This window comes from Pagrus major, chromosome 5 (genome assembly GCF_040436345.1).
Source record: "Pagrus major chromosome 5, Pma_NU_1.0".
Classification (NCBI taxonomy): domain Eukaryota; kingdom Metazoa; phylum Chordata; class Actinopteri; order Spariformes; family Sparidae; genus Pagrus; species Pagrus major.
The window spans coordinates 20,994,260-21,107,802 of record NC_133219.1 but is presented as its reverse complement, the minus strand read 5'-3'; the positions used below and the strand labels follow the sequence as shown (position 1 = coordinate 21,107,802).

General features: G+C 40.6%; 2 protein-coding genes across 6 annotated transcripts; one reads left to right on the top strand and one right to left on the bottom strand.

Annotated features, from left to right (window-relative positions):
- The first annotated feature begins 1,129 nt into the window (after positions 1–1,129).
- On the top strand, positions 1,130–28,143 carry camsap1b (calmodulin regulated spectrin-associated protein 1b). 4 transcript variants are annotated; one of them, XM_073466540.1, is made up of 18 exons: positions 1,130–1,512; positions 3,012–3,178; positions 8,918–9,180; positions 13,580–13,741; positions 14,789–14,869; positions 18,221–18,362; positions 18,615–18,754; positions 18,850–18,946; positions 19,368–19,491; positions 19,976–20,061; positions 20,150–20,234; positions 21,017–23,318; positions 23,555–23,691; positions 23,769–23,983; positions 24,554–24,656; positions 24,762–24,874; positions 25,110–25,228; positions 25,819–28,143. In XM_073466540.1, exons 2-18 carry the CDS (start codon positions 3,013–3,015, stop codon positions 26,113–26,115), a joined length of 4,632 nt encoding a protein of 1,543 aa, XP_073322641.1. In that variant the 5' UTR covers positions 1,130–1,512; position 3,012; the 3' UTR covers positions 26,116–28,143. The 4 variants fall into 4 exon arrangements, with proteins under 4 accessions (XP_073322641.1, XP_073322640.1, XP_073322639.1 ...); XM_073466539.1 differs by having other exon boundaries at positions 24,533–24,656; XM_073466538.1 differs by having other exon boundaries at positions 19,368–19,524.
- A 7,967-nt stretch (positions 28,144–36,110) lies between these two features.
- On the bottom strand, positions 36,111–110,661 carry kcnt1b (potassium sodium-activated channel subfamily T member 1b). 2 transcript variants are annotated; one of them, XM_073465413.1, is made up of 34 exons: positions 110,602–110,661; positions 107,267–107,342; positions 104,466–104,633; positions 78,675–78,713; positions 68,006–68,085; positions 66,633–66,738; positions 65,664–65,726; positions 65,507–65,555; positions 65,231–65,290; positions 63,291–63,365; positions 62,879–62,962; positions 60,783–60,877; positions 59,560–59,740; positions 58,885–59,049; positions 58,435–58,571; positions 56,610–56,673; positions 56,259–56,367; positions 56,057–56,165; positions 53,143–53,292; positions 52,785–53,020; positions 51,355–51,568; positions 49,937–50,042; positions 49,642–49,814; positions 48,730–48,801; positions 48,073–48,207; positions 47,652–47,763; positions 46,900–47,001; positions 46,500–46,583; positions 46,281–46,409; positions 45,485–45,505; positions 44,923–45,220; positions 43,058–43,120; positions 38,588–38,672; positions 36,111–38,262 (listed from the first exon to the last, which is right to left on the bottom strand). In XM_073465413.1, the coding sequence occupies exons 2-34, from the start codon at positions 107,305–107,307 to the stop codon at positions 38,139–38,141; spliced, it is 3,729 nt and encodes a 1,242-aa protein (XP_073321514.1). In that variant the 5' UTR covers positions 107,308–107,342; positions 110,602–110,661; the 3' UTR covers positions 36,111–38,138. The 2 variants fall into 2 exon arrangements, with proteins under 2 accessions (XP_073321514.1, XP_073321515.1); XM_073465414.1 differs by lacking the exon at positions 110,602–110,661 and adding an exon at positions 109,162–109,429.
- Between the last annotated feature and the right edge of the window lie 2,882 nt (positions 110,662–113,543).

The window sequence follows — 113,543 nt, the reverse complement described above, 5'->3', positions numbered from 1 at the left end:
TTGTCTTCCCAGCTTCTCCTGGAAGCTCCTTATTATATTGGACAATTAAAAAAAAATGAACAAAAGACTATACAAATGAATAAGTAAAAGCACCAAAATGTAGACAATGTTTTGAAGTATAAATAAATAGCCGAATTCACACATTAAAGGTGCACTATGTAGTTTTGGAGACGAAATTTTAATCAAAAGAGAAAAGCTTCATTGACTGATTTTTTTATGCCTAAACAAACTCTTCATTTTCATGACTGAATAAACTGAATGAACAAACTGACCTTAAAGGACAACACAATTTCATACTATTTTGCTTTGTTTTTATTTGGCGGACCCTGCCACCTTTCTAGCTTTAAACAGTGTTCTGGGGACCTTATTTTCCTCTGAGAACAGCTTATTTATTCAGTTATGGAAAGAATAAATATTTTTGATTTTGTATTTATATTGTCAATATTGAAATTCTGAGTTTGAATTTCTTCTCCAAAACTACATAGTGCCCCTTTAAATCACAAGACAGATTATAACTCATAATAAGGGCATTAAAAGGGCTATCGCTATTTCAATTTGCATTTTTATTTACCTTAAAGGACAACACAATTTCATACTGTTCTGCTTTGTTTTTATTTGGCGGACCCTGCCACCTTCCTTCTCCAAAAACTACATAGTGCCCCTTTAAAAAAACACAAAAATGCATCAAATTTTGATACCACATTACAACACTAGATGGCACCATTGGTCAGTGTCACAAGGACAAAACGGGAGTAGAATAATTAAAAAGTGTACACATATAATGAACTAAAGAAATAATTGAGTGAGGAACAACTGGCATGGTCTTGGTTTCAGTCAACTTGTCAAACAAATGTTTTAGCCAGAGGTTCCAGTGGTTACAACAAGTGGAGGTAAATCAAAACTAAGCAAGATTCTTAAGATAACAAAAACTTGAGACAACACATGTTTGTGTTTCAGCTGAAACAATGAATGAAATGTAAGAGGGTGAATGATTTACTGGGGTGTTATCATTGACAGTTATTACCAGTATTACTTGTAATAGTTTGGAAGCTAATCACGCATGCGCAGTCGTTGCTTTGACGAAGACCCGAGATGATAATTACATTTCTATGGGCAGGCAGAGCGCGAACACACGCTGCACAGCCCCAGCTATATGTGTGTGCCTGTTAACTAACATGAGGCGTCCAGTACAGAGATAGATTAACAATCGGAAGCTCTCCTCTGTACGTCGTGTCTCTTTACTGGAGAGCCCTCCCTTTTCCGCCTGGCGTTTGCTCCAGCTCAAAGCCTGCCGTGGGGCTGTTGTCACACAGGCCGCGAATCGGGTCTTGTTGCTGGGAGGAGACCATTCAGACTCGCCTCCCTGCTAGCATTATTAGCTGGCTATGATGCGTCGCTGCTGCTGGTGTATTTTCCACACAGCAGGCCACTGTAAAGTGAGGCAGGTCCTTGGTTAATTCTTTACCCCGACGGAACTGACGGGTGACTTGGAAATACACCATACCTTTGAAGGTAATGTGTTGCTACTTAGCTAACGTCATTCATGGGGCCGTTGAATGCAGCGCTGCTGCTGTAGCGTTACACACTAGCAAGCTAACAGTTAGCCGGGGCTGCTTTGCATTTGCATGAATGGCCGCTTAGCTAACCTAATGTTAGGCAAAAGAGTGGCTTGTAACCTCAGGCTTGTTTCCCCGTCAACAAGGTTATGATAATACCAGCATACTGACGTTATAATGATAGCTAATCAAGTTAATTAGCAATTACCTAGCTTGTTCAACAAGCCAGCATTGGGCCGTTAACGGTGAGATGATGTTAAGGTGGGAAGGTAATGTAGAGTTAATGCTACAGGTAATATATCACAGTAACTTTTATGTTAATGTTAGGTTTAAGGTTAAGCTTCTGACAAAGTAAAAGTATCATTCCTTTTGATCTTAGTGTGTGTAAGCAGGTGTTTGCACTTGTTTTCCTCAAAATTGCCGTCCTGACAATTAATTTAAGATGTACTGTTTTGGTAATTATACATTTAAATAAGAAATTCTGTCCAAAAGTTGCCAAAAATAATGTGAATGTCTAAGCAGGACATCAGCCAGAAAGAGCATCTCCACCCAGTTGAAAGTGAAAGTAGGCAGAGATTGGAAACATTAGTCTGCTTGACTTGGTGAAAGTGGTTTCTGATAGCAGTAATCATCTTTAATTGCCCAGCACTTTTTCATAACAAAGTAACAACACCTAGCTAAATGAATCAAAGTGTTAGAAAGAGATGTGGCACACAAAGATTTAAAGGAAGTCACTGAGACAGAAAACTTCTTTAGCTGTGAGTTTAGACTAAGAAACTGCTACCAGTTTTGAGATTGTTTGTCAGTGAGATTGTGAGTAGTAAGCTTCAGCAACTATCAATACAATTTATCTGTTTTTTTATGGTCAAGATGTACTCTCTGCAAGCAATGTTGGCCCAAGCATGTAATATGATAATATCTTCGGAGTAGGGATGACATCAGATATCTTTTTGTTTCTGAAGTCCTAATCTAGTACAGTACCCAAAGTGCTACAATGTCCATGATGACCAGTAAGTTTCATTCTTGTATTCAGTCACTATGGCCTTATGGTGGTAGTTTCATTTAAGTACCAGATACTGCAAAACACTGTCTCCACTCTGTCATCAAGCTTTTGACATAATGAATGTGATCATGCCTGTGAGGATGCTACTTTGGTACTTGTGTTTCACCCACCAGATGTAAGCCTAATCGACCACTTAAGGGAGGATTAACAGCTGCACGCAAAGTAGCATTTTCCTTAATAATCAACAAACACCAAATGAGGGTTTTATTTAATTATTTATTTATTGAAGAATCACTCTGATGGAGCACCCAGCCACTCACACAAGCCATGCCAATGAGAATTGCAACTTGGCAGATTGTGGGCGACAGATATCCTGTTATTTGGCTGTGTACCTTACTCAGCAGAATGTTCAGTATAATTGTAACTGTAACATCATGTTTATTTTTTTTAAGGATGGACGTTGATTTGTGTGCTGGCGGGGACAGTACCAGGAGAAAAGTGGACTTGACTGGGGCTGCAGAAGGCACTATGGAAGTCGTACCATTGGAGATGTATGACTCCGCCAGAGCGAAAATAGCTGCCAACTTGCGGTGGCTGTTTGCCAAAGCCTATGGCATTGGTGAGTATTTACATCCATGCTACGCAAATGTTAAGTACGTATATCTAGATTTACAGTTAGCTGTATGACTTACTAGATAAAATCTATCTATCTATGATTTTGGACTTAACAGTTTGCACATTTGAGAGCAAAGAGAGTTAAGTAGAGCCTGGGGTAGTGCTATCTGCAGCATATTTTCCTCATAGTTATTTCAGATGTTATTGTTGCAACAATGGTTTACTCTTGTCCACACACTGACAGTCAGCAGATTGTGTAGAGCTTCAGCGGTGAAACACTGACAGAAAAGGGAAAGAGAAGGAAATATTTGTGGATGTGTGCACTCGAGCCAACACTAATTCCCCCATGACACTTTTCTACTGAATCCTCCCTCACTGACTCACCACATCCATCCATTCTTGTAAGGTGGCCAGTGAGATTGAACCCAAATCAGACTGAGTGACAGGCACGGAGGATTAGGCTATGTTTGTTAGTCTGTACTCAGAGCATGGAAAATACTGATCTGCACTGCCAGTTACTCACTCCCTTTTCAGATAATATCAGCATTACTAACTAGGCCTTTAGCCCAGATTTTGCAGTCAACAGTCAAGATTTTAAATGCATTTCAGGCCTGAGATGAGTTGTATGAATAATGGGACAGTCGTTCACTGCTTATCTTGTGTTGTGTGGTTGATTTGAGCCCATCGTCTTTGACTGGGCACATCTGGTGCATGATGGAAAAAGCTATTTACCAGATTCTTGGATTAATTAGCTGTAGATGTGAAGTTTGGGGATAATTGATGGCATGTCCCTGTCAGTTGGAAGTTAATTAGGTACATGTAGCTAAAACTAATTAAAGAATAGGTTCGCATTTCTTCATGTCTGTTGTTAAACTAAAGTCAGGTGCTCATATGAAAACAGGTTTTGCTTGCTCATTCTTCCTGTTCATAATGGGCATTAAAAGATCTCTTCCCATTGTGTTTTAGATGAAAGTGATGGGGGACAAATACCACAGTTCTCACTCTGTGCAAAAATGTATTAAGAAGTTTATTAGGAAGGTTGTATTAGGATTCATTAGTGTGACAGCTTGATTTCACTGGGCACTGTCTGTGTCTCATTGTAGTGGCAAATGGTTCTGTGCTGTCCTCTGCACAGCTTCATACCCAACTGGGAGTTTGTCAGATGCAGAGTGTTTTACCTGTTTGATGTTGTTGACTTTCAGAGATTTTGTTGATTCTTGGTCATTTTTCCTTGAGGCTTCTGAAAGGTGCTGCGTGTTTTGTGGAGTTGCAGAATTGCGGCTTCAGGTCAGAACAGCTCCGGTGGTCGTGTCGCAGTCGCAAATCTATGTATGCAAATGTATTGATTAAACTTAATGTTCATTTTGGTGGTTGTAGTTGGTGTTGCACCACCCCAATTGATATAAATGAGCTGGACAAAATATTAGAATCACCTCTCGGTTTAACATCCAGTGGCCTAATACTGCCAGTTGAGTGTATGTAGTAGTCCTAAGGAGGATACAAAACATGGATTGATAGGTGCTGGATCTTGTGGTGGCTGTCTGTTTTGTTGTCCAAGCCACTGAGTGTGATGAAAACTAGCGTCATTAGGAGCTCCAGTTGGGGAAAAAAACAAAACAAATACCTTGGTGAAATAGTGAGTGTAGTTGTTAAAACTCTAGCTTATAGACTCTCACCCTTCATATCTCTAGGCAGTAAAGTCTTCTTGGCATGTTTTCAGATTTGATACACTATGAATTTTTATAGGCCCTGTCCAGTATTTCTTCGTACGTACCTATATGTTAACCATAAGAAAATAACCTTGACCTATGTTCAGCATACCTTAACCATGTGAGAGAATGTTGACCTATTTTTTCTCTGACAGCCTTCATTCACATAATACATTTTTAACCTCTAAACCCAGACATGCCAACAGAGAATATCCAGACTGTTTGACATATATTTAATCATTAGGGTCAGAGAATGTTACTGTCAATAGTAACATCACTGTATACCGCCATTGTTTTACTGCATGGCTGCTATTTACCTTATGTCTCCTTATCGTAGCAGTTACTATAAACCTCAGCTATCTGATGCACAAGTCTCCTCATTTTCTGCTTTGCATGTCTGTTGCATCAGTGTAGTCTCTGGTCAGATCAGGCATCATTATTTCTGAGGTTTGTACAGGCTTTCTTTTGTATTCTGCGGTCATTACAAAGATTTCCTAATGCCACTGAAGCATTCATTCTAACCAAACGACAGTAAACTGGGAGTAGCAATGGTACTGTAATCCAGTTTGTGAATAGAAAGCTTTTGACTTTTTTGTCATTTTTCTTTTTTCATCCCATTGGTTCATTACTCAAGCTCAAATTTCCTCAGAGTTCATGTCAAGGCTTGTAGGCATTTGCTTGCTCAGTTCAGTTAGTCATCATAAGCTTTGGGTAATGATGGAGGATAACATCTCTGTACTAACAAAAATGATGCACTACAAATGAACTTGGGTGGAGATGCTGTTCAGTTACAATAGAAGGAATACTTTAGCCCCGAAGCATTGGTTGCTCAGAGGGAGGCAACTCTCAGGTGCATCTACAGTCATCTTGCTCCCAGGGGAACTGAATATACAAGGCCCTTTTAATTTTTGCCCTGTGGCTCATACGATGTCTCCTGCATTGCGAATGCTGCACAGTTGTTTGCTTGGCTCATGCAATGATGGACAGACACGAACAGTGGCGTGTAAACAGTCAAGGTTGACATTGCTGCGTTTTAAAAATGGGGCAGCCATGCCATGATCTTATAGCTTGTCAGGGATTCAGGTGCATCTGGTGTGTATTCATCAGGGTGGGTTCCCTATTAAGTATTTGATCGTGCGTGTCTATGTTTGTGTACATGCTCCCTTGTCCCTATGCCCTCTGCATGGGCCACAGCTGCTCCCAGCCTGAGCGACAACCAGCCAGACACAACACCGGCGAGAGCGAGCACCTGTTATGGTTGCAGGCCTATTGCTTGTCCTTACCCGGCTCTCCCCTGCTTGTGTTGATCGTGGCGTGCTGCTGATCATGGCTGGCTGACTCTGCTGTGGCACATCCTGGGTCTATCCCAGTGCTCCACCCCATCCCAGTTAGTAAATCTTTCAGTCTGGTTTCTGGTGGCAGGAGGGTGGGGGGCAGCTGCCACACGACATCAGTGTCTGTGGAATGAAGTCAAACGTGAAGTCTCGCCTCAGCCAGACCCCTTTGTTTTCATACACAAACGTTCTATTGCCTCTATATACTGAGACGCATCTCTACAGGAATGACCCACGCTGCTGGGTGTTGTGCATATTAGATTAATTCTGTTGTACAATGACATCCTTATTTGCACCATGCGTACGGTGGCAGACAGCATATCGGTGAGGCCTGTGTCGTCGTAATGCATGTGGAATGCAGTAAACAGGATCAGTGTGATCTGAGCATCAGCAGCTACTGACCTAAGGGCTGCATGTTTTGTCACTTGACAATCACCATTTAAGTTTTATGCAGTCTGATACATTTATCACAAATCCTAATGGTTGCACTAACAGGGAGATTTGATGCATCTAAGCAAAAGCTCCTAATCACTTCTTAATTACCTCATACTTTTAATGGATTGTAATTGGCTGAATTAAAGCTGATCAAAATCCAATCTGTTCATTTCTGAACTTAACTGCGTGTTGTCCACCTTAGCCAACAAGTGTTGCAGCGCTGGTCTCTTTTACCACAACTGGGCTCTGCAATGCACCATTTCAATACAATTGAAAATTGTTGTGTGTGAATGTGAAAAACTTATTTGGGTGCGCCAGTGAGATATTCTGAGAGTTTAATAATTCGCTGAGTTTGGCAGAATGTATGGATTCCCTAAGCTCCACCTGTACCTGTACTACCAAACAACATTGTACATAACATTCAGCTATCAGCTTCTCTTTTTTAGCCAGGACTCAGAGTTGCTATCACCGACTAAAATGACAAACACTGCCAGTGGTAGATCATATCAGCAATATCTAATTCATTTTAATTCTATGAGTAATTAGCAGTTGATCACGGATCAAAATTTAAGCTGATCAGCTTAGTTTTGAATCTTTATCTCCAGTATTTGAATCCAGCAGCATATGAAAATAAGATGCATCAGCTATCGGAGTCTAGCTGTTCAGTATCCAATTGGGCTCAGTATCGGCAGACACCCAATATTAAAGAAGTCTGATTAGGATTGGGCTCAAAAAACTTGATCGGGACATCCCTACCTACTATCTGCATCAGCAAATGACAAGACTGTGATACACCCTGTGACGAACTGTGCAAAGGGAGAGACAAAAACACATCTACTCTTGGATGAGAGAAGGGCAACACTTTTCTCAGGAGTAAGAACTAAATGTGTAAGACACCAGGAAAACTCCCCCTTGATGTTTAATTTGTGATCTTATCCATCCAAAGTTTTCATTTACTGAAAAAAATTCTGTATTCTTCTATTCAGTAAAAGCTACAAGCTTATAAGTGACAGTTACTGCACCACAGGTTAACAACACATATTTTTCAACTAACTGAAACATAACCACAAAATATGATGTGATGAAGGCCACACAAAAACCACTGGGAAATCCCTTACACCTGACCACACTTGCATCTACAATGTGAGACTACTGTAGCTCTCTACCCAAAAAGCTATTATAGGCACCTTTGAACTGCAGATACAAGATTTTTTTTTTCCAGGAATTGTGATTAGACAGTCAATCAATCGTCCAGAGTTGGCAAGCCAAAGCTGACTATCCATGTTCTTTCTTTGCTAGCATTTTTTAGGTATTTCTCAAAGCCTAGTCTGTTGGCTCCTAACTGCAGCGCAACATTTGTGCTGAATGTATTATCATCCACAAAAGCAGCTGCTGGAAGAAGCTGCCTGCTTGCCTTCCTGTTTTTGTGAGCAGGAGATTGTCGATGAGTGGCTCCCTTTATCCCGTCAGTCAGAGCAGACACTAAGAACTCATCACATACACACATATGGCTTAGGCTGTGTTACTGGAGCTCAGGCAGAGTTCAGAACAGATTTAACAGAACAGCGTTATTTTCATCATCGCGCTGTTTTGTGCAGTGCAGTATTTTGGACAGGTTTTGTGCATCATTTTAGACCTATTTTAAGCCTCAATGTGTGGTTAAACTTGCAGTATGTATTTGGTTTGTGCATGCCTGGAGTCAAGTGCTTCAACCCATGCCCTTATATGGCTGTGAATTCTGGTTTTGAGTGTGACTTCACATCCAAAGCAACAGAATCTCTGTGTAGGTCACTGTTTTGTTTTCGTTTTTTGTGGCTCCAGTATTGTTAAATTAATGCTGGCAAAGGATATCGTGTCACCTGAGATGGCTGCTTTCACTGATGATTCAGCTTAGCAAGGATCTCTTTCTCAGTGTTACTCCTGAGGCAATAAGCTACGACTTACAAATGGCAATGTTTGCTCCATGTAAACTAAAGGCGGCATAGAACAAATATCACACAGAAAGCGTTGTGCTTTGTCACATTCCTCTAGCCTGTTGACACTGTAGAAGTTTGGTGGGGGGAAGCTGACACCGATGAAGATGTTGACATCAAAGGTGTTTACCAGACACCATAATTTTACTATGTCATAATACAATACCTTACTATGTAGTTATCATACCAGCTTACCCATATGTTTTCAATCAGGTCACAATTTGAAAGCTAAACCACACATACTTTATATAGCTGTGCCACATGTTTCACCTGACCTCTTTCTCTATTGCAGACCATATTCCAGAGGACTTAAGGGACCCGTTCTACACAGACCAGTATGACCAGGAGCACATCAAACCGCCTGTCATCCGCCTGCTGCTGTCCTGCGAGCTCTACTGCCGCGTCTGCGCCCTCATCCTCAAGACTGAGCAGGCAGCATCCCTTCAGTCCCACCTGTCCGTCATCCAGGCTCTGTCCAGGAAGGGCATATACGTTGTGGAAAGTGACGATACGCCCGTCACAGATGGGGACCTGGCCAGTATGCCCATCAAAATGGTGAGTGGATTGAGTGGAGGTTGGTTGTTGCCCAAAAAAAGGGCGGCTAATTGTTATCCTGTGTAGTAAATTTTCCATCTCAGTGTACACTAATTGACCATTTTCAAATTTAGCTGCTACTCTTGGTGAAATTAAAAGTTGATAATTATTGTTTAGGAATATATTCAGCACCAGGCAAGTCTTGGTGTTGCACTAGCTTTTACAAAATGAAGCACAGAATGCCTGTCAGAGAAGAAGAAAACAAGGCCAGAGGCAACAACTTTGCACATTACCTGTGACAGCAGCAGCTCTTCCTGTTTCTGATGTACTATCTTGCAACAGTGAAATCAGTGGAAGAGGCTATTGCTTTTGTCCTTATCTAGCAGTTTAATCAATCTGAGCCACATGCATTTGAGACACGGTGAAGCTTCTATCTACTGTGAAGAGTAACTTTAAAACATTGCGAATAGGCATAAAAGTTATTTGCAATTGTTTCACATCATACACTGTGTGCGGTTCATTTTGAGAAAGGATTTGCTTCTTGACCTAGTGGATGACTCACCAGAGGATATGGCTGAACTGTTATCATTTTTTCATTCAAATTGAGAGGTAGAATTTGACTGTTACTCAAGCACGCCAATGAGAACTTTCATGTACGATAAGGCTGTGATTAGAGTTTGTGTTTGTTATTGTGCCATGGCAATGGTGTGTCCAGTCTGTCCTGGGAGGTTTTTGGCCAGATTTGTTTTCGCTCTTAAAACACTTCTACATATTTTTCCACATCTGTTCTTTCTCTAGTCATTAGCCAAATATTTCAAGCCATTCTCAATTTTGGCCATTTTTATAGTAAATCTGTTTTTTTGAAGTGAATAATTCTAAACTATGCTAAGTGTCTCATTAGTGCTTTTATATTGCAAACATGAGCAGGAAGTTGAAGAGGACCACACTAATTAAATAACATTAATTGTTACTGATTATAACTTTTCATTTATGCAACTAACAATTGTTTTCCTTATTGATTTATCTGACATTATTTTAATTATGGATTATTTTGTCTGTAAAATGTCAGAAAATCGTGAAAATGTCCTCCAAATTTATCCAAAGCCAAGTTGGCATATTTAGAATGATTGATTTGTCAGATCAACTAACCAACATATTTGTGGCATTTATGCTTAACCTACAAACTATGAATGAGAAAAATCAAACACTTAAGTCTCACAAAATATGTACCTTACGTATATTATCATAGAATGTAAAGAGCATCAAAATAAAATGTGTTGTTTTGATATAGGATTTTGCAAGTAAAATAAATGTTATGTTAAGTATTTATGACTTATGGTATGAATTTGGCTGTATTGGTACCATTACCTTGTGTTTAAAATGACCACCTTTTAATCAGAGGACATTGCTTTAACTGCTGTGCCTGCAAACATCCTCTCTGCTCTAGTTCACCTGTGGAACTAACTGATACTTTATTACTGTGCCAGAGATATCACCCTATTATCTCGTTCATGAAACAAATATGTGCAAATCCTAATAAAAAGCTGCAGGCCAGCCTTCTCAGAACAGTTTAATCGGTTACATCAGTGTTAAGAGGGTTACTCTAGCACTAATACTTTATAGAATGGATTTTATTGTCTGATAGTTTTCTCACCTACATTTTTGCAAATCTGTTAAGAGCATTTACTGAATGCTGGCACTTTAAATTCTTCCTGCTTTGTCCTTGAACGCCCAGCTTAAATGCCTTTAATCAAGCCAGCTTCCCTGCCGTTCATTGTTAGTCTGTTTCTGTAGAAAATGAAAATATTTTGACAGAGCAGTTCTGTCGGCTTATGCAGGAAACTGGATGCTTGGTTCTACTGACCCTTTGTGAAGTCATCATACGAGTGTAATATAATATTTGAAGAGATCAGCTCTTAAACAGGTTAAATGTCCCCTGTGTGTAACCCACATCCTCTTGGTCACCACCTGAATCAACAGTTCCACGTCACAGCGCAGTGAATGAAGTGCAGCGCAGCCCTTGAGAGGGTTGCAATGAGATCTTATGTCTCACGACTTCACCAACAGCACTTCACACAGGATAGAGTGAAATACCAGCCAGTTCGCTTGCTCTCAGCCATCTTCCTACCCTTTCGTTGCCATGGAAACCAGCAATGGTGTTGAGCCTCTTCTCTGCAGGCCGGCGATTCAGGGATGTGCGTCTGCTTTTACTGTTAACAGCCTGACAGAGAATGTAAGCAGCAGCCAGACACAAAGCCCTGGTGAGGAGAAGGAAAATCCTGAGCAGGACAGTGCTTATCTCTGATAGACTGTTGGAAACCCCCTCCCAGTTTGCTGACTTGACAAGGCGTTTCCATAGCAACTAACATTTTTCTGTGTGTGAGCGTTTGTGTGAATGATCCTGTAGCTGCAGACAGTTCCTATGCACCCTGTCTGATTCTTGTTGGGGCAACACCTGGGGCTTGTAAGAAGCGAGCCATCCTCTTGAGTCCACTTAAACTTTTGTATGTGTGTGCACATGCACGCTGTCTATCTGTGAGGAGCACACACACATACACACACCTAAGGGCAACAGCAGACTCTGCTTCCCGTGGGGCTCCATGCTGAGCTGATGAAGAGCATAGTGAGTGTTTGAGGAGAACAAAAGATTGAAGAGCATGTCGTGCTGTGATATTTGCCCCTTTTGTTTATTTCTTTAACACTATTCATTGACACTTAAATGGTCAATGCAGTGCACCTTTTGTTGAGTCATTCAGTATGTTTGATCACTGCATTATCATGTTGCACATATACATTAAGACTTCTCTAGACATATTATACTGCATATTTAAATTAAAATTGTACCTATTTTATACATTTGTGCATGAAAACTAGAACCTGACACATTCTAGTGGATTTTGTCATCTGATCAATATTTCTGAGCAGGATGTTTTATAGTTAATAAACTTATCATTGCTCAATTTCCTCAAATATATCCCTGGCATATCTATACTGCAGTTTCTTGTTATTACATGTGATGTAGCAATAATGGTGCAACTGTGGTAAACCAGTGCTACCCACATTTGTTTTTGTTTTACATAAATCACTGTACCGCTGCATTCATGTTTGAGCAGTCGGGTTTGGAGTATAATTTTGGTTTCAGAAGTCTTGGATCTTTCCTGCTTCTTTTGGTTATGACAGCATTGTACTCACCAGAGTCATTGCTTAGATCTGGGAGCATGCTGGCATGACACAAAAAGAAGTCTAACAGGATAATTAGTCTTTGGGCTTGCTACGACTGCTTTGATTGTCCGAATGATAGTTTCTTACTCTTCTTCACAAGCAATGTCACCATGTTCCCAGATCACAGAAGTTAATTTTATGAGTACGGTGTATCATAGCTGATAGAAAGAGGCTTAGTCTTAGAAATACGATCAGAGCTTAAAAGGAGCAAGTGTTTATCTGAAGTAGCTGTAGTACTTAAATTGCCTTTGAAACCACGAAACAGCAGCTACAGTGAGTGAATCCAATGAGCAGGCAGAGCTTAAGCAGCCTTTAGCTTCCTTTTTGCAGTCCTCATCCTTTCTTCATATTCTGTTAAGGTCTGTGTCCATGTGGTGAAAGCTCTGAATAGCTCTCCTTCATTATGTTAACGAGCCTAATCTCTGTGCACTTCCATCACCAATTGGATTAGGCTGGTAGCACGTTACAGGAAGCACTGACTGACACAATCACATGTCCATATTTGTTCTGTGATGGATTCAGGTGCAACCCAAAAACCCAAATTTGGGTTTTGCCAGCTGTGGTTTTGCTACCAGATTTATTAGTGTTTGGCTGCTGTTAATTTTCATCCTGGCTATCAAGAAAACATATTTTAACTGGTAGGCATCAGGTGTTGGGGATACCCCTGCTGGGCCTCTTGATTGCCTTAGGATATAGAGAGTGGGTTTAAGGATGGACACCCATTGTGCTAAAAGAGAGGTTTCACCTTTTGATTAAACTGTGGTAGGTTATTTAAAATAAAATTTTAAAAAAAGCATTCATCACACTCATTTACCAACACCCAATATTAGCTGTTATGTCCCAGAATCCACTGGTCACCAACTGGTTTCAAATGATGGTTCATTACTTGTAAAAGTAATGACTGTGATGTGCTCTTAACAACCTTGTTCTTACGAATTCTCGCTAAAACTTGAAGGATGTTCATAAAAAAACACTTAAATGGGAACCAAAACTACCAGGAATTTCAGGGTAGATGCATACGTTAGATATATGCCACAATAATAAGCGCTACAACTTTTTTAATGTTGTTTGGTAAATCTGCATTAGATTGCAGTCTCATCTTATTTGCCTCCAGCTTTGATCTTAATTGCATTGGAAACTGGGGAAAAAAATCCAATGAAATTGAATTGTCCTCTGTTTCTCTTTCTCACTCACCCAGAGTGCTCACATGCCCATGATCGATGCCCTCATGATGGCCTACACAGTGGAGATGATCAGCATTGAGAAAGTGGTGGCTTCTGTCAAGCGCTTCTCCACCTTCAGTGCCTCCAAGGAGCTGCCCTTTGACCTGGAGGATGCAATGGTCTTCTGGATCAACAAGGTTTGAACACGCAGACATAAGCAGTGAATGAAGATACAATAAATGAACGCAGCAGCACATATTTAAAAACTTTGGACAAACAACAGTTATGGTTCCATTAATCAAGAGTCCAGCTGATCTTGATGATCCTAGGCTGTTGCATGTTGACTTCATGCGTGACTTTTTTAAACCTGTATGCTGCTCACAGACGGGAAAACAGATAAGGTTTGTGGATCTGGTGCGTACACAAGAGGCTTGGGTTCAGGTTGCACTTATCTTTCGATGGGTTGAAGGCCTGAAGCGGCAAGAGCTATGACTCAGTGTGTCCATTAATCACATTGATGTGCCACACCATCACTATCTGGGAAAGGAAAGTGTCTGTTTAAAATGGATTATACTAACTCCCCAAGCTGAGAAATTTTTCCTTGTTAATCTATTAATACATTTTATATAATATATATATTTTTAAATCATTTTGATTAAAACATTTATTGTCTAGCCTCTAAAATGTCAAAACAATGGTAAACATCAATCACAAAGAAAAAATCTGGTTACTGTAATCAGGGTAGGAGATTAAAGAAACATGATTTCCCCTGGTAGATTTCTCCTGGAGAACCCTGAGTCTTCTGTAATGTATGCAGGTAACTGGGTTATTAATCAGCATGTATGCATGTGCAAAACAAAAGACTGCAGAGAAAGTAACAGTAGAGTGGGTACATGAAAGGAGAGGTCATTACACTTAGCAATCTGCCTGTATATTTAAAATGATTCCATGTAAAGTCAGGCTAAAATAATACTAATATAAACTAGCCTCCAGAACTCCAATAAGTCTGATTCCACTGCTAAAGAGTTGACTATTCGTAAAATTTAGACACATATAAGTAAGAGCTGTGTTCTGTCTGTCTGTCTGTCTCTCTGTCTGTCTTGTCACCGATCCATCAAAAGTGAGCCATTCTTCCAAAATAAGGTCGCGCCATGCTTTAATTATCTGCATAACGTGGCTTCTCAGCATAACCTGGTTTCTCGAGTGCATCTAAACGTCTTGAATATGTCAAATTTCTTCTGCAGGTGAACATGAAGATGAGGGAGATCACAGAAAGAGAGCACAAAGTCAAGCACCACCCCCTGGAGTCTCCCAGCCACCAAAAGGTAAAGCCACACGCAATGTCTTCCATTTGCTTCTTTTTCAGGAGAAAAATCCAAAAACCTAAGATACCAGAGTCTCAATATTTCTTGCTTTTGGAGACTTTTAGTACCTGCTTTCATTAAAAACATTTGTTCTCATTAAGTTTTTATCCAGGTTGGGTGTTCAACAATCAAAATCTTTTAATAAGCAAAACTTGGTTCAGGCAGGACCCTTAGTTTTAATAAGGAATGTTTCCCCTAATGGCATTTTGGAGTTGTTCTGACCCTGCTCTCTTTTTCTCTGTTTAAACCGGAAGATCCGATCCTTTGTCTGTGACCTCTGACCTGTTGATCTTTCTGCTCCTGTTCCTCATCTGTCCCTCCTCCCTTCCCTCTTTTATCCCTGCAAACTGGATAGTCTCCCTCCAAATGGTATTGGAAGCTAGTCCCTGTAAGTTGGATGCCAGCCCCCCCCCTCCCCATAACCCCATTTTCTTCGCCCTCTCCCCCTTGCACGCATAGTTCTGTGTTGATGTGCGCGCACACTCCACCATGGCTCATTCAAGCTCATTCTGTGCTGCTTGTAGCCAGTGTGTCAGCAAGGGGGAGAAAGCTGGAAGTTATTTTTTAGTTTTATTTTTTTCCCCTCATGGCAAATATGTCACACAGGTGTAAGGTTATTCTGACCTTTGCGAAGTGTTCAAAAGATTTTTGTTTAGCTATGCAATGTGTGCTATCTCATTTCAAGCTCAACTAGGCCATGTGGGTTTGCGGTGGCTGTATGTGTGTGTGTGAGCTATTTGCTTGCCCAGTGAGAATTAAGAGCAATCCATGCCTACACCCCTCCTTTGCTTTGCTGTCCCATCCCTTGCCACCTCCTCTCACTGATCTGCTTTGTCATTCTCCCTCCGGTCTCTCTCTTCTGCTCTCACACACTGTTTCCTCTGTGCCCATGGTCTCCTCTGACAGTATCTCTTGCTCTGTGTGTGTGTGTCAGCCTGATGTCATGCACCAGCTGGTCCACTGCATGCTGGAGCCAGAGGAGCTCTCCGAAGCGGTACAGTGTTCCCTAGTAGTCAAGAGACGACTCCCTCATGTAGAGCTTATTTTGTAGTAGTAGTAGTTGTAGTTTGACCTGTGACTTTTGACTGAAGCTGCTTCAGTACAATTGGTATAATTTTGTCAAATGTCCTCCCAACACACTGCATTGTAGTAAATGTTAAGAAAATGTTTTTTGTATCATTTTGTTATTTAGATACATTTTTAGCTGGTCGGTTGTGTTATGCTTGTTATGTTTTTAAATCGTGCATGGTGGCTTATAGTTTCACCAGACCTGTGTCAGGGTTTGGTGTCTTTAAACGGTTTGTATTTAAGATTCTGCCAGGCATGTCTGCGTCGTGTTACGGCCATGACACGGCCACCGGAGCTGATCATGGCTCTCTTCTAGGCGATGCTTGCATCCGGTTCTCCGGTCAGTTTACAAAATTGAAAAAACTCTGTACAGACTTGGGATTTACAACACAACAAAGTCAGAAATATTAACAATTAACACACATAAAACAGACAACAATTAAATCTTTTAACGACGTAGCCTACTCACCCATGGTAGAAGTGCATAAATGACGAAATAAATACAATCTGTCAACAACATCAGGTAGGCATGACACTCTTCTTCTGCATGGAGGATGGCACAAAACAGAGCTGCACATGTGAGGTTACAGAGATTTGCCCAGTTGAATCAAGGTGTAACGATGTATTTGTTACTGAAAAATATCTCAAAAATCTGTCTTCTTGAACTAAAGTTCAACCAACATTGGATATTAGAGGCAGATACTGATAATAATATTTGAGTTTTACATATATCAATGAATAGACCTGCCATGATATTAATCTATCATACATACTCTATCTTTATAGATATATGTACAAGACCTAAATAACTTCTGCTGGCCTCAATGTTGTTGTCCCTGATTTTTGAGCTCATATTTATTGTTTTGGTTGTGCGATTTTTGTTTTATTTATTCAGGATATTTTAATATTTGTTTGACAGTCAAATTCCAATATTTGAATATTCTTAACAGACGATGTACTTGCCTGATTGTGCTACGATAGTAACTTTTTTTATGTACACTCATAAGGAGCGAAGGAGTGATCAAGATGCTTCCAGAGTTTGACAATTTACAGTTCATTTCTGTCTGGTGGACAAACTGAGTTTATAGTGATCTGAAACCTAGTTATGTCTGTACTGCAGCTTTTTTTTTTTACTTAGCAATATGCATTGATACCAACATATCAGCAGAAACATATTATCGGTTCCGGTGGAGTCTTTCTTACTGCATCCTATAATGCAAATATTTTGCACAACTCTCTGTACTGGAAAGACTGCAACTCGATCTGCATTTCTTCTTCTACAAGTGCCACAGAGACTGTCAGATTGATTTGTCATTACAAAGGGAGCGGTGTTCCCAGTGTAAGGTGAAATATTTGTAAGTCGTGCAGAAGCGTTTAAAGTTAGAAGCAGCAGTACTTGTCAGTACAGTCTGCTTTGGCATCCTGTGAGGTCTATATTTATGTTGCTCCAAATCATATGTAGGTCTGTAATCTCCACAGCACATCCCTATGTAACACTGTAAATTATTTGTTTTGTATTCTGTTGTATTTAGTTACTTTGTGCTTGCTCAATTTGATCAATGAATTCCTCACCAGAGTATGTATCCAAAACTAACTCATCTGGGGTGAGTGAGTTTCTGCACTAACCTCAAAATCATTTCCCATAAGTGGGCCAGTGATTACCCCAGTTTCCCTCCCAGTCAGCTGGCTCACGTTGCCTAGTTTGACTGGACTCCACTGCTAGCTGCCTTACCACCGAGGCCTGAGGAAGGCTGTCCATCCACTCTGTGTTGTTCATATCACTGCTCTAACACCTCCACCTCCATCTCCTCATAGTAAACTGGGTCTTCAGGGTTCTCCCTAAACTGTGCGATCATAGTGGCACAAGATTTTATCATTCAGCATAATTTTATTTTTTGGGCAATTACACTAAACCTGTTGTTGATCAGTTGAAGAGGAGTTTCAGCTTGCCTATAAAAAACAAATAACTTTTTCTTTGAACCTCCTGGGGAGAACCTTGATTGGATGCTTAGATTAATATCCTACCTAGATTATAACTGGCGCCAAAAACATCCAAGATCTATATGCCTTGACTAGTTCAGACGTGAATCTCACAAGAAAAGAGATTTGTACTTGTTTGAAATTAGTCATCGCATTTAGGATGTTTTATAACGTGTCATTGGTTGGTAGTACCATGGTGTTGGGTGTTGTTGTGGCCCTGGCATTTCTTCTTATGCAACCTCATCCTCTCCCCCTGGTGTTTAGGTACGGTATCGTCGGGAGCATGCTTCAGGCCGACAACTGCCCTTCTTCCCACTTCTGGAAGACCTGATGAGGGATGTCTGTGATGGAGCTGCACTGCTCACCGTGGTCCACTGCTACTGCCCAGACCTCATGAAGCTGGAGGGTATGAAGTGCACACTTGCTCACACCCACATTCAGTAGCAACATCTTCCTAATTATGAGTTGCCCTTAAATAATTTTTTCATAAAGAGCATCAAGCTTTCTTTGCCAACACATTGAATTTGATATCCATGTGTGATACTATTTTTGGCACTTGCTCATGGCTTACTGTCCCAGTCCAGTCAGTGTGACATTTATAGCCATCAGGTCATTGAGTTGTGTCCTGATCTGACTGGCTCTCTGCCTGTCTGATCAGATATTTGCCTGAAGGAAGTACCCTCCATTGCTGATAGCCTGTACAACATCCAGTTACTCAGAGAGTTTGCCAGCGAGTATCTGAATAAAAGCTTCTATCTGACAACGGAGGACATGCTCTACTCGCCGCTTGTGCTCAAGGTACAAACATAGACACACATTTGGAATAAAATGTACATTTAACCTTCAAAAAGAAGCCAGATTCAGTCTTTTTAACATGATTTCTCTCTACGTAGCACAATGTGATGGTGTTCATTGCTGAACTCTTCTGGTGGTTCGAGACTGTCAAGCCAGAGTTTGTCCAGCCAAGAGATCTCCAAGAGTTCAAAGATGGTGAGCATTGATTACTACATGCTCTGGAAATAAAATGAAGATAACATATTGGTGAAAGACTGACGACTGAGCATCTTTTAATGTCACACAATACGTTAAATAATTAAACCACATTGGTTAGCATTCAGAACATTAATCAAAACAGAAACTCACCATTTAATTTAAGCAATACACATGGTAGCAAACAATAATGTATTTCATTCAGTAGGAATCTGATGTATTGCCTTATTTTTTGTCAACATGTTATGTTCACGTCATTGGAAGTTGAGTTCAAAATGTCAGATTTTAAAGGCTTTAAAGACTGTTAGTTTGCTCACAACTGCAACTAAATCCTGGTCAATTTCCCAGGTTGAGCTTTTCTAATGACAGTCAGCAGTAGTCACTATGTGCATTAACATGACCTTCTTCCTCCTCTCCACAGCTCGAGCCATAGCTCAGCCCAAGAGTGCCCGCCCATCAGTGCCTATCTCCAACGCCACCAAGCGCAGCTTCCTGGTCAGCCCTGGTGTGGCCGATAATCAGAGCAGCCCAGAAGTCTGTAACAGGTACTTCCTGCACCCCGAAGAGTCTGACCCCCTGTAAGTCTTCTCTCACTTTCCTTCACATTCCACCTCATCATGATCCTGTCTCCTAACCAGTTACAGTAGCCCTGCAAGGACCGGTAGATATTCTGCAGTGTCTCATGTGCCCTCCACCTCTAGCCCTTTGTCTTGTCCCTCACCAGATTTAATGATGATTTGCACAAAGTCTCTTTGTCTGTGTGCGTTGGTAGCGATTGTGTGGGGGACTGAACGTTAAGATTAGCTATCTTTAAGGATGTAGAACTGTCAGTTGGGATTTTTTCCATGCCACTTGCTTGTCTGTTGAAATATTAGGCTGTTACTGTGTCTGTGGTGAAAGCTTACTGAATGCATTTGTCTCGGGCCTAATCTATGCACTTGTTCTTGATTTGCTCCATTATTAGCGTTTGAATTGCAGTTTTGATTTTGCTAACATTCTAGCTAACCAAATTGATTTCTTGGCTTTTAGTAAAGGGGGTCCAACTTTCAGTCCTTCCCACCCACTCCTGCCCCTCCGACAGAGGCAACAAAAGCAGCAAGGAGAAGATGGTGCAGGTGAGGAAGATGTTCAACTTGTCATTATATGATGTTGACCATCAGTTGTTATTATACTTATTCATTGTATGTGTGTGTTTCCGGTTAGGTCTCAGAAACCGCTCCAACTCTCTGACTCAGATGGACGGACAACCCCGAGGCTCTGTTGTTGCATGGCCGGACAAGAGGCAGAGGTACCTAATGTAGTTAAAAACCAGACATTTAATGACCGCCCGTAGAAGATTAGAATATTGTAATGGTCTTATCTTCACAATTTTTTTTTCTGCTTTATGATGTTGTACAGACCAAACAATTCGTTGAGAACAAAAAGGTAGATTAATCAAAAATGAAAAATAATAATTATTTGCAGCTCTGTGTATTTATAGCCAAGGAAACATCAGTTTTTACCGAAAAATTATATTTCATTTTGAAGGAAGAAGAGTATTACTAGTCTGCACATTAAATATTGTAAAAAATTTTTGAGGCGACATTTCAAGCATCAATGTGTACAAATATAAGCTCGCCTCTTCATCAGTGGAGCTGTAGTATTTTTGTATGTATATGTAACCAAACTGTAGCGCTTTTTCACATTTTACACAGACCTTAATGATAAAAATAAAGCTATCACTCTTATTATTTTATGTAAAAGGTGAAACTTCATATTTATATTTATACAATCCAGAAATGTGTGACCAGACTGCCTTTCTTTTCCTTTGTGTGCTGGGTTTGTCCTTGAACCGCAGCCAACTGGGTTTCGATGTGCATTCTATCTACCTTCTCTGTTTATGTTTTGATCTTATGAGGTCAATTCTGCCCAAATATGATGCAGAGATGTTTTTATTACTTTTGCCAAGAACTACAGACCCTGTCATAGTGGTAAAAATCTGGCTTAGGAGTAATATTAGATGTTAAATCAAAATATGTTGGTGGAAGTATACAAAATCCATATTAATTTTCCCATTCTCTCCCTCTGCAGACCTATGTCCACACTGAGCCCCTATATGTTTCATTCAGCCACAGACAGCGATGCAGACATAGCTTCTGGTGACAGTGTGAGTCTGGCCCGCTCCATAAGTAAGGACAGCCTGGCGTCCAACGTCATCAATGTCACACCCAAACACCAGACTTCTGTCCTACAGCCGTCACAGGCTGCGATACGGAGAGTCAACGGCCACGGCCTCCTGGGTAATGTTAACATTGAGAACGAGGAAGAGACTCTGGTGGCAGTTTCAAGGACTGATGGTTCTGTCATCCCTAAGCGGGTTGACGGGATGCAAGCAACTGCCACAGTGGGACCCAAAACTTCCGCTGAGGCCAACCCTGCACCGGATAGCTTTTACCTAGAACCACTGATGCCTGCCGTGCTCAAAACGGCTAAAGAGAAGTCTGTATGCCTAAACAAAGAGGAGGAGAGTGGCGAGGGGCCTCGCTCTTCAGGAAGGGGCTCTCTACGCCGAGGAGATGGATCTACATCGGCCGTTCGTAGGAAAGCTCCCTGCGGCCTGAACCAAACCTTTACCCCCCCGGGTGAGGAGGTGGACTTGTCAGAGGAGCCTCCACAGAGTCAAGCAAGCTTCATCCCCATTGTTACCAGCAGTATGGACCCCTCGTCCAGAGAGCCAGCCGGGGGTTTCTACCTGCATTCAGATTCTGAAGAACCAAAGTCTGGCCAGGGCCTGGACGATGAGCTGGAGGACCTGGATGAAGAGGAAGAGGATCTGGATGAAGCTGTTACCACTAAGGACCCCAACTGGGATAGGAAAACCTTTATAGAGGAAGATGAAGAAGAAGAATCAGCCAAACTCCAAGAGGACATGAATGTGAAAGAGCACGAGGACAAAGACATGAACGGTGGCAGCGGTCGCTCCAGCCCCTGTCTCAGCGCTAACTCCCAGGCCAGCAGCATGGCCAGTAGCAGTGTGCGCATGACCTCCTTCGCTGAGCGCAAAGCCCAGCAGCAGCGCTTCGGCAGCAACCACGACCTACGCTCCAGTGCCTCCAGCTCCCAAAGGACCACTCCAGATGGATCAGAGAGCAGCGGGCCTCTGACTTCCTCCTGGAGGCTTAAAAGAGACCAGAGCCCCTCCTCACCACTGGGAGGATGCTCGCGTACAGGCGATGGTGCTACTGTACTGGCTTCTGAAATTGTACAGCTCCGAATGCAGCTGGAGGAGAAGCGACGTGCCATCGAGCACCAGAAGAAAAAGATGGAGGTGCTGTCGGCGAGGCAGAGGCAGAAGCTGGGAAAGGCGGCCTTCCTGCACATTGTAAAGAAAGGTGGAGGCAAGAGTGACACATTACCCAATCCCATTAAAGCTGACATCTCTAAAGATGAGCTTGGTGGGGAGAAAGGACCATCAAGTAAAGATGATATGTGTGTGGATGCCCTGAGGGGGGACAAAGAGGTGGAGGGAACCACCCCAACAGGTGCCTTAGAAGCAGACAAGAAAGGAAACGGTGGAAGCTTTTACCTAGAGGAAGAGTTGGACCTGAACGAGTGCAGCCGCTCCATCGAGCTGCTGAATGATGCCATCGGCAGCATCCAGCAGCAGATGATGCAACTTTCACTGCAGCAGGAGATGTTGATGAAACAGAATGTACAGTCCCCCCCTGCGCCAACTCCAGCTCCAGCTCCTCTCCCCAGTGACAAAAACGGTGACTCCAAGGCAAGCTCAAGCTTTCACTTTGTGGATCACCTTTCCGGCTCCAACACCGCCCCCACCAGGAAGCCCCCCAAGCTGAGCTCAGGCCGGAGCTCCAGATCCAAGCCATCAGAGCTAAAGATAGCCAAGGAGCAGAGCCGGCAGGCCTCCAGGACCCTTACCCCCACCCAGAGTGGCTCAGAGACATTACCACACCCAAGGCAGTTAGCTGGGGGCAGGTCCCCCAGGACCGAGCAGCCCGACAGTCCCAGAAACCCCATAGCAGGAGAGACAATCGACAGGCCGGGTGCTGGTCACATTCGGAGCGCCACCTACCGGCTTCACGACGAGGCAAACGTGCGCCTCCCGACCCGAGTGGACCTGACAACGTTGGTTGCCCCAGAAGTGTCCTTTGACGAGTGCCTGTCCAGCACCATGAGAGAGTCTGAGCTCAATTCTTCAGACGGTTCAGGAAAAGAGAACATCCCATCAGAGGAGGGACAACGCAGCAAAGCCAACCTGATTGAGGTCGATCTGTCTGACCTGAAAGCTCTTGAGGTAGAGGAGGCTGCTGAGGACACGACAACAGAAGGAGGTGATGGAGAGCAGAAGTCAGGCATGGGCTTCTTCTTCAAGGTAATGCCTTTGCATGAAAGTAGAAACATTTACTGTATGTATTTGTTTTTTTATTGCAGTGATGACAATTTTATAACTTGCAGTGGCGAACACATGATCTAATCCACATTTGAAACATTGTAATTTATCATGTTTTCACATGGTCGATCTATTTATAAATAACTTCAGCAAAAAGATTAAAGATTGATTTAATTCATATTCAGATGATGTTCCAATATCTTTCTTTCTGGTTCTAGGATGAGCAGAAGGCTGAGGATGAGCTTGCTAAGAAGAGAGCAGCGTTCTTGCTGAAGCAGCAGAAGAAAGCTGAGGAGGCTCGTCTGCGTAAACAACAGCTAGAAGCAGAATCTGAACTCAAACGAGATGAAGCCAGGTAACTTATCTTACCAATGCCAGTACTTGAAATGTTAATCTTCCAAAAACTTTTCTAAAGTCTAAATCTTCTTTTAGACGGAAGGCTGAGGAGGATCGCCTGCGCAAAGAAGAGGAGAAGACGCGGCGGGAGCTGATAAAGCAGGAGTATCTGCGGAGGAAGCAGCAGGAGATGTTCGAGGAACAAGGCCTCGTCAAACCCAAAACGCCCAAACCGAAGCAGAAACACAGACCCAAGTCTGTCTTTAGAGAGGAATCATCCAGTGATAATTTCTCCAAGGGCTCCTCTACACGTAAGACGGTTACATCACTAGTTTGACATTTAGCTTTTTCTTGGCATGTCTCAGCTTGGTGCGCCTCATTTGCTTTTTCCATCTGAGCTGTGGGGCACATTGACATACTGCCAGTTATTTTTTTATTTTACTACTATGATTACATGCCCCACAGTTATGAGTACTGCATTAATACTGACATGACTGGGATTAATTTCTGAAGATGTCTTTGGTGCTTCTTTGGATTAAATAATGAGTTATAGATCAGATAATGAGCAAGTGATTTATGCTGAAAGTGGGCCACCCTGCCTGAGACAGACTACCACTGCCAACGTGATATAAATTATTAGAAAAACAAAATAAAAAACAATAATTATTTAATCTGTCCTTAACTTAAAGACACATTACAAAAACTACTGTTTGACATGCAAGATTTTGGATTAATTTAGTTTCATGCTATGACTGCTTAAATTGCATTTATGATCTCTTTTTATGTTTATGTCATGTGGATAAAGTCTTAACTATGCATTTGTCATGTGTTTCTTGTCATTTTTACAAAATAATTGAAAGGGTCCCCTCTGTTTCACATAGCTGACAACCTAAGCAATGCCCAATCAGGCTCCAATCTGTCCCTGGCCTCCGCTGCGACCAACGAGGCCGACAGCGTCAACTCTGGAGGGGCTGGCTCCCAGCGGTAAATTACTTACGAATAGTTTGAGGTTTTTTTTAAATGTTCAGTATTTGTGTTAATTTCTGTTTACAAAAACATGTCATCCTCATTGTTCATTATGTCTTCCAGCTGTGACTCTGTGGAGTCGTTCCCTGGCAGTCGTAACAACAGTCGGACTGCAGAGAGAGACTGGGACAACGGCTCCACTGCATCTTCCATCACCTCCATGGCTGAATATACTGGTGCGTGCACAAATGTCATTATGATGTCTCCGCTTGTATCAGATATATTGCTATGATAGCAGACCTGTGGTTGTGATCAATATGTCACAATAAACATCAATGTCACTGTTTTGCTCATCATCACTTTCAGTTTTAAGACGTAGACTTTGTAGCCACAGCTAATTTATCGTCCTCTCTTGTTATTTGTTCCATTATTCTTGTGGTCTCACAGTCTAACTGGCTTTTCTCCTTTTAGGTCCCAAACTGTTCAAGGAGCCCAGCGCCAAGTCCAATAAGCCAATCATCCACAATGCAATCTCCCACTGCTGCCTGGCTGGCAAAGTCAACGAGCCGCAAAAGAATCAGATCCTAGAGGTCAGTTTGTTACCATACATGCACCAACTTTATATCTGCTTTATGGAATTCACACAGTAGTTTGATTTACCTGTTTACATAAAGTCACTGTTGTCCAAAATCTGTGTAAATGAACCCTGTAAGAAATAATATGTTTGGCTTTTTTTCAAATTAGCCCCTGCTAGTATTGTTTGACATCATACTCATTAAACTAATTAGTATGTTTGACTGAGCTCACCATTTTTAACACGGAATTGTCATGAAATTCGTCACTGCTTACTTGGCATCATGGCAGATGACTTTCTCTGGTTCATTTTTGTTGACATGGGAAACATCTTTATTTTCTCTGCAACAGAAAACATGTAACAAACAGTGTGAAAGCCTGTAGTCGACAACATCAAGACCTTAAACAAATCAGGATTTTTCAAATGTAATTTTATTGAAAAAAAGTCTGTTTTTCAATGCCAAAAACTGTAATCCTTCTCATGTTGCACACTTAGTTTTGAACCAGCAACCTGAGACTGACAACCCTACTACTGTAATATATCTCAATATTATATCAACGCCATTTTAATATCATCTGTCTTCTGTTTAACGTCCTATTCCACTAGGAGTTGGAGAAGTGCGAGTCCAACCACCTGATGATCCTGTTTCGCGACGGTGGCTGCCAGTTCCGGGCGCTCTACTCGTACTTCCCAGACACCGAAGAGATCCAAAAGCTGACGGGCACGGGACCCAAGAGCATCAGCAAGAAGATGATCGACAAGCTGTACAAGTACAGCTCGGACCGGAAGCAGTTCACCGTCATCCCTGCCAAGACTGTGTCGGTCAGCGTGGACGCCCTGACCATCCACAACCACCTGTGGCAGGCCAAGAGAGGTACTGTGCCAAAGAAAAGTGGAAAATAGCAGGCCGGATTTTAAAAACCCCCTCTGTCATCCAAACCATCTTATCCCCATCTTGCTTGTTTCCTGAATAGACTGCATTGAAGCCCACAGCCAAGCTCGCCTCCATGCTCGGTCTGGAAACCTGCTAGGGAGAGGCCCTAATTATGGACATGTGGTCACCTGAAGGCAGAGACAAGGGAAAAGTTATGTGTGCGTGCGTGCGTGTATGTGTGTGCGTGTGTCACAGATGGTCAGAGGGACTGGTGCTTGCAACAAAAAGATGAATGCCGGCTGAATTAGCTTCTCCTTCCTGTGATCTCAGTGCGATCTGTTCAGGTTTCTTTTGGTCCGGCTCCGTTTTTCTACGACGACCACGACTCAAGCATGTGGCTCTCTTTTTGTGTTTTCTCCGTCTCTCTCATACGTGGTGGATGTATTTATTTATTAGTTCAGCACTGTCATGGTCGAGAGCTCAGCTGCAGCACTAAAGTCCTTCCTTCTCTCCGTAAAACGCCTCTCCTTTGGACGTATTTCGGACAAATGGAGGGGGGACATTGGGAGTTTTCTGTCCCTCTTTTCAGAAACTCCGAAGCACGGGACCTTTGTCCAACCCTTTAGGACTATTGGACTGCTCTGCTGTCCCAACGAAAACAATCTTCTTCCTGCGTGGACTGTCGAATCTGTCGAATCAGGCTGGCATTGCCGATTTTGCCTCACCAGGGATCTCCAAAAACCTGCTGCTCTGAACTGTCTTCTTCTTTTTGTCACAGGGGAGCTCCTCAGGTCTCCCCTCAGACATCCGTTGGCCTTTCACGCATTGTGGTACTATCGTCTATTTATTCAACTGCTTTTTAAACTAGACGCTGATCGTGTAGCACTGGATATGTGTATAGCAAAAAAAAAAAAAAAAAAAAAAGGAAAGTTAATGATGGTAATTTTAAATACTTTTATTTGTCCAAACATCCTCTTTCTTGAGGGTGTCAAAAGAGGGTGAATGATAGGTTTTGGTACACAAATTATGCTTTTTTTTTTTTTTTTTTTTTTTTTTTAGCTTTATTTTTAATTATTATTATTAAAGCAATGTGGTATAGCGTTTGAGCTGATGTTATGTGTTTTCATCATAACGAGAATTCTCTGATGTTTAGAGCTTAGTTGTGTTTTCTCCACTGGGCACTCTTGAATTGTCCTGTATAAAGGTGCACTCATGAACACTTGTCGACGGCTTCTTTCATGCAATGTAACTCCCCCTCCTCCCCCCTCTTCTCCTCCCCTCCCTGAGTGTGTTTGTTGGCCTGTCCCATCTTTAACCACGAGAGCAGCACACACACTCTTGTTGTGAAGGGTGTCTCGGTGCTGTTCTGTAACCGGTTCGAATGACAGTATTTGATATATTCACAAAGGGGTTTCTGTGTGCGGGCGGGCGGGCGGGCGGGGGACTGTGGTTCAGTTATGTACCAACATTAAAGAACATTCCTCCAAGGTGTTGACAAACACTGCCACATCGTCTCTCTCTTTCTCTCTTTTTTCAAAAATCATCAAAAGTGCTTTTTTAGAAACCGTTTGTTGGCCTCGAGAACAACCAGAAGTGTTGCACGAGCACTTTATTCTCTGTTTGTTGGGGAATTTTACCTTTTTTAAATGGGCATAAAAACTAAAAGAAACAGTAACACTGCTGTTGTGTTCTCCGTAAATTGTGGAAACTAAACCAAACACTAAGAGTTAGTACTGACCTGTAAAGCTGAAGGGCCTCCGCTGATGTGATACTACTGCTGTCTCCAAAAACAACAGAATACTTGATTTCTCATGTGCTGCATTTTGATTTGTTTTTGGGGCGTTTTGAGGCGGGGGGAGGTGGCAGATTTTTATTTGTATGTGAGTGTATTTTTATGTTCACTAAAAGATTGTACTGGCATTTGGTCACCATTTTTGTTACACTAAGTCATCCTTGTTGATTTTATCTTTGATCCCATGCCATCTATTTATTTTAAAAATGGAAGCACTGAAACGGAATAAATTTTCAAGTGAATAAAAGTCACATTTTTCATTTTATTCTTTTCTCATGGCTTGATTTGTCCATTTGTGAGACTCACTGTTTATTTTCTGTTGTTAGTTCGAGACACCACACTGATTTTAATCTCTACACAGCAGCTCACCAACGTCACATATGTAGTTTGTTTTTCACGTTTTGTTTTATTTTTTCCAAGAGGCAATGCTGCATCTTTTCACTGGACTCACTATTTTTCTTCCCACTAGTGAGCTTAAACTAATAGGGCTGCATGTAATGATTATTTTCATTCACGATGAATCAAAAAAATGCTCCTCACTTTTTTCCAGAGCCCTAAGTCACATCTTTGAATTGATTTTGGTCCAACCAACAGAAAAACAGCAAATCCTGACATTAAAAAAGTTGGAAAAGGATCAAAAGTAATTTCCTTCTGATCGGCTAATCGTTGCAGCTCTAATATCACAGGATTGTGTGAATCCCCTCAAAGCAAAGAATTAAAAATGTGTCATCCAACATGACAGTGGCGTTTCTAATTTAAGCAGTCAAAACATCTCCTGGCCTCCCCTGGTGCTAACTGTCTCACACTCCACCACCCAACTGGAACAGTGGCTTCGGCGCCTCACTGCCAGCGCTCATAACCATGGAGAACGCTCATCTGCCATGGCAACAGTGTTTCTAATTCACACCTGCTAGTTGAGGTCATCGCCTTCAAACTTGGTAAACTGTCGCTCCAGGTAGAGTCCAGGCTGTAGACCTGCGTCCTGCGTGGATCAGATCGGTCACCATGAAGGGTAGGTGCGCTAATTTCATGCTCAGACACTGAATGTAGGAAACAATGAAACACAGATAATCTGATTCATCTTTTATTTCCACAGTTATTGCCAGTGTCGTTTTGCTGCTGGTAAATGTGCGTTTGAGCCGTTCTTGTTACGGAGAAGGACAGATTTTATTCTGCCTGAACATACCATCAGGTGAGGAAGTTTGAGTGAAAATGTAGTGCCCAAAAGTCATACTTGAGGAAAAGTAAAGACATCGTGCTCAAGTGTTACTTTGGTAAAAGTCAAACTTGCCAGAACAAATGGTGCTTGAGCAAAAGTCTTCAAAGTATCAGATATTTAATGTACTAAAGTATCAAAAGTAATTTTCTGCCAACAAATGTACTCAAGTATCAAAAATACAAGTGAAGTCAGTCATGTAAGTGTATATATTCACATGTATTATGTATGATTATCAGATCCATTTGTGTTGTTATCAGAATCGGTGTTCTTTTTATCCGATTGCTGATCAAATGAATTAATAAAACTAAAATAACTAAAATTATCAAACAAATGTAGTGAGTAAAAAGTACAATATTTTCCTCCAATAGTGGAGTGGAAGTATTAAGTCACAGAAAATAGAAATACTCAATTAAAGTAAAAGTACTTCAAAATTGTACTTATGTGCTGTACTAGTAGAATTTCAAAGACAAACATGTAGCCTTTAATTAAAATGTCTTCGTGACTGCAACTTTATAAAAATGTAAATGAACTTTTTCATCTTTGGATTAATTCTCCATTTTTGTACCAGAATTTACTCTCACAACCCTTTTATGGCAAACAAGCTTTATTGTACTCAACCTATGAGTGCTGTTAATCTTAACTTTTAATTTAAATGGCAGAAAAGCTTTGTCATGTTGACTTCAATGCATTGAAAGTTATAAATGAACAAATTCATCACTCACTCCTTCAGTATGGTGATGCTTCATTGGACAACACGACCACTAGATGGCAGCAGAAACAGGAATTTGGAAAGCCAAAAAAAAAAAAAAGGAATCAACACAAAACACAGGTTTAACATAGATACTTCCACAAGTACTGGCTTTAAAAAAACAACCTCTTCATATAAGACACTCAAATTACAGTGAAAATAATAATAAATTACATCTACATTATTACTGCAGGCATTAAGTGTAATTAAAAAAAAAAAAAAAAAGGGTCTAAACACCAGAACAGTCAACATCATCTGGTCAGTGCAGTGAATTCTGCTGTTTTCATGTAAAAACACCTCTTGTGTTGCTGTTAATGTCCTCCTCCTCAGGCTCCATATCCGGTAACACCTAAATGTAATTATAATACTTTGCTCTTAGTTTTCCCGCCTGGTTTTTCCTCTTTGATCCTCATCCTGAAGGACGTCGGGGAGATGAACTCCACTGTGTTACGCAGCGACGACCTCTCCTCCGTAACCAGGCTCAGGATCGAGAACGCTGGGGTCACAGTGGTCGCAGACGGGGCCTTCAGTTCTCTCCAGAACCTCACAAATCTCAATTTAAACCAGAACCTGCTGACAGAGATGAACCCGAACTGGTTTGGACGACCTGATATCCTGAGTGAGCTCATCCTCACAGAAAACCAGATTGAAGTTCTGAGCGAGTTCACGCTCAGCGGGCTCACCGGCCTCACGAGCCTCAGCCTGAATAAGAACAGGATCACAACTATTGATCCGAATAGTTTTAGCTCCCAGACCAACTTGGCTGAGTTGGACTTGTCTGAGAACAGGATGACTCAGGTGTCACCTCAGGTCTTTAGGTCTCTGAGGTCCACCAGGATCAGACTAGATGGGAACCCCTGGGACTGTTCCTGCGGAGCTGAAGAGTTTGTCGACTTCCTAAAAGGTTTGAAACGTGAGACAAATAATTAATCGTGTGTTTAAGGACTTTAAGAAACCATGAAGCTGCTTCTCTTCAGATCTACAGAGCAGATCTCTGCTGGACAGACCGTTGGACGTGACCTGTGAGAGTCCTCCATCGCTGATGGGTCAACCTGTGTGGAACGTGTCGGTGTGTGTGACGACGCCTCCACCAGGACCATCGTCAGTGACACAACCCATCCAACCAAAACCCACTGACATCCGCCCACCATCCTCTGGTACATGTAGTTCTTCTTTTCTTGGGTTTCTGCTTTAATATTTGGAATTCTTCACCATTACATTAAGGATAATTTCAGCTCATTGCATATTTAATCTGTGCTTAATATCTATGTTTTTCTCTCTAACAAAAGTTATAACAACACCTTCAGCTCAGCCAACACCAGTCCAACCCAAACCCTCTGATATCCTCACCACAGTCCCACCATCCACTGGTACATGTAGATGCTCTTTTCTTGGTTTCTGTTGTGATATTTGAAATTAAAGTCAGGATATTTTAAACACCTTACATACATAATTTGTGCTATATATCTCCACTGTCCCCCAAAAGTCGTGGCAACACCAAAGAAAGAAACCTCAGTCTGGCCTAAACCCACTGATGTAACTTTAACTCTCACTGGTACACGTGGTTCTTCTTGACGTTAAAAATGATTTACCGTCAGTTACATTAAATTTGTGCTCAGTTTCTCTGTTGTTCTCTCTAGCGACGCCTCCAGCTTGGCCAGCATCAGAGACAAAAACCTCTGTCCAACCCAAACCCTCTGACATCCTCACAACGACCACTACACCTTCTTTAAAGACCGGTACATTTGGTTCTTCTTCCTTCAGTTTTGTTCATATTTAGTTTTTTTTACCAATAGAGTCAGACTATTACGAGACACCTCTCATGCTTACCTTAATTTCTGAACTGTAAGGCCCTAAATTATTTTATAATGATTCCTTTATTCAAGTCACATCTGTTAGTACAGCCACTGCCCATTTCTGCCTGAACACGTTCTCCACTGTTGTCCACCACCTTGAATTTTTTTGTTTTTTGTTAAACATCTCCCATAAATTTCATCCAGTCGTCAACAAATGTGGTACGACGCATGAACTGATAGAAAGACTATAAGAAAAACTGATGATATAGTGGTAATATTTTCTTTTCACAATATTAATCATAGTTTATTTTCTTCTCATAAACTTTCCCTGTAAAATAATGACTTTAATCTCTTAGTACAACATTATTCTTATAAAGCTTTACATTGGCAAAAATAGTTTGACAAAAAAAAGAGTTATAGACAAAAATCTACTTACTGGGGCTTCCAGCTTTCTCTCATGGCTTTCATCCAGAAATGACACCTTTATTCTTACTCCAGGCTCTCTTCCTCTGATTGGTTGCAGTGTTCTTGCAGGCCTGTCATGTTTTTCCTGAACTACCTTAACTCCTAAACGCATTAAAAAATCATAACCGTACACACCCACTGTGAGTCATCCTGAAATGTTCATATTTCACCTGCAGATGGCGCCACAGCAACGTACTATAACTATATGTTGCAGAATTCATCCCTCTACAAAGCTGTCATTTTCACAGACACCATCTAGGTGGCCGATTAGCACGATTGTCTTTCTGATGCTGATCAGTATCCATGTCCAGGTGCAGGCTGAAAATGATTAAAACAAGACATTCAGAGGACTGTGCGGCTCGAGCTTGAGCAGCTTTCCATTTCTTTGGTTTGTTGTTTCCTTCAGAGACTCATGTGACACCCCCTCCATCAGTGACGGAGATCTCTGTCCATCCTAAACCCTCTGACCTGCCTACATATACTTTATCTGCACCCGTTGGAGTGACTGGTATGCCTGGTTTCTCACATCTTTTGATATTTGAACCTCATATAATTTGTGCTTCATCTTTCTGTTTTTTCCTTCTAGAAACCACATCAAGACCATTGTCAGACACAAATATCTACACGCTCGTTGTTGTGATCGGTATGCTTAGTTGTACTTTTGCAGGTTTATGTTTGATTGTACTGAAAATATCATCAGTTTTAAAAATTATTTTTCTCTATCAACTCTCTCCTCTGCAGTGCTTTTGTCTTTGCTCCTGATCGTCGTGTGCTTCCTGGCAGTGCTACATGGGAGGAAACGCCACAACAAAGCTGTGACGCCTGGGTGTCCAAAAGAACACAGAAATGAGTCCGAAGAAGAAGACGGCAGCAGCAGATCGAGTCGTGCTCGGCCTCCAGAGGACTCTGGGGAAAGAGGGAACAGTCAGTGGGAATCAGAGATGGGATGGAAAAGATCCTTTACTGGGGTCAGAGCGAAGTCAGCTAACGCTATTCTCTTTATGTCTCCTTTTTGTGCCCCTGTGAAAGATCAAGTTAGTTTACAAACTGAGACAGAGGCTCAATCGAGAGATGCAGAAAATGGAGCTGAAGGAAAGCAGAAACTAGGCAGTGAAACTGATGTAGACAGAGGATTAGAGATGGAAAATGTGACAAAAAATCTAGATAAAGACCTCCACTGTGTTTCTGTCAACACTGACACTGTGCCTTATCTGAGCATCGGTACAAACCAGAATCATCCTGATGATTTGAACAAGCAGTCCACTGACGATCCAGGTCAAAGGTTACGGACGAGCAAAGTTTTGGGAAGGATCTCCACCTGGCCTCCGACTGCAGTTCAGTGGCAGGCCAGATGCAAAATCACGGAGAAAGAGGAGATCGAGGTGTCTGATGTCCTCACTGTATGGACATCAAAGTTTCCAGGCGAGGTGAAGAAAGAATTAAACAAAGTGGAGATTCCCTTTGGTGAGGATGAAATTGAGAAACATCAAATAGAGGATTCCCTAAAAATAGATGTAGCTCAGATGAAAGTGGGACTCTCTCAGTCTCCAGAACCAAATGACAAGACCACTTCTGTCAGTGAGGCTCATTCCCAGACTGACATGAAGCAGCTGAAGGGGGAAGAGATGGACCCTGCAACTGTGACACACACAATCAGTGAAACCCAAAATCAAATCCTGACACCTGCAGAGACGAGCATCAACAAGCTAGATCCAAAGCGAGCTGTGACGAGCAGACAGAAGGCAGAAAGCAGAAACACTGGCTCAAAGGCTCCATCTGGTGGAGCCTCTCCAGATGATGAAACACTGCTGTCCGGCAACGAGTACGCCTTCATGGACCTGCTGCACGAAGTGGTGCAGAACAACGGCCGCTGGACCAGAGAGAGGTGGAGGCAGACGCATGCCAACAAGCAGCGGCGTAAGGACGGCGAAGGAGCTTAGAGAGGGTGCTCGCTATGAGTTTAAAGTTATGTACACAAAAAATGAGATTGCAGTTAAAACTATCAACATAAAGTCTTAAAGAAACGGTGTGATGATTTGGGAAATACACTTATGAGAGTTGTATTGATCTAACTGTAGCCAGGAAAGTCAATGTCTGTCAATTAAAGGGATTTTGTAGCAAATTTTGGGGATATCCTGAATTTAGTCTGTAGTTTTGTTCAAGATCCAAAACCACTGGATTTTTAGGGCTGTCTGGTGTTTTCTGAGCCAGTTCCATTGTTAAATTGTTAAGTTTCAACCTTTTATTGGACTGTAAAGATAGAAGGTAATGTAAAATAATTAAACCACATGTAATTTAAATGTATAAGAAAGCTTTAGAGTTGCTCAAAGGTGGAATTTGGCACTATCAGGCTAGCTGTTTCCTCCAACTGGATGCCCCTCATCTCACCCGCCTCAACTATGGTCACAAAAAATGCCTCTCTAGAAGGTAATTACACACTAATAAAAACACAATTATATTATATATTATATTCAATTTCTGCCCCAAAATCCCCCTGAATCCTACACACTTTACCTTTAGAAAACACGTATTTTACCTGCTGTTGCTGTTTAAATGTAAACTTGATGACACCGTTATTGTGAGAGAAAGTTAATAATGCATAATTATATGAAAACCGTAATGAGATTAAATTACACATGTATGTACTTGTGATTTGTCAAAGCCTTGAGATGAAATAAAAGTCTTCTCGCTGGTTTTCTCTGGCTGCATGCAGCATTTATTTGTTCATATTTTATATATCGAGAAGTACACCTCGCTTCTCATAAGAAATAGTACAAAATGGATCAACCCCTTTTTGACAATGACTTAGAAACATAAAGTGGAGGTAAACATAATACGTAGGCTTTTGATAACACCTAGACAACATGCATGTTCCATTCATATAAATACACAGTATCAAATAATGGCTCCAACTTGCAAGCAGTTGACTTAATTATGTGTTTCTCTAGCCACGGGACATCAAACTAAATGTCCTGCTAAATGTACAAAATTATCGTTTCTTGGCAAGCTTGTATATCAAAACATGCTTTGTAAGTGTTTACATGCCCCTTGTGGTACTGTAAGTATGGACAGTAGGAGATCTGAAGTGAACACGAGGTGGAGCGTGATTTTTCAGACGTGAGGACCAAAGACGATGTTACATGAAAGGATCTCAACACCAATCGAATTCTCCATCGTCGTCGCCGCTCACGCTTTCACTCCTCAGCTCTCCTGCCCTGTAAACTTCTGAGGGACCACTGAGCAAAAAACAACAGTACTTCTCAACGCGACTCTTTGCAAAATACACACGGTTTCCTCCCAAAAACAGTCAAAAGATCTCAGACGGACAAAACTCCATCTGAGATCATACTTCATCATTGCTAATCACTTCATATTTTTTTTGACAGATAATAAGAATGGCACCCATCATTTAAGCTTCCCAGACATCTGCAAGGTAAATAAAAAAAATTCACGACATGTTACTGCACATTGTTGCTTCACACGAATGATTGAATACTGCCCGCCGTGTTGTACAGATTCAGATTAAAGGGTCATGCTATTATGCTCTCGACATCCCGCAGAGCTTAGTGCAAAAATAGTTCAAGTCCTCTTTCACTTTCATCACACAGAAGAAACGAAAAACAAAAGCCGCGTTTCCACTAAAATCACCTGAAACTTTTTACTCCCAGGATGTAAAAGGTTCCTTCAGCCTGTTTTCAGTGTTTCCACCACAGTAAAGACCTGGTAGATTACAGAAATTTGCCCGCTGATGTTTTTTTAATCTGTTGTATGCTTTCCTCTTTGACTCTATGTTGATGTGGTGAAGCACAATCAACAAGAAACAAACTATTTTTTGGCTGCAGTTTGAAAAAATAAATAAATAAATAAAATCGTGGCTGAAAATAGAAACGCTGCAAGTACTCGACTAATCAGAAACGTTGAGTGCTGCAAGCCCCACCCCCAAAGTTCCTGTACTATTGGAAAGTACTACTCCCCCCCCCCCTCCAACTCTCTGGGTAAAATAATGTCCCCGGGACCTAATCAGACCCTGATCCCTGTCATGTAAACGCACCGACTTCCTCCACAAAGTCCCTTGTTCCTGGGGAAAGTTCTGTAGTGGAAACGCTGCTAATGAATATATAAAGTTCCTATTTACAGTGATTGAACAAAACATACAGAGGAATGATAAACCAGGAGTAAATACTGCACACTGACACTGCCTTATACACAAGGTGTGGCCTGTACAATTTGGAGAGGAGAGCACCTCATTTTCAGGTCAACTGCGTCCCAAATTTCAATACTGCTATTTGAGTCTAACCAGTTTGATCACGATAAGCCAAAAGGTTTAGACAAGAATACTTTAAAGTAATAGTTTGGCAATTTGGAAAATACATGCATCTGTTTTCTCTGTCAATTATGCAGCCACAGCCAGGGCACTGTTAGCTTAGCTTAGCTTAAACACTGGCAGCAGGGGAAAACAACTGGACTGGTTTGCCCCAAACTCTGCTACTATCTAATTCACTCATACACCCGCACAAGTGTAGAAACAATAGCTAGTTGTCCCCTTGCCCCCATTAGCTTAGCCTTGATGCTAAGCTAAGCTAATCGTCGGCTGGCTCTGGCCGTTCATACCGTATCTGTCCTATGGCGGATAAGTGTATTTGCCAAAATTTCAAACTATTTCTTTAAATCTGGTCATTAAAGAGCTGTGAGAAAGTACTGAGTGAGACGTTTGGCATTGAAAGAAAAAACACCACAACGATAAATAAAAACTTGAAAAAACACAAAACAAGATTATGTTTAAGTTTAGCTTAGAAAAAGAGGATTGATATGAATGTAGCCTGTAAGACTGGAGAAATAACTGATAACTTATACTCAATTATAACAGACATTACCTGAAGTATGCACATTACATTTTTTTTTAGGAATAGCCACCACGACTATTTCATCTTTTAAATGAATTTAGCGTTCATTTACTGATACTGTCTTGTTACGTATTGGCCGACACATCTTTGATAAGCTCAAAAGCAGCTGATAACTTCAGTCAGGATCTAATAAAATAAAATAAAAATAAATAAAATAACACTGATATGACAAAATGGCACATAATGTACAAATCATTTCAAAGATATTTACAAAGCAGAGTAAACAAATGAATGGCACATAGACTATAACAAACATGATTCGGGGCACTTAAAATAGTCAAATAAATTAACAATATTCACTCTTTAACTATAATCACAATGAAAATCAGTGTCCAAAACAACACAACCATGAGAGAAATGCTCATTATTCTAAAATGGCCGATAAAAGTGCCACTACAGTGTGTATATATTCACAGATGACAGCTTGTCGTAAAAAAGTTTGTGCTCATAAATCAGAAAGAGACAAAAAAAAAGAAGAAGACATTTTTATAATAAATTAAGAAAAGTGCTCATGTACTGTAATTTCATTGTAAATGCTTGAATTGCTCGAATTTCATGGCATTTACTGGTAGAAAACATGACGGTAAAGATGTGGAGGAGGGTGTAGTTGCCCCGAGATTCAGTTCTTTGTGAGTTTAGGTAGCAACAGGCGTACGAGGGAGTCAGCCTGAGTGGTGGCACTGGGGCAACTTCACCCCTGAGTGAAGTGATGATTTGATATCCTGTACAGTGTGTGCACACAAAAACCTCCTCTGACTGTCTCATAACATCCATCAGATCTCTCAGTCCTTTGGTTGGGAGGCAAGGGGGTCATTTCCAGTGCCTGGTTCTCCGTTTCAGTTTGTTTTGCGAGGGCGAAGTGTGTTAAGTACAGTAGGTGTGTGAGGGGAGTCGGGGTCGATGGCGAGGCACTCTTCATGCATCCTCCTGTAGCAGCTCAGTGGGAAACAGCAGCTCTCTCTCTCTTGCTCTTTTTAAATGTTGATATTTTGGAGGCTGAGAGACACATAATGCACATTCACTATGGGCCGCTGTTCTTGGCCCGAGACGAGCCTTCATCTGTGCGACACAAACGAGCTCTGGGGGGCGTAGACGTTAAGGGTCAGGGTGTCGAGGACTGAGGGGGTTTCAGAGGTGAGTCTCGTCCCTCGTCTCTGTGCCAAACTCCTGCTGCTGGTGCCTGCTGGTGCGGGCGTGACCCACCTGCGAGTCCTCTGGCATGTGTGCCAGCGGATCGGACCGGATAATGTACCTGTAGAGACAAAATAAACATTATCTGCCAGCGGGGGGCGTAACTTAACAAGAGGGTGGATATTTACTTTAAATGTTAACATCTGGATTAAAGTCTTGTAATAAAAAGTAATTTACTGGCACTGTAGCAACCTAAATGGCAACACGCTGGGTGACACAAAGAAAGACACCTGCACCCGTGTAAACAAAGGAAGTGGTCTCCGTCTCAATCCTTAAGATCCTACTTCGTCTGATTGTCCATTTAAAATACCAAAATGACATAATGCCACCAAAGTGAAGTCTACTGGAAAGAAAAAGTGGGCTGCATCCTTCACTCCGGTTCTTACACAATGTCGTTGAGCTCCAGCATGGTGTCAGGAGGAGGATTGATGAGCACGTAGGACAGCGTGTTCTGGTGGTCGTTCATCTCGTCTGGAAAAAGAGACAGAAGAGACCTTCAGAGCTGCTCTGGAGCCCTCCCTCGTCCTCCTCCATCATTATACAGTACATCAGCCAGGAAATGAGCCCTCCAACCACAGAAAATATGAGCCTCCCTCGTTTTCAACCTTTCAGTGAGGACAAAGGCAAAATAACCCACGCACAGATTCAGAGCGAGTGGAGGGAGAGACTGTCAAAATAGTTGTGGGGATGCTCTTTCCATCACCTGGCTGTTAGTCAAAGATATGCTTGTTACAACTGTTAACGATTACAATTTAACGTTTTTAAAAGTTGGACTAATCCATGCCAGTAGAGGAATTACAATACATACATTCAGAAGGTTTATTTCCCTTTAAAAACAGTATTGTAAGCTTTATATAACATTTACATTTCATTAAATGAGTATTTTGACTGTAGCCCCACCGAGGCTGATACCGATATAAATATTTGGTAGTTAAAAAAAAATCTAGCTAATCTGTTTTCATTGATTTTTTTTTACATAAACATGTAACATCACTCAGACTTGACTCTTTTTTATCCTCACCAAAATACATACAAATAGTAGGATATTTAACAGCCAGGGACCCTCTGCTGAATAAACTTTTGTGATGGCAACCGTTTAATTACTTCTGTACTGCAATGTCTTTTTTTAATTGGCCAACATGTAGACCAAATTGATTTATTCTATTTATTTCATTTTGGTATTTCACAATTTTTAACTCATAGATTCATATAATTATCACACATTTTCTTATTGAGCTTTACATTTTTGGTCAAATACATATTGACCAAAAAAGTAAATAAATATGTTTTTTAAACGTAGAATATAGTCACCATGTTTAATTTTCTTTAAAAAATAATATGAACACTGTGATTTTTAAGTTGTTTTCAATACATTTTTATTTGAATAATGAAATGAATACATTTTTTTTTTCCACTGATAAGTTGTTTACTTTACTCTTTACAAAGCCTTTTTACCTTCCATACACAGTTAGCTGCTAATGGTCGGTGCATTAGACATTAATGACATAAACCGTAAACATTAACAGTTGTAACAATATTCCTTTGTTGCTTCCACAATGTCGTTAAGCTAACAGTGGAAACTGTTTTGCACTATGGAGGCCTTCTACTTTATTAAGAATCAATAAAGAGGAAAAAGATTTTGACATTTAATCTCCAGATGAGTCATATCTCTGTGTGTGAGTGTGTATTTCAGTGTGTGTCTGTATGTGTGTGTGTGTTGAGTGCTTTCTGGCAGTGGCTCCTACTTGCGTGGTGGACAGAGGAAGGGAAAAGGAGGGCACATGTGACCACCCACCTGCTTGTGGCCCTTTATAAAGCCAGGCGGGGTGGAAGAGAGAGAAGGGCTAACCGTTACTGACAGGGCACTTTGTGAAACAAGGGGAGGCCCATGCTGCCTGCTGCTGACTCAAACAGCACCCCCCATGCGCAGCTTAAAAAAACGGAGCCAGCATGCAGACAGCGTCCGCGGCTACGCCACAAGTCCATCTCCATCGCATTCATTTTTTACATTTTTTTTCTCCTGCGCATTCCACACTGGACCAGCAGGCTTGGTAAGGCCATGCTAAAACGGACGACACTCAGCCCCCACAACCAGACAAGAGTGACATGTGACACACCCCACAGACACACGGGACATGCTCCAGCATCCGTCAGACTGGACCCAACGCAGAGCGACTCAAACCAAACTGAGAGTGAAGCAGAACGCATTGGGAGTGTGAGAGTGGAAGAGTACAACCTGCTGCTGCTCGATCAACATCTGGAAGTTACGACAGACTATTTTAGCATTAAAGAATAAATGTAAGTGGAAAGGAAACATGCAGGATTTATCAGTGTTAAAGACTATACCAATTTGTTTTCCCTCTAATCCACATTTTTGCAGACTACTCAGTGTATTAGATATGGATTATACCATGGCCACTCACTTCTGATTGGTAGACAGTTGAAAAGAAGAAACCTCACATAAACAGTGCAGTGATAAAGTCAGCGGTGGTTTTTGTGGTTGTAGCTCTGTAGTCCAGAACAATCCAACAATGACTACTACACTACACAGATGGAGGTCAGGCGACAGTCTGTCCAGTCTCATATTTCCTGCCACTTTCTGAAGATATGACTGAAGGTAAAAAGCTCTCCAAACGAGCAAGAAATAAAGACGGTCTAGACTTTAGTCAGTCTTATATAGAAATAAGAATAATTCCTACACTGAATATTTAATACTGATGCAATTCCTCGTACTGTCTTCAACTCCCTCCATCCAAATGTTGCAAGTGTTTGAATATTTCACACCCCCCTCCAGTCAAAAATATGTTTTTCTGACAATAGCAGACTGTTTTCATATTTATTGTTGAAAGTGTAAAAGTTATTCTGATCTGATTTTAAGAGGTGGGCGTACGAGCATGATGCATGACAACACAAATACCCTGGAAGCCAATCCTGGTCTAATATTCAGCACACACAAGTGTGATGTGCACACACACACTGAGAATGTACTTTACAGTGAAGTAAGAGACAGCTTGTGTCCAGCAGCTAAACTTGAGAAATGAAAAATATTTGCATATTCATATATTCTTGAATTTGTCATAAGTGAGAAGGAATGGGTGCCATTTTAAAGATTTTAATGAGGTAATTATGCTTACCCTGCAAAAACCATGTCAGACACACATTTAAGAATGTGTGTCTGACATGGTTTTTTAATAAGCTGAACAACTATGTGTTTTTCCACATACTTTACTCTTTTTGCACATGTATTATAATGCCTTAAGTGCTCCTTGACATCACTGCAGCAGGGTGAGAAGTTGAACCACATAATTTAACTTGTTCTGTTAATTCATACTCGAAGTAATCACATGGCATCGTAGTCATGTTTCATTTTAAATCCAATATGCTGGAGTACAGAGCCAATGTTTTCCCGTCCTTATTTGCAGGTTAACCACCACCCTAAATCACTGCACAAGTTATATTAAACTGCAGCCGTTGAGACTGTGTTGGTTAAGATATTAAATAATGAGGGACACTAACCAAATCATGCATTCAAGAGACAGTTCACCCAAAAGTCAGTCTTACCTGCAGTGCTTTTTATCCATCTAGACTGTTTTGGTGCAATCCACTCATGGACGAGAGGTTTGTGCTCTTGACAGCATGTGATGCAAACATTTATTACTTCCTTCTCAGTTGAGCTGGAAATTTAGCTAGCTTAGTTAGCTAGCTTCTCATCCATGAGTAGATAGACGTTTCCTACTGCGTGGTGGAGTGCAGTTTGGTGGAGAGAAAATAGTACCTACATGAAACTGCTCACAACCACATCTGTGGATTACCTTGAGTAACCGGGTCATGATTTTTGGAAAGAGACATTGCTGTTGAGTTTTTCTACATTATTTTTTTGGGCACTTTGAGCGCCACAAGCTGAGTGCCATCTCGTTCCATTATATGAGAGAGGAGGCAGGCATCTCTATGGACGATATCTCCAAAGCTCAGTAACTCACACAAAAATCTAGATGGGTATTTAGGACTGCATGTAAGAAGACAATTATGTATTTCTGATTTTGGTTGAAATGTCCCTTTACACCACAAACAAACCTTAAGAAATGAATGAAAACACTGATTATTTTGCCTGTGGTTAAGTGGCCATGGTATAAGTTTGAAAATGTGTCCTGATATATGGAAATAACAGACAGGTGGAGGAGGTTTCCTCCACAGAGTTCTTTATTTTCTACACCTGGACACCTCTGATACACCTTCTTCTTGATTTACCTAAACGATTGTACACATTAATTCTACATCTAACCTTCCATCCACAGACATAATGCATTCCGCTCCACTCTTTAAAGCCATACTCCGATGCCCTGCAGTACTCTAGCCATTTGGGACGTCACCTCACGGGAACACAATGCAGAAAAGACCAGATAGAAAGAGAGAGAGAGAGATAGTAGAGCGAGACAGTGAGAGGTCGGCTGCTGATCTACCATTCGTTCTGGCAGGACACGCACACTCACACGCACTTAAAAACACACACACGCACACACTCATGCAGCAAAGTTGCAGAACTGTGATCAACCAGCTAACCTGACGGCCTGGTCCCCTCTGTATACGGGTGCTCTGAAATGTCCTGCAACTCTAAGCAACGGCATTCACTGTTAATGGCCTAATTTGTTCATTTATGATTAACTACAAATTTGATATGAAAGATCAAAGAGTGAAAAAAAAAAAACATCTTCTAAAAATGGATTTATCTATCTATGTGGATAAATTCAGTGCACTAATCTTCAATGGATGCTGGCGAAAGGACAAACTCCTTTCTCCACAAGATGGACGTAACCACTCACATGTTGTAGATGAGTTATAAACAGCACACAAATTACCTTGCAAATATCCTAGATTTACTCGATTCATGACATCGCTCGCAGTGAGATTAGAAACATCCTCTACAAGCCAAAGGAGGGAAGATAGAAGAGTCAGAGAGAGAAAGGAGGAGAGGAACAGAGGAGGGGGAGGGAAAACAAGAAAAAAGAAAAAAATCAGGCAGGCAGCGAATGCATTTGCAGTTTCAAAAAGAACTTGTTTTAAAAGAAAAGGTGAGAGCAATGCAAAGAAGCCATGCAGTAGTGTGTGCACAGAATCACTTCCAAATGATTCATCTGTCACAAGTTGCAGTATTCCTCACTGACATTCATGGTTCATAAGAAGATCTTGAGCTTTTGAGGTTCTTCCTGAAACGTATTCAATTGACACGTTACATTAATATTTATCAAGTGCAACACATCTGGAGCATGATTCTGCTTTGGTTTTGAAGCATGAAGCTGGGAGAGAAACAACTGAAGAACAAAAGTAGAGAAGTGAGCAGGTAAGAGTGCAGGCAATTGCAGTCTGTGATCAAATGCAATTGAGTCGAGGTGCATCTGCCCCTGCATCTTCATGCATGACGTGTTCACATCCACATGTTTGGTATGATCAGGATTATGTAATGGTTGGTGTGTGTGTGTTTCATGGAACATAGAGGAAGAGTTCGATGAGTTTGATGAGTGTGAACTGATGGGAGAACAATGAGGTTTTCTGAAGGTTGTAGATGGTGTGGTGTGATGTTAATGATCAAGACCCACAATAACATATCTTAATAAGTAATGAGATGAGATAAAATGACTGGAACACAGGTGTGACATTTTCAAATGCAGGTGTTCTCGCGTCGTGAAATAATTTAACTGGTTGAGAGTGGGTGGAGCAAAAGGATCACCTGAACTCTTTAGTACTTTCTTGCCTCTGGGATTTCATTTCATGATGCTATGTAAGGAGAAGCTTTCCCTTTTTTTTTACGTCAATAAATGCAACCAAAGCAAGGCCAACATGGCTACTTATCCAGGCAATGTGAAGGACGGGATTTACCTCTTTAACACCTTCTTAGCTGCACAAAATCACTGCATACACCAGTTATCTTAGAACTGAGTGATGTATTATCCAAGTGAAGCTCAGTGAACAGGACACGTAGTCACACAGCAGAAACAGTTACTGAGGCTGTCATAATGCCTGAAAATGAAATTGGGATTCTGTGCTCTCAGACTAATACAAGTATACTTACGAGTACTTATGATGTCCATGTCTAATGGGAGAGGACTTAACTCAAAACTTACTCCAAGAACGTAGTGACAACAGAAATTGTCCTCAAAGCAGTACTGCACCAAACAAAAACTATGTGACTTGACGACATGAAACTGTTGATTAAAGTTCAAACTGGCCATACAGGTCAAAGCTAAAATGTGTCTTGGTAGCTACTCTGCTGACCTTTCGTGATTGTGATATAAAAAGGGCTGCCAAAATTTTTATTTTAGTTTCTCTTATGTTTTCTCATTGTAATACTGAGATTCTCAGGCTCTACCCACCGAGGTTCAACTCAACCAGTTACATTATTTCTGCCTCCAGAGCTGCTGTGGACTTAAAGAAAAGTTTATAGCACTGAGACTCCAATCTGCAACACACATTATAATCGCATTATTATTCAGTTACAGGTTCATAACTTGTGATAATAATTATCAATTAAATGAAAATAAATAGATATTAAATTAAATAATGTTAATAATCACTCATACTGTGCTTAATCTAGCTATACATTAAGTAAAATATTGTAAACCACTGCATTGAATTACAAGTTAACTTCCGTAACTCAACTTATATAACAAAGTAAAAACATGGACTGTCTGTCACTTCTGCAAACATCATTAGCTGCTCCACTCACCGTATCCCACGGTGGGCAGGCCCAGGTGCTTCATGCGATTCTTCACCAGCTCAGACAGCTCCTGTCGCTCAGAGCGTCGGTACAAGTTGAGTCTCTGCTGCGAGATGCGCTCTGCTCTGCTTGAAGGTTTGGCGCTCTTCCTGCTCAGCCGCCGTGCCCACTGCATGCTCTTCTTCCTCAGCAGCGGGTGCTCTGACTGGTCGCTCGTGGTAGAGTTTCTGTGGGCCGTCTTCTCCTTCCAGGACTCACCACGCTCGCGACGATCCATACCCTCCCCCGCGTTGATGGACACCTGAGACTAGGAGAGCAAGGCGGCGGTATTAACGCTGGATACTGTGTGCGTTTGTATAGGCTGGACTGTGACATCCTTTCGTTGATTTGTTTTTAAAACCTGTCCGTATGACAATAAAAGCTGTTTCTAGAAGCCTGCATCATTAAGCTGTGATGCTTATGAACTTTACATATTGATAAAAGCCAGAAAAATGCCAGGAAAGTATTTTTCATCTTTAAGCAAAGGGTGACTGAAATATCCAAATGAAAAACAATCACATGTGGATCTTACCTGTGCGTAACTGTCCTTGCACTGAAACAAGAAAAGGACAAAACGACATCCAAACAAAAAGAGATGAAATGAAAGATGGGGGCATCCACATTCTAAGCAAAACAAAATCATCTAAAGCCTCAGAAGTCAGCACATGAAATAGTAAATACGGTGTATTTACTATTTTATCATTCTCTGTTAAAATGCAGGGAAATTAACACTAGCCAGCAATGGCACATTTCTGGTTTACGGCTGGTGAGTTTGTCTCTTATGTAACCTCCAAATATTATTTAGAGCTGAATCTATTTTCATAATCACACTAAAGTCGTGACAGTAATTGGGGACTTTGTGTCAGGAAAGCATCAAAAACTGTTGTGTTCAAGAACAAAATGTTAATTTCTTTCACCTGCTTTGCATGAAATAAATAGAAGAGAGAAATGCATAAAGGACTGAACAATAAGAGATGAAAAGTAAAAAAATAAGGTGCTGAGGATTAAAAAGGCAGCTACTTAGGAGGATTAAAAACTAAAGAGAGGAAGGGAGAACAGAAAAAATCTTGAATAAGTGAAAGACATTTGAAGAGAGAAATGAAAGCAGAAAAATGCGAAGCAAGGAAGGACATCATGAAACCTTGAAGAAGAAAGAGGGTGAGAAAGGAGGAGAAACGTAGGAAAGCACAAATGGGGGGAATGAATAATGTAAGGAAGCTAAAGCCACAGTAATGCTTCAGCTAAAGCCAAACCAGAAGCCACAGCTGGAACCAAATCCAGATCTCAGGATATGTCGGATATGAAGTATCTGATCAAACCGAACTTACCTCTGAGGTTGAGAACATGTGCGACTCGGTGCGGTAGATCCCGATGGGGATCTCAGCGCTGGAGGAACAAAGCTTCTGGAAGAGTCTCCCGTAAGTCCTGATCCACAGATCCTCTTCTGTGATCTTCATCTGAGGATGGGAGTCAAGTAGACGCCATCACATGATCATTTATTCAAACGTACAAATCACTTGATTAACTGTATGAACATTCCTACTTACAGCACACAGATACCCAGAGCCAGGCGTGGTGTCCAGACCAAGCAGTAGCCTCGCAATAGCGATCATGTAGTCTTTAACAAATGACTGTCGGAGCAACACAAGTATGTCACACAAGCAAATATCAATCAATATCAGACAAATAGATGCATCTGCAATTCATCTGTTTTTTGCACATTTTATTCATTATTTGTAATGGGTCTGTGGAAACTGTTAATGCTATTTTTGGCATAAAACTTGCTCAATAATATTAGACAAACCTTTCAGCTTATGCTCTAACTTGCTTTGAGGCATGTAGCACGAAAACCTACGATTGATAAAATCCTCACTTAAAATGTGTGCCTGACATCTCCCTAAATTTATCTTGATGTTCAACCCCAAAAGTCAGCCTCTGTTTTCCCACCTGGTAAAGCAGCGTATCCAACATGCTGATACTGAACACTCTGCCTGCAGCAAACGGCAGCCGGAACATGAAGGCCAAGTTGGAGCCCTTATCACGCTCTATCTGAAGACGGAAACACAAAAAATATAAAAAGAGATATGAGGAAACAGAGTGAACAGATATTAAAATCTCACTTTCTCCTAGATGTCTGCTGAACTTTTGCTCTTTTGCTTCATCTCCAAGACGACTTGTGTGAAAATGAAAAAAAAAAAAAGAAGCATGTTGGTTTTCACGTCTGAAAACTTACAAATTGGTGGAGAGACAAGTTTTTAAAAGCACTGTGAAGGTGAAAGCCATCACTGTGGGTAGGAGAAAACACGATTCAGAGAGGAGGAAGCAACTAAGAGAATCAAGATTCTACTAAAACTCATGAACTTTGGTAAAAGACTTTATCAGCTCCTTCTGTGTGGTTTTTGTAAGTTTTCTTCCTTCAACGCTCGTATAAAGTTACTTGAAAAAGCACCAAGACTGTATGAAATAAGTCCTTGCTCATGATTTGAGGAAGGTGAAATAGCTGAATTATGCTTCTGTTCATTTACATATATATTTGGGTTTGAATTTTCTGACATATTTACCATTGCATTAAGGGTTACTGTTGAGAGCAATTGAGGGAATAAACCACTAGTCCCTTAATTTATAATTCTGGTCTCCCCGAGAGTGACTGAAACTCTGTGATCCAGAGACAGACAGAAAAGAGTCTTAACATGGCTCACCTTCTCCAGTTTGGAGAGAGCGAGTGAGTAGCAGTCCTTGGCTCTGAACTGCATGAACCTCATGTTGGATGGGTGTGTGAGCTCAGTGATGATGCTGAGACTTGGGAACAACCTGAGAGAGACAAAGAGAGAGGGATGTTAGTGGAGAGATGTAATGCTTTGTGCTGAGGGGAAGACCCAGCGTGGCAGTGATAAATGCCTTTCATTTTGGTTGTTTAATAAAAGAGTAGCTCCAGAGCTCTGGCTACTGTAGTTTGTCTTTGAAATAAACTCATTCAGCATTCTGGCAAACTCTGCAAAACAAGTATTTGCTCTCCAGCATCTGACTGAGAACAAATAAAGGAGTTAATCAAATGGAGTCTGGTGCATGTCCCATGTGCACTGTATGTTTGTACACAGTGAGTCGTTCTCCCTCGGTTACCTGAACATTGTCTGGACGTTGACGATGGTCTTGGCGTCTGCCATGTAGTCCTCCTCAGCGCTCATGGTGCTCTCCTTGTCCACGACCACCAGGTTGTCGGCGTAGATTATACCACACTGGAGCAGGTTGTCCAAGCTGGTCCATTCACAAAGGCAAGGCAGGACATGTTAGGATATATCATTACAACAGTATAACATCAACCTGTTCATTATATTCCATCAATTATTCTAATTAATAGAGTATACTTTGAGTAGTAAAAAACTACCTAAAACACAGGTTCTGTCAGAAGTAGGTTGTTGTTTTAATCAACACAATGTTGCATTTAATTTATTCAGTCTGACTTAATTAAATTCCCTCTACTTAAACAGCCATGGTTTAAACTTTTTAATTAAATAAGAGTGTTTATTTTCTTAACAACAGAAATAACTAATCAGCCTACTTAAAAACTGATCATTGGGTCAGATTGAGGTTGTGTAAGGGCCTCACTCGGCTGCCAATAATATAAAGTGTTTACTAAGTAAAGATTTAAACATCACTAAATTAAAATATGTGCATCACAGAAGCTAGTGCATTATATACATAATAATTGTCATTGACATTTTCACTTCCAAGGTTGTTTGATTAGCTAATCAAATGAACAGGTTTCTAGTCTCATACTTATCGATAGTGCCAGCCATGAAGTAAACCATTGGAAAGCAGCAAATGGCCTCTAAGAAGTGGTTGTCTGGCCTGCGGAAAACAGGAAACATCACGAATGAGCAGCCCACACCAATTATCTCTGAAAAGCCCCAGTGACACATTACATCATTATCGCTATGAATTTCTGAAATTTGCTTGCCGATCAGGGTGAGGCATGCACAGTTTAATTCTGCACAAGAGGGAAATATACATGCAGTATGTCTAACTCTGCAATGCAATAGAAGGATTTAGCTGGTTTCTATGTAAACCCCTGGTGGTGTCACTTTGCCAGAGCTCTCTCGGCTCTCGGCCTGTGTAGTTTTTTGTTTTGACAACCACAGAGATTCGTCTGGCGTTAATGAAACCCACAGTGAGTTAGGAGAAAAGAAGGATTGCTGCAACACACACCAAATGTACACATAACCTCACACACAAATTGGGTGTCTTGTGTGGAGAGAATTGTTGTTTATGAATAATGCAAAAATCCATTCACTACTGAAAGCAATTTGTAAGCAACTTTTAAGCCCACATGTGGCCACAAACAAATGCAACTACACACTAACAACACATAGATCCAATCCTTTACATCTCTTGAACCATAATTCAACTTGGACAACTGTTTTTATTAATAATGTAAAACTATTATTTTACTATATCTTGAGGCAAAGTTGAACCATATACTTCAAGCTTTAATTAACAACTCACTGCAGGAAATTCTGGCACTCCGAAAATGTGCTCATATTAAAGTCCATAGAGATGTTGCATACCATCTTTGTTTTGTTATATTACTTTTAAGTTTTGAAGTCACTGTAAAAATATCGATAGTTGTACATCACTGATGGAGTAAGAACTAACAAAAACAGGGTTGAAAAGGATGGCGGTAAGTCTTACGGGTAGTCCAGCAGGAGCACTATGGGGTTGAGCTCCTTCCTTGGCCGATAGTAAGCGCGCAGAGGAACGATGAAGTTGTAGAGACCGTTTCCCGCCGTCTCCGCCGACACTATAATCAGCTTATTCTTGAAGCCGTACGCCTTGGCATCCTCAAAGCTGCTATGTGTACAGCCCTGGATGGAGACAGGAAGTCAGTCAGGTTTCAGTTATGCTCTTAGGAGACACATCACAAAACAGTTCTTTTTAAAAAATAGTTTCAATTAAAAACGGGCAGAAAAAAGTTTTAGTTCTTCACCTTGTCGAGGCGGAGGCAGCAGAATGGAGCTTTCTGTGGTAGGAGGTGGCACAGAGTTGGAGAGCTGCCGATGTACGGCGAGTTGGGAGGGTAGCCCTTCACGAAACTGATGGAAAAGAAACAAGAAATGCCTCTGAGGATAAAATCTTATCAAACTTGTGTCTGAAGTTAAAACCTTAACTGATATATTGTGCTGATATTGGCTTTTTATTATGTTTACCAGTACCGCTCCGCTGCTCTGAACTGGGATTTTCTTTCCTCTACGCAATTACATAAAAACAGTCTGTTAAATTTGTTTCTTTCCACATTTGCTCTAGACGAGCTCACGCACAATGTAGCGCAGACTTTAATTAAAATATGTGGTGATACATGATGACAGAAATGTTTCCAGCTCACGCAGAATGATCGTCAAAGTATTGCTGAATCACTCTTTATGATTCTCATCATTATTTCATGATATGAAATATTACCATGAATGACAATGTTCCTGCTTCCAGCTTCAATTCTGCAGCTGCTCAAATGATCAGCCTGAAGGACTCATTCCTGCTCAATAAATCAACAACTATAATGTTTTTGTAACCCCTTTTGTTTTAATCATGTCTCATTTTGTTTTGCAACAAGTCTGTCAATTTGGTTCTGTGTCCCCTGATTTGTAACGCGTCGGCTGAAATTACACTAATCAGTTTCACGGTGCCCTCTAGATTGTCAATAAAAGAGATTCTGACTTTGTTAAAGGATGCATCTACAGCTTCATCACCACATGGTGGCACTGTGGGACCTCGAGCTACTCGCTGTGTTTCCTGCAGACAATGCAGCACCCTTCATCTCCCCAACTACTGTGCTTGACAACTGTTAAAGAATAAAAACTCCTCTTGTGTCAGGGGGCGCAGTGATAGAGGCGCAGAGGTTAAGAAGACTATGTAATGTCCAACATTATGAGAGCCACTGAAGTCTGGGTGTAACTGCTGTTCACTTGTATGGGCTGAGGTGCAGATTCTATCCATCTATATTACGCGCATCTCCATAGAGAGAGTAGAAGAACAAAGCTGCTGAGATAAACTGATTCCTCTGACATGCTGAGCTGTTATCATGATGACTCATCCGTCTGGACGACTGATAGATGAGGATCTCAGACACACAACATGAGCTCCAGTCAAGAGGAAAAGTGCTGACCTTCGTGTCACAACATACACATCTATCACTGCCATGTACGCACCTTACTGCATTATGACATACAGATTACACGCCTATTCCAAACCCATCCATCTCCTTCTACAACCACTGAGACATGGCGTAAAGGAGGACAGGGTAGATCAATCATGTATAGAGCGCAGGACGCTCGCACTATGAGGACATTTCACTTTTTTACTGCTGCATGACGATACACTACAAACGCACCAATTGTGTCAGCTACTTACTCTGACCCCACAGAGCCCTCCTCGTCTGATTGGGTGGTCTCATCCTCTGATTGGTCGCTGAGGAGGTCGCAGGGCAGAATAGCAGAGGAGTCGGCAATCTCGAGGACAGGGGCGATGCTTGGCCTGCGGCTTCCGGCGCCATTCTCCGTCGGCAAGGTCAGCTTGGTGGTTTCCTCAGGAGGATCGGGGTTCTGGAGATCTATGGCTACAGTGCCTGAAAATTATATCAGTTTACTCTATGAGCCGCATACTATAGGGCTATTTTAAAATAGCATGCACAGCACTTATACTGTAACAGTGAATGCCGTGGTAAGGCCATGACTATTTAATCTCAGAAAACCCTCTGGTCCTGGAAAACCCTCATTCATATTGGACGTACAGTAATAAGGTCCACGTTTAGCTTGCTCAGCATCTTAGCCACAAACAATCCTAACAGCCTCTTTAGCTCAGCTCAGTTTGACCTTGAGGAGAAAATGCATTGCTTTCTCAAGCTACCACAAATGACATGCAAACAGTATTGATGTTGCTTGTGTGGTCATAAATATGTCCCAAGCATACATATTAGCTGTATGTAATATGATGTGTGATATATGCACAATACATATATCAGACATATCAGAGACATGATAGATGTACGATACATATATCATCTAATATGCAAAAATCTGATCTTTATTAAAAAAAGAAAGACAAGTATTAACATTAATGAATATCACCATCTTGTACAGTTTATAACATACTATTAAGACTGCCATTTAAGATTATTTTCATGATTAACTGACAAGTTGTTTACTCTATAAAATGTCAGAAAAATTCAGAAAAATGCTCATCACAATTTGCAAAGCCCAAAGCGACGTCATCAATTTGCATCTTTTGTCCAACCAAAGGTCCAGAGCTCAAATACTCTTTATTTACTATCATAAGTAACAAAGAAAAGCAGCAAATCCTTACTTTAAGAAGCTTGAACCAAGAAATATTCGACATTTTTGCTTGAAAAATGAATAATACATTATAAAAAAAGTCCATCAACTAATGGATTAATCAACTATCGTTGCAACACTACATACTATCAGTTGTAAAAACTGTACTCCATTGAAAAACAGGACTAGTAAACAAATAAGTGAAGTGATGCATCATGCACAAACTTACCAAATGAAGTAGCCTGATCAACTTTTACAGGTCAAAGAAAAAGCACAACACAATAATGTCAGCCAAGAAAGCAAAAAGGCATGTAAGAAAAAAAACATGCATCAGTCAGCGAAAGCATACAGCGTCACCAAGGCAGCCACCAGAAATGTTCAGTACAGAACATCAAAGCATCCATTTTCTCTTCTTACATGGAAGCCAGTGTGTCTGGCTCACACACTTTCTTTTTCTCTACCAACTTCTCTACTTTCAAACAGAATTTTTTCTCGGGCTCTCAGTCTTACCCATGCTGGCGATGATGCTGTGCACGGGCAGCCTTGAGGGGGCGTCGTAGAGGCCGGAGACAGGCAGACCCTTGTTGTGCTTCTCCTCCTGTTTGAAGATGAAGGCCGAGTTCTCCTCCTTGGTGATGTTGATGTAGTAGCAGGTGTCAGGGGCCGCCATGATGTGGCGGGGGCCAGGGTTCAGGAGGATGCTCTTGTTGTCCTCCCGCTTCACTCCAATCAAACACACACCATACCTGCCGAGATCAAAATGGGCTTCAGCTCCAAAAGTTTTTCCCAGAGACATTAACAATTACTCTAATGAGATAAAATACTATTATAGACTGTCAAGATTAAGCTAGTTGAAGTTTTTACTAACTTCTTATGGGCGTGGAAAGAAGCGTAGGTGAAGCTCTTTCCGTCATACTCTCCAAAAAACTTGCTGTCACACAAGCGGATGTGGTAGACCTCGTTTCCAGAGCAGCGTCCATATGTCCTCTGCCACTGCTCCGGTGATAACTGCCCCTCCCTGAAACAGCATTATCAGAATAGTTACTACTGTTCAGTTTGGTTAAAATGAGCTCAGGTCAGAATCTGGTGCGTCCGTTTGTAATGTGAAAGCAAATAAAACAACCACAGTATTTTGTGATAGTGCATGCGCAACACTAGCATGATTTCGAAAGCTAAACTAATAATAAATCCATCTGTATATGGCAGGTCTATAGGCTGTTTATGCAAATCATTTGGTAACCATGGCAACACGTCAGTGCAGATATTTTCCCCAATTAATAGGTTAAAACGCTTTTAAAGCGGCTGTGCTTGTATTGTACTTTGTGTACTTGTTCAGTTAATTTAATCCATTATAGTGCATGACAGCGATCTCACAGTATGAAGCCCCAAATCATTACTATACAAGACGCCTCCTTTTCATCCTGTTTGTAACCATTTTTAGACTGCAAATCAACCACATGTTATGAATAATGACTGATAATGCTAATAATTAGGGCTGCATGATATTGGAAAAATAAACATTGCAACATTTTGGTTTTCTGTGATATATATTATGAATCGAAAAAATACAGACATTTTAAACCAGATAATTTGTATAGCTCAATAGAGGCTATGCACGTGATGTCCTGGTTGGCGGAAGTCACCATGGTTACAAACATTGAGTGACATCATTTATCAAGTACTACACTCCCAAAGTTCAGCTTAAAGGCTTGGAAAACACTAAAACACACATCGACGAACGTAAAAGGGCTCAGTTAATTTGCCGTACATGTGACTATTGTCATTTCAAAGTTGATGCTGAAGCGAAATACTGTGCAGCCCTACTTATAATCAGTTATATTTGTGAGCGATTTCTGAATAGAAACCAGACCTGCACCAAAATGCAACAACAGGTTTTTCCCTTGGTCTGGACTAAATGAACTGCAGGTGTGAATGGAAACTTAAATTACAAAAACAGCAAGTTTCAGACATTTTCAATGGACTGATAGACTGCTGGCTAACAGCACCCTTGTCTATTGGTTAAATTGAAAGTCAGATTTCCCAGTCTTTTTTAACAATGACTCATTTCAATTCACTGAAGAATGCAGCTTTAAATCAAATTTGACTTTATTTGCAACTTAACAGCCTTCATTTCCCCACAGACTTAAAATCTGATCTTTCACGACCTCCCCAGCTTCCTAAATTTTTGTTCCGAGGTTACAAACTAAATGGGAAAGGCTGAGAGGTCATTTTTATTAAGGCAGTTCGTGTACTTCATCACTTTTAATCAATATGATGATGTTTAAATTAACACCTGCCAAGAAGAAATCTAATCCCGTTCCTGTCACCTTCAGCTCCAGGCCAGTACAAGTTCCCATAAAGGAAATTGAAATGCGTGTGTAATCTCTCTCCTGTGGATAGCAGTGGAAAATATATACTCTGGTCACCTTGCAAAAATTATGAAAAACATTTAAAGATTTATTGCCTAACAAGAAGCAGGGCTATGTTTACTGACTTGAAAGTGACAAGTTTCTGCATTAGTGACAGAACAGTAGTCAGCTCTGCAGACAAAAAACAGGTACAGTCTGTTTAACTGAAAGACCTCTGCTGCAGCCATCTGTCTCTCATATTAATCATGTGGGACTGAATCTGTCACTATGAATAATGACACAAAAAGATGTATCAAACATTAGCAGAGCACTCAAAGTTAAAAAGATTGAAAGTTTACTTAATAAAAACAGGTCTTAGAGGTTGAGCTGCTCTGGGAGTTAAATCTCAATGGACAGAAACAGAGTACGGCGTTAGGTTTGGATTAATAATGTGAAGGGTGAGAGACAAAGAAAAGGAGACGGAGGATGTAAAGCTCTCTTGCTACTGTTTAAAAACAAACAGAAGTTATATAAGGTCACTTGGTACCTTGGCTGACATTTCAAGAAAGCAATAAACTCCCCTTAGATTCGACCAATGACTGACTAACATCGTGAATAACCTTGAAGGACTTCCCCATTTTGGGAAATGTGCCTTGAGCTAGTTGAAAATATTGACACAAATGAAGCTGGAGGCACGAGACTGTTAGCTTAGCTTAGCATAAAAACTGGAAAAAGGGGGGACACAGCCTGGCTGTGTTAGAAGCTACATCGCTTTACCATCATCTCTAAAAATTACCATTTAACACTGTCGTTTGTTTAATCTTTTAAAAAACTTGTTGGTTGTTTTAGGCAACTTTCTAATATTCGTGTAATCACCTCAAGAGTATTTGACATGTACAATGATAGGCAACAACATTTACACTACTGACAGGTAAAATGAATAACATTGATCATCTCGTTACAGTGCAATATCCTGCCAGGAACCACTGAATCCTGGCATTCACCCACCCAAACACTGCTGCAGGCCAACTAAATCCCCTCATGGCAATGACACTCCCTGATGGCAGTGGCCTCCCTATCAGGACAATGCGCCCTGACACACTGCAATAACTGTTCAGGAATGGCCCGAGGAAAGTGACAAAGAGCTCAAGGTGTTGACCTGGACACCAAAGTCCCCAGATCCCAATCCAATTAAGCATCTCTGGGACATGCTGGACCAAGTCCGATCCATGGTGTGTGTCCAAGACCCATGTTTCCCAGCAGAAAGTTTTACTATAACAGGATGATTAATGTAATTCACTCAGTGGTTTTAATGTTGTGGCTGATCAGAGTATATGATCACACACACCGATGAAAGGATATACTGACAGTAGATACAACTGTAAAACCATAAATGTTAATTTAAACTTCAGTAAAATAGTAGTGTTTACTCACTGTCCTCTGGAGGTGTGAACCAGGAGTGTGACTAAGGTAGATGTGGCCGGACACACACAGTTCAGCGCCAACATGGCATATTTGAACTCCTCTTCACATACAACATGATCTGATTGAAAATGGGATAAATTGCAAGAATACAGTATGTTAGATTTAGAAGTGTATGTTTTTCAGAAAACAAAGACAAGCCAACTGTGCTTACCTGCAAACTTAACATGGAATTTATTTTCTGGTTTGAGAATTTGGACGTAAAGAGGGCAATTTGGAGCAAAGTCTTTCGCAGCCCAAGCCCTCAAAATAGTCTGGTGATCCTGTGGGAAAAGAAATGGTTAAATTTTGCTTTATTTGTATACGCAATCTGAATTTCTGACCTCAGTGAGTCAATGTGCTCTCAATGCTCAATTGCATCTCTAATAGAATCACAATATACCTCCAACTGCAAGTTTAGTGTGAAGAGGGAATAGCTTCAGTGTAATTTTTTTTATCGGGAGTGTTTATACTGGAAACTGGAGTTTTAAGATTGCTTTGACTGATTTCTGTTGATGTGACTCACAGCAGCAGTTCGGTCGACCTCATTCCTGCTGCTGAGGATGAAGCAGGCCTCGGCGTCGTCCATCCTGAGGATCGACAGAGAGAAACAGATAAACACAAAGACAGGGAAGTTCACGGGTTGGTAACTACGAAGAGGACATTCAACCAAACGTAAAATGTATTCTTTAAGAGGACCAGGGCTTAAAGAAAAGCAAAGCAGGGATGAGTGCTAATGTCCTGTGACAACGGCTGAAAAGGTTTTCAGCCGCACTGTAGCATGAAAACAATCTGATGCTTTGATATAGTGCCCAAGGCTAGCGTCACATGAGGGGCAGAGATCATTCATTCACGACAGAAAACTCACATGTTCTGTGAACTTGAAGGGAACTACAATATGAAATGATTACAAGAACATCTCTGAGCACAGCAGGGCTGATGTGTCTAAGAGGCTGGGTGATTTTATCTATTACACATTAGTGCGTGAAATTGCCACAGCGTCTATTCACCTACACAGCTTCACTTCAGATCTTTATGTTCCTTGAGGGAAAATTTGATTTGCAGTAGAGGATCAAAACATAAATGCAACATAGAAAAGGACATGGGACATTTATCACACAGTTACAGCAAATAGCCAAATAAAAAAGATGCATCTTTTGATAAAAAGTATCATACCACTAGAACTGTAGCCAAGATAAAGTGATGTTGAGAGGTAGCATCAAGACTTAGTGCAAATTAAGTGCATTTACTGCACTTGGAACAAAGGAAAATTTCAACTTTATACCTTTTTACCATGGGGGGCCTGTATCCTTGCTCAGAAGGTAGAAGACTGAATTCCTCCAAGAGTGGGAGGTCAGAGCTGGCCAAGATTGACCGTGCCTTCCACAAAACTTGTCAGTCATAGTTATCTTCTAAAGATATATATTTTTTTATTATTGCCAATTATTTTGCTGGCTACTTTAACAATGTTCTACAAACAATTTTTGTTCCCATACCAAGAAATCAAACAAAAGTTTAAAACTGATTTGATAAAGGATTTGTAAAATGAAGCCATCAGTGTCTCATCCACATTAAAAGCATCAGCCTGAACAGAGGGTGAAGCCTCTCCCTTGTAGGGAAACTTTGCCAATTTCAAATCAGATCTGTATCATTACAAAGTAATTAGTATAAGCAAATGAGCAATGGAAAACGTCTCTCCATGTTGCCTGCTACTAGAGCGCCCTGCCCATAAAAGTCAGCTGAAAGTTGACAGTCATATCTTTAGTTTTGTTTCATAAAGAGGTCATCACACCACCACCAAACTGGCACAGTTTCTTTTAACCTGGATGGGCTCCTGGGCAAATTCATGGTTGTGATTACACACTTAATGTACTAGTGAGACACAGTTAGACCTCATTTCACCCGTATCACAACATACTACCACATCCAATAAAGAGCAACAGTAAAACAATGAATAGCAACACTGGTGCTGCAATATTTTGGATGGACAGGACAAACATATGAATCCAATCTATCACAGTTTCTTATGCTGTCTGTGTCTGTGCCCTTTGATATGAGCAGATGATCAGTGTACTGTACTGTGAAATCCCATTACACTAATTGTGCAAGTGGAGGGCAGCCAAGTGAACTTGTAACCATCTCATCCTCTAACTGCACTTCAAGGACTCTGATACGCTAGCAGAGGATTTAAAACTTCACATTTGCATTCTTATCCAGTTCTTAAAATGAATCAAATATAGATTATGTGCTCGACTGAAATTCAAACTTTAACACTCAGAAATTAACACAGAGCCCAATTTCATGCAGTGATCAGACTGAATGCGGGCAGTAATTCAGAGGCTTTCACTCACTTGGCCCTCATCAGGTCCTGGTCTTTGAGAGCAGATCCTTGAAGGTAGATGACCCTCTGGGACCACAGAGGGATTTGGAGGATCCGGCGAACCTGAATGTCTATCTCCGTTGGACACAGGATCACCACATAGTAGTCCTTCAAAACAAGAGATAGAGATGCTTTAACTAAATAATCCTACAAGTTTTATATAGTATAGATATATAGAGTGTGTTACCTGTGCAGTAAATGTTTAAAATGTGCTAAAAAAAACAACTTTTTTGCCTTTTTAAGGTTAAAAACATTGGAACATAAATCTACAATAATTGTCTATCTATAGTAATTATCTTGCTTATCACATAACCATTCCTATGCTGATGGCACAAACTAAAGACAGTAGGGCATTTATACTTACTGCATATTTGACTTTCTGATAATCATACATCTATAACCCACTGGTTTGTTTTGGTACCTGTAGTCTGGGATGAGCGTAGAACTCGTTGAGGAAGTCCATCAGCAGATCAATCTTCAGTGAGCTGACACACAACACAACGTGCTTCTCTGTCTGCGCCCGGTGGCGGCTGTAGTTCCCTCCTAACTTCTGGCTCTCCATCCACAGGTATGCCAGTTCTTCAAACTGACACCACGACATAAAAAACATCGACATGATGTCAAATAAGGATGCAGAGACAGATTTGCTGTCTGGGCACAGATGGTGAGAGCACTGGAGTGAAAACTGCTGATGTAGCAGTTTGTAAGCAGCGGGAGTTCACTTCTATTTTGCACCCAATTTGCTCTACGGGGATAGTACTGTATATGCATCACAACATTTGAAGTGACAACGTTAGTTGTTTCTAAATATTACAAACATGTTCAAGTGAATAGGTGGATTTATTAATGCAGCAAGTATGAGCCGACATAATCAGAATTTTGTGAGATTTGCAGCCAGAAGTAAGCAACTTTTCATTTGCTATCTTGCCCTGCGATAGCTGCAAGAAAATGTTGTTTAATATTTGATGATAACCCCATGAAGGTTAGCACTAGATGCAGAACATCTGCTGACTAACAGACAGGACTGAAAACAAAGTTAATAGAAGCGTGAATGCCGTTGATGCCCTTTCAAAATATAATTACTAAATTAGTTTACCTGCAGTGGGAGCACCACCAGGGCAACACAGATGAGAATAACCACCAGCAGCTGGGACGGCCAAATCTGTGGCGTGACGTCACCGTAGCCCACAGTGGAGAAGGTGACGATGCAGAAGTAGAAGGAGTCAAACAGGGTCAGGTGCTTCCCGGCTCTCTCTAGATGCTGGATCCCACAAGCCCTGCAGAAACATGAGGAATTATATAACGACTTGATGGTTTTACATCAGCCGTGTCTCCTGAGGGTAATTTAAATTAAACATGTGAAGAGATACTTGATGAGGGTAATCTCCTTCAGTGCTAGCCTGCTGGATTGATATCAAATCCAATTTGCCCAAAATTAAAGGGCACTAGATTCAATACAGCTTAGGATCCTGCTCAGTTTGTCAGTTAAAGGGACAACATTGATTGATCTGTCAGTTTCCCTTACTGCTTGAGTCAATTCATTTGTGTTTTTTCATTGATAAGCTGGCGATTTAATGAAACCCTGAGGCAGAGGAGCATGAGGAGATGTCTAACTGGACAGAGTGGAGTGGACAGTAGATGCAAGGTAGTGGCCAAGGCACAAGTAGGCTGCCAAAGAGCTAAGCTTTCATCAGTGATAGCTCTGATTAAAATAAACGGCTGTGATAAAAGTGGAAAACCATGAGACAAAGGGAATAAAGGAGGGTTGATTAACAGTGATTATTTTAACACTTTTTCCCTGCTGTGTTTTCTTGTTCTTAGTCTCTCACTTACTGCCTGCATTTTGGAGCATGTGACCTGACATCCGACAAGTGTTTTTGCACATTTTCCCTCCTGCTAATCAATCACTTTGGTAAGAAAGTACTTCAAGATATCAAATGCCAGGGTGTTTAAAATTATCATTTGCTGTTGCCAGTATGGTGAGCAAACAGGCTTCCTGAAATTAGCAAACTCCAAATGTTTTGTTGCTTTTTCATGGTCTCTTTCAGTCGAATTTCACCTAGCTAGAAAAACTATGCACCTTTGGCTTCACCACTGTGCCAACAGCTCACTGTGTCTTCTTACAAGATATGTTTGCATACATTCCTCCAATTACTGCCCCTTGTCCAACAGATTGCACACTACCAACTGTACTGTGGAGAAGAGATGTTTTTTTCTGGGTAAAGTGGTACACAGTTCATGAAACAGATTCTGCCACAAGAGCCAGTAAAGAAGGCCTCACAGACTCAATGGTCAGAGATGCAACAGAGGTTCACTTACCCAGTGAAAACCAGACACAGTAAGGTGCAGATGAGGATGAACACCTGGTTGAACATGGCAGAGTGGGTCCTCTGGATGGCACGATGAAAGTCATTCTGGACACATGGAAAGAGATTATTAGAAAGGCAGGTTTTGAATCTACTGACCTACTAAACTGTTTTCCAGTCTAGTTAACTGAATACAATATATACATTAACAACATAAATTCTATTAGATCCTACAGCATATCCTCGATACGAGAATGTACTGCATTCGGGCAATCAGCTTTCTCTGTAACAGCCACTAATCGATAGATCACCCTGCCTGACAAGGAGCCTGTGTGTTGTCTTTACTTTGCACTGTTTGTCTTTCTGTTGTTTCTCTGCTCTGACCTGCCAAAGGACAACAGATGCAAGCTAGCTGGAAGCTATAGTCTGGTTTGGCGCATCAAATTGTGACACTTATGTTTCGAGCTGTCAGTTCTCAATAAAAACCGATCGGTGAAACTATTTTCTTACTACACACTATATTGGTGGAGAAAACAAGGATTGTCTAAATACAAATCAAAACTGTGCCCAACTCCACATTCCTCTTCTCTTTAGTGGAACGTTTCAGTATCGTGTTTTCTCCTACGTAAGTACACTGTCCTGAAATGGAGGAGCTCACGACTCACTTTCAGTGGCACCTTGTTAGCATGTTCTGCCTACCACCGCCTCCCCGTCACTGCCTCTCCGAGCTGTCACTGCTTTCTCTCCATGTGCTGGTCTGCTTGGCTACAGATTCTACCATCTGCCCAACTACCGCTTTGGCATGAGGCTCTTACTCTGTCACGGCTTCATCTGAGAGCACACTCACTACACCAGCTGGATATCATCTAATTGCTTTCAATTCCCTGTACCAGTCACTTTGCACCTATGGCAAATCCTTGACAATATTGATACTACAACACCAGACTTGTGTGCAGCAGGCATTTTAATCCTGTCTTTGTTTCTATGTTGCACTGCAGTGTAATGTCCTGTTTGGTTTCGCCTGCACCATTTAGGGTTGCCTTGCTCTTGTGTCAGCTTTTGCTGTTGTCTCCCAATAAATATGATGCATCATTTTCATTTACAGTATGAGTCTTCAGTATGTAAAGAATTGCTCCTTTATTTCGGTATTAATAATTTTAGTATTGATCTGAGCTTACCAAAGCTCAAATGGAGTTGGGCAGTGATAAATATTGAGTTGAGAAACAGCCCATAGACTTGTCACTAAAACATTCAAAGCATGCATTTGTTTGTGGCTTAGCTATTGTGAATGCATCAATTTTCATTTACAGAATAGGTTTCCGGTATGTATAGCATTTCTTCATGAACCCCCAGCTATGGAGGACCATTAATGTGACATTCAATGGGCCAAAAATAATATTAAAAATAAATGTATTAATGTATGCATTAATTAGTTTGCTAAATGTGACATAAACTGAAATTTCTATTTTAATTTATTTCTTTTTCTGTTCCTATTAATAATTATTTATTCATGCATGTTTTCTGTATTCTGGTGGGAAATATAAACAGAATGAGTGCAAGTAATAGCTTGAGGTTTTTTATGTAACCATCCATACAAGATGCATACTTTCGGGTCTGTTTAGTCCTAAACTAAAAGTAAACAGTGAGAGTACACCTTTCTAATAGCCATACTCTTTTTTTTTAGGCAATTGTGAAAGAATATCCATCCTTAGCCCCTCTTATCTTTCTTTCAAGCATGTTTTTCTCCAAGCAAGAGCTCAGTTAACTCAAGAAAATGGTTGATGTAAGTTCTGATAGAAATCTAATTAGCTAAATTATCAAAGTAACCAGCATCACTGCTACATGTAACAATGTTACACAAATTAATGTAACTTATAACACAAGCAAAGAGATACATTAGTCAGGGCACAGTTCACAAAAACACTGCATCAGCTAAAAAAATGTTCAACTGAATTCTGATTAGACTAAATCGTATAAAGCCACTCTGGCCTAATAGTCATACTTGTAAGCTCACCGGATGGATAATGTACCTTCAAAGTCCTCAGTGGCCTTCATGCACAACAGCTACAGTTTGTACAGAACAATTAATACATTATTGAAAATACTTACAATCATATTCTCCAGGGCACCTTTGGCAAGCCAGCAGTTAAGAAATACTGGGACGAATATATTTCTCAATGGTTGCCAGAAGATCTTAAGAAAGAAAATAAAGAAAGATGATTGAGAGAAAGGGTGAAATACTAATCAGTTGACATACCAGAGACATCAAATCATTGTCCTCGATACTGAAAAAACATTAAATACAGTTAGTATGCTCTTGGCAATTTTTTATTGAGGGTCAAATACTTAGACTGAGATGAGGAACACATATGATTGGGGCACTAACGTTGAATTGCTGAATATCTCAGAACAATGTAATACCAAATTGACCACAAGCCTAAATGAAGATGCCTATGATAAAACATTTTTGACTGTCTGAGCAGATTGATTGATTGACTGATTAAGATTAATAATTACTCACAGTGATTATAAATGGCACTGTGTTGATCATCTCCAATATGAAGGATATCTGGAACATCTGCTCCCAAATGTTCCCCTAGAAAGGAAATAGATGGGACATAATTAAATAAACCAGTGAAAGTGCAGATCCCTCTGGAGGAAGTCAGCTGTGAACAATACAAAAACAATTCTGTGTAAGAGACAGGAAAACAACAGTTCTTTAGATTGTGAGGTGTAAGTCCATGTTACACTCTAATGGGTGAGATCAATAACATTAAAAATGCATCTTTCTTTGGTATAATCAATTTCAGTATTGAACAACACATCAAAGCTGGAAGCTGGTGCATTCATTAAAGTTGGGTCAAGAAACAGCATATTGACCTAAAGGCATTCAAAGTATGTTCTTGTTTGTGGAGCCCATTAATGATGCTCAGCTACTCATCAATTTAACACAGAAACTTAATTATCATTATAATAACCCTAACTCTTTGAAATGAACTCTCTTTGCTATAACTACATTCCACCACATTTAAGGACATTTTTAAGACAGAATTTAGTAAATTACTATATTCTGCATTTTCTGCTGCTGCTTTTAGACATCTGTTATGTAAATTAAGTTTAATAGTATCCTTGCATTATTAGATGCTGAATTATGTATTCAAAAAGGCCTCGGCAGTAGGAAAGCTTTCATTATTTCCACACAAGATAAGAAAAACATGTTTTAACTAATAGATGTAGACTAGTATATTCTGGCCTTTTGAAGATAAAGCCTGCATCTCACTATATATCATATATAATATACTTTATACTAATGGCATATAAAGAGAGCAGCAGAGTTTTCATGGTGCAGTTCAGTTGTGGATTCTCTTTATGGTGGAGCCAATAAAAAGCTTAACAAAGAAAACTGAGAGCCACTTTACGAGGCTACATTTCACAAACAACTGAATTTAATACAATCTGGGCTTTTGGTCCTCATAAGATAAACACAAAGTCCCTAAACAACCTTCTGAGAAAAGAAAAAGATATGGCTGGACATAAAAGGATCAACAAACACCCAAATTTAGATTGCCACCACAGGGGAAGGAGCAACATCTTTAACAGACACTACCAGTTCTCAGAGCAAAGCTAAAACGAAGTTTTAGTGGCAGTACCTTGAGGACCCTGGTGAGATGCAACAAACTTGGTATTTAGGTGTTAATATAGCAGGTGCTATCATATCCCCAAATCCCAATGTAATTAGCCTACAAATTGGGAGATCTTTTCTTTAAAGCCTTCCAGTTGAAATAAGGCAAGTAACCAGAAAACAGAAACACATAGTGTTTTTAACATGCTGTCCACCTCATTTACATACTGTATGTTACTCTACAAGGGGCAAAAATCCCTCGGCTTATCCCTGCTCATTAGCAGTGAAGAAATCTGACGCAAAGACTGACCCTTGGCTTGACTTATTTCCATATAAGACATAATGCAGATATCTTCACTCACTGCTTATGGGTTGCTGTTGTTTGTTGTTATGTAATTTGTTTACTGATCTTACTGCATGGTTTATATTGTGTTTGTTTATATTCTTACTGATACTGCTCTATTTGAATTTGTATTTATTTTTGGTGGTTATGTTGGTACGGGGAAGACAAAGGAAAGACAAGCAACCATTGGAGACTAATGGGAATCCACTAAAGACTACTTGCATAATCCTCCCTTGAAGAAAATGAAGAAAGTGCACTTTTAGATGACTCTCATAGAAGAAATGAAATAGAATTAACAACAACAATATCTAAAATTGGGTGCAAAAGTCTTTTGGCCCAGATTCTTTTCTAAGTGCATTGGCACTGGCGCTTGGACAGGGCACTGGAGGCTGTCGGCCCACGTGACAGAACTAGCTGGCACTGCTGGACCGTAACAGCTGAAAGACATCTGCACGGATAAAATAGAGAAACTGGACACTGTGGACCAGTTCCTTACCTTGTAGCTGAGATATGTGATAAGCATGGTCTCCAAGAAACTGATTAAGGCCACTGTCATCTAGAGCCGAAGGAGAAAGGGAGATATATGAAGCCAACAACTGCAAACTGATCTCTTCTGGCTGCTCAATCTTCACTGAGAAAAAAATGCATTTCTGCAATGCTTTTATCTAATTAATGGCTGAAAGTGGGTTTGGGATGAATCGTGCATTGAGATTCAGTTCATGCAGTGGAATTTGATTTATGCACACTTCCACTGGAGTGTTATTACTCTCACCTGTATCGCCCATACAGGATCCTTTCTGTTAACCCAGAAAATCACCTCCCTGTCAAAAACCAGAATAGAGTTTTTCCACACATTTAAGTGCATGTACATTAATACAAAAAATGGTAATGAACATGCTTTAGTTTGCAATTAAATGTCTGAAATGTACCAGTTGATGTCTGTCGACTGTGTGGTATTAGTCCAACTGTTGTTCCGACAAGATGTACCATTACTGAAAAACAGTAACAAGGGAAACATAAGAAGAGCATGAAGGTGTGTGGGAATGTGCGTGCCTGAGAGGAAACATACTCACTGGGAAACATTTTCCACATAACACATTATTTTTTGCAGTTCTATTCATTCTCTGTGTGGCCGCTCCATTTACGTGCCTGGCTCTTTAAGGATCCCCACCCGAAAAGCCTTGTCTACTCTGATTGGTCAGCTCTTAAAAGGGCCACTGTTTTTACAGCCATGGCCGTGCTGGGGGCATGGCCGAGGGCGATGACTGTATAGTGACATCAGAACTTTATGGAAGCCCTAATGGCTCGTTTGAAGGCACAGCTCCTGAATACTGGCAGGGAGCATTCTCCGTGGATTGAGCATTGAGCATCTCCCTTTCTACAATATGGGACCTTTAATGTTGTCGAAACCTTTGGCCTAAATGTTGGGTGTACATTTAAAGTGTTTAGTTCTAGGAGTTATTCTCACAAAAAAACATATTCAAACTGTTGAAAGCAAAAACCCACAACATTTCCATATAAATGCGTTCTTCTCTCATGATGTCTTTTATATTTGTTGCCTTGCACACATGGCAACTGGAAAATATTCATGGAAAAATCCTCTGGCATATGGCAAGTCATCTGGTGGGCTTGGAACCAACAGAATAGAAAAATGATAGATGGCATTAAATGTGATAAGAGGATGGAGAAGAGAGCTGCATCTACAAAAACAGTTTCTGCACAGTAACATCTTTTTCTGAGGGAAAACATATCACATTGCCTTTACTTAGCATCAAAGATGTTGCCAAATATAAACCCAAACAAAAAAGACTACAATAAATCATAACAAAAAAACAAATATCCAGAGAATATAGACATCTGGAACAAGGAATATCTGATGATTTGATTGTGAATCTCACCATGAGCCACCATTGACGTCCCCAGGATTATCCAGGCTGACTCTCAGTATGTAGAGGGCACAGGTAAGGATCTTCAGTGAGAAGTTGAACAGGCGGATTCTCAGGCCTGTGGACCAACAAAGACACATCATCTGGCTCAAATACTGCTCTGGAAATAAGTGTTTTTAGTGTTTTGGTCATAGGCTTTACTTTAAAGCTCTGCAACTTCAGCCTTCAATTCATTCCCTTTAGTGTCGTGACCACCTCTGTGATTGTCTCCTCATTGGGAAGTTGAAACTGCTTGAACACCAGTTGTTTGGGTGCACAAAATGCCTTTCGTGATAGGTCTAAAGAGACTTTATCTGTTGAAGCCCTGAAGCGTGACTGATGCGGTTCCATGCTGCTCTGGCTGCCTGTCACAACTCATTTCGTCTCACGCATAACTTTCAAATCCTCCAAGAATAACATAAAATAACACGAGCACTTTGATGGGCTTCTAATGTGATGAAGGACACAACAGCAGTATAAATGACTGGTGGGATTGCACAGAAATAGCTGAGAGGGATATTAATGTTTGTGCAATCATGGTTTCCTGTTTGGGTAAGCACAGGCGTATGCTGATAAGAACACACACGACCTAACACCACCCGAAGTGCAAAACAGGAACCTGTCTGCAGGTATGCTTGTTAACCAGAGGGTGGTGCTAGTTGTATTCCCCATTTCTAATCAGCATCTGAAGTTACCTAATCGCCCATGACACGACCTCTTCACATTAAGTCAGCATCAATGAAGATTTGAAAACAGACAAACAAACAGTGTTGTGACGGAGCAGAGCAAGAGACCCCTGCAGCCAAGTGTGACATTTTCATTTGACTCTGTTGTTTTATGTCAAATGCTGTGGTGGCTTAGTGACAATGACACATTAAAGATAGAAAACAGAGCCATGTCAGTGCTGTGGATCTGTAAACAACTTATATTTCACCAGAGAAACAGAGTTACCATAGTGTACATTTTTACAGCTAGCTGCAAATGAATGGCTTCGAGACACAGTGCACCAAACTGCACCAATGTCTCTTTCAGCAATGTGTTGGCGTTTCCCGTCTTATCTCCTATTGAGAGAAACATTGCAGCCCTGTCTCGTCTCTCAGCAAATGAGCCATACTCTTTCTGTCCTTGCTGGGCCACAAAAATACAGGGTTTTTCAACGAGGTAGTCAATGTAATAATGAAACCCCGACTGAGACAGAAATTGGATATGCGTCATCATGGGCTGCCATTTCCTACATAATGCTTTTATATGTTCATTTAGCTCTGAGCATTATTGCCGGTGGCAGGCCCATTTGCATTATGGGAAGAGAGGAGAATGGCGTGACACTCCCTGTCGGCTATACTTACTTGACCTTTGGTTTTTGATGAAGAAAAGCTTCAGCCTCTCCTTGAAGGTGTTTTCGTTCACGTAAAACTCCACCTGTACCCTGTGGGGAGCAGTGACATGATGTCAGTGTTAATGTTTACAGGTACACATGCACACATCACCTCCTGCCAAAACAAATACACACAGAAATGACCAGAAAATATTTGACGAAACCCTGTAAATCTTTTCATGAGACAAAACATTCAGGTGTGAGAAAAAGCAGTGGATTTGCAGTGACACTGGTTTGTTGAAATCAGCGTCACTCAGTAACTTGTGACAATTGTTGTGGTCCTACAGATTCAGACATGCAATCATGTTTGCGCTCAGCCTGCAGGTGTCAAGACAATACCAGAGTTTCAGTACTGACACCAAGAAGATATACCTTGGTTTGAGGAATATAAACATGTTTTGCAACAAAGTTTTTTCATTTAACAACATATGCATATTTTGCCAATATTCATTGAGATATCTGGTGAAACTCTCTCTACAACTCTCTACATACACTACTACACGTCATAGAGCTCTTTCGTTGTTGAAAAAACTTTTAAAACCACATTGATGAGCCACACTGTTGCACTTAAGAAAATGGGCACTGTTAATACTGAATCTATTACCACACTGAATCTGAGGCTGAAAGTACTCCCCATCTATTCCCTTCTGAGTAGCGTTTGCTCAAATGTACCATGACTGGCTGTTTTGGGAAATTACTAAGCCTCTCTTAAAATATAAAAGTATTTACTCATGTTTTTCAAGTTTTTGAGTGCATCTTCAATAGCAACAAATTGGCTTGTGACTGAGTGCAACAGAGAGGCTGGGGAGCTCGGCAAGTAATGAGAGACAAACTAACAGTTGATTTTGCTGATTACAATAACAAAAACAGAGAATATCATCATCCTTCTCCTTTAAAAAGGAGACATTATGCTCATTTCAAGGTTTATAATTTTATTTTGGGTTACTAGAATAGGTTCACATGCTTAAATGCTAAAAAAAATGAAACTTTTTTCTCATACTCTCGAGAGCAGCAGCATAGCTCCCGTCTCTTAAGGGCCCCTCTCCCGAATGCCCAATCTGCTCTGATTAGTCAGCCAATACATGCCTGAGCCAGCACTGCACACTGTGTCTCAGGTCGGCTCTGTCTGTTTTCAGCTTCCAGTTAGCTTCACTTCTACCCTGAATATAGGCATAAATTATGTAAATGTGTGATGGGGTGACCTGGTGTGATGCCAAGAAGTTAAGGAATAAAAGGTGGTACCACTGACGAGGCATTTCAGAAGCAGTGTTTTCTGTGGGGGAGGAGCTCTCATTGGCACAGACTTTGGGTTTTTTAACTTTGAAGACCTTTTGCATGCACCAGTGTAAAACACTGAAGGAAAGGGAAAAAAAGGGAAGGAAAGCATAATAGGTCTTCTCTAAAACAATCAGCTGTGCAAGAACTTTGCCTACATAAGAGTCTAAAGTTAACAAAAGTTCGAATTTGAAACAAAAAATATTAAAGAATAGAAAACGAGAGAATCTGACCAAGCATTCAGTGCCAACTTTTGTTGAAAATTATACATTGCAGTCAGTACATAAAATGTACCGAGTTTAGTTTGCATCCTGCTATTGTACAGCTACTCTTCCCAATGGCACATCCTTTTTAATTTAAGAAGACTTTATGCAACAGATATGCCAATTGTGTCATTGCAATAATTGTGTTTGGTGAATGTTTCCAGTAAAAAAGGACTATAAAGCATGCGCTTTGTGCAAATCCAGTGGAGGGAAAAAGCTGCTTCTCCCTCCTGACTAATTCCGTTACCATCCATTTACCGCCAGTCATTATGCTCAGCTCCCCCTCACAATACAACAAAAACTGCCACAAACGCATATGAGATTGAATCCTGATGTGAATCCCTGCTACTCTGATCAATAATGCAGATTATTAAATAAATGAAGCCCTATTTCTTCATACACCGACATTCCCCTAATGGTGCACTTACTGTGATGCATATGCATTCTGTAGAGTCATGACACATACTGAGTGTGCGCTAAGGTAAGGGGGTTTTAATTGCTCTACCGAGACAATAAACCACATTGATCAAGGTGGGTTTAACAATTTCTAGTTGCTCTTAATATTTCATTTACACATTTAGTACAAAACCACACAATCTATAATATTGTTACACTTTGTCTTTATCACTGACCATTTTCTTCACATAAATAAATGACAGCCTGGTTTATATTGAGCACCAACACAAAAGCTTCCATTAATAATTGACACCCATCTCCCATTTAAAAAGACGTTACTTTAAATCAAACAGCCATGTTTTCTCACTTATGATGCTGACAGTGACACATTTGAAGCTATTAAAGGCTTGAGCAGAAATAATGGACCTTAACAGGCTTCAGGTCTTGACCAAAATGATAGCTTAAACGCCTGTGATGATGTCGCTACTGTAGGTAGGTTAGATGAATGTAGGTGTTAAGACAGGCATATCAACAGTTTCTGTAATGTAGTGGGCTTGCTGTCACTAATGAGCATGGAGAGGAAGAAATAATGGCCTTGCGGTTCCAGAAGAGACCCTTATAGCCTTCTACCATGTTTGACAAGATGAGTACAGTACAGCGTGCAAAAAGACATAGGAGGAGAGAGCAGGAAGGCAATTACTGCAGCCAAGTCCTGAGGGAGGTATGTATGTGTAGATAAAGAGTGTAGGTGGGAGAAAGAACAGGAGATATGCACCATTTTGAATATATTCCCCTCTCTCCCTCTTCCGGCTGTATCGCCATGGAGACAGCTTCCAAGGAAGGAAATGTTCACTCACGTGTCCGTGTGTTATGTGTTTCCAGTACAATGAATTAGCCCTAACTACACACATACGCACACACACTGACATTTCCTTGTCTATAGGCACCTACCACACAATCCCATCCCCTGCAACTCCATCCTACCGGGTATATTGACTACTCTATCACCTGACAAAAAATAAAAGTCTGTCATGTAATCAATGTTCAAACGGTCTCCAATAACACAGCCGTCATCTAAGCTTCATGTTTACCCAGCTTGTCTACTGGTACCTGTAGTTATACTTCACATATGAAATGTGAGCACATCAAAAGCTGAACTGCGACTCCAACATAAACTCAGTGATTCAATTCTTAATTTGATATTTTACATGAGAATTGCATTAGCATTTGCTTGATATCACAGAGACAAAAAGCCTACTGAGCCTCCTCCATGTTTGTATGGGTGGGGGTGATAATCAATAATGTGAGGGTTTCCCTGCCCAACTGAATGTAAGATGAGACACCTGCAGTTAAGATGGTAAATATTTGAACAGACATTCTTCCTGTTGTGTTGGCTCTGTACTCCATGGCATTTTAATTTAAATGAAACAAAGACTACAAGGTTTAGATGCTGTATTTTAGCCACATTGGGTGAACTGTGTGGTACAGCGATTTTAGCATTTTTAGCCATGCTAGCAGTATGGCCCTAGGGGCTGCAATGTCTGCATTGTTCCAGCGAACACTTTTCACCTCTGCATTGATATACTTAAAGTGTGTGGGGGCATCCACTCTTTTTTGCTGATCTTTGATCTTCATATATATTCGATCTTTTGGTGGATTTGATTTCCTGCACCACAAAGAGAGAGAAAGCATGTGGTGTGCATGTTGCCTTCGAAATCATAAATGTCTCCAACTTCGGCAACTTCATAACTTTTTCTCTTGACTCTGATTTTTAACTTCAAATGGGCTCTGTGGAAGAACTCCGGGGCACTCGAGAATGTGCAGTCCAGCAGCATTAAACACTTTAACAAATCATCCACAGGCTTGTACAGGCAACCAAGAGAGACGGAAAAGGTCTATTTTCACATCACGTTGCAATCCACTCACATATGGCCAATAAAAAGTGATTAATACATGTAAATGCTCTTCAAAAGAGCTGAATACTGCATGTACTGTATGTAAAAAGTTAAATATCACAGATATGTAAATTAGCGTTTGATGTAATCTAGCATCATCCAGTGTCATTTTTAAGAGGCTTTAGCTTTTCCATTAAAAAGGGTGGAAACATTAAATGTAAGTCTGTCCGTCTCTGGGTCTACCACTTTTGGTCAAGACTGTAGTATCCCAACAGATATCTGATGGATTGCTATGAAATTTCATGCCGAAATTCATGAATCTTTAGGAGTTTGGTGATCCTGACTTCTCTAGCTAACAAAATTCCCATCAGTCTCAGTTGTTTTTTGTTTTAATTGCTACTAATTGCTAAAACAAAAACAACATTGTCAACATGATAAACTGTTAAACAACAGCATGTCCCATTGTCATTGTTAGCATGCTGATGTTAGCATTTAACTCAAAGCATCGCTGTGCCCCAGTACAGCCTCACAGAGCTGCTAGCATGGCTGCAGACTCGTAGCATATTATAAATTAAAGTCGACAACAATACAAGTCATTACAATAACTCATCATACATATTAGTTTGCTAGCCTCATTTAAATTTTAAAAAATGTTCCCTGTTGGGTCCTTAAAATAACTTGCTTTAGCAGTTTGTAGATCATTGTCTGCACTTTAATTACATAGTCTCTGTCTTAAACTCTGTCTCTGTCAAATACTAATGGATCACAGTGTTAAGTGTTTTTGTTAAGCCCTTACTGCACTAACATTTATTTATGTTCACATTATTAAGGTCTGGAACATAAACAATGATGTAAGAAGCTACCAGGCACTCTGACGATGACTGCCAGGAACTGCAGACCGGCTGCAATACCTTTTTCAGTACTTACAGTCTTCTCTTTGGCATGTCTGCAAACCTTCATCACCAATCCATGGACATTAGCCAGGCTGTCAAATATAAACATGAGCAGTTTAAATATTCAAGAAGCCAGACAGCACCTACAACAGGTTGGTAATTCTTTACCTTAAGAAGACACGCTCCCTTTATTTCCCTAAAGTTTAAAGAAGGTAGGCAAGGCATAAGGCAGGAATGTTTACACATAGTTATAATAGATGGCACATGACCTTATGTCCCAAACTCACAGGCCTGCATAATATGTAGACATATGATCATAAGAGAAAAAAGAAAAAAAAAGTGTAACCCCAGAGAAAGTAGTCTGGTGGGAATGACCTTGGATCAAGCTTTAAGTGTTAAAAGCTAGTGGCGCATACACACAGACACCCAAGGAGAACACCATGACTATTGCCAGTGATAGGATTACAATTGGGTGCACCCTTGCCTGAGACACAGAGGACCTATTTGTAGACTCTGTAAACAAAACATCAAACAGCTTGTTGACCTCGGGATAATTTAGTTGACAGAACAGAGCTGTTCAAATGCTTGCGTTCATTTTGGGGATGGGGGAAAAAAAAAAAAAAAAAGTCAAACAGCTGCCAGATGCTCTGTGCCATATGGACTATTCGACAGTGAGTGTAGCAGGAGCAAGTATGGGTGAACTACAGTATCAGCTAGCCAAGCGCAACATCACCCGGGGCCAAAAATGATTGTGGGAACTCTGTAAGGAAGCTGCAACACAAGTCCGTCCTAAGATCCTACACTGACTCACACTCTGTGTGCTCTGTGACTGCAGATAAAAGCAGCTCCTCATTTCCTTTAGAATCTTGTCGCATACAGTCTTGTGCAAGGAATTATAGTGTATATTTGGTATATGATATTGTGATGCAGATGTGGAAGATTTTGCAGTGACAGAATAGGGAGGGAGATTTCAACCTACACGAAATTATAGCCTGTTGATTGTTGATTTTCCAGCCTCGACTGAACAATAAAGTTACAAAATGATGATGTTGCTCTCTTGTATTGAATTGTGGGCAAACATTTGCTAATGTTACTTTTATATTATGGGAGATGTGGTGGAGTGATTTTGTTTTATCTGTGTTTTATGTTTTGTTTTTGAATGCCCCGATTTGCCCTGATGCCCACTGCATTTTATTTTGTTTTTCTATTGTTGCATTGTATTCTGTGAAAAAACCTTGTAACTCTGATTTTGAAAGGTGCTATAGAAAAACAGCTTATCATTATTATTGAATGTACTGCAAACTGATTTATGTCTTGTTTTTGTAATGTTCATGTTGTGAGATGGGTCACACAGATACTGGTATTGAAAATATGTAGCTGTAATAGTCTGATTTTTGAAAGGACTTCCTTAAAACGGGAGTTCAGATTTACCCGACTGCTTGTATTAATTGATGAAAAAAGTAGCCATGTGCACTAATATAGAAGATTTATGATGCAATACATCAAGGTGCGTCAAGATGCACCAAAAACCATTGTGCATTTGAATAATTGACGTGTGAATCATAATCTAATTGTGAGGCCAGTGAAGATTCACACTTCTAATATCAGGCAGCACCAACGTCAACATAAAGTACCTATGCCTACATAATTAAATTACCACAAGCGTTGGCATAGCAACAAATGTGGAAATTATAAGCCCAGTTATCTCTGACCAATCAGTTTGCTTGAATTCAACTACACGTTATATTCGTGGTTTATGATAAGGCTTCAGGGGCACAGAGGCAGCACACAAATCAATATTACTTCTTGTCTAATGAGTAGTATGGCAACAGTCTGTCCCATCACAGCCTGAACCATGTTTTGTTTTATTTTCAGACCTCAGGTTTGCTCTGCCCCCTCTCTTACAAAGCAGTCTAAAATAGAACATTTCCCTTGCACCGCCCTCAGACGTGTGCCCGATATAAAAGCTGCAGGGATGCTAAAAATATTACATTTGGACATGATTATTCAAAAGCGGTGGTATCTTTGTTGCTCTCTGGCCTTCGTTCCACCAAGGTGCGTCTGAAACTTCCCATGGTGGAGGTAGTTGTCTAATATCCTCTTACAGTTACCATAGCCCATGTCTGGCCTGAAGGCCATTCAACTATTTTAGCACTGTAAAAAGTTCTCTGTTAAATGAATACTGAAGGCAGGAACCTCACGAGGGAAATCTAACAGCTTCTGTTATAATCAGTAGTCAGAGGAAAATCACCTTAATGGAGCTGGATGGCCCGTGGACCGACAGGATGTTTCTCACTCTGTGAGGCTATGTATGTGTGTGTGTGGGAGTTGTGGAGAGGGTCCAAACTACTCTGTATGTGCACATGATGTGTTCAAGGACCCAGACAACCCTAAAGCATTTTGTTCTTAAACACCTGGCTATATGTTAAGCGCACCACAGCAGAATCATATCAATCATAGATTAGCCTCGAATCAGCATCTCAAAGGTCGTTCAAGGTCTGTCAAAGAGGTCTGACTCAATAATGTGCAGTTATAATAAGAGTGCTGCTCACTTTGGTGTCGACTACACCGTCTGTGTAAGAACAAATTAATCTTAGTGTTGACTGAAGAGGAGATTTCAAGAGCACTCAAGCTGAACTGCTGAACAGTTGGATAACACACTTGGCAGTCCCTGAAAGGCAAATTCACATGAAAGAGTTGTTCCTCATTTCCGGAAAACGCCAATGCAGCAATACCTCAACATGTCTGACCCAGAAAACGCTCAAACACTTTAAGAGGATGCTGGTTGATTGGAAAGAAAACAGAAGTAAACTCTACACATGGTTATAGGAAAGTTTCTAAAATTGTGTTTTGTTAAAAAAGGATCAGGATTCATACAAGAAGCTGCTTTACAGATCCAAATCATTTGCAGAGCCTTGTTGAGGTTAAGGCTCAGCATGGTAAAAAGCACTGACACCTCAGTGCCTGAATGGGGCTGTCAGATTAGACAATGACATCTTTGGGGCCTTGTAAAAAAGCTGCTTGCTTTGCATTAGCTTTATTCCGAAACTTTTATCAAAAGAAAGATCTCAACATACTGCGTATCAAACTATAAATAGCAAAGCTCAGAGAATGGCAGACTGTCTGAGAAATGGGACATTAGACTGAGTAAAAAAGGAAATTAAACCTAAGAAAAAACTTTAGAGAACCCAAGAGGACTTGTACTTGTGTAGGAAAATGACAAAGCATGTGGCAGTGGCAAGAGCTAAAACACTCCAGGACATGGGCCTGATCTCCAAAATCTGAAGATGAGTGAGAACATTGAGAGAGAGAGAACGTTTAATAGGAACTCGATGAAATAACACCAATGTTGAAAGATGCTTTTGAAATTCACTACTCCCTCCTCTACATACAGTATTCTGTTTTGAAGATGTCAGTGATTCTCCCCTGAAAGCGAAATTTGTTACATAACCAAAAGAGAGTACTTTAAAGGAGACTGAAATGGTTCATTACCAACCAACAGTAACCACCAGAAAAAAAAAAAAAGAAAAAAGAAAAAGATATATCAAAGCTGTGTTCTCACTCTGTTATCAGGCAGAATAGACTTTGATCAGCCTTTTATGCTTAAACTTCAACCAAAATGAAAGTAAAGCATGGCAGTTTAATTTGAATGAGAATTAGAAAGACAAGTAAGAAAGACAGTACAGAGGAATAAATGCAGATAAACAAGACAGACAGGCTTGTTAAACAAAAAGAGACACTGCAAAAATATGAATGTGATTTTAGTTTGAATGCCTCATAAGAGAGCACAATTAACTGTGATGATGTTCTACAACTGCCCAATTAACAATACTTTTCTATCAACTGTCAAGAAAGTGTCGTCTCTTTTTACACAGTACCATTTTCAGAATAAGAGTGCTCATAACACACCGGCCCCTTTGCACACACCACAAAGATAGCATGAATAGAGGTCAAGTAATGTCACATAGACATTCCTTTCACATTGTGAAAAAAAACATTCACTACTGCCCGTATGCGTCACCATTCTGATGTTCAATGCAAGGAAATGCTCGTTTTCAACCTGCTACCTACCTCAAGCAGCTATTCAGGGACGTCTCTGTAATAAGCTCCTCCATATTAAAAGGAACCAGCTGAAGTGGTTCAAGCACCCACTGTGAATGCACCTAGAGTATACAGTGTTGACACCAAACACTGTGGTTTTCTGAATGTGCAACGATGAAAACCATAACATGGTATTTCCTGTGCACACATGAGGCAGATAACTTTTTTTTTTTTTTTTTTTCACAGCCACAGGAAACACCTCAATGTTGTGTCAGACATTTTTTTGTTTGGGTAGTTTATGATCCTTATTCCCTTTAACAACGTGTCAAGATGCAGTGCCTTGGGATTAGAGCCTTTGTGCCTGTGTGCAGGATTCACATTGTGCATACACAAAATGCAATATGCTTGGTCAGCCCCATTTTCCACTTATAGAATCACCACAAAAGAGAGAACCACAAACACTCACATGTCAACACATATGGACACATATATGTTCATAGCTCTCCACTTAGCACATCCCTAAGGATCACAATCCATTTTCCAACAGTAGCACAGTCCCAACAAACACTAAAGCTGAGTGGTGAAACTGCTGCAGCAGGTCTGCTAATGACATTAATAACTAGTCAGCATGGATTCACTGCATGCTGGTCAAAAAGAAATCATAGACTCAACCAGAAGTAGACTATTTAAAAAGGTCCAGAGGAGAATCCTGCATATCTTTTTAGAGAAGGAGTGAGGCTCTTGATTGTAAATTTGAATTTGTTTAATGCATGTCTTGGCACCAGTTCTGGGGAATAATGTTTCATTCAGAGATACATTGCAGATTCAAGAGGTACGTTTTACGACATGTTTTCTTAATTGACTTTCTCAGCCTGTCATAGTCAGCCATAATTGGGAATTTTTTGGCTCCATTAACAGCTAAGATCTCTGCAAGACATAAAGCCCAATAAACACCCGAAAATGTTCTTTGAAAAAGCAAGAGATGTCTTATTTTTCCTACCCCATCGTTAAATCCACTGCACTTACACACTTATGATGTCCAGAGCACCTAGGGGTGCACCAACAAAAGTGAAATGCACATTAAACATGTAGTGAGGCAAAACAATTCGGCCAAAAGGTGACAACTAAAAATGATTATTTCAACAAATTTCAAAGAAAACAAAAATGTAATTTTACTGTGTATAACAGATATAGCTTCAGTGCTTCACCTCTTTTACCACCACATCTCAGCAGCTTGGGGATTGCAGAAAATTCTGCTTCCCAAAGTGGATGTACTAAAACTTGATACTCCATATGTCACATCAACCAGAACTGCATTATAAACTCAGTAGCATGCACACTGCACAGCACAAACAATCCACATGTTGGTTTTCAGCACCTATTCACCAATATAACCAGCAGATTTTAGCATGTCTAGAGGCTCTCATCTCTGCTTACATGAATAATGCTTCAAGGCCTGACCTTACATCGAGTGAAGATTAGTGTGCACATTCATTCAAGTGACAAAGAATACACCTGGAGTAAGTTGATAAAAACACACAAGCTGCCTTTTCACCATTTCCTGTGGTGTGATCGAATGTGAGCAAAATCTGTGATGATCTAAATGTTTACTTTGAGTCTTTGCCACAAAAAAATGTTGAAAAGGTAGCCACAAATTAATAATTTATTCCCAGCATTCTGCACCAGTGCCACAACATTGTCATTGCCCACTTTACAGATAGGTGTAATGGTAATACAACTTCTAAACACGATCAAGGCATCATATCCACATCCAGTCAATGCAAAATCCAAAGTTAACAGTGCCTCATATGTGCTCTGGTGCTCAAGAGAGTCCAGAAATTCCATGCCATGCAAGCATGATGCTGCCAGGGACTTACTGGGCATTGGTTGAGTCCATACTGTACTCCTCTTGATACCTGGATGCAGCAAGCATGGACACAGATAGGCACAGGTTAGGAGAGAGTGGGATCGAGGAGGCAGGAAAGGGAAGGAGAGGGGAAGGAGCAAGAAAAGGATGCCACTCAGGATGCCTCTGCAGTTTTTTTTTTAAAATTGCATCACTTGCATCTTGAGACAGAAAGCAACCATTTTCTAACTTTGAGGGAGATTATGAACACAGTTTGTGCAGCAAGAAGGTCCAAGATGGGATCTGATACTGACTGATGTTAACTAGTTGTAGGGATGGGCGATCTGACTGAAAAATAGTATCATGATTTATTAAAATCACAATCACTAACCACAATCCAAATTTTGCTCTTTTTCCTCAGTATTTAAATGCCCTACAGACTATATAGCAAAGTTGAAATAGTCTATATATTTCTCCATTTGCACCATTGTAATGCAATATTGCATTAAAGATTTTTCTTCTTTCTTTCCTCATCAAACATGCCGCTAGCTATAACTGTAGCGTGGATCTGAGGTCAATGAGGTTCATTAAAGTTTGGAAACAGAAGTAAGAGGACATTAAATACTACAGTCTCAGCGACTGGATCACCCACCCCTAGTTAGTTAATATGCCTTTTGGAATAACATAAAACATAGAAAATACCCAGAACGTTGGTTAAAACCATTTTGAATGTCTCCAAAAGTTTTACCAAATCCCGTTTGAGCAGCTGCTTCTTACTGCACAGTCGCGGCCTATTGTGAAAACAGTTCCACCAAGGAAGTAAATATAACCATTTACAGTTGAAACTGTCTGTATCTGAACTTGATTGGAAATACAAAATGTATTTCTGAGCTATTAATACACAGGGCACATGCAAGGAAAACCCTACACATTGAGATAATAAAAAACAACGCTTCAGCTGATAAAAGAACAGATGGGACACTTAATGCAAACCACAGGGGATCAGTGGACACACCCTCTGGGTCACTCTCAATGGTTGCCATATTGAGATGACCGTGGAGAAAATGGAAGTGTGTAACACTGAGGGGCTGACGGACAGAGAGACATACCCAGATATTGATTTTAATGACTGACAAGTGAATAATTTGGGAGGTCAAAAGGTTAAACACACACACGCAGAACAAATTGACTCGTGCACTCTATGGCTCTGACTTCCTTTGGAAACCAATTACTGAGGCTGAACCAAAGATTTGTTCTGTACCAAGGAATAATATAGCCTATAATGTAAACGCGTTCATTTGAAATATTCAAAATTGCAAATTAAAATCAACCTCAGAGGAACAGATAACACAGCACAAAGTAGAGGACCGAGTCAGAAGCACACACAGCCATTGTGATTCAGGCTGTAGACTTTTATTGCACTGGACAGTTTAACTTGGTCCCTCCCCTTAAGAGGCCTGGTGGGGCCATCATTGATGATACTAGTTACATTAATGCCTTTCCTGCTGTGATGAATCCAATATCTGCTGTGAGAAGGTCCTGTAAATGCGACAAAAGGATTAACCAAGATATACAAGAGGAAGAGACAACAAAGCTTTTGAACCAGCGGTTCTTGTTTTGTGCACTATTCTCCAGAAAACATCTAATCTCACCCTGTCGTGTAAAAATTCAGTTCTGATAGAGTATTATTTATTGATTTTACCTTTACCATCTTATCTTATCATCTTTGTTTGGGATTCATTTAAACAATGTACTCAAGTTTGATGTTGCCAATGCCCTAAACAGTGTTTTGTAGTTAGTTGCCATTCAATTTCGTCTGGCACCACACCACTCATTAAGACTTATATTTATTTCAACATATTTGACAAAACATGTGTCTCATACAGTACATACTTACGTTTACTGTATACCCAATTAGTTTTGATCCATATTGTTCCAAAGCTATGACTCATTATGCCTTTTTCATATATTCTATATTTTTCATTAATTGAGCATCTCAACTTTAGTATAGCAGTAATGCTTTCCAAAGCTTAAAACCATTGTAAACTGAATTATTAATTCATTAAGTATTGTGTCTATAGGTTTTTGTATTGTTTTTGTAATTTATTGTGAGTGCACTGTAAGTCCGGGGAGTAAAATGCCTTCAATCTCCAATGTATAGCACATCTAAAAATATCAGCAAAAGTAGATGGATAAAAATATAATTTAGGTTGACATTAAAGCTTATAAATGATCAAAGCCCCTCAAGAGTGCAAAGAAGAAAAGCTGAATGTGTCTGCGTTGTAAGACTGTGATTATTCCGCAGTTCGGGCATAGTTGAAAAGTTTCTGACACACACTGAGCACTGTCATCCCATTTAAGCCTTTCGAAATGGACAAGTGGAGCGTCCATTAAACCCAGGAAGTTGCTTGGCAACAAGAGACGACCTGTGCAATTCCTGTAATTAATCAACAACCATTTGTCATTTCAACAACAGAGCACAGCTGATTACTGCAGTCCCCACTACCAGATCAAATCCTCAGCTCCATGACAGTCAAATGGCTCTTTGGCACAAGAAGAAAGACCACAGTGTTCATTCAGATTCAACTTTCTCGTAATGCTACTGGATTCACAACAATCAATACTGGGAAAAAACCTGACGTTTGTCATTCACTAGAGGCTTTTGCCTATAAGTGAATTCCATTTTTATGAGGTTTTAGTTGTTGAATGAAATAGTTTCACAATTTTAGAAGCCAGATTCAATTCAATATTCAATTAATTTTGCTATAAAGATAAAACAGAGAAAAAATACGGGTTGCCGGGCATTTTGGATTTTTTTTTTTGGAAACAGCCATTAGGGGATATACAACAGACTTATTTACTATATGTGGCAGAGCAACGCTTCACATATTTTCCAACCATTTCACTTGTAATACTTAAATGACCATTCACTAGCCACCAAATGCCCCTTAAAGTTAGTTCAGAGGTGAAATAAAGCAATTAGGAGATGATTAGTCTGCTAATCTGGGTTACTGTACATAACAACAACAAGACTAACTCCTCTGCTGTGATCTCACTGTCCATTTAGTGGCTCTTTGACAACACTTTAATGAGCAATAAAGATGCTATCTGACTGCTAAGAGCTTCAGCAGTATAAAAGCTAAGATAAACAAGGGCTCACTATGCCTCCATTAGCGTATAAGCCAACTCTGTTCCTTCCTCTGTATCTTCATCAAAACGCAGAAGAAATTTAAAAGTCCATATTTTCATGTAGTTAGCATAAGGTCGCCCTTCATATCTTAGTCCAATTGTGATAAAATACACACAATAAAGCAGTAGATAGAGTCTCACCTCTTTGCAGCAGATCTGGAATGACAAGTGTGAGCTGAGCTCCCGAAACAAGAAGTGCAAAATGACCACAGGATGCTTTCAATCAGATTCCCTGATCTGCCTCAAGGACTGACTGATGTAGAGTGGGAGGGCCTTCCACACATGCGCCATCGCTGCAGCAATTTCAAGGACAAATGGGATTTGTAGTTTTCGATCTCTCTCTCACCTGCATCAGGAAGCGTGCCAACATTTCCTTATGTACAACAGTTCACATACTCACATGCCACAGAGGCAGGTCAAGTTCTCTCCAAAAATATGACTACTCAGTTCTAGCACAGTAACACCTTGTTAGGAAGCCACTCTAACAGCAGTACTACATACAACAAGAACCAGAATACAACAAAACAACCCTGCCCTGTTGCTTCATTATTCTGGCCACATTACTGATCTGTACATACACAACAACATCAACATCAACATCAACACCTACATACGCTATTCTTCCATTCTCACAGAAAATATCTGTCTCTGACTGGCTGGCAAGTATCCATTAAAAACATAATAGATCACCTCACACATAGTTTTGGTCGACAGCTTAACCTCCGTTCTAAAACGGTCTGCAGGTATATTGAACTGCAGGTAACCATAGCAACAGTAACTCTGTACCTCTTTGTGCTATGCTACCAACTCTTACTTTTGAAAGATGACCTAACCAGGCGTTGAAATGAGCATCCTCTATAACATTAAAGGACTTTTGCTTTTTGCCTCTGGCCATGACAAAAACATTATAGTGGACTTGTACTGGCAGATCGCACATCACACATTATTTTTGTACATCAGAATTCCTCATTATGTATTATTTATTTATCAATAATTACTTACTTACTTCTTACTTAATACTTATTATTTATAACTTTAACTTATAACATAAACACAATGACAGTCTCAACCAGAATTTAACATGAACACTACAGTGTGTGTTAACGAGTTTGTTATAAGTACAGGACTGCCTGATACATACCAATATTTATCATGAAACAATAAAACTACAAAACTTAGCTATGTCTTATGTATCTCTGAGTGTATCAGATCATTATGGCCAATGTTGCAAATCAATGAGCAGAACTGTTTTGAGGCTACTGGACTTTCCATATAATTGTTTGCATCAGTGTTACTATGTACCATTATTTGTCAGGTATTTAATTCACTGGATGGGCTGCAAACACCTTCCGTATCGGGTTATTTTGTTCCTTGTGCCTCTTAGTGCCCGCATTTCTGCACAATGTGAACTTCTGGATATGTTACAATCTCATGAAATATACTGATAGAAAACTATACTGTTGCACTCTGTTGATGCTCTAATCGTGTGCAGGTTACTGATGATGTTAGTGTGTACCCGGGATTCATCAGAAAAATTATGGGCTCACTGGTAACAGCCTTGTAATAAGCTCTCTAGTGAGAATATTATCCAATTAGAGTGCTGTCCTTCCTTTCCTCGCAATCCACTCAGATTTGAAGGTCTGTGTTGGAGCTAATCGGCTCTCTACACAGCCCAGGTTGTGAGTCTTTTCTGGAGCACGACTCAGATTAAGTTCAGATGACATTCAGAACTGACTGTGTGAGCTTCTCGGTTCGGTGTCTTCACTCAGATTATCCCTCTTTCTCACATTTTTCAGGCCCCCTAATTGATTCTCTGCTAACTGATGCTCTCAAGAAGCAGGAGAAGGCAAGGAAGGCGATGGGTTTGATCGATTTTTTGGCCTCTGCATGGACACAAGTGCCACATAAATACAGTATACAGTTGCTATGTACAACACACAGCCAGACGTAATCACAGTATCTCTGTGTTACAGAGACTTAATTAAAGGCCTCTAGCATTCCCTTAGATGGATTCTGCTGATGTCTTTTTAAAAGTTCATTTTGTTTGAGTGCAAGCATCACAACCAGGGCACTCGTTATTTTCAAGTTTCAACTCTCAAGTGAACTGCTGAGAGATTTCATCTTCCCGTTCTAATGAACAATAACGATGGACAACATGTAATTTACCTCAAGGACCACATTAAAACCTCTCATTAAACCGCTGGTACTCATATCAAAATGAAAGCATAATTGTTCTGTGAAAACGGGGCGCTATAAATAAACATTAGACGAATGGGAGGCGGACTTTGGCTGTAATTGTAGAACATTTCACTTTTTTGTTGCACATTCTGCTAGTGTGCAACTGAGCAGTAATCGATTTGAAAAGAACGTGTAGAAGAAATTAGCTGGAAAACTGATGGATAAAACATCCAATGATAAAAAGCATACAAAATATGATCCATTAAGCAAACAATAAGGCCAACAACATCAGACTACATAGAGATGATGAAAGAGGAGTAGTCTACATTCATCCTCGTCTTTGACTACTGCTTACAAGAAAACTAATTCTAATTAATCTATTGCACATTATTGGGGAACCTCAACATTGTGATAAAGACTTTACAGGATATTCACAGTTTATTTTTCACCCTTACATGCATCTAAATTATTGTATAAGATGCATGATGTACTGCACCATTTGAAGAGGATAATTGCATCAAAGTGTCTGCAGTGGGATAACAAAAAGGTGCGTGGGAGTAGAGGAACCTAAATAAGACGGCTTTGATGTACAGAAGAATTAACCAGCAAATTAAGAAAAGGCTTATTTTATATCTGTGTGGAAGCTCAATTGAATGAGAGTGACATTTATTTTTTAAACCTTAAAACAATTTTGTATGAATTCCAGTGTTTACAGGTCTTGGGGAGTACTACTATATACATGAATACAGTAGTATAAAGCCTTTTGTGGCTCCAGAGGAAGCTGCATGTAATCTGACAAATCGCATCCAGCTCATTGTGGGTAATGAAGGCGCAAAATTCTGAAAAGGAAGAACGTGTGGAATTAAAAAGTTGATATCTCTTGTTCTGTCCAACAATGTTATAAGAGTAAAATGCTTTCTGCTTTTCAAAACCTGGAGCCTACATTACCCACAATGCAACTTAGCCACTGAGTGACATCACTGGAGACAATTTATCATATTATATGCAGCTTCCTGATATTCTGGGCTGAGAACAGATGCCTTTAAATATGACTGCAGAAAAATTGCAGAGACTCTTCTCGATTCCTCCTAAAAAAACCTACGCTAATCCATTCCTCTGCTTGATCTAGTGGCTAATTGTCTAAAGCACATATCATGTACTCATTATAGCTTGGCTTCACATCCTTAAGCAGGCTTTTGATACATGATATCTCCCTCGGTGTCCCAGATTTCCCTAATCCATTTAACTTAAATTAAAGAAAGAAATAAAGATAAAAACATTGAAAAAATAATAATGAATTCATCAACCCGTAAAAGCTTCAATCAAACAGTGGACAACATGAATCGCCAATAACAAAGTCTGCTGTGTAGCTTTGACACTGAGGAGGCGTTGCTGACTGCACAAGACTTTAGGATAAAAAAACACAAGTTCTACAACCAGAAGTGCTCTTGACTGACGTGTGTTAAGCTCTGTGGAAAGCTCAGTGTTGCTGAAACATCAGCAAATATAAAGTCTCTGCTGCATATCAATCAAATAATCAATCCAGAGTCCCAGTTTTTATAAAGTGGCTACTCTGTTGGCCTATATCCAAAAAAGCTCAACTCATCCTGTGTAATATACTGGTGTAGCCTTAATGAGAATGTGACTAACACTTCCAACTGGCCTCTGAATTTTAGATTCACTGCACACCAAGAGACAAAACCAAATGCCTGTTATTCAAACAGATTTTCCTCAGAGAAGCAATGTGGTGGCATGGCTGCAGGAAGCCAAAATAAATCTGCGTGAATCTGTCTGTTTTGACCACATCCTGTGTTTAAAAGATGGTCAATCCCTCTGTTCTTGAAGATCCTCCAAGTCTCATTTAGTGTCTTTACTGCCTACAGTCAATACTGTATAGACAATCCTATATACACAATTATAAAAAGGGATTCCCAAGTGCTGTAAATTATGCAGAAATAGATGAACTCTTTAAAGGCTGCTTTGCACGTTGGGTCAGATTATTGATTCTGTCACTCCTCCCCTCGACATCCTCTCATTCTCTCAAGCCAGCTGGACACAAATCCCACGCTGATCACATTTCACAACCAAGAAAGCTCTCTGATTCCTGACAACATCCTGTCAGCCTGCAGAGGACAAGCAGGAGATCTGTGTGGACTTCAGAAATATGGCAAAATCTGTTATTTTGTTATTTCTGGAAGCAGAGTGACAGGAGGACTACCCAAGGCAAGCATTTATTTAAACTACTTATCAAAAGTGCCAATCTAACCCTTTTTAATGGTCAAAGGTCCAAGTCTGGATGCATTAGGTTTAACTGCCTCATCCATTTGCAGATATTGTGCATTAGATCCTCATATAAACAGTCTGGCATGGCAATAAAGCCTCAGTCAATATTGTTCAGCTTCTTAAAACTGACCGGCGGCCAATCTGCTCTCAGTTGTCAGCTGACTAAGATATAATCGCTCTAACAGATCTGCAATCATCATTAGAACCACCTACAGTTCACCAGCATCACCACAAGCTTCATCATCTCTGTCACTGTTGTCACCGCACCTGTCACAGTGAATGTTTGTTGTCGCTTATTTTTGATATCTTTGCAGCTGCGGCTACATGTCACTGCCTTCTTTGCCAGCATCATCACTTAATATTGTTTTCATGTCAGTGTCTTCCCTGTACAATGTTTTCATGATATTACGCTGTGCTTGTTCTTCTTTTCTGTGTTTATTGGCGGATCGCAAACCAACTGTAAAGGCACTAATATTTGGTTACTTTGTGGTGGTCCATGACTCCCGAATTAATGTAGAAGAAACACTATTGTATCAGAGTACGTAGATGCTGTGGCTGTTAAGTCCATGAAAGCAATTTTGCAATGTATTATCATCTCTATTCATTGGATATAATTTCACCGATACCCATAAACAGCAGGTAACATATTATCCAATATCAGGCCAATAAATTAGAGGCACAGAGGTTGATGTTTAACCATGTTAATTGATTTGCCTGATATCTACTGTGCATCCCTAGTAATTAATGTTCCATCCTCAGTTTATAGATACCTATAATCAATAATCCATTGATATATCCTATGAGTCGATGGCTAATAATAGCTACAGAAACCAGACTCTTTTGTCCTCTAAAGCTCAAACCTACATTTATCATTAGCAATGATGTAAACATCAAGTCAAGAGTCAACTCAATATCATCTTTATTGTAATCTTCATCATTATTTGCATTTTTAACTGAACAACTACAGTAATTGCATTGAGTAGATCAACCTGAGCTAATGCGGTCATCTTCTATGTGATCGTTATAATTAAGAGTTCAGAAGGATGAACAACATTCGAGAAGTGACAACTTTGCATTCTTATTATCATCTTAAAGGTGCGTGAGATGAAAAGTTGTAGTTACGAACCTTCCTCACACTATTGCAATTTCAAACTTTACATTTATTGGCAAAAGTGCAGGATATTTCTTTCATTTCCTCCTCCTATTTCCTAAAAAAGAAAAAAAAAATCAATATGAGCTCTGAGCTATGAGTATGGGATAGCAATGTCATCTCTGTAACACATCATGACCTCCTGGCAGGTCTTTCATCCAAAATATAGCAGCTAAGCTCGAGACAATTTGCCCCAGGAGAAAGCCTTGCAGGCGTCTGCATCCAGTTTACCGTTGGATTGTATCGCTAGATACATACATACACCATTTAAAAGGTGCTTGTGTATTTGTGTTGGACAGATTTCTCAATGGGTCTCTATTATTGATGGGAAATTAGAGCTGCTCATGAAGAAGGAAGTAAGCATGTTATTAATATTTAAATAGACTTCAGAGAGCAGAGCCTCATAGCTATGATTTAAGTAATAATCCCTTGTAATTAGCCAGATTATTCCACTACATTTTTGCATCACATCTAATAATCGGACTATTTTTGACAACTCCGACATTCTGCATGGAATAGATGTGTCACATTTCCCCCCCTGCCAATGTTGTCGATTTTGTTATTGAGTGTGATAACTAAAAGAACAAAAAATCAAAGACAAATGCAACAGCAGACGTTTCAAGAGCCCAGTTTTCTGTTCATACCGAACAACATCAATTCCCTCAAGTAAATATTGACATGAAAAATGTGTGCTGTAAATACTGAGGAGTGAGAGCACACTGCACCACCACCGTATTGGCTGTGCAGTGGTGTCTGAAACACTGCCAAAGAAGCACATCTCTCTTTTCAGCCAAACCAACCTCATATAACCTGCGGGTAAGAGTCCCAATCTGAGCTTTAATGCCAGCATTTCTGCAGAGTGCTTCTGTCTCACTGAGAGGCGAAAAAAACATTAAGTCTCCCTCAGTTGTTACAGGTTCAGCCCATTTTGCTCAAACCACAATCTAATTTGTCTACCAAATGATGGGAGAGTGTCCTGACGATGAAGGCATTTTCTATTAAGTGATGCAGACGTGCTGAAATATAATGTTGTCTTTTTTAATATATATACATAATATAATACATAAAAAGGTACGTCAACATAATCCCTCCCGTGGTTTGCATTTAGATTCCATTCATCAATCTGTTCATTTCATGTCAAAAAATAACTTCAGCTTTGAATGCAGTCCTATAATAAGACTGCCGCCACCTTAATAAAAACATCAGGATTCATAAAATTGTAATGGGAATGCAGCATGCTCTGAATTATGTAATCACTATACACTGCAGCCATAAATTTAATCCCAGTGATGCTGAGAGAAGAAATGATTGACGGCAGAAGCAATCATTCAGCTATCTGTCATGAAACTGAGTCATAAAGAGGCGCACTGCTTGTGTTAATGTTTAACCCCGATGGAGAAAATATAGCCTCCATCACCCGATGCTTAACGATAATGTTACAATTCACAGGTGGACAGATTCAATGGTAATCACTAATCGCGGCGCAACTTTTGCCTGAGCATAATTACAAGCTAAGTTATTAGGAAGACTTCGTGCACCCTGCGCTCGCAGCATCATGTTATTTCTCGGATGCTGCATGTGCGCAAGGCGAGCTGCGTTCAGAAACATGCGACTTCGGTGCGGATCTGCGGCGGCTACCTTTGGCCAGCATCGCTCCCGAAAGAGCCCATGGTCCGGAGAGGGCTGGAGGGGTTGACCCAGGTGGGTTCAGGGGTTTTCTGCACCTCGGTCTTCACGTCTGGGTCGATCTCCGAGGGAGAGGGCGTCAGTTTAGCGCCCGCCATGGCTCTCTGCCTCCCCGGGTGCTACCTCCAGCAGACAGCGGCCAATACGCGTCCTCCTCCTGGTGTCAGAACACGGCGGGCTCACTCAGCGACCGACGCCGCCGGAGAAAACCGCATCCCCGGTCTGTCACTGGTGTTGCGCGAAGGCGGAGGGGGGGCGTCTACCTCCCTGCCGCATCACGGGGTCCTCAGACACAGTGAGGCGAGCATCAGCTTGTCCTCCTGCTTAGCGAGAGCTCCTCCATCCCTGATGGAGATGTGAGGTCCCCGTGCGTCTGAGATTCACGCGTCGTCACGATGCAACGTCAAGCGCTTGGCCAACCCAACGGGCTCCCCAGCTGCTTACATAACCGAGGATGGACAAATGCAATGAGCCGCGATTCCTATCGATCAGACAGACGTGCCACTCATCATCTTCATCACCTGCTCTTCATACGGTTCAGATCTTAATAATTCAAAAAGGTGCTGGATGGAAGATCACGTCAATCAAGCCAACATCACGCTCTAGAGAGCTGCACTACTGAGCTCCCTTCAACAATCGTTATCTACACACACACACAGAATAATGAGATGCCACAGACAAATGAGCAGGTGGCTTAGACAAACACACAGTCCATGGTTTGCATGGAAACACACGTGACTCTGGGTGGACAGCCTACATGAGACATAATAATACACCTGTCAGTTCATTTCAGCAAATCACAAAGTTAGTAAGTTCTTCAGGGACATGTCATGTCAAGAGCTGCAACACAAGAAAATTAGTTTTTTTCCTTGAATGTAAGGATTTGCTACTTTTTTTTTTTTTTTGATGTTGCTACATTTATGATAGTAAATGAAGAGTCTGTAGACTGTTGGTTGGACAAGAAGTAGTAAGTTGTAGATGTCACTTAATAATCATGAAAATAATCAATAGGTTAAAACTGCTGTAAGCATCATTTTCTGAACAAAATAAATGTTAAATAGCTCTATATTCGAGCAGTAATGACAGTTATATAGTGTTTGGTCAGTAACCCATGTCTCTCCTCCTCCTGCTCATGCAGTAAAGGAGAAAGGAAATTCTCTGGTATCCCTGCCCACTTTATCCAATCAGGACAGAGATCTCCACAAAGCCGTGGTCCTGTCTGCTCGTGAACATGCAGAGAGCATGGTGACGAAGAGAGGAGGGAGGGGATTGCTCCCTGCAAAACGGATAGGAGGCTAACTAAAAAAACAACAACACTTAGAGCAGCTTTAAGCGATAAAGGAAACAACTGTTAGTTGCAGCCCTAGTCACAAATGTTCTCATAAGTTTATTAAATAATCATAGGAATCCTGCATATTTTCAATCCAGCAGATTTCTAAAGCAGCTGTTACACTTTGTTTCTATGAAGTGAATGCAAACTGTAAAAGGCAAAAATACACAATGAAACATGTAGATAGTCCTTCTTACAAAACATAAAATCCTCTCTCAATTTTACTTTTCATAAAGCCTATTTGGTTTTAGTGATTCACTGTGACCAAGAGCTGCAGCATCTCACAGCACACATTAGACAGAGGGTGGGAAAAAGCCCTCTACAGGCTGCCAGTCTATCACTAACATAACAGGGAGATAAACTTAGGGTGCATTCATTAGCCGTGGGTCATTTGTTTTCTATTCCATCTGACTTGCATGTGTTTGGAAAGTGGGAGAAACTGGAGCACCGTAATAAACATGCAATTTAAGGAGAAGATCAAAGAAATTGGACCATGAGGAAGACCTCCCTACTGCGAGGTGCCCTAATTTATAAGCAGTCGGCAGCACACACACGTTTAAGAACTTCTGAATTTAACTCAACTTGAGATGGGTCAGTAGCCTTGCAGGTGATTTTTTTACATTACCATCCAGGAAGCTGGTTGTAAAACAGGTCAGGAGACAATGCATGGATGCTCCGAATGTGTCCCTCACTGTTTTTTAGTTGGAATATATTTTTGCCAGCTTATACCATTTGTGCCACACATTAATTCAGAGCAGCGATCTGAAAAGACCAGCTCATATTTCTCATCTCTCTCACCTCCTGTTTATGATCCTGATCTACAGACAGGCATGTGCTTACACAGGATGCAGTTTATTTCTAATGTAGCCAGAGCAGCCACATGAGCTGAGCTTCCATTAGTAATGCATTTAGGAAACACATAATACAATCTACATTCAGTGCACATGGCATTTTGAGTTCAGCTTCAGGAAACACATTAAATTATCTGTTGATAGTAACCTTGGGATTAGAGAGGTGGACCTGCGAAGAGCGAGTTGCATAATTAATCCCCACCTGGGCAGGAAAATTTGGGAGGTCAAAGAACCAAAAAATATAAAAGATATTAATAGAAAATAAAGATACATTTGAGCAAGCTACTAACCCTGACTGTTCCAGTGAAGCAGCTCATTGGTTCCTGATATAAAACAGACTCTGGTGAAAGTGATCATCCCCAAGTTGTCAGTGTATGTGCAACTACATGGTTGTTAAAACATTGACGTTAATATCATGTGTATGTTATAAGTCAGCTCCCTCTGTTTAAATAACTGTAATGGTATTCTGCAACCTCACTTCTACCCTAATTGCAAATATGCATTCTCCAGCAGTTAAAACTGTAATGCATTTTATGGGTTGGTCAGAAACTAACGATTACTTTAATTCAAGATCAATAACGGTTACCAATATTAAAGGGGCTCTGTAGAACCTGTGTTGTGCTGGAAGCCGGTCATTAATTTATGCACTAAATAAATCAGCCAGGCTTGTATAGGCAACCGAGAGAGACTGGGAAGGTCTAATTTTTCACGTCACGTTACAATTCGTTCACAGAGGGCCAATAAAAAGCGATTAATGCATGTAAATTGTTGCATAGAGCCCCTTTAAGGAGTTAACAATTCCAATATCGATATATCGGCCGATATACTCACATTTTTTGCAGTGATCCCTCAAATTTCGACAAAGATATTTAACAGACACATGATCTTTAACGGTTTAACAATGACTTATTGTCTAAAATGACATTGCATTGAAACAGTGAACTTCATTCATGAATGTCATATAATTAAATTACCCCAAGCATCTTTATCTGCATCCTTATTTCTTGAAAATATTTTTTTAATATGGCACATACCAAACAACATTTATGCAGATACAGGTATATCTGAGAGGCCAATATCGACTGAAATATCAGCCAACCAGTGTATCAAAGTAGGTAAAATGTAAGAATTTTCTTTTTGAAAAATGCTCATCACAATTTCCCAGAGCTCAAAGAGACGTCTTCAAATTGTTTATTTTGTCCAAACAACAGTCCAAAACCTAAAGACTCTTTATTTACTAAATGACAAAGAAAAGCAGAAAATCTTTGCATTTAAGAAAGTGGAACCAGCAAATGTTTGACTTTTTTTCTTCAATGCTCTTTTTATTGATTTTTAAGTTGAAAACAAACACAACATATAACATCCCCCCCAACAATCTCAGCAATAAGAAAAAAGAGTAAGTCCAAAAATAAATAAATAAATAAATAAATAAATAAATAAATAAATAAATGTTTGACATTATTGCTTGAAAAATGACTGAAACCAGTGTTCTTCAATCCTGCATTTTTTAGATGTTTCTCAACACACCTGATTCAAATGATGAACTCGTCACCAAGCTCTGTTGAAGTCTGATAACAACCCATTTATTTGAATCAGGTGTGCTTGAACAGGGAAACACCTAAAAGCATGCAGGTTGAAGAACACTGACTTAAACAATTAGGCCTAATCGATTATCAAAATAGTTGGCAACCAATTTCTTTTGATCAACTAATCAATCAAGTTTGCAACTCTATTTATGGCAAGAAAAAATATGCTGATCAAAGTACAACGTGGTATTATTTAATCATGAAAAAAACAAATCCCTTGAGGAGACAATGTCTGTTCTGTAAGTGCTTGCGGGTGTATGGACCGGGTTCAGTTGAGTACACAGGATATCAAAGTCATAAAAAAAGAAGAAAATGAATGCATTGAGGTAGAAAGATGACATATGCCAGAGAATGATAGCAGAAACAGGTGCAGAGGCACATATTTGAGAACAGGGACACTGTGTGGTGAGGTAGAGAACTGCAGCCTGTGTGAGTCTGATCTGATAACAGCAGCAGGAAGAAAACACACTGCGCTACAAGAAACAAGCACCAGCCAGTGCCGACCTATTGCACTGTAGAACTAATGACACAGATGGCAGTATAGCCCTCGGTTTTATATCCAGTGAGTGAGGTTGTACTAATGTAGCACCCTTGAGCAAGCTGCTCAACCTTTACCCAAGCTTCAAGTACATCAAAAAAAAAGCTGTGAGGAACCTGCAACCTCCCCCCAGAGGAAAATTAGACAAATTATGGTATAATGAAGTGAAAAATAAGTGCAAAGCAGTGACAGTGATTTCATGTTTCTGTCGATTTTTCAGTTGAAATAACCAAGACTGAATCAAGGATCCGCATGATTTTCAGCTTTAAAACATGATTAAAATTTACATTAATTAAACACTCGCTCGCTATTAGTTGCCAGCTCATACTTCCTTGTGCCAGTGATGAATTCAGAATATAGTTAGCTATTTAGCATCGGTTAATATTCTCAGCTCTGGTTAATGATTCTGATCTTACAGGCATGTTCTTACAGGATGCAGCTCATTTCTTTTGTAGCCAGAGCACTGAAACCATTGCAGAATACCCCAGGTGCTAACTGATTGACTCCAGCTCAACATTAGGTATTTACATCCATTATTTTAGGCTCAAGCTGGAATTTGAGTGGGGGGAGTAATATGCAGGGATATAACACACAGAGAAAGTGAGCTGCAGTGAAGCCTATTAGCTGAGCTCTGGGTATAGCTGGTGAAGCATTCCTCTCTGAAATGCTTGGCACATAAACTTGAATGAATTCCAGATTCTGCAAGATGTGTAACTTCAAGCCAAGAGAAGAGAGGAGAAAAAAAGGAAACTGAGTTTGCGAGCTGATAATATAACACTGTGTCATAGAGCCACTGGCGTCACACTGAAAATTGCAGAAATAGGCAGTTGAGGACATTGCTCAAATAGATATGATCATATTGCTGTATGAAAAATGTATTACATAAGAGCAAATTTACATAGGTTTGACATAGAGACCTACATAAGAAGGGATATATTTCCTTTTCTTTATGACTATAATGAACTTAATGAGCCAAGTAATTTTAAATTTCTTGGTGAGCAACCAGGCCTCTCCTCCACAGAGAGAAGCGCCACAATCATTGGGCGCGCCTCAGCTTCATGCTCCGTGCTGCAGATGGGCGTCGAGAGCTGTGATAAAGCTTCCTCTGTCAAAACATATTAAGGCAGTGAGCTGGTGCTGCTGTGGGCGAGCTGTCTGTCTGAGCACAGCATAGCCAGGGAGGAGGAAGAAGTCTAGCCGATGCCACTGGCAGGCTTACACACAGGAGTGTACACACGCACTCCAGCAGCGCACACACACACACAAGGGGATGCTTTTGCTAGACGATTGCTGTTTTGCCAAAGGCTGTTTTGTGCAAAAAGGTTCAACTATTCATTTAATGGTTGCAACCTTATGTTATCAGCCAAAAATGAACATGTCTGAGTGAATGTTCACTTGTGAAAAGTGGGTCTGGCACAGCAAATGTTTCATCCAAAACAAAAGAAAACAAAATTTAGTCTTCAAATTTTCTGAGAGCATTAAATCATTTATTTCAATCTCTTACATGTACCCAGATCAGAGAGTCTCCGTTGAAGCGTGATGAAATAGTACTTCAGCGCGTGCAGAAAAATGTGCCGCACTTAAACGCTATGCCACCGAATGGGCTCTTTTTTGATGGTTTCAGACACAAATACCATTTCCCTTTGAAACTTCTCAGGAAATATGCAGGCACTTTTATTAGGCCATGTTCAACAGTTTCATGAATAAAACAACCATTCCCAGCATGACACTGCACCAGAAAGCAGTGATGTTGTTCTCTTTATTTGCATCAACAAAAGGACAATCAGCTGTTATTTGCCAGCCCGCGTATATAGATGTCAAAGGGAAGATAGTTTTTCTAACCATGTGTACAGCTGCAGAAATCCCTAATTGGACAGCAGCAGAAACGTTTCATCTCTTCTCCAGTAATAACTCGCAGTCTAGACAGTATTGATCCTTGTACTCCAACTGTTTGAATAATGGCTTCCTTACTCACTATCTCACAAAATTGCAGGTTTTCTTTCATAAATACATAGTAAAACACATTCGTGGTTACAATGACCAATGGAGTCAGTTCTTTTCACTTAGCTCAAACGGCCGGGTAAGCTGTACTTGTATTAAATTTGTGTTTTTCTGGTCTAAAAAACTTGAAATACTGTACACTTAAGTTTCAACACCAAGACAGTATACTGTATATAGTCTAGCTCAGATTTTAGGGAATTCAAAAGCCAATTGCATAATTCAAAAGAATTATACAAGAGCAATACTATAATACTGTGCATTCATTTCTTAAAATTCCCCGACACACAACAGGCATATTTCATAATGCTTTGCGTTTACAACTCATATTAGGGGGGTGACAAAGATTGTATTTAAATGAACTAAAATAATTGCTAGCAGTGCTGAAGTAAACAGACAGTAGGTGGTGAAAAAGCACATCGCTTGACAGGCAGTCAGTTGCGTTATTAGAAAAGGATGCTGCTGGGCTCTTTTCTAAATCCGTGATCAGTGAACTAGAGCAGCTATATTGATTATGAAACATTTTGCAGATTACCTTGGCCAGGCAAAAATCAAATGGGTAAATAAGTACAGCACCGCAGATAAAATCATCTCACAGCTTTTAAGGACTATACAAATGCAAATAAGAGTCATAATAATTAGTTGCCATTTAAGACGATTATAATCAAGGCAGAAACTGTGTACTTAACCAAGTGAATATTTTACAATTCAAATGCAGCTTCAGTATTTAGGTCTTGCATATTTGATTAAATCTCTTTGATCTAGTGGAATGAATTGTGTTCTGCGATTCCTGAATGATCCTCTATGTGACGCTGCACGTCTCACGCTCTCCTGCAACACTTGAACCCCCTCTACAGTGCTGAAAACCTCATCCAAATGCCTCCATCATCACAGTTGCTTATTAAAGTCTGACAAGGCAACTCCACCGATACTAATTATGTTGGCACGGCAGAGCGTGGTGGGGGCTAAACGGCCAATGCACCAGAGATTTCCAGGCACAAAGATGCAATGGCCCAGAAGAGAAACAAATTCTAATGGGTAAAATAAATGATATTTTTCTCTGAGCAAACCCCCTCACATTCATTCTCCCTTTGCTCCCTACCTTTACTTATTCGTCCCATTTGATGAACCCCTCTGAGACTGTGTGCTGAGCTACTAAAATGCTCCCAATCATTTGATTTGAAGGCTAATAAAAGCGAGCTAGTTCCTTTCAGCTTACACATGTTGTGCCGCTTTCAGTCATTCCTCCGCAGCGTTAAGGGGAAATAAATCTGAGAGGAAATTGCTGAAATGGAGCGCTGTCCAAATTAAGCTTTTCAGGAATGCAATGCCTCATCTCTCCCCTCATTTTCACCATTTACTTGTTCCAGTTTCTACTCACTGGCTGCACAAATCCCCATAGAATGTGACAAAACAGACAACATGTTTGGGGCCTCTGCCTCATTCTGACAATAACAATAGGCCTTAAACTGACAGCATGTCAAAGACACGTTGCCACTCTGCTGCTGATGAGAACATGAGAACAAGACTAGAGGCCCTTAAGTGTCGCCCACCCACTCTGTGCTGATGATGGTGACTAATGCCACCTATGGTCTGAAATTGCGAGCTCCGGTTGCTAAGCGGAGACGTGCATGTCACCAGCAACAACACTCGGCTTTTCAAGCACATCGGATTTCTACATGAGATGGCGTTTGGAAACTGTGGGGTCACAACTTGAGATTTAAAATGTCTCCTAATCTGAGCTGTTTTTCTCCTATAACCAAGATAACTGAGGTTATCTTTACAAACTTACTACAAACACAAAATGGCATTTGTGTTTTTTTATGTAACATTATAAATGAAAAGATACTGAAATTAATTATTGAAGTATTTAACGTAAGCACCCAAACAGGGAAATGTTAGAACAAAAAGACTCTGACATCAATAATTCTAGGAGTAACGATAGCTCTACACTGCAATTTACTGCAAGAGAAATGCTATGTATATATTTATCTACTCTTTATTTATTTAGAATAAATAAATAAAATAATAATAATATATGCATACATCGACTGCACATTTGGTATAGGTGCAGTGTGGATGGTTTAGGGGGTTAGGGGCAGAAATGGAATATAATATTCATTCTTATGTTTTAATTAATGTATGATCACCTGAAACTAAGAATTGTTGTCCACCAGATCCGTGTTCATCACGGCAGCGGAGCTGATAGGTTTTACTTTAGTCTATGTGTGTACTTCCACTGGCTCTGCTACATTACATATCTGCTCTGTTGCAGCTCCGGCAGTCCGGACCCTTCCATAGCAGATACGCAATGGCTTTCATTTCTGTTGGATGCCGGAGCACAGCACATCAACTCAGCCGAATTCAGCACAGAGCAGACAGGAAGTCATACACCGAAACAACATAACATCCAGTTAATTTTCATAATAAAAACACACAAAACCAGCACAAAAAACTCAAAAAAGAGACAAATCCTAGCACTTCTTCTAATCATTCGGTTGGGAACACTCCTTGATGTTGTGTTTATAACACATACATATAACTGCGGTCGCGCGTGATTCTGTAATTATCGCTGGAACTCCTCTGTCTCGCAACACCAGCTGTCCGGCAGTGCTGCGCCGTGCTGAGCTCAAAACGGGGTTGACGGACGACGGAGCACAGCAAAACTGTAGCAGAGCCGTTCCGCAACGTAAATGCAACCAGTGGAATTCCTGGGTTAGATTAAGCCTTTCCATTAAGTCCACAATGTGGCACCACATTTGTTACCTCCTGATACAATCTAGTATCGGTCGCTCTCTAATCTGAGGACGAGATTTGTAGACCAGGTTATATATAAAAAAAGGACTTTATCTAAATAAAAAAGCTTCAGCGATATGGATATTGCATGTGGCCATATTCCAATTTCGATGATATATCGATAAATTGTGCAGCCCTCTATACAACTGTATATGTGTCTCTTTGTGACATTGCTCTCCGTTTCAATGTATGATAAACATGAATTTCCTTCTTTATCTAAAATGAGCTGGATTTTGATATGAAGCTACAGTGTGTCCATATCCTGCAGCACTCAGACTATTAGTCCTCTGTGACTTATTGGAACTAATCACCCGCATCATCATCTTATCAGTGCCACTCATCACTCGTCTGCCTCCTTTCTCCTCCTATCTGTCACCTACTCCATCCTACTCTTCCCTTCATCTGGGTTTTTGTGTTCCTTCTGCTCTATCATATCATCAGGCTCTAAAAACTCATTCAAATCATCCAGGCATATAATCCCAGCAGTCACTTCTGCCACAGATCAGTGTAAACAAACAGCTGCTGTCGCTATGAGTGCACAATTATTGTCCCAGGACATTTGATTCCACTTGGAGTTTAATTCTATAATGTCTATCTGGACAGAAAAAAAATCTATGAGAGGCCTCTTAGAGATTTAACTCCTCTCCTCATATCAATAGATGATATACCTGAAATAAATCATCAGGGAAAAACCTAGAGCTAATGAAATCTATCGCAATCAATCTAGATCCACTCAGAAATAGACGATTACCGAGCTAAAACTGAGGACCCTTCTGTGCTGCTGTAAAGCTGTCAAATGGGATATTTTCACAGCAAAGAGAGAATGATGCATGTCCGAGGCTAGCTGTTGCTTGACAGCAGAACATGCGTCAGTGCTGGGTCACCAGTCCAAGAGCCGCTATTTGACTCACAAGTAGTGTTAAAGTTGATTTAGTAACCAATTAACACTCCGCATTATGTCGACATTACTCCCATCAGCATCCTGTCTTGATTAGAGGAGAAAACACCCCAACGAGATTAAACACGCAGAGGAAAGATAGATGGAACCAATTCTCTCCCTGCTGCTCATTCTGTTTCCAACCCTGTCGGCATGTAGAAAACTGTTTGGTGGGTTTGTTTCTATTTCTGATGTTGACTGAGGCTGCCCCCCCCCCCCCCCCCCCCCATCCCACCCTCCCCCGTCCACTGGCTGACAGACTGAGAAACAAGCCCACGTATGCACACTCGGATATATATAATCAGACACTCACAGGTGCACACGCCGGTGTGTCCACGCTCATACATGAGCACCTGCATAGACAATACACACACGCACACACACACACATAAAAAACAGAGACACACAGACAGACCAAATGCTTGTCAGACCAATGACTTCAGCGTGATTGCTCCTCTTCAGCACCCACACAGCCAAGCAGTCATTACGGCCCTCTGACACCCAACCCTGGAGATAATGACAGCTCTAGAGGGAGACCCCCCTCCCTCCCTTCAGCTCCCCCCACACTGTACGCCCACATCCACAGAGAGATGAACGGAAACACAGGGACTCTCACACTCAGCACAACAGCATGGAAGGGCTTATTGCCTTAATACTGTTGGAGTGACACACAGCAACAATCTTGCATTCACAGGGACTGGCACTCCTTCACAGTTAATAAGGGTGTTTATTTTAAATTGTTGCAAAGGACAATTATGTTTGTTGTTTTGTTGGGATATGGGGACTTCAAAATAACAGCTTCATAATCATTTTGATGGTACACTGACTTGTAATAGGGAGAATAGTGCCTCCGTCGTTCTCACTCTGTGCCCTGAACACCTATTCTTGCACTATGTAACTTGGCTACGCAGGTATGATCTCCAGCGAGAGGTGCGCAACACTTAATGGTACCAATTCACACACCATCAAATATGTTGGTTAAACTGGATCATATTTAATCGGCAACCTCTACAGTCATCATGACAGAGACGAAGACACTTGCGAGGACGTTGACGGAGGAAAAAGTTCTATTCTTGCATAATGTTGCTTTAAGACATCACTTCTCATGAAACAGGGTTAAGTAACAACCAAGTCTGAGTTTAGCCATATTACCCAACTATGTATGGACCTCCAGAGATGTTCCCTTGTGTGTTGTGTGTGTAGTGTTTATGCTATCTCATAAACCAAGATGATTGCCACCACAGGAAATAAGAGAAGATTCTGCTACACAATGTTATGCGTATTTTTCAAACCCTTTTTCTGATCTTTGCTTCTTTCTTGTGAAATACTATAGTTTCAAGTCAGCTGGTCTTTAAATTGTCACTATGGGCGATGTTGCAAGTCAATGAGCGGGACAACTTTATAGAACTAAGGGGTGTTTATATTTTTGCATCATTTTTAAGAAGTACAATGTGTGGTTTTTAAATTTGCTGCAGAACGGACTGTCTGTCTGGTTATTTTATCGATAAACAGTTTCTTAAGTGATTTTCTAGAAAATTCAGTATATCAAAGTACTGCAATCTGAAATTACATATACCATGATGCAACTTTATCCATATCGCCCACTCCTTTGTGGAAGTGAAAACAAATGTTTCATAGGGTAGGCTGCTTTAAAGGTTTGTTTTTGCAGAGCTCTTTTCTAGTTCAACTTCCTGACTTCCTGTCCCCAACAAATATGTCTGTCTACAGTGGCAATGGAGTGCACACCTTTATTTTAAATTAAATATGGTTAAGATAACAAGGTCAAACTGTCTTTGTTACAGCCTGTTTGAGCATTGGACTGCTCTTGTTGCTGCCTTATGAGCCTCCCCTCTAGCCATGTTAATATGTTTTGTGAATGCCTGAGTCCTTCAACCTTACTCTCATGGCCCACTTTGACGGATGCAAGGAAACAGATGCAAAAGGCCATCAGGGCGGGAAGCGGCGGTGCAGAGGCGCTGACACTCCCTCTGGGGGTTAATTTGTTTTGAGGCTTTACACTCGACAAGGCATAAGCACAGGAAATAATCAACATCACAAACCATGCGCATGCAGAAGGATCATCAACCAAGATAGAGAGAGTCCCCAAAGCCCAGTGACAGAGTCTGATTCCATTTCCACTCCAGAGCTCGGAAACGAGCAATTACAGAGCAGCACCATAACATGCTATCAATAATGGTGTTTTCTCCATGCATCTTCGTTCACTTTCTTCCATGCGCATTGTGCAGAGGTGTGTGTGTGTGTGTGAGGAGCTGTAGTTAACAGTGGTTATTTGTTTTGAACAAACAAAGGCTGCTGTGTTCTTCATGGCAGGATCTGTGAATTACTGTCAAGCTCTGTTACAAGACCTAGCGTGTGCATGCACACACATGGGGATGCACGCACACAGACGCACACACACGCACACACACACGCACACACACACACACACACACACACACGTAGCCCAGCAATAAACCCTAATTACTAGAGGTGTGGAAATTTCTCGATTATAAGATGTATCGCGATGCAAATGTGGAAGATTCTGCATTGATGCAGAGGCAGAGAATAATTGGGAGTCTGCAGCTTATGTTGATTGTCCGGCCTCAGCTGAACAATAAAGTTATGTTGCGACGTTGCTCCCGTGCTTTGAATTGTGGGCGGACATCAAGCGGAGATCATCTGTGAGTGATAATAAAAACTGAAAAAAAAGTATTTTTTTAAACGGACATCTCGGGGCAAATGTCGGATTTTCTGAACTTGCTGGGAAGCACAAACTGGACAAGACCTACGCTGAGCGTGACTTCTGCCACACAGCAATTACAAATCATGTTAGCCATTTTCACCTGAAGCTAACATCTGCAGCCATAAATAATAACAGCAAGCCCAGCTAATCAGCCAAGATCTGAGGAGGCGCTGTCAACTTTGCCGTCCAACTCTGAGAGAGGTGTGTGCAGCAGAGTCAATAGATGCCTTATCTTAAAGCTGCCATGTGAAAACAATATTATTGTAGATTACAACAAACGGCACTGCAGATGGATTAATGTTTTGTTTTGTAATGTTTATGTATCGAAAAGATCCAGATTTTTTTTTGTAGACTGCTGTAGTCTGATTATGGGAGGACTTTCTGAATGCCACGTGCAGTAATACAGAGGACTGAGGATGCCATACACTGAGATGCATCGAGAATCGTTTTGCATTCGAATCGTTGACAGCTGAATCGTAACAGAATCGTGAGGCCAGTGAAGATTCACACCTCTACTAATTACCCTTTGCAATTGAATAGTCATTAGCAAAACAATTCACAGGGGACTGACTGGATGAAACATTTGCGCGCACCCACACACACACACAATCAGCCTGATTGCCATATTCTCGCATCTCAAGGTCTACTGCAGCATACATGTTAACAGTCTGTTCAAAGATAAAGCTCATGTTACTTTATGCTGACTGTATTTCCATGTAGTAATTATGAAGTGTTATCTAGTCAGTGTTGCTTTATTTGTCTTTGGCTCAAGCCATTTGTTATGCTTTGGATCAATAATACTGACAAAAGTGGCACTCAGCTGAAAAGAACAAAGCTTTCATCTGCAGTCGAATACAGAGAATTCACTGGGGACCAATGTGCAAGGAGGAAATGGTCAAATACTGAACCTCTGGTCTAAATGTTATGTGTTGACAATGATATAAAACACACTGACAGCAATTTACTGCAGGGAGCCCAAGAGACAGAGGTCGAGTCAACAGGAAGATAAAGACAGCGAGGCAGAGGATGGTGGCAAAGCTGAATCTAATATTTACTTCCATACAAAATTCTTGGTTCGAAGTGAAATTTTACAAGTGATGACATTCGCTGCTCATTCATACAAGATACAGATCAATGAGCTAATTTCAAAAACACAAAAGCCATCCACAGAAGGTCATTGACTCATTGCTGAAACACGGCTGCTGCTCTGGACAACCGAAAGCCTGGAGTCTAGAGATAACGCACACACAATGTGGCGTCTGTCAGATTCAACCCCTGATATAATTATAAATCAACAGTATTGGTACAGGCGGGAGCAGCTATGCAAATTAGTATGATGTTTGCTAAGTAACAGAAACCCGATTCTGAGTGAAACACCACGCAAGGTTTGAAAGAAATGAGTGTCACAATACGGTTAGATCATGGTTCTGTCTGTTATGTGAATCAAGGTTCACAGGTTGAAAAAACAGGGGTAGCTTCAATTTTTGGGGGGTGAACTAACCATTTCAGTTATGGTGCAACCACTGTCTTTTCCTTCATCTTCATTCAGTTTCTTTAAAAAGAAGCTCACTGACCTTCAATAAACCTTCAGGAAACAGTCTTGGCTGATTATAAGTCCACCGTGTCTGATATGTCAAACACCCTGAGGCGGCTGCTGATATTGATGGACTACAATGGTTAGTGGTCTCAAGAAGATCATTTTAACAAACAAACTAAAGTGGATTTGACAATGTGGTAAAGTTCATGGAATGATTCACATGTGACTGCTGATCCTTTCGTGAGATGGCTTCATTTCAGCACCATGGAGAGCTCCACAGTACTCAGCCGTGGCTCGTGCTCGGATAATTCCTCCCCTCTTGGGCAGCAAACTGCATCTGTTGGTCTGCCTCTTCAACCGCAGCAGTAATTGAACTCCCAAACACTCCAGCGCTCAAGTTACTGTAGCACCCGTCAAGGGCCAAGGGATGGGCTATTTCATGCTAAGTTCAGAACAAAATTCATTTTCAAACAAACCATACTACGTGAACACTTTAATTCAACGCCTATTTTCAGAGTGTTTTTCTTAATTCTGTGGATAACTGGCCACACACAGCATCAGCTTTAGTGTCAATCCTCATAAATCCTAACCCTGTTAAACAAGGTCAAATCCATCACTGAAGAGGCCCAATTGATAGTAGTCCAAAGTCTGAGCATGTGGCAAGACTCTTACTTTTTCCACTACAAATCCTCTCACATCACGGTTTCTATTTCCATTGCTGTATCCACCTACACATAAAACTGACAGCTGAAGTTCCACCACATCGCTCGGGGGTTGTCGTGAGAAGTCATTCTGGGAAATGTAGGAAAACAGTAACCCAAGTGGAAGTAAATGAGGCAGCTTGAGGGAAAACCACTGTAATCTACAACACTCAGGACAAAATAACTCCTGCAATGTGTGCATAATAAATACTGTGTGATGTATAGATGCACACTCACATACACACACAGACCCCTCAAGGAATACCTCTAGTCGGCTCCACATATAGTGTAGATTATAAACAGTGTTTTTTCATGATACCTGTCATCATTCTGAAATGTCTGGTCCCCCAGCAGCAAGTCCCTGAAGCGATAGCGAGGTGGAAGAGGAGGCACCTCTGTATCCACCTCTGCCATCTTGAGAGCTGAGATGTCCAGAATAACGCCAGAATTGCTGCTGTTGTTCTTCTGCAGGGTCTCAGTGGAGGTCCTAAAGAGAGAAAAGGGGAGCTCATCAACATGTCAGCTTGGTATGGTACACATATTCACCATTGATAAGCTGCTTATTAGCATGCACACGCGTAGCACATTAGTCATTATGAAGGACTTATTAATGTCTGATTCTGAATGACCATATTCTACAATCACTGGGCCATTAACTAAGAGTTTTCCCTCAGTAACCTTCTAATTACTGCTAATTGCATGCCCACACATAGGGATGCACACACACAGACACACACAGTGGTCGGTTGGCCAGCAATAATCCCTTATTACTAGAGGTGTGGAAATTTCTCGATTATAAGATGCATCGTGATGCAGATGTGGAAGATTCTGCATCGATGCAGAGACAGAGCATTATCAAGAGACTGCACTGCAAATGGATAAATGTTTTGTTTTTGTAATGTTTATGTATCGCAAAGATGCAGCTTTTATTTTGTAGACTGTAGTCTGATTACTGTGAATTGATAGTAGTTGTCGAGCAGGAATTACGATCTTCAAATGCTTTGCTCAGTATGTGCTCACAAGGTGGCTGTGCCACAAGAAGGAGCAAAGCATATCAAGATCGTAAAGAGCCATCCACACAAGGAACAACCGCTATAATGATAACTAATGATACCAATGTGAGTGTCCACACTGATGAAAGATAATGTTCTGTGAACAGTGGCGCCAAGCATGCACTGCATGCTCCAGCTGTGTCGACAGCTTAGGAAAAATGGATAAGATGACCTGCAGTAGGCTACATTGTACAGAGAAATGAACAAACAAACAAAAACCCCAGAGGGATACCGTTTAATGAAATTCTTCAAAGATTTTGATTTAGGAGAATCCAACACTCAAGAGTTGTTGTCTTTTGACAACAAATATATTAATACTTTGTGTGTCAATTACCATATCAATTATCCATGCGATCATTAAAGAGGACAGTGAAGGCAAAAAGAACTTCAGAGACCCCATCAACAACAAAGGCATTATGTCTCAGGTAAAATGGTGTTTTTTATGTGTAATATGAAGCCTAATAATATGTTATATAAGCGTTTAGTCCGTTTTATAAATAACCAAGGCTGAGTTGTTATAGCAAACCATCTAAACAGTACTTCCGAAATGCCATCAATTAGCTTACATAAAAGAAGTCAGCTACGGTTAAAAACCAGTAGTACCAGCAACATTGGCTGTCAGTGTTTCTCTTGTTCATATGAAAGTGATCCCAATGATAAAGTTGGCCACTGCCGTTGTCGTTGTGATGAACTCCACCATACACTTTTTTTAATATATTCTTTTTTGGGGGGCCTTTTTATGGCTTTATGTGATGGGACAGCTTAGATAGATGAAATGGGATGAGAGAGAGAGCAGCAAAGGGCCACAGGTTGGACACAGCTTTTGTTCATGGGGGCACACGCTCTGCCAACTGAGCCACCAGGGTGCCCCACTCCACCATCCACTTGAGAAAGAATTAATTTTGAAACAATATATTTATAGTTCTGGTTAGTTATCATTCCTTGTGCGAACAGCCCTTAATTCATGTACAACAACCTCTTTATTTACTACCAATAAGCAGTAAGTTGAATGTTATTCAGAGGAAAACTCTTGGTGACTGACCTGGATGTTGAAGAATATGGTCGTACAGAATAAGACATTAACTGGGGCTTTACATAGACAAATAGAGCACCAATATCCTACTGATATGCATACTAATGAGCAACTACTTAGCCTTGCACTGTGGCACCAAGAAAGACATTTCAGTACAATTTAAGGTGACAGCTACAATAATGCACCTGAGATTGCTTGTATATATGGTGACGGACATGACTGAAGGGGCCAATTATAGGGGTGGAGATCAATGTAATGGGAAATCTGTAGACAATTTCAGGGTTGTATAATAAGTGTAACAGAGAGTTTGTCATCAAAACAATCAATGTTCAGCAGGGAATGTCTACTTTGTATTGAAGTCCCCAGAGGTCAATTTATTCATCGGGGACAAAAACAAATGTGCAAAGGAAAACCACAGCGAAGAAAAAAGGCTCATTTTGTATCTGTTCCATGAAGACTAATTCCTTGTAGACTTGGCACGAATTTATTGAGGATGACGTAGTGAGAACAACCTATAATGTTTCCATTTTGGATCGTTTGAGCACTGCAAACACTTGACTGAAGATAAGAAAAGCCAAACTCCTAAGCTTGTCTGCCTACAGTGTCGAACACAGCTGAGCAAACAGCTTTAACATAAATGTTTTGATATGTTAAAGAAATGCTTGACATGGTCCTGATTCTCTAAGTCAAAGCAGGTCATGCATGAAAGACTGAACCAGGTGATTTGCTGTAACTGTCCTTTTTCACATGTGTCATGTATTATTAAACTAAATAAAATTAACATATACAAAACGCATTCATTATTCAAAATGAATAAAAAAAACTGACATTTCACTCAAGGAAAAAGGTCACTGCAGAGGCAAAAATGAAAAAAAACAACCCACCTACTTGTACACAAGAGTATACATGCATGCATTTGTGTGCTGCTTGTGCACACAGTACTAGCTACATATCGGCGCATTTGTGTTTGCATATGTGCTCCCACCATGTCACTCAATGTCACATGTAGGGGAATGAAGTGCTTTGGGAGATTACCTGTCACCATGGGAACTCGATGATCGGCGTGGAGGACTCATGACTGCCTCTGCTGGGGGGTTGACTGACGAATGAGCTAAGGAGTGAGAGGGCAGGGACAGAGAGGGAGAGGAAAGACAATGAGGGAGTTAAAATACACTTATTAAGAATTCACCTCTTTAAGACTTAGAGAGGTTGTAATGTGATTACACTTGCTGCCTGTGTCACAGCTTAACTCCGCTCAGAGTTCAGCGAGACCTCGGAAATATGCTGCTTCTTATACAGAGAGGGATTACACCGACACACTTTAATGCAGCTGTGCTGTTCAATACTAATGTGTCAGCTTTCTCACACATTCCCAATAGATAGTGTTTTATTATTCATAGGGTATATTTTGATAAAGTGTAGCATTTCAGATGGGTCATCAGCCATTATCTGCATTATTCAGGGCACCCTAGAGTATGGGATTAAATGTGTGCAGCCATGTTGACGAGGGATCCCCTTATCAAGGTTGTGTTAAACCCATTTTCTGCCCATGAAGCAACACAAGGAGGACAATTATTTCAGAAATAGGACACAGACATTTCTTCCACACCTACAACAGATGTGCAATGTATGAATGTGTGTTCTTTGTGGCTGAACATGAGGGGCATTCACGTGTGTGTGTTTCTACTAAAGTGAATCAATGTTGAGCTTATTTCTTAAATGGCTTACTTGTTCAACCGCATGACTGATCTGTGTATCCCGTTGAGATTGTTTGATTTCCGTCTGAAGCCTCTACAGGGGAAACAGTAAGTGGGTACTACCGAGCTATGTGTTTGTGTGTGGTCATCACAGTACAGTGCAGGCAGCCTCACGTTGGCTCATAGCACCCAGGGACATGCTCTCCCTGATTAACAGTGAAAGCACAGACCCTGAAGATGAATGTGAAGATAGTAGGGATGACGTGCTGGTAAGGAGATGAGAGCAAGGTGAGTAAGACGGGACAAAAAGGAGGTTCGGGCAGAGTGTAAAGAACACATTGAAGACAATGACTTGACTTTAGGCCGTAGGAGAAGTTAAGGAATACTGAATGACAAAAAAAAATAATAAAAAATGGTGATGGCTGTAAGTCAACCATGAAAGTAAATTGCCTTCAAAAGACAGAATCTGCAATCTTTGTGAGCTCACTTAATGGATGAGGCGAAGTAACCACAATAATAGGAAATGGAGTTGCTCCCGGTTAGAGACGGTCTCCACTTAATAGAGAGAAAACCACAGATTCAGAAGGGGGAAAAAAGCAGATGGAGAGAAGAAAGATAAGAGGGTAAAGATAAAATAAGAGGGCCTAGGGTAAGAAGAGGATCATTAAAATCTGCAGTTTTCTTCAAAAATATGTATCACAGAAGGCTCAAGGTAGATGTCACACTTACTGTCGATGAGATTACAAATACCAGTTATCACTGACAGCATTAAACTTAATTTGAAGACTAACATTGCAAGCTTTCCTCATAGATAGGCTAGAAAGAAATGTGAAGAGGGTTCACCTCTGAAACACAGCCAGCATATTTAAGGAAAAGTGTGTGAGTGACACTACAAAGCTCAACTGCTTTGGTGCATAAAACAGGCAGCAAGAAGAGCAGAAAATGGTCATGAGAGCTTGAAATCTGCAATGAAGTCAACCATAGATATCAGGATGACACTATAGAGTAAGCAAGCTGAGGGATTAAAAGGGTACTGAACTCATGGCACCAGTGTAAAGGAGAATAAAGCTATAGTTTAGTGCTGTAAAAACATGTAGAAAACACAACTAGCTTAGTGGTATCATTGAACTTTCACAGCATTAGTCAGTAGGTGATGAGATTAAAAACAAATACCCAATGTTACAGCCTGAAGATACGATATTAAACAAATACACAAAGGGTGAGTAAACTTACAAATGAGCACCACAGTCTCTGGGAGTAAATGCAGGCTTCCTGAGGGAACTAACTTCGTTAGCCAGCTGTGTTGCCGTTTCTGACCGAGGTCCCATCATCGTAAACATAAGCTCGGTTTGGATGACCTCCGCACACTGCTCATACAGCACCGGCTGTGAGAGGGAGGATGTTTCCCATCAACGCGCCTCTTCGAGGGTCCTTTCATGACGGGAAAACTATCACTTTAAAAGCGGTCAGGGGGTAAAGAAGAGTTAGCTTAAGCGGTAACTCAAACCATCTCAGCGACAGGAGCTAGCTGCTTGTAGGCTCGCTTTGTTATTTAGGTTTGTAATAAGAAAATAAGTCCCGGTCCTCGGCGTTGATTGGCTGACCCGCGGAGCACGAAAGCGCTTTTAATTTATCGCACACCTGACGGATAATTTACATATCAATGCGCGAGTCCCACACCGGCACCCTTACTTGTCGCTTTTACAACAACAACTTTGTTTGCTAGTGTTGACAAAGGAGGATAAACTGTTATTTGCCCATTAGAAAGCTGACATTTCTCCCGACTGCTTCTTTTTATTCAGCCGGCATCGTCGTGTTCCCGCTTCCAGCTGCTCTTACGTCGCAGCCGTCAACGTAAGTGCCGCTTCTCGTGTCTTTCTCCGTTGCTGTCTTGCGCTGCGTAACACTGGCTAAACTAACGTAAGGACATCATGTAGCCGAGCGCTGTAGCCTACTCCCCGCCGGTCCCCATGCTTTCCCGTCAGCATCAGCATCATGTCCTCCCCCCCCCCAGGAGGAGGGCGCTCATTTTCCAAACCTGGAGTCACCTACGGGTGCTTCGCCATCTGCCGGACAACTTTGAGATGAGGAGGAAACTGATGCTGACGGGAAACTCCTAATGAAAAAAAAAAAAACCAACACGCTTTTAGTGAGCGTTAAATGAACTAACCTAATGATAGCTAATATAATTGTGCGTCGTCATGATTTTAACCACGCATTGTGCCGATAATGTGTCAAGCTTGTCTGTGTTTTAAAGGTGCAAGACTGTGGCTTTTTAAGTCGAGACAAATAAGACTGTTCCTCCTGTTGTGTAAGCTGTGCAGTAGTGTGAAATGCCGGTGTGTGTCTTCATCAGTCAGAGGCATCTGGTGGTAAAAGGTGGAAAGTGCAACTTTGCTATTGTATTTTGACTGAGGAAATGAATACATATGTCAGTAAAAGCATGAATACGTCTGTCAATCCATGGACTTAAATGGCTGGTATAGACATGCCAAAATAGGAAATAAAATAAAAATTAAAAAAACATTGGAATTAGACCACACCAGTCTTTATTAATTATCTGATAATTCCCCACTATCCAACATCAATAATGGAGCACACACAGTACATGCAAAGTCTGGGCAACTTGTAGAAATCCACAACAGTAGGTTATACATTATCTGTTAAACATACCTGGAACAGATCTCTCCTCTGCTATTTGCCTCACCACAGATCCCCTCAAATTGAAAAAAATATTCATTCTGTGTGCAAAGAGAGACGAGAGGGAGACAACGCTGGCTGGCTCGTGTGTCTCCGGGAGAAAAAGACGTGTTGCTCTGTGTGCGTTCCTTGCGCTCAGTCTCTCCACATTTCAGCCCATTATTCTCCAAGGGAAAGAGCTCTGAGCGTCATCATTTTAAAGCCCACACAGCCACTTATGCTTTCCCATGCCAGCAGTCAGAACTCGTTCTCGCGGTTATCTCGCTCAGGATCTTGATTCCCACATATTCCTTTTCCATAACTTGATCCAACTGATATTGTTATTGCACAATCCATCCTGTGTTTGCATTTATTACCGGGTGTTTACACAAGCTAAATAATGAAATATGATGGAGTAGTTGTGTTTACAGTCTATGCTGAGGGGTTATTTACAGGCACAGCAGATATTCACATAAGCTGTTGTACACATAAAATGTAGGCATACAGTTAACATAAATATTTCAAAGAAAAAAATATACTAACATTTAAAGATGTTTCCAGTGGATTGAAGCAATTCAGAAAGGCTCCTGAGATAACAAACACATCACCATCTTTATCATTATGCTATTTCCCCAGACCATATCACTGTTACTTTGAAAACCTTCAGTACACTTTCTCCACATCCAACAACCACCTGAGTTTCTCACCTTCAAAGCATCCTTGTGCGATGCATCAATGTTTAGGTTACAACTTCCATCTTAAAATATCAAGTATTTTGTCACCTGCGAATCCTTCTTTAACCAAACACCTGCTTTATTTCACCTCCATCTTGTTGGGCACATACCTGTTACTCTGCATCAATAATGAATCCAAATCACAATATTTACAAGTGGTACCTTTGCACTATTTTGTCAAACACTAGATCACTTTGTCATTTCTAACATTTTACACTTTTTTTTGTCTACCACAACTAAAAAAGGAAAATCTAAGGTATCAAGATTGTTTTAGAGCGTGACTGATATTGGCAATTTGGGGCTGATACCGATATATTGGCCGATATTCTTAAATACAAAGACTATATACAGAAACACAGTTTTTGCAATGGTCCCTCAAATGTAGTCATCAAACATGTATATATGAGATATGTATGTAATGAAGACAGAATCTTTAAAGTGTAACAATTAACGTTATTTGTCCAAAATGACATAACCTTAACTGGGAATTGATACGTTACCCCAAGTATCTTATTCTGCATTATGTAAGAAACCCATTCTGTAAATAATAATTTAAAAATAGTTTATTTATATATAAGCACATATCAAACAACATATGAGGGATAGGCCAATTATCGGGCCGATATTCAGCATTTATCCAATTATCGGTATCTGTGACTTTTCTGTCAGATTGCTGATAAAAGAAAGTCGTTTAAGAATGTGCTACTTTGGCTCTGATGCAGTATTCTCTCACACAATGTCCAGCCCACAACAATATCTAACACGTCACAATTAATAGCCTATAAACACTTAATAATCAAATTCTGCAGAGTAACTAGTAACTAAACATTTCACATAAATGTAGTGGAGGGGAAGTATAAAGTAGTAGAAAATCAAAGTACTCAAGTTAAGTCCCTGAAATTATACTTAAGAGCAGTACTTGGGTACATTGTCCCAAATATCGATTTTCAGTCTCCCTGATTTCTAATAATCGGTATCAGTATAGGCCCTGAAAAAGCCATATCGGTCGACCTCTACAACATATTTGCTAATACCGATACCAATATATTTATGATAAGCCAATATCAGTTTATGTTATATGTTTTTGTTAATGACATTACTACTGGCTTGTATATCTTTATTTGATTTTCTCCCAAATATCGCTCAGTATCAGACTCAAACACCTGTTCTGAGGGGAAAAAATCCAAGCTGAAATTTATTTGCCACTGACTCATCTCTATAAAAGAGATCTGTTTTGTAAGCTAGAGATGTAAAAGGACCCGCAACTTTAATGGTAACCCAGTAGCCTATAATGTGCTTTAATTTATTGCTCGCAGTCATTTTGCAACAGCAGTTTCCAGCTTTGACTAATGCGGCGCTGTCTCATTTCGGAGTGAACTCTTCAATTATTCAGTCATTACGCTGCCTTACTTGAACATATCACAATGCGTCCTGGAGGCTGGCGCATCCATTAGACTATATCTCTGTAACACCTCTGTCCTGTTCATATAATGCGAGCATTGTCGAGCCTCAGCACAGCACAGCCACTCTCCCTCCTGGATGCTTGCTCTTCATGCTTCCAAAGTGTCTAAAAACAGATGGAGAGGGAAAAACTCAGACAGTGGAGCACTCAGATTCAGTAAGCAGCCTGAAGGCATATATAATATATAGGAGCCTTACATGGTGCATGAATCACAAAGTGACTCTATGTATTTGTCTGGCTGGACTTTCTTGATGTGAAGTATTTTTGTCCTGAGCTTGAAATTCATTTGACAACTGTATCACAACGGCAAGACAGATCTGTAATCTGTAACATTCATTAATGTAATGTTGCATTTAAATTTTGATGTGTGGGAGTAATTGCTTTGGATGATGAGGCTTTTCTCTTTTTCTTTATTCATTATATCCCTTTTTATGTCTTGCATGACTTTGACCAAATTCAGAGTAACATTTTTGTTTCCTCTAACAGTGTTTGCATGCAGTGTAATTTCACACTAAGCAGATTGTATAATTTAAACTGTTTTAAATCTCATTCCTAACCCCTCTCTCGTTAAAATCACAGTGTAGACCCCAAGACCCTCGACCATGTAACCCTGTTGCTAAAATATTGACCATAATATACAATATTGACCGTTTCATACTACTGTAATTAAAGGGACAGTTCACCCTAAAATCAAAAATACGTATTCTTCCTCTGCGCTGTAGTGCTATTTATCCATCTAG

Bases quoted from the DNA above. Each gene is read 5' to 3' on its own strand.
- camsap1b (XM_073466537.1), top strand. From the start codon at position 3,013: ATGGACGTTGATTTGTGTGCTGGCGGGGACAGTACCAGGAGAAAAGTG. The intron at 19,525-19,975 runs GTAAGTCTTCTC...CTTGGCTTTTAG, and splicing joins CCCGAAGAGTCTGACCCCCT to TAAAGGGGGTCCAACTTTCA. The intron at 23,692-23,768 runs GTAACTTATCTT...ATCTTCTTTTAG, and splicing joins CTCAAACGAGATGAAGCCAG to ACGGAAGGCTGAGGAGGATC.
- kcnt1b (XM_073465413.1), bottom strand. From the start codon at position 107,307: ATGAGTCCTCCACGCCGATCATCGAGTTCCCATGGTGACAG. The intron at 104,634-107,266 runs GTAATCTCCCAA...TTCTCTCTTTAG, and splicing joins TCGAGTTCCCATGGTGACAG to GACCTCCACTGAGACCCTGC. The intron at 46,410-46,499 runs GTAAGTAGGAAT...TCCCATCCTCAG, and splicing joins GCTCTGGGTATCTGTGTGCT to ATGAAGATCACAGAAGAGGA.